This window comes from Macaca fascicularis, chromosome 13 (assembly GCF_037993035.2).
Source record: "Macaca fascicularis isolate 582-1 chromosome 13, T2T-MFA8v1.1".
Taxonomy (NCBI): domain Eukaryota; kingdom Metazoa; phylum Chordata; class Mammalia; order Primates; family Cercopithecidae; genus Macaca; species Macaca fascicularis.
Genome location: NC_088387.1, coordinates 50,097,540 through 50,241,718, shown reverse-complemented (window position 1 = coordinate 50,241,718; position 144,179 = coordinate 50,097,540).

The following is a 144,179-nucleotide window of genomic DNA, read 5'->3' as shown; positions in this document are numbered from 1 at the left end:
CAGCCCTGGGTCAGCACCCAGTCTGCCTTCCCTGGGGTCTCTGCATGGGGGAGGCTCCACACCCTGTACAGTTAGGCTGCCCCAGGTGCCTGGGACTCACATCCCACCAGGCCAGGCTCCCAGGCCCTCACCTAGGACAAGCCCTCCTCTCTGCTCCTCTCCTTTTTCCTCCTGTCTGCACCAGGTAAGGGAGCTTGGGAGAGAGGGAAGGAGGAGGAGAAGGCGTAGGGTGCTCCTCAGAAGCCAGCCCTTCCCCCGCCCCTCAGAGATGGCTCATTCAGGGCTGAGGATGAAGTTTGAGACTGGCCCGCCTCCAGGCTGGTCAGAGAGGGAGCCCTGGCTACCGAGTGCCAACTGTGTATCAGGCACTGTGCTAGGCAACGATGCTGCCTTTAGTCCTCACACGTGAGAGATAGCTATTTTGAGCCCCGTTTTAGAGATGAGAAAACTGAGTCTCAGGGAGATCATGCAGCTGTTAATGAAAGGCAACCCCGGCCATGTGGACTCAGAATGTTTGCTTTTCGTGCTACCCCAACTTCCTGACTCTGCCCCCAGCACAGTCACCCCGCCCAACCAGTCTCACATCTGCTGACTTCCAGGCTGGACCCAGAACTCCTGCCAGGTGGGGAGGGGGGGACGCAGGAGGCAGGGGGAGCCATTGTGTGTAGGGGTAGTGTTGGCACTGTGAAGTTTACAGGTTTTTCATTCACTCATCAAATACTTATTGAACAACTGTGCCCAGGCTCTGTTCTGAGCACAAACTTCTTGCCCTTGTAAAAGCTCCTGGTCAGGGAGTCAGATGAGAAAGAATTTCAAGCGGTGGTAAGGAAGCATTAGGAGGAAAAATAAAGCCAGGCGAGGAGGTTAAAAAAAATCACTATGGTAGGAACTAACTAAACGAATGAGCCTTTTTAGACGGGAGAGGGGAGAAGCCCTCTGGAAATGTGAAGTGGAAGCAGCAACCTGGCCGAAGGACAAGAGTGAGCCGTGCAAAACCTGGGGGACAGCATCACAGTAGGGGGCACAGCAAGTGGCAAGGGCCTGAGGCAGGACTGAGCTTGACTTAACTGTGTTTATACTGCCCGGAAGTGGGGCCTTCAGCCCTCTGTGGCTCATCGGAAACTTTGGGCCAGGGAAGGTGTCTCTGCTCATTCCTATCTGCTCCCTGCTTGACTCTTTCTAGGACCAAAGTGGGTGTCCTCGCCCCCTCTAGGCTGAGCTGGGAAGACAAGCACAGAGCCCCCTTGGCCGTCTTTTTCCTGTGGTTGGCCACCTGGCCCCCAGCCTGGGCTTGGGAAATGCTTCCGGAGTTCACACTCCTCGCTGCCCACTCTAACCCCCGCCAGTGATCAGGGCAGCACACTATTTCCAGATGGGCATGGGAGACTATTTATTTTATTTTTAAAAATAGCTTTTATTGGTTTTTGTCTTATTACAAAAGTAATATATGTTCATTATAGAAACCGGAGAAAACAGCTAGCAAAAGGAAGAGTATAAAACAGCCACTAATCCCATTACTCAGAAAGAACCACTGCTGGTACTTGGGTATCTCCAGAATTTTCCACGTGAGTATAAAACATATGTTAGTATTTTTTTTTAAATGTGATCTCACTGTGCAGAGTGGTTTGTAACCACTGTACCGTGAATACCCATCCGCGTCTACATATTCACCTACAACGTGATTTTATGGCTGTATAATCATTGATCGCTCGGAGAAACCATGGTGTATTTAGCCAGGGCTCCTATTGATGGATTTTAGGTAGTTTCCTTTTTCTTTCTTTTTGAGCATCTTCTCTGCAGGGCTTCTCCATGGCCATCCTGGGTGGCTGTTTTGAAGTGTCTAAGCAGTCACTGAGATATAAGGGCAGGATAAGAAGGCTCAGAAGGCCAGAGGTCCTGACAAGTCTGGGGTGGGTGGGTGAGTCCCTGCTTCCTTGTCTAAGGCAGGGATCTTTTAAGTCTCTCAGACAGCCCTAGGCAAAAGTTGAATCACTGGAAAGATTGAGGAGTTAGGATTAAACTGGGAAAACGGTGTTTTCCTTACAAGCGGTGCTGCCATAGAGGAAGGACACTCAGGCCTTCTGCCTGCCTCAGGGCACCTCCATGATCCCTGCCCAGAGTAGGCTGGGGTGGGGGATTGTGGGAGCAATGAGTTCGCCGGTCAGGAGGGCTGGGGTGGTCAGGATCACCTGCCTCCTCTGCGGAGGGCATTACGGGGAAGTTGGGGGTGGGGATGCGGGTGGGGGGTATTAGGTGAGGCCCCCAGGGACGTGTAGATGTATGGATGAGGGAGGCTGTCTGAGTGTCACCAAGGGTGAAACACCTCCTTTGCCTTCTTCATGAGGCTGCCTCTGATTTCTCCATCCGGGCAGGCTTGGAGCTCCTGCTTTCGTGGTGTGTGTCTCCTCAGGGCCGTTACCACCCGCTGCTTACATTAACAGGAATCATTCAGGCCAGCCTGAACTTGACTCCAGCTCTCTGGCTTCTCTCCCCGCCATCTGTGAGGCCTGGGGCAGTTGTGTCCCTGCTCCCCCTAGTCAAACACGGTCAGGTCATCAGAGCTCCTTCAGTTCCTGTGAGGTCCAGATGCCAGGAATGTGGAATGTGGCACCTGGTAGATGCTCAGCTTTAAAATCTTCTTTTACATTTTCTTCTCCCACCTTTGACTAAGTCTTTGAGGGGATGTAAAGCATCTTCCTCTTTGTGCCTCCCCAGGGATGGTCTCTAAACCTCTCCCTGGGAGGTGCACAACACTTCACTGGGGTATGGGAAGAAAACATTTACAAATCCAATCTGTTATTCTTTCTTAATATATGATGTTTGGATAGATCTTGGACGCCACTCATGCCATGTGACTCATGGTCATGTGTTCTATGCTAAGTGCATAGGAGTCCTGAGGGAAGGCAGTGGTAGTGCCATCCTTGTTTTTCAGCTTTTGGTGTATGGCTTTTTGTGTCTTAGCTTTTGGTGTGAACCTGGTCAGTTAAGGGGATTTACAGATTACACATTCTGGATTTAACTAAAGTAACCCTCATGGAAATGGACATACAGCTTAAAATAATTCCTACCGTGGAACTACTCTGATTGAAATTAAGCTAAGCATACAAACAGGGGAAAATGGTGGCTGGGAGATAAGCTAACCATGGGAAGTAGAAATGACGGCACAGCTAACCCATGCATTCACCACATGCAGGGGCTCCCCAGAGAAGCTGCATTAGGAAGTAAAAAACATGCCGGGTGCCGTGGCTCATGCCTGTACTCCCAGCACTTTGGGAGGCTGAGGCGGGTGAATCACCTGAAGTCAGGAGCTCAAGACCAGCCTGGCCAATATGGTGAAACCCCGTCTCTACTAAAAATACAAAAATTAGCCAGGTTTGGTGGCGGACGCCTGTAATCCCAGCTACTCAGGAGGCTGAGGCAAGAGAATTGCTTGAACCCGGGAGACAGAGGTTGCAGTGAGCTGAGATCGCACCATTGCACTGCAGCTTGAAAAACAACAAGGACATAATCAGATCTGCCAAGAAGTCAGTAACACCGCTGAATGACCCAGAGGCCTTGCATGGGTCACCTGCAGCAGTGGCCCTCATCCTAGACCTAGAACCTGCCTTGAAGTCCTCACTGTTGTCCATGGATAGATGTGTGGGGAGAGAAATCAGCATCTGGGGGAGTGCATGTTGAGACTTTTCACCGGTGGAGGTTTGCTATCAGTGCATTTGGAGGCCACCGCTTCACAGCCTCCAGCCCCAGGCTGGGCACACAGCGGGGCTCAGGAAGCTTGCACAGGCTGATGTGTGTCTTTGTGTGAGTGCGTGTCTGTAAGAGGTTTTTATGACTAGGCGTTCCACTCACCTCCCTCATTCAAAGCCCTCACCCCTCCTTCTCCTCCATCCCCCCCTCAATTTTTCTCTCATTTATTCCCTCCTGCCAGTGGGTGCCCCTGCCTGACCCTCATTAACTCAAAGTGTAAAAACCATTTGTCTGCAGCCCCCTTTCCTCCCTCCTCCCCCAGCTGGGGCTGGGGCATGGCCCTTCTTTCCTCCCATGGAAGCTCAGACCTCTGTGGTTTATGAGCGAGACCCTAATCGGGGAGGCCCCATAGAACAGGCAGGACTTGTTAGGGGATGGCCTCAGGGCTGCTCAGAAGACCTGTAAAAACTGAGTGATACCCCTGGGGAGCCCAGATCCTCTGTCATTCCTCAGAAGCTGGCAGTGCACTGCACACCACTAAGGGCCCCGTCTTCAAGGACAGTGATGTAGGTGTCATCCCCCCAACCCAGGGCTGTGTTGGACATGACTCTGCAGCCATGTGTGGATGGACAGTTCTTGGCTCTGCACCCCTGCCCGATCCTCCAGGGCAGCTCTTGCCCCAAGGATCTCTGACCCCAACCTTCTCATCTGGGGAGGGCAATTGTTCATTCCTCAGCCCCAAAGGAAGGGGACTTGGACAGGGAGGAAGGAGGGCAAATTGGACCTCAGAGTACACTAGCTAATACATGCTTAGAACCGGACAGGAGTATTTGTAGTATGCCAAGGAGGCGATGGATCAGGATGGGTGGCTGAGTGGGTCCAAAAGACTTGGGTGGTAGCACTGGAGATTATGAGGACTGCAGACTGTCCTTAAACGAGGAGAGAGCTTCCCGGAGTGGGGATGCTAAACTGCCACTCAAAGGCAGGTGGCCTTCTCCATCAGCTCCGCAGGATGCACTGGAGGTGAATCCCAGGGCGGGGGACCCAGGTCCTCCTCTGCTTCAGTCTTAGCCGGCTGCCAGAGGGGCTGGTTGGCTGCCCACCAGGGCAGAGAGAGGTGAGTGGACTGGGGACATTCCTGCCCCCACCCCCCGCCCAACCCGCCCCATGCTACTCCCTCTGGCAGCAGACCAGAGGGATCCAGGAGCCAGAGGTGGACCCAGGGCTTGTGGCTAGGATCCCTGCCTGGCCCTGTGCAGGAAGGCATTGAGTTTTCATTCCTCAGGGGAGCCACAAATTTCCTGACAAGCGAGCGTGGTTGGGTTTATGTAACGTAAACACCTCAGCACACAGTGTTCCACCTGCAGGGGGTACAGGTGGGGGCCTCAAGTGCTGGCTGCTGGAGGTAAGAACTGAGGAACAGCCAGCCTCACCCGCGAGCCAGGTAGGAGCCACCTAACCAGTGTGCCAGCTAGGCTGGTGCAGAGTCTGAAAGTCACTCACCAGTGTTCACTCACTGGCTTCAGCAACGACCTCTCCAAGATAAGGGTCACTGAGCAGATCGCCCCGCCTCAGGGCAGGCGAGATGAGACCCTCTACTTCTCCCTCTGCTTTCTCCATTCTCAGACTCTGATAGCCCAGGGCATCCCCAGGAACCCCGGGGGAGGCGGGGGAGGCGGGGGTGGGGGGTGGTGGTGCTTGACTAGGAATGGCTGGGGAAGGGCTGCAGGAATCTCCACTTCTGAGCTGACATTGTTCACAAGACAGGGACAGAAGTGAGTGCCAGGGGCAGGGCTGGGGAGAAATGTGACGGCCCTGGTGGGGCCCCTTCCGGAGATGCTCTGACTCGCTCCTTGGTCTGAGGCCGGCCTGACCTGGTGCTACACGGGGGCTGCCTGGGTGGCCCTCCGCCGGTCTGGGCTGTCCCTAGGCTGGGACTAGGCCCTGGGTGGCTGCACTGGGATTCACTCAAAGCCACCGCTGACCTGTCTCCCCGTCTGCCAGGGTAAAAATAGATGTTTCCACTGCAGCCACCTCCGCAGCTCAACTTTCTCCTACTTGAGCCCCTGCCAGTGCTCGGCTCGGGGACTGCAGCATGAATTACAGGGCCGAGCTTGGCGTCAGGACCTGGCGTCAGGGCCCTGCTGCGGAGCCAGGCTGCTCATGAATGCCCTATTGTTTGGGGAGGTGACCCTGTGTGTCCCTCCTTGGGGCCTGGGGCCTGCCCTGCTCACCTCCAGGCCTCTTCCCATTCCCTTTGGCTTTGTGCCCACCTGGCCTCCGAGTTCCTCACCTGCACCTCATCTTACAAGGGAGGCACAGTCCCTTCCATACAGGGCTAGCTCTACGGGCATGTGACTTATGCAGTCCCACAGGCCCCCACACTCAGAAGAGCCCCACGTTTGGCTTAATGCCCTACTATCACCACCTTGACATTTCTAATAATTTTGGAAAAAGGCACATTTGTGTTTTGTACCTGGCCCTGTGAATTATGTAGGTGGGCCTGCTCCATTAGGAACCACTAGTCTGATGAGGGAGACACAGCCTCTGCCTCCACAGAGCCCCATGTCTGATGTGAGAGCATCTGCTCTCCTTCAGGGAGCCCTTAGATTGGAGAAAAAGGCATGGCTGCCCTTCGAATGCACACTGATAGGGCACACGTGGACTTTGCCCCTTGTGAGCCCCCAGGCCTATGTAGGAGACCCCATCTGTGCTCTCAGGGAGCCTCAGGTCTTATGGGGAGATACGGCCCCTGCACTTGGAGAGCTCAGAGGTTGGTGGGGAAGGCATGGCCATTGCCATTGGCAAACATGTATTCTGATGGGGAAGACAGAGCCTCTACTAAGCCCACAGTCAAATGGTGGAGATACTGCCCTTGGGGGCCCTTGGGACCCATGGCAAAGACCAGACAGACACTCGTTCACATGTGTAGCAGGGTTGGTCCCTGCCGAGACTCGAGGCCATTCAGGGTATGGGGGAGTCTGGCCAAGGGCAGGGCTTGGGGACGTGGGTAGACACAGGCCCCTATAAGTGAGCTGCCGAGGAGGAAGAGCTGGGGCCGGGCCCTGGCCGGAGAGGAAGGCAGGCATGTGGGTCCTGCGGGGGTGCACGCTGGCTTGTGAGGGGGTCCTGGGAGGATCAGAAGGATGTTTCAGAGGACCCAGAGAGCGTGGTAGAGCTTGGATGGTCCTGAGGGTGGCAGGCCCAGAATAGCGGGGGCTGGTGTTTTCCTGGCAGAGCAGCGTTTGGGCCGGGGCCTTGCCTGCCCGGGGCTGGGGGGTGCAGCTTGAAGTGGAGGCCGGGAGTGCAGCAGGCCCAGAGGACTAGGACACCTGCGTGAACCCCTAGGACCCACTGAACTCCCTGGGAGTGGGTGGGTGTGAGGGGGCCTCACTGGGGTCGTGTGAAGGGGAAAGTGGTGACCGGATGTAGGGCCAGCTGCCTCCCCAGCCACAGGGAGAGCAAGTGGCTTGGCAGCAGCTCCTCTGGAAGCCTTCAGAGCCAAGGGACCCTGGCTCACAGGAGGCCTTTCCCCATGAAGGGAGGCTTCCTGGAGGAGGTGGCAGGAGGATCAGAGCTCTGAGAATGTCTCTGCCTGTCCATCAGCCTGCCTCTTCTTTGGGTTGCATGTTGCCCTCTCAAGGCTGCTAGTATAAAAGGACCCTCAAGAGGTGCCCACATTAGAGATGGTGAGGAGAGGTCTCTCTGGTAGGTGACGGGCTCCCCTGCCCTGTGAGGAGCTACAGTGCAAAGGCGAGTGGCAGGCAAGGCGGAGCCCTGGAGCCAGCTCCCCCTGCATGAGTGTGAGGGCGCTGCCCTGGGGCCGACCCTTCCTTCATCCAGAGCCCGGCTGTGGCTGCTGACTTGCCTCTTACACCTCCCTTTGGCCTGGCAAGGGTGACCAGGAGTTGGCACCCCAGGTCAGAGCAGCCAAGCCTTGGGGAAGCATCTCAGGGTCTTTCCCATGTAGAATCCTGGGCAGTGTCTTGAGGAAGCAGCACCCCTGAGTGGTCTGTGAGAAGCAAATTAAATCATGGTCAGAGGCCACAGCCACTGTGCTGCTCTGCCCCTGGAAAGGGCTGGGGGCCGCAGCCTACCCTGAGCTGGCCTCAGCCAGTCCACCGACCACCTGATCCCCAGTGAAGGCTAGGAGATGGACCTCACGGTTGGCGGTGGCTATGGGGCTTGTTTGACCTCGACTGTGAGTGTGCAGGGAACTCTCCATGGGGCGACAGGAAGAGTCCTTTCACCAGGAGTTTGGCGACCAGGGGCTGTTAAGGAGGAGAGAAGGGAGGAGGGAGAGATGATGGAGAGAGCGCTTTTGAGGACCAGGGTGAGGGCTCGGTCTGGGGCTGGGAAAAGACTTTTTAACCTCTGCAGAGTGACTATGCATCCAGGTGAGGGAGAACTGGGGACCTCTGCCATCGGGTCCACCCAGGCCTGCCTTCTTAGCAGACATGTCCCTTAACCAGGCACCCCGGGCACTGTCCCTGCCTGGCTCAAGACCCAGCTCTGTTGGTGGTATGCTCACTGTGCATGATGTAGCAGAGTGCGCTCCAAGATGCCAAAGCCCTTCCTTAGGAGCCCTGCCGTCATGGCCATAGCAGCCGAGTCGGGGGATGTGTGGCAGATCAGGGGAGGATGGAGGACAGCAGCGGGGGCCTTGCTCCTACACTCCCTGTCCTTGCTTGCCCCTCGGAATGGCACCTCTGCAGGTCAGGCAGCAGAAGGGAAGGCAGTCAGGCACCAAGGAGGATTTCTGGATGGCCCCACCAGGTAATGCATCCTGCACCAGAAATCCAGACATGTGTGGAGTTTCTCCTTCCTGGAAATTGAGGGCAAAGACACCCCCAGATCCACACCTAGAGCTGGGTGGACCACGTGCCGACATTCTCAGGGGAGGAGGAGCCCTTCCCTTTCTTCCCCAACCTGGGTGCTGACTTCAGGGATCAGCTCAATCCAGGCCTTCTCTGCCCTGGAAGAGCAGCTTCTGCCTGCACCTTTCAGCCCTAGCCCTCAGATCCTTCCATATGAGGAGAAGGTAGGGCCCCCACCCAGCTGATCCAGTCCACCTGTGAGGCCAGAGGCGGTGGGAGCCTGCCTGGGTCCACACAGCCACACAGCGGGGAGCAGAAAGCAGAGCTCCACTCTTCCTCGTGCTGCCCACTTGCATGAGTGTCCTTACTTCATTCATTTATTCAATCAGCCAATAGGTGCTGAGCATGTGCTGAGCCCAGAAGGCTGTGCCAGGAGCTGATAAATGAGACTGTCCCTGCCCTTGGGAAGGCAGGCAGATCTGGGCAAGTATGTATCCCCATGCCCTGCAGGGTGGCAGAGGCTGCTTCTGGGACAGGGAGGATGGTCTGTCCTACTGGAGGGCGGGGTGTCCCTAGGAAGACGCCTGACCAGAGACTTGTGGGATGAGGAGGATGGGATCAGGCTGTCCATGTGAGGCAGCTGAGGCTGAGGGCCGAGAAGCTGTGGGTTGGTTGCGGGGACCTCGGTGTCCAGCTCTCTCCTAGGACCCCGCTTTCCCTCTAGGTCTGTGGGTCTGGCCTCTGCATGACCTCCCCTCCCTCTCACCTCAGGACTGGGGCGCCTCTCAGTCACCCGCTTTTCTTCCTCTGCCTTCTCCTCCCCGCCCTGTCACCTCCACTCCAGAAAGCAGCTTTCATTTTCCCCACCTGCCTCTCTCCTCTCATCCCCCAGCATCTGTTGGGGAAATTGGGCCATTTGAAGAATAAAGGAGAAGGCAGGAGAGAGGAAACTCCCATCTCAGGGCCCAGCCCACAGCTGGGGTGAAAACCTGTTCCTCGTTAACACCCTGAGTAAGGGACCAGAACTGGGGGCGTCATGCTCCCCAGCCTCCCTCAGGGACTAGGAGGGGAAAGGCATGCTGGGAGATGTTAGCTGCAGTGATTGGGAGCAGATGGGAAGGGGTGGTGAGGGGCAGGAACACTGGGAGGAAGCCTGTGAGGGTGGGAGGGAGCATGCGTAGAGGGGCCTGGGAAGACCCTCACTAGACCTCTGGGGTCCTGAGCCCATTATCTGGAAACAGGTCTTCCACAGGGCACCCTTCCATCCAGACTGAAGGGAATTCCACGTTTGGGGTACGCAGAGGCCTTCGGGAGAGTGGAACCAAGAGCCAGGTCTCTCTTTGGGAGAGCTAGTGGAAGCTCCTGTGTGTGGACACTGGGGGCCACACTGCCCTGGCCCTCACCTGAGACCTTGAGGGTCAGAAGATCCCTGTCCAGGATCCTGGCAGGGGTGAGGTGCGGATGGAGCATACGTTTGGATCTGAACTGTGTACGAGGAAGCCGGGGTCTGCTGGCCCAGAGCAGGAGGGGGACACAGCCTGCAGGGAGTGAGGTGGGAGCCCAACAGAGGGGACATTCTTTAGGGCACTGCTGGCTGGTGACCAGCATTAGGGGTGTGACAGTGGTGGTGGTGACAGCGATGTGGAGGATTGAGGTGGCGGTGATGGTGCTGACGGTGACCGTGTGACAGCAGGATGGGGTAATAGTGGTGGAGACATGTCCTTGCTTGGTCCACTTTCATGGGGTTCAGGGGGTATCAGAGGGTATCAGCTGACCCTTCTCAGCTTCCTCTTCAGCACTCCCCATCCACCCATCTCCAGCCCTCAGAAACACCGTAGGAAAGCGGCCTCAATTGGAGATCTTAATTTAGAAGCTGTGGAGTTCCGAGTTACAGCAAAGGCAGACCTGTCCCCTGTCCCCTGGCCCCACGGGACTCGGCTGAGTGCAGCCCCCACCTGAGTGTCTGTCCTGGAAACAGGTGTGGGCTGAATTGGGCTAGGCCTGGAGAATTTCACTGGCCACTCTTCACCCCTGCCTCTCTCCTCAGCCCTCAGCCCAGAGCCCATTGTCTCTGCAGAGAGTAGTGACGTGGTGTCAAAGTCCCCAGCCATTTTAGAATCCATACGATTGAGGTCCTGAAGGAAGAGGCAGGGCTGGGAATGTAGGGTCAGGACCATATTTGTGTTCCCCCTTGGCCCCAGCTCCTCAGCCAAGCACTCCTCCTACCCCACCAAACCCAGGCTCGGGCGGGCCCCTGGTCTACACTTCCTGCTCCACGTGGCTTGGACCCAGATTCCTCCTCCAGTCTTTTAATTAGATCCTGCACTCATTAGCTGCCCGAATGCCTTCCAGACACTCGCAGCTGCTCTGGCCCTCTCCACACCTGCCTGTCCAGCTGGGCCTCCCCACACCTGGAAGACATCGAAGCCTCCAGCCAGGGCCCCCAAATGGCAGCCCCTCCCTGTGGCCTCTCACAGCAGGGGCCAGAAGAGACACAGAACCTTCCTCTGAGGGACACTGGGGGCTGCAGGAGAGGTGCCTCCCCAGCCCTGGCCATGTTGGCCCTTGCAGGGAAGGCTGGGAAGTGAGTTGTGGCCACAGCACAGGAGACAAGAAGTCAGAGGACCCTTCTGACCATGGTCAGAAGAGCCAGTGTCTCCCTGTACCTAGGCCCTCCCTGCAGGACCTCTCTTTAGAGAACCTGCTCAGGGCTTAGAGTGTTTGCCATCTGTATGTGGGGAGAGGACAAGAAGGTCTGTGAGAGAGCTCAAAAAGAGGGCTGGAAGAAGCTGTGGCTTTAATCTCAGCAGGCTTCCCCGATGAGGGGCAATTCCTAGAGGATTTGCTGGCCCAAATCATCATTCAGTAAGTGTCAGAGGGTTCAAATCCAGGGTCTTGACACAGCCTTGAACTCTCTTGTCTCTAGTGGCTGTCTTCTTTCCTGGTCCACTGAGTTGCACCAACTCCTGGGCACCAATTGCATGGACTCAAGTGAATGAATTAATTGAACACTCACATATGAGGAGTCAGGCACTGATACAAGTGCTTGCAAATACGGCCACTTAATCCTCACGCTAACCTTATGAGATAGGCACTATTATCTGTTCCCCTTTCACAGACAAGAAATAGAATAGTCGAACGGCTCACACACATTCACATGAGTTGTAACAGGCTGGCAGTGACAGGATCCCAATTCCTGTCATCTCTGCTGTCTGTCCCCGTGCCTGATTGCCTCCTTAGAATACACACTGTGCATGCTACTGTCTGGAGTGGGGCAATAGTGGTCCCGGGGCCTTTCCCTCCAGGAACCAATAGGTGCTGGAATTACTGTCACCCCTCCCGGGGAAGATGGGAGATCCTGGCTGCGTGGCCAGGGCCAGGCAAAGCAACTTATTTCTTGCATACTCGGTGTGTAATGTGAAATGGGAAAACTGTGCTTGGAACTGAGGATGACATAGAGAATGGCAGGGCCTCCCCTATCACAGTTCCGATCCCTGCCTGGAAGGATGGAAGTATCCACTGCAGCTCAGCACCTCTGTTCCCCCAAACCCTAGGATGATATTTTTTTGAGATTTAGATCTTTTTCACTAAGTAAAATGTCTAAGGACCCCAATTTATTAAAACAGGTAAAAGCAGACCTGAGCTGGTTTAGGGCTGGTTTGGATGGGAGTGATGGTGAGGAGGCTGATGCTGGGGTACCTGGCCCCTTAGGGCACCTCCAAAGCACCTTGAACAGCCTCAGGACTCCCCGTACTGGGGAGTCATTGTCCTGATGAGACCAACTGAGCATCTTTCAGGGGGCAGATGGTGGCCTGGTTGATGTCCCAGCCAGTCCTCTTGAGCCTGACTCAGGCCACTCTCCTTCCTCTCATGTGATAACAATTCCAAACTGAGTGAGTTGGCCTGGGGAGGACACATGAAGGTGACAGCATTGAGCTGCGGTTCACTGATATACAGGGAGCAGAGGAGCAGAACAGAGAGAGCCCCCTGAGCCATCCTAGACGTGTGTGTGTGTGTGTGTGACCTTAAAAAGTTTTTCCACACGCCCTCCACCCCTCATTGTGTTTCCCCAGCAAGACTCTGGGAGGGGCTGGCTGCCAGGACCAACTCTAAATGTCAAGGCCTGAAAAATCCAACTTGGGGCCATACATTCCTACCCCAGGTGGCAAGATCATGGGGGCAGAGACTGGGGCAGGATGGTGAAGTTAGCCTCCTCACCCCATCCATGTTCTACCGCTGCAGAATAACTCTATGGCTAGTCTGGCCCCTGGGCGTCCCCGATCCAAGCTCCTCCTTGGCCACTGCACACATCTTGGTCAACTCAGGCCATGTCATGCCCCTGCTGCTCATGAACCTCCAATAGCTCTCTATTCTCTGACAGTGCCAATATTAGGTCCTCAGCCCAGCACCTAAGTTCCTGCCATGAGCTGATCTCATCAGTTTCATGTAGTCACTCCTGCACCCCCTTCTAGAATCAACCTTCTCTGAGAAACCTTTGAGAACACCAGTGTTTCTTAATACATGGTCTTGTGCCTGGGAAGATGAGCTGTCTATTCATCATGAGTGGGTATATCGTATCTGCACACAACTAGATTGAAGCCTCTGGAGAGTTGAGGATGTCTTCTGATTCAATTAGAGCTGAGTTTGGATTCTGTGTGCCCAGCTCTGTGCAGTTGTGTAACTTTGGGTCACTTACTTCTTGCTATCTATAATCTATGATTATAGACAGGCGTGTTAGTCTGTTCGGGCTAACATAACAGAAGACCACAGGCTGGTTGGCTAGAACAACAGAAATTTATTTCTCATAGTTCTGGAGTCTAGAAGTCTAAGATCGAGGTGCTGTCAAGGTTGGTTTTTGGTGGGTCTTTCTTCCTGGCTATTAACCGCCTTCTTGCCATGTCTTCACATGGTCTTTCCTCGGTGTGTGCACTCCGGGAGAGACAGCTCTGGTGTCCTTTCTCTTACAAGGACATCGGTCCTATGGAATCAGGGTCCCACCCTGCCCTTCATTTAACCTGAATTACTGTCTTAAAGGCCCTATCTCCAAATAGTCACATTGGCTGTTAGAACTTCAGCATATAAATTCCGGTGGTGGGTGGCACAACTCAGTCTATAACAATGGTTTAAAAAGGAAGGAAAAGAAAAGACTTCATGGTTGAGTAAGTTTGGGAAAGGATGAATTCAAACAAATCAAACAGGATTCTTGATGGCAGGTCTTCTCAGAACCTTTCACTGTGAATGACTGGAGGAGATAAATAACATGCTGTGTATTTCTCAAACACATTTTGCCTTGGAATTCACTTCTGGTTGATGATCTTGCAGAGCCAGTGTTTTCTGGAGCTCTGTTCGGGACCTGCTGCGCTAAGCAATTCCTGCATTATTTTTTCTAACTTGAGTACCTTACAGACAGGGTCAACATTACTGTTCTCCCCAGAGAACCAGACAGTAACCAGAGAACTCTTCTTGGTTAATACTAGATCTTGAATGAGTAACCTCAGTTTGTGATGTTATCAATCCTGCTTGATAGAGTGCTGAGTGAGGGCCCCAAACTTACAGGTTTCTGTTTTCTTTTTTTTTTTTTCCTTTTTTTTTTTTTTGATGGAGTCTCCCTCTGTCACTCAAGCTGGAGTGCAGTGGCGCAATCTCAGCTTACTGCAACCTCCACCTCCCGGGTTCAAGCAATTCTCTGCCTCAGCCTCCAGAGTAGCTGCAATCACAGGGGCCTGCCACCACACCCGGCTAATTTTTGTATTTTTAGTAGAGATGGAGTAACATCATCTTGGCCAGGCTGGTCTTGATCTCCTGACCTTGTGACCCACCCGCCTTGGCCTCCCAAATGCTGGGATTACAGGTGTGAGCCACTGTGCTTGGTCACAAGTTTCCTCTTTGTGTAAGGTTCCTAATGCTGACTGGCTACTGTACCCTCACTTGGCCCTAAGATCATAGCAGTTGACCTGGATCCCTGGAGGCAGCTCTTTGCCATCATATGGCACCACATCTTTGCTGCATTTTGGTTGCAGCCTTGCCTGGAGGCTGAGTGATGGATAGCCCTCAGTGGGATAAACCTCCATCTTCCCCTTTGACTTTTCATGCATGATCCCCAAAACACTTTGCTGAAATTGGTACTGCCCAGGAAATGTGGTCCAGGGCCTTGTTACTCCAGGATCTGAGGACCAGCAGCACCAGTATCACTTGGGGGCTTGTTAGATGTGCGGAGTCTCAGGTCTCATTCCAGTCCAATTGGGCCAGAATATGTATTTAACAAGCTCCCAGCTGATTTATTGGCAGGTACATTAAGGTTTGAGAAGTACTAGTCTGGAGTACTGATTTTTCATGACCTACACTGGGTTGTGAAAGCAATGTCATGAGTTACAATCAGCGTTAAAAAAAAAAAAAAAAGTAGAATTAAAAATATAGGATGCATCAACTTAATAAGGGCAAGTATTTTGGAGGAGAAGTTTGTGTATTTTGGGTTGTGGCATATAATGTGTATCACTATAAAAAAGAAGTTTGAAGTCTAAGGCAAAAGTCTAAGGCACATTCAAGGGTGGGGAGACAGGGGACTAGCTGTGGTGACCTCTGCCTGGCCCCGCCCACCCCTCGCTTCCACCTGGCCTTTCCCCAGCCGTTCTGGATGTCTAAGGGTTTCCCATCACTGACCACACACACCTCGTCACCACACCCTGTGGCCCAACGCCTGGGCTTTGGGGTGTGGTGGGGGAGAGCTGGAACCAAAAAGAATGACTTTTAAAATAGGTTCTCCAGGTTTATTTTTTCCCTGGCTCCTTCTCCTCCCTGCCTTTTCAGCTCTTTGCCCCGGGACTTCTTTCTTCTCCCTCTCCTGTTCCAAGCTAGATGGCAAAGCCAAGTGCAGCTCATCAGAGACCGAGTCTCTCTCCCTCCACGCTGTAGATTTTTCTTTCCCAAGAAGCCCTCACTCCATATGGAGAAATCAAAATAACCCAACTGACCCCACGCCTGCAGGGCCATTCCCACCTCTGGCAGTCTGCCGTCAGCCCGTGCCTGCCAGAAAATTTATCTGACCTTCGAACCTCGTGCTCGCTTGGAGATAAATGTAGGCTACTGCTAAAGGCATCAGCGCTGTTGTAGAGTTGGGGCACGTGGAGGTGAACAGGGCAGGGAGAGGGCAGAAGGCCTTGTAGCAGAGGGGCTGCAAGGAAGGTGCAGGGAGTGTCTGCAGTCATTTCTCCCTCCCTTTGTGCTCATCCCCTGGTTCCAGGCCAAATAGAAATGCCTGAACATCTACCAGGGACAGTCCTTTACTGTCACCATCATCATCATCATCATCATCATCATCATCATCATCATCATCATCGTCACTACTCTAGATGACATAGGGTGATCATAGGTTCCATTTCCCTCCAACACTTGGAGTTGATATCTGTTCTCTGGGTATACTTATTAATACTACCCCCTTTCACTCTCAAGAGTACTCCAATTTGGATTTCAAATGATTTCATCCCTGTATATAAGAAAACAAAAGAGCCTGCCAAAGGTCACAAAGCTAACAAGCAGTTCAGCTGGCACCAGACCCAAACCACATGCTCCTCCCAGGATGCTTCATGGCCTTCCCAAGATGCTTCCCAGTCTTCCCAGGATGCACCACAACCCTCCCAGGATGCCTCACGGCCCTCCCAGGATGTCTCACAGCCTTCCCAGGATACCTCACAACCCTCCCAGGATGCCTCACAACCCTGCTGGGATGTATCATGGCCTTCCCAGGATGCCCCACAGCCTTCCCAGGGTGCCTCACAACCCTTCCAGAATGCCTCAAAACCCTCCCAGAATGCCACACAGACTTCCCAGGATGCACCACAATCCTCCCAGGATGCCTCACAGCCTTCCCAGGATGCGTCACAACCCTCCCAGTATGCCTCACAGCCCTCCCAGGATGCTTCACAATTCTCCCAGGATGCCTCACAATTCTCCCAGGATGCCCCACAACCCTCCCAAGATACCTCACAATTCTCCCAAGATGCCTCACAACCCTCCCAGGATGCGTCATGCCCCTCCCAGGATGCCTCACAACCCTCCCAGAATGCCTCACAATTCTCTCAGGCTGCCTCACAGTTCTCCCAGGATACCTCACAAACCTACCAGGATGCCTCACCACCCTCCCAGGATGCCTCACCACCCTCCCAGGATGCCTCACAACCCTCCCTGGATGCCTCACAACACTTCCAGGATGCCTCACAACCCTCTCAGGATGTCTCACAATACTCTCAGGATGCCTCGCAGTTCTCCCAGGGTGACTCACAGCCTTTCCAGAATGCTTCACAACCTTCCCTGGATGCCTCACAGTTCTCCCAGAATGCCTCACAACCCTCCCAGGATGCCTCACAGTTCTCCCAGGATGCCTCACAACTCTCTCAGGATGCCTCACAACCCTTCCAGGATGCTTCACAACCCTCCCAGGATGCCTCACAGTTCTCCCAGGATGCCTCACAACCCTCCCAGGATGCCTCACAACCCTCCCAGGATGCCTCACAGTTCTCCCAGGATGCCTCACGATCCTCCCAGGATGCCGCACAACCCTCCCAGGATGCCTCACAGCACTCCCAGGATGTCTCACTTTCTGCTTTTCCCTCCACCTGGCAGGAAGGATAGTGTAGATCAGTGTGTGAGCCTGTGTGCTGAGGTCCTAGACTCCTTTCAGAACTTGAAAGCTAGATAGAGGAAGTCAGTTCACCTTCTAAAAATCTCTCTCAGCCTTCAGGGTGGGGTAGACCCTAAAGAGTTTCTGAAGCCTCTGATTCTGCTTCACGGGTGGGCAGGGCTGAGAGGGAGGGATGCAGAATCTGTCCACTGGTGCTGTTTGGTTTTATCCCTCAGGCTTGCTCAGAATCCCACCTGTGGGAAGCCTTAACTTCCTGGAGTAAAAGACACACAGGCTGTCTCTTTCTGTTCTCTGCAAGGGTGTGTGTGGAGGGTGGAGAGGGGCAGGTGGACCTTGGAGTGAGTGATGATGTGGGGGCGGAGTGGGGGCCAGAGCGAGTACTTTGCATACTGGCAGTCTTGGAGCCTGGGGACAGGATTTTAGCTGCAGGTGGCATATACTGACAGTAACTGCCCCTTGAACTTGGATTTGGCACTGGGGTAACAGCTTTGAGGCACAAGACCACCCCAAAGGCTTCTGAAATTTTCATTTCTCCAGGCCACCCATGGGCACTGAACTCCTGACAGGCTTCTGGCTCTGTCAGTGCTTCTGTCCACAGACAGAGGAGGCCTGGGATCTTGTCCCACTGAACCCAAGCCCTGAAGCTTTGCTGGGAATCTGCCACATCCAGTCTGAGGCGTGTGCAGGAAACACAGGTGAGGGCGCCCTGCAGGGAGCCTCCCACAAGGAGAACACTGCTGCTCAGGGATGGAAGAACAACATCTAAAAAACACACACACACACCCAGATGCACACATACAGACACACCCAGAGACATAACACGTTCACAAATACCCACATACCTCATACAGGTCTACATGCATACCAAATATTCACATGCATACAGGTGCCTTCTACACACTCTCCCATCCATGTTTATGGACAGGTATATCCATGCACCCATGGAAACACATAACATGCACACACTCATATCCACATGCATGCACATCCATATGTGGATACAATTATTCACATACTCTGCATAAGAGGTACTCATATGTGCAAGTTCCCTTGGCCAGCCATGCAGGAATGGGGAATGGGCCCCTGACATGAAATAATGGGGGTCCAGAGCTCTGAGAATAGGGACTGTATATGGAGAGCATCCTGGTTCTCAGGAACCTGGAGGCTCTGGAATACGAAAGTGGGAAGAAGCTTGGAGCAGAGGCACAGCGGAGAGTGTAGGGGGACAGCATAAGCCAGGAACCCTCAAACCAGGCTCCCATTTCATTGTCCATACCCGCTGTCCCAAGGGATGAGCCTCTCCTTGATCCTTTGGTCCCAAACCCATTTCTTCCTGACTTATTTAGAGAGAGATAACAGATAACCTACAAAAGGAAATCCAAGTCAAATTGACATGACTTCTCCCCAGCAATGATGTATGCAAGAAAACAGTAAAACTGTATTTTAAAAACTCCAGGCTGGTCTCCACTGAGTTTTGCTGGAGGAAGGACAGGACAGGTCCTGCATCCACTCTTGGTTTGAAAGGTTGGAGAAAGACACTCTTCAGTGACGCTCTTAGAAGACATTTCCTGCCCATTTCAAAGATCTTTGAAAAGCTAAGTGGAGCAGTCGGATCAGCTTCCTAGGGTGGGTGAGATTGCAGGTGGCAGGATTAGAGTAAGCAGAGAGGAGGAGGCATGCCTGGCGGGGAACTGCAGTGCAAAGATCCACAGGCCAATAAGCTGGTGTGCTGGGCAACTGCGTGGCCTCTTTCTGGTGTTCTGGATGCTGTTTTGAAGCCCTCTTGCCTGGGAGACTGATTGCTGCAGGTGGCCCTGGGTTTGCACAGGACAGATCCTCATTTTTTTGGCACATGTGGCTGTCACTCGAGTAGAGCCAGACTGATACCTGTGGGTCCTGTGAGGCTTGTGATGGCATGGCCCATTCCACTAACCCTGGTCAGAGGTCAGGGGTCAGTCTGTGATCCAAGTCAGGGTGAGTTTTGTAGCCAGGGTAGGATGAGTCTTTGGACAAGGTCAGTTTTGTGGCCAGTATCAGAGGTTAGTCTTGTCCAGGACTGGAATCAGTCTGAGTCAGTTTCAGGATCGGTCTGTGGCCACGGTTGTGGTCAGTCTGAGGTCACATTGATGTGACCAGAATTAGGGCTGAGTGTGGCTGGGAAGCAGTTGGTCCTCAGTGTAACTGGTGTGGATGAGACTTGCAGTGAGGCCCCAGCTCATGAAAGGTCTCCCGCCCACTCCTCTGATGGAGACTCTTGCCATATCCTGATGTTAGCACCTCTCACTTCCAAACTCCTTGGTGAGGCCTGGGGCAGGGGACAGCAGGGCTCCCAGGCCATGTGTCCCCATAACTGGATGGCCCTAGCTTCTCACTGGCAGGACTCCTGCATATGGCGTCAGTCTGAGGGGCCTTGGGAGGGCTATGGTGGATGGTTTTCCTGACTCTGGGCTTGACACCTGGAGGCCAGGCTTTGTTCTGTCTTCCTGGCAATGTGGCCCATGGCTAGGGCTCTTCAGATCTGAAGAGCTGACCTTGGACTCTGTGTAAGCCTTTAGCAAGGCTGGATGACAACCTCATCCTCTAAAATAACCAGGAACCTCACTCAAGGTCATTTGTCTGCCTAAGGAAAGGGGCAACCAAGCAGTTTCTTTGCTTGAAGCCCATGCCTTTTAATGTGCTGTACCAGAAACTGCCTGTTCTAGAAGGAGAAGCAGGGACAAGGGGCTTGGAAGGCTGCCTACAGTTTCAACTTCTTCTGTCTTCCTGGCATGTGGCTTATGATTGTGAATGATCTTGTCTGCGTTTACTTATTTATTTTACATTGCTCCCATGCCATTAAAGTGTAACCCCAGGAGGAGGGACTTTGTTGTCTTGCTCACTACTGTATCCTCAGTGCCTAGCAAAGAACTTGATGTGCATTAGACACTCATTGCCTTGCTGCTGAATACATGAATGAATGCATGTTTTACTTCTCTCTGTCTCTCCTTCTCTCTTCCAAGTATTCACTGTGTCTTGTGGTTTCTGTTTCCTATTGATGTCTTGGAACTGCCTACCTCTCCCTACCTCCTACCTCCATCAGCTGAGTTCAGGCTGCTGCCACTGTTCCCCTGGATGTTCACAGTGTCTCTTAAGCGGCCTGCCTACATCCCATCCAAGCCCTCTCCCATCCACTCTCCATACTGTGGCTTGAAGGATCTTTGTAACATATAAATGGATCAGGCTACCGCCTGGTTAAAACCCTTCAGTGGCTTCCTATTGCCCTCAGAAGTTCCCTTAACACAGAGTCCAAGGCATAATTTGGCCCCTACATACTTCTCTAGCCTCCTCCTGTCTCTCTCGTCTTTTCTTGTCTCTCTCTGTCTCATTCTGAGCACCAGCCAGGCTGCCCTTCTTTCACATTCTCAAACAGATCCCCTTTCTTGCAGTTGGAGCCCTTTTATACACAGGGATCCTGCCTGGAGTCCCCCACCCCTCTGGCTCCTGCCCCCCAGAGGCTCTCCTGACCCCATCCCCTGGCTAGGCTTCCTGTACATCCCTCATCTTCACGCTGTCCTTCTCAGCACACTTGATTCTGAGCATCTACCAGAATAGCTCCTGGGTCTCATTCCCTCCGATATGCACAGTGCTGCCTGGCATATTGTGGGCTCTTGGGACATCTTTGTGGAATGAAGGGCCAGTGTCTGACATTGAGACCCCAAAGTTGGCTGCACCGACCCTGCATGCTGCAGCCCCTTCCCCCACACAATTGCAGAAACCTTAACAGCCGCAGCTTGGGGAGGTTCAGCAGTTCCTCTCTGCAGGGTCCTTGCTGAACTGACATACAGTACCTGGCCCGACTGTCAGGAACAGTGATGGGGAGGGTTTGGCACATCTTACTTTCTGAGTTGGAGGAGTGTGCCACTACTTCCCATAAGAGCATATCCAAGGAGGATTCCCCCGGATTGGAAGGAGGCTGAAGGCAGGATTGGTGGAAGTATGATAAGTGTGGATCATATCCTGCTTAGAGAGAAAGTGTTGGGCTTTGTGGGATTTGGAGGCACAGGCAGTGAGGATAGTGATGAAGACAGGGATGGTCTCCTCAAATTCCCCATGGGACCCTGATGACTCCAGCCAAGGAAGGACTGGCAGAAAAGTAGTACAGCTTGGTGACCTTGGGAGCTTGGGGACACACTTGGGTATGGATGGGGTCTCGGGGGACAATGGCAACAAGGGCTGGGGTGAGACTTCTTCAGGTGGCTTACAGGTGAGTAGACATGGATGAGGAGGAGGCTTATTCTCAGCCACAAGTGAGATGCTCCCTGGGACCTCCAGGGAGTGCAGGAGACACCACCCTGCAGAGGGGCTGAGATCTGGAGCTGTCTGCCTTGTTTACCACGGTCATAACTCCTTAGGTGGGCACATAACAGATTCTCCAAGTCTCAGAACTCAGACCCAAGCTCTGGCCCTGAAGGAGCAACTTGAGGGGCCCTGAGAGGAAACTGACAGGTGCAGAGAAAGGTTTGCGACACCGTCAGCCCAAGCAGCTTGCGTGGCCAGGATCCTTCAGGGGAAGGAGGGGGTATGGGTAGGGAGGTCCATGGCTGCCATCTCTGAGGCCGCCACCTAGGTCAGGCCCCTGGCTTGCTTCAGCGACCCCTCTGGACTCTGGACTTCAGAACTTTCCATTTCTCTCATTTCCATTTCTGACTTGAGGCCTCTTGGAGAAAAGGCCTCAGTGTCAGTCCTCCGGGGATTGGAAGGTGTCTGGGGTCTTGACCAGCTCATTTGGGGAATGAGATAACCTCTGTTATCCACCTCAGGGCACAGCCACGCTTCCTGCATCAAAGTGGCACTTCCAGAAGATGCTGGCAGAGCATCGGTTTGTCTGCAGACTTCTCCTGAGCCTTGGGGTGCATCGTCACCAAGGCCCCTCAAGTCCCTCCCCTCCAGGCCTCTGGCTATCACTTCCTTTGGGAACAGGAGATGCTAGCCGATTTGAGAACTGCTCACTGCAGAGGAGTCTGGCACTGTGTCCAGGTCGGCAAGGCTATATTTAACCAGCTATATTTGCTGTCCCACTCACTTGTCCCAACCCGGCCCCGCCCGCCACCCCTCCCCCTCAGCAGCCTGTCCTGCCCCACTGGGGCCGCGCCGTCCTTGCTCACCCTGCTCCAGCTGTGCAATTGTGGTCTGGGCCACAGGCTATTTTTTGCTTGGTGCCAAAGATTATTCAGTTATCAGGAATGTGTGTTTAAGTGGCCGTCTCCGGAACAAGGATTATAAATAGGAACTTGGGGTCAAGGCCTGGGCCCCAGTGTCCTCCTTCTCTTTGTCCCAGTTCCTGTCCTGGCTCCAGGATTTTACTTGGGGTGAACACCATGAGGCCATGGCGAGGTTGTCTGGAGGAAAGGGCCCCAGGCTGGGAGGCCAGAGGTCCAGGACTAAGAACACTTCTGACAGGCAAGTCACCTGATGTCTCTGGGACTTGCTTTCTCCATCTGGGCAATGGGGAGACTCAGGCTCATTCACTGAATGGCAAACGGGTGGTGAGTCCCGGCCAGTCCATGGAGGGAAATCTAAGACAAATGGCTATCTGGGAGGAGGAATTATCAAACTTCAAATCCCAGTTCTTTCTGGGAAATAGATAGGCAAGAACTAGTCTCGGGAGTAAATGCGTAACAGTTCAATTTGCTTTTGGGGAGCTCCCAGTCTTTTGATGGGACTGTACCTAGGTTTGATCTCAGCACCAAGTGGCCTAAGCAGGATGAAGTGGGCATATTTGGTCACAGGTACCCAAGATGAGGCTAAATCTTTCTCCTACGAGATGAGGGCTGTTTCCCAAGGCGCCAGTTTTCGTGGAGAACAGGCCCAGGTCAGAGGCCTTGACCCAGGCTGTTTGGTCGGTGCATGTGGGCAAGGGTGCCTGGTGAAAATGGTTGGGCCGCTTCCTGGTGATCAGCGGCCCCTCCTATCCTGGGGAGAGCCATCTTCTCATGCCCTGGCTTGGGAAGCATTGGCTCTTTTTCCCTCCATCAGGGGAGGATAAGGAAGGATGTCAGGGCTCCACCCAAATGCTGGGGTGGGCCAGGCCCTGGGGGCTCCATACAGCTGCCCTGGGCTCCTCCCCATGCTCCTGCCTCTGAAGAGGGTGGTGCAGGGGAAGGACATGCTGCCATCCTTTCACCTCAGTTTCTCCACTGTCAAATGGCAGAAATAATGTACAGCCTCCCTCTCTGGAGTTGTTAGGTATGAGAGCGATCTAAAAGGATATTCAATCATTCATTATCACAACAAATGAGAATGACATTCTGAGCAGGAAGGCATCGCTTGACCTGAGGGGTCGCAGCTTCCTGATCTCACCAAACTTGGCCAACTGTGTCTCAGTTTTCCCCTTGGGTGCAGACACTCTGATGTGTTCTCCTCACCCAGTGGTCTTTCTCACCCTTCCCCTTCACTCTGGTAAATCTCAGGCCTGGATGACTGATTGATCTGGGACACAACTATGGAGACCTCTCCTCCACCCATTCAGAATCTCTAGACTCAGTAGGAACTTAGCTCTTCCCCCTATTCAGGTAGGGCCAGTACCTGTCCCATACTCTGTCACAAGGAAAGGACTGAATTGCCAGCTATGGCATTGCACTTGCAGCTCCAGCCCTTGTTCTGGGGCCATTGATGTACACAAGGGCCTCTTCTTTCTGGTAATGTTGGTACATTAAATGGGTACTGTAATGAAATGAAATTGACTTTTGTATCTTGGTAAGACTTTTCATTTAAATTTTCAAGTAAGATAAAAGATTCTTTGACAGACTACATTTTGGATTTTTTAAAAAAGTGGCCATAAATGGGGTAGTGGGGCCCTCTCTAGTGGAGGTGAGAATTGGGCAGGGATCTGTCCCCCAGGCTGGGAATGCAGAGGGCTCCACAGTGGATGACCAAGCTAGCTGCCTGGCATGGGAGAGTTGTGGACATGGCAGGCCCATGGAGTGTCTCCATGACAGGCTCTAGGGCAGTCCTTGCTGGGTCATTGCCAAGGGCGTCCTTTGCGTTTTCCTCTGGGGGCTGTTCAAGCTTGGTTTGACAATTCTGAAAGTCCTAGGGGACCTCCATCTATCTCCACAGGCAAGAGCAGGTGCCGTCAGAGGGGATTTTCCCTTAGTATTGGAGAATGGGGTGGGTAATCAGTAGAGAAAGAGAGAGACAGAGAGAGGACATGCTCAGCTTATTCCAGATCCCTACTTCCCAGCTGGCCCCAGGTCCTGGCTACTCCTCAGCCAACTCGTGGGGCAGTTTTGTGGAAGAGAATGTGGACTTGTGCTCAGCAGCCACCAGGATTCAGTCGTGCATAGCACTGGATGGAGATGGAGGTTGAACAGTTTTGAATAGTTTTCTCTGGGGGCTCAGCTGCCACCTCCTTTTCCTACAAGGTCAGCGTGACCCCCAGACGAGAACCTTCCTCAGCCCCCTACCCTGTAGTTCCCATAAAGAAGAAGTGATTTCCTTTCCTTTTCCAAGGTGAATGCTTTCCTCATTCCTTGGCTTTTGGCTGTATCACTGCAATTCTGCTCTCATTGTCAGGCTGCCTTCTCCTATCTTCTCCTCTCTGTCTCCGTCAGTCCACGCTGGCAGTGTTTCTGCTGGAATAACAGCCTCAAGCACCCTGCTTTGGTGACCTAGCCTGGGCCTTCCTCCCCTCCTGTCAGGTCCACAGCTTGGACTCACTGCCCTCAACTACTTACTTTGAATAACAGGCCTTTACCTCGGCCTTGTGCTTCCCTGCTGGCCTGGTGGCCCCTCTTTTCAAATAAGGCTGAGCCATGTTCCCAAGGCTAGCACTAGGGACAAGGAGAAATGGTGCCAGCACAGGCCTGCCCCGGAGCCCCTGGAGGTAGGGCCAAGATTCTAGACCTGGGTCACACTGCCCATAGGCAAGTCGGCCCTTTGCAGGCAAAGGCAGGATCAGGAAACTGGACTATTTTTACAACAGCTCTATGGGTTGTGGGCATTGCCATTACTGGTTTATGGATGAGGAACCTGAGGCTCAGAGAGGAACAGACGGTGACCTGAGGTCACATAGCCAATAACAGAGCCTGGACCGAAAAGCCGATGTTGCTGCCTGCCCCTTGGCCTCCTTCACTATAGAGGTATAAAGAGCCTTGTTGAGAGGCTACTGCCTCTAGCCCCAGGACCACCCTAAGACCTGGGCAAGAAGGACCTCATGCCTTGTAGCACTCTCCTTGAAATCTAGGTTTCTCTCTGTAGCTGGAACTGACCAGGGCTGGCAGTGCCGTCTAGCTGGGGCACCCTGAGCTTGAACTGGTACCTGTGTGGGCCCCAGTCCCTGTTTCTCCTCCTTGGGGTGCCCTCTGACACTCAAACCCATGTGTGAGGTTGACTAGATGTACCAAGGAGCAATGGGCCTCATGCCTGTGCAGTCATCTTGGGGCCACATAGCTGGACTTGGTTCCTGGCAGGCAGTCTGGTGAGTGGATTGCTCCCCTGGCTGGTGAAGAATTTTTTATGTGGGATCACACGAAATTGGGCTTTCAGAATGGTGCTGACATGCTGGTTTTGAATGACTCAATTGTTTATACAGACAGGAGCCTGGCAAAAAAATATTTGCCCAGGGTCCCATTCACTCTAGGGAAGGCTCTGCCATCTCCCCGACATTAAGCCATCCTGCTGTATTGTTGCTTATTGTATTGAAATTGATTTTCCCTTTGTTGCTTTGAAACCTCTTTAAAAAGACCTACACCAAGGGAGATTTCCCAAATTCCCTTTATTACCCCCTCCCCACCATGTTTCACAATCCTTAGATTTTAAAATTAAATCCAGATCTGACTTCCAGGACTTCGTTCTTCAGCTAGAACAATATCCCTTTGTCCTGGCCTCAGTGGACAGTGCTTAGCCCAGTTCGACCTTTAAACTTCTTGCAAAAAAGCAGGAGGCCCACTTACACCCTGGGATTTCTACGAAAACAAAGATGTGATAAAACCTGCCAGAGATCACATGGTTGTCCAAGGAGGTTTGGGATTTTCATCTACAGCTATTATTTTCACCTTGATATGGGGCACTCTGGGTTATCCGTGGAGGCTGCGGTCAAAGGGACCCCATGGGGCAAGCATCCTTTGCTCTTGGTAGCCACTCCTCTTCTCTCTCTGTAGCCTGCTTGCCCAGTCCTGACCCCCTGGCTTCTTTCTAACACATGCCCTGGCCTGTGCTCCCCAGTGAAGTTGGGATGAGGACTTGGAATGGAACAGCCACGGAGGGCCCTCCATCCAGGGAGTGGTTGTCCCCTGGTAGATAGAGGTGAATGGACCATCCCTCACTCCGGGAGGTCAATGCCGTGAACCCATATTTCCTTCCCAGCAGCATCTGCCCTTGGGCCCCTCTCTGAGCCTCTTTGTCTCTCTCTTCTCAGTGGGGCTGTCAAAAGCTGAGCCTCACAGATTGTGACTAATCACTAGCAGATTTTTTTTCCATCCAAGAAGAAGAAAAAGCTGAAGGAGATGAAGAAAAACCCCAACAGTGAATAACTCGGAAGAGTTTCCAACATGTGGGTGTTTTTCTGGGACCAAAGATCAGGAAGATTCCAAATGTAAACAATCCCAAAATAACTCAGCTCTCTCAACCCCAGGCATTCCCAGGACTGGATGTCCACACTCCTTTTCTTTCCCTCAGGGAATCCAAGGTCAGGGAGAGGTGGCAGGGCTTGTGCATTGGGAAGAATTGCTGGGGACTTCAGGCAAAGTAAAGGGTCTGCCTTTGTACTTTGTAAAGGCAGGGATTTAGTCTTATTCATCAGATAACAGTGATTATCGCTTTGTTTGAGAGAGGGGCTCCTTCCCGTCTCATTAGACCAGATTGCCCTGGGATTAGAGACCATGACTATGTCTTTTTTTTTCTTCTCAGAGTCATATCCTATTGTGCTTAAACCAAGCTCCTGAGATTTCTTGCCAGCATAATGTAATGGAAAGAACATGGACTTTGAAGTCACACAGGGTTGGAATCTTGGCTCCACCACTTATTAACTGTGTGGCCTTGAGTACATTATTTAGCATCTGGGAATCTCAGTTACCTCCTTATAAAACTGGGGCAATGATTCTCACCCAAGAAGATCCCTTTCTAACACACCTAGTATGATGTCTCTTGCTTAGAAAGGGCTCAACGCATGTTCCCTGTCCCCCGTCTCTACCCATGAATATGACTTGAGCTGCAGAAATCAGTAGCTTCTTTTCCACCACTTTCTTTTCTGAAAGAAGAGTGTGTGTGTTCAAATGTGGAAATCACTTCTCTATGTTACTGAAAATCACTATGGCAACTCATGGGAGAAGGATATATTCAATATAGAATGTAAAACATCTTTCTAAAGGAGATAATGCTGGAGGATGGTGGAAGTCTTGGTGAAAATGATGGAGGCGATGACAGTGGAGTTGATGGTGAGATAATGATGGTGAAGAGAGTGGTGGTGGTGGCAGAAGTGACCATGGTGATAAAAATCATGGAGGAAATGATGGAGAAGGTACATAAAGTGATGGAAGAGGTAGTGGTAAAAGTGGTAATGGAGGCTATGATGCAGGTAATGAGGAAGTAAAGGTGAGGATAGTGGTGGTGATGGGGATAAAAGTGATTGATGGTGATGGTGGTGATGAAGGCTATGTTAGAGGTGACAGTGTTTGCTTGTTTAGGATGATGAATAAGTTACACTTGATTTGGTGTCATGGTGAGACAGGGTGATTTGTGATTAGGACTACCTCAACCAGTCTTCCACTCCAGTAGATAAAGGCACAGAGAAGGCAGGCAAAGCAAGGTAGAAGAATGCTTTATGATTAACTGTTACTTTGGCCCTGAACTACAATAGAGAACATTAAACTTCTTAATTGTAGCTGATTGAACACACATGTTTATTTTGGCTACCTCCAGAAGCCCCACTAAAATGTCACTAATATAGTTTTTTTAAAGGCATAAACCCACAAGGAAAAAGAGAATGGGAAAGGAAACATCAGCAAATAAGAGAAGCTAACAATTTGGAAATGAAAAATACACGGATGAGTGGTATCTGACTTAGCAGACCACAGAAAACTGAAATCCAAGACTGCAAGGGTGTGTGGGTAGATGGTAGAAACCAACAGGTAGTGAACTATTTCTAGCCACAGAATCCTACAGAGGCCTGGGAGTTGGAGGTACCAGTTACTTCTAAAGGCACAGATTCAGGGTGAGGCTGAAAAATGGGAGGGTTGATTAGAAGTTTTTTAAAGAAGCAGTAAGAGGCCGGGCACGGTGGCTCATGCCTGTAATCCCAGCACTTTGGGAGGCCGAGGCAGGCGGATCATGAGGTCAAGAGATCGAGACCATCCTGGCTAACATGGTGAAACCCCGTCTTTACTAAAAATACAAAAAATTAGCCAGTTGTGGTGGCACGCACCTGTAGTCCCAGCTACTCAGGAGGCTGAGGCAGAAGAATCGCTTGAACCCAAGAGGCGGAGGTTGCAGTAAGCTGAGATCGTGCCACTGCACTCTAGCCTGGGTGACAGAGCGAAACTCCATCTCAAAAAAAAAAAAAAAAAAAAAGAAGCAGTAAGAACCTCCCCATCCCAGATTTATTCCGTTACTCTGTTCATTCAGGTAATCATCCCTTCCCAGGATCAGAAAGGTTCTGGGCACAGGGGCACCAGGCACAGTTGAGGGAGGAGTGAGGAGCCAGTCTGAAAACAAGGATATTAAGGATAAATTTGTTTTCTGAAAGGTGAGGCTCTTAGCTCTCTTCTCATTCAAATCCCAGAATACTGGTAGCCAGGTTAATATTACATGAGCAAGACGTTAGAAGAAACTTTCCTGGGAAAAGCTTTCTCAGAAAAACTTCTCTTAATTTTCCCAAGAGAAAAGACTTGCAGTTGTTGACATTTGGTCTCCCAGGGAAACTGTGAGCCCACTCAGCCACTCAGTGGTGAAGCCCACCTGTCCGTACCTTTCTCTCTTTTCCTCCCACTGCTCTCAGTCAAGATTTTAATGCCTCACACTTCGACGTAAATGGGGACCTAATAATTACTTGACATTTCAGAAAGCCCTTCAACACAAAAGGCAGAGATCAAAACAAAGAGGAAAAAGGACAGTAAAGGAAACGATGAAAAAAGCAGCACAGAAATTACAATGAACATTTTCAGAATGATGAAATGAGGTGAAGTTACTTTTATTTTTAATTTATTATTATTATTTTTTGAGACGCCGTCACCCAGGTTGGAGTGCAGTAGCGTGATTTTGGCTCACTGCAACCTCTGCCTCTCGGGTTCAAGTGATTCTCCTGCCTCAGCCTCCCTAGTGGCTGGGATTACAGGCATGCGCTACCACATCCAGCTAATTTTTTATATTTTTAGTAGAGATGGGGTTTCACCATATTGGCCAGGCTGGTCTTGAACTCCTGACCTCGTGATCCGCCAGCCTCCGCATCCCAAAGTGCTGAGATTACAGGTGTGAGCCACCACACCCGGCCCATTTCTAATTTTTTTTTTGAAGACAAGGTCTCACTCTGTTGTCCAGGCTGGAGGGCAGCAGTTCAACTGTAGCTTATTACAGGCTTGAACTCCTGAGTGCAAGCGATCTTCTCACTTCAGCCTCTTGAGTAACTAGTACTACAGGTTCATGCTACCATGCCTGGCTAATTTTTAGATTTTTTTTGTAGAGATGGGGTCTCGTTTTGTTGCCCAGGCTGGTCTTAAACTCCTGGCCTCAAGTGATCTTCCTATCTTGGCCTCTCAAAGCACTGGGATTACAGGTGTAAGCCACTGTACCCAGCCAATGTCTCTCTTAAATGAGAGCCAAACATTATATTTTTTAAAGGAACAGAAAAAAGAAATACAAACATAACATTCATACTTGATTTAAAGATCAAATCAAAACAGAAGAAGGGTTGGAAGATAAAGTCAAGACAAATTCCCAAAAGGTAAAACAAAAATACCAAAGAAATGGGAATTGACAGAAAAAGTTAGATTATCAGTCTAGGAGTGGGATTCGCAACTATAAGTCCTAGAGAGAAACAGAATAAAGGAAGGAGATGAAATTACCAAAGGAAAAATATAATAAATTAACTAGAATTGTAAAATATGAATTTAGAGATTGAAAATTTTCTATGGGTACACGACGAGCTGAATTAAAAACATCAACCAAACCAAGAAACCATTCAGCCAAAGACACACTGCAGTGAAATCTCAAAACTCTGGAGACAAAAACGTTAACAATTATAGAATGAGGAAAATAGTTGATTTCCAAATTATTGGGAGTCAGAATTGCATAAAAGTTCTCAACAAGTACCATATAAGCTAGAAGAAAATAAACAATGCTTTTATATTCTGAGGGAAATGCTTTCCAAAGCAGAGTTCTATACCCAGCCAAACTAACAATTGAGTGTGGTAGTAAAAATAAAGATAATTTTAGATATGAATGATCTTTAAAAACTACTTTCTAAGCATCATTTTTTAAGGAGGATATTGACAAATGTTATCCATTTTGAATTAGGAAGTAAACCAAGGAAGAGAAAGGAATCAAAGGACCTAACAATCAGGATAGAGTGAAAGGGAAGTCTGAGAATCACGGAAGGAAAATTTCAGGATGAGAGTCATCCAAATATATAGAGAACAATCAATCAGATGGGCCATAAGGATGGAGGACTTATCAGGAAAGAGATCCACAAGAAGAAAATGGAACTGACTGCAATGTATAGCCAAAGGAAATTTTTAGTTCTGTTGGACAGTTTGGGAATGAATTGGTAAATGATCCATGGACAATTGAGTAAATGGTAAAACAAGGCAATTACTAACTCCTAGAGAACAAAAGAGTTATATAAGAACCAAAAGGGGCTCAATTGTGAATGATAGTCATAGTCATATAGTAATAGTAATGCAAAGCCTGAATATGGCTGTGATCAATATCAATATTTGTGTGTGTGTGTGTGTATACGTTAGGGGGTGGTATGTGTGGGTAAGTGGTAGTGCAAGAGAACTTAATCCTCATCTTCCATAAGCATCTAGATCAATACTTATTGATAGGTCAAAAGATGAAATCTAAAGCTGAAAAATGCAAAAATACCATATTATCATGTCACTTAGAAATCTGGAAATAAAGAATACAAGAAAGAGTTAAAACAATTCAAAATGTTTGCCTCAGGAGAAGAAGACTCAGAAGTGAGCAGGATTGGAGCAGAAGTCTGATGTTTTTTATTATAACCCTTGTAGAACATTTTACTTTCAAAAATATGTACATGTATTACTTTGATAAAAATAAAGATTTAAATAGAATATAAAAATGAGAACTCTAGTGAGCCATGCTAGATTATGTGGAGAACATATTGACCAAATAAGTCAGTCCAAATGGCTCAGAACCAAAATCAGCTAAAAGACCTGCTCCATCTACTGCCTCTAGGTCCAAACCCAAGTCTTGGATATGTCCACGCTCACCAGAAAGCCACAAAAGGGAGCTTAAGAAACACAGAAACATCTTGCATTTGCTCCATTGCTCTGGCCTTTCCAGGACCATGTGGCTGCCACATGGGAGAGAGAGGAGTAGGGAGAAAAGGTTCAAGCCAAAAGCCTTCTCACTGGGGGAGCAGTCCCCAGCCCTCATACTTCACCCATGTGGGCTAGACATTTAGTCTGGCACACTATCTCTTCAGCACAGTGCACCATAAGCTCTTCTCAGACCTGAGTAACTATTGCCATCCTCCTCCTTGAGGGTAGGACAAGGGGGAAGGGAGAGCTGTGAATGACTCCTAGAATCTAACAGTGATGGTGGCAGTGAAGTTGAAGGTGATAGTGTGATGAGGGAGTTGACAGAGGTGGAAAAAGTGGCAATGACAGTGGGGGTTTTTATAATGAGAATAAGAGAGGAAGTGACAGGAGAAGTGATAGGCAGTGATGGAGCCAGTGATAGTGAAAATGATATTGATGATGATGTTGGAGATAATGGTGAAATAGTTACAGTGCTACAACAAAAGTGATTGCATTAGTGACGATAGAGGTGATAGTGGCAGCAAAGGCAGACATGACAGAGGAGGTGCTACTAGCAAAGACAGTGGAGGTAATATAGTGGCAGTAGTGGTGGTGGTTTGGGAGAGATGGTAATAATGGGACTGATGGCAGTAATGAGGGTGATGCAAGGGGAGGGGTTAGGAATAAGGATAGATTTGATAATTATGGCAATGAAAGTGAAAATGAGTGGTGGCACTGAGTGATGACAATGATGGGGATGGTGGGAGTGATTGCAGAATTATTGTTGGAAGTGGTAGTGGTGGGAATGTTGGCAAAGATGATTGAATTTCATAGTAGTGGGGATGGTGGAATTGGAAATGACGGCAATGATGGTAGCTGCAGCAATTACAGACACTATTGTAAACATGAGGATATTAAGATCAAAGACAGACATATATGTAGGGCATCTAAAGTCATTAGTTTAAACAGGCTAGATTATGCTGCAGTAACAGCCATCTCCCACATCTTGTGCAGCAAAAGTTAAATCCTCATACAAAATGTTTAAAATAGGTTAGAAGGGGGACCTGCTCTCATTGTCACCTATGGACCTGTGCTGATGAAGGATCTAATTCGGTGTGCTCTTAGGATCACCATGGCAGTAAGGAGAGAATGTGATGAGTTATGCACTGTTTCTCTGTTAGTCAGCTTAGACTAGGTTATAGTGTGGTAATGAAAGACTCCAAAATTTCTATAGCCTTTACCAACAGAATTTCTCACTCACACTCTCTGGACACTGTGGGTTGGCTGTACTGTGCTCCTCATCATTTTCACTCTGGGATCAAGGCTGATGGTTTAGCCTCCATCTGTAAGTTTGCCAGTCTTGTGGCAGATGAAAAAGAGAATATGGTTAAACATGTGCTGGATTTTCAAGCCTCTGCTCAGAAGTGACACGTATCATTTCTGCCTACATTTTATTGGCTAAAGCAAAACTAATTTCAGAAGAGACAGGGAAATACAATCTTCTTAGGTGCCTGGAAAGAGGATAACTGGAATTTTTGTGAACTCTCTAATGACTATGATAGGCACTGTTTGCTTACGGAGTGTGGGACGTAGAAAGAGCAATGGAGGAATTACAGAAGGCTGGTATGGTCATGGGGGAGGAACTTGGCCAATGCGGAGGGGCTTAGGGATGAGGGGAAAACAATTTAGAGAAAGGAAACACCAGGAGCAAGAGACAGGACAAGTCATGGCAAAGTCCACAAACCTGCTTTCCATTGGTCCTTGGTTTTTCTGGTATTTCTGGTTTCCCAGAAATCCAACAGATTCTGGGAACGTTTGTTTGGAGCACAGGATTCACTGAAAGAAGCAGCAGACGATAAGGATGGAAAGATTGGTAGATCCAGAACATGAAGGGGATTCAAATGCCATGCTCAGATATTTTGCAACATAAACCATAAGTAAAATGCACTGTAGTTAAATAATGTTGGGGAATGCTCTATGCATTGTCCCCCTTTTGTACATTGGTTCTCTTTACATCAGGAAGCTCTCTGGTAACAACACTGCAATCCTCAATACATGGCTTCCAAAGTCACCCCAGGTGTCAACATCCTGATCAATGGGAGGAAAAAGAACAAGGAATGGCCCATGGGCGGTTATTAATAGGCCAGGCCAGGAAGTGGTGCATATCACTTCTACTCAGCTGTCACTGGAGATAACTTAGTCACATAGATGCACCTAATGACAAGGGAGGCTGGGAAGTATAGTCTGAATGTTTGCCCAAATCCAGAGAGATGAGATTTTAGAGGACAAGTAATGGTCTCTTCATGAAAACACCCTCAAATCTTTGAAGGACTTGAATGTGAACAAGGGCCAAAACTTTCTGAGTATTGCTTCAGAAGAGAGAAACATACAGGGAGGCAGGTGTTGGCTCAATGAATGGAAGGAAGGACTTTCTTGACCGTTTTATCAGAATCGCAAATTATCAGGATTAGGAGTGACCTGGGAGTTCAACCCACCTCTGAGGCTTGAACCCCGCTTCTAAGAACTCTGTTTAGAAACCTCCAGCAGTGGCGCACTCTCCATGTATGGAGCACTCTCCATGTATGGAGCAGCCTGTTCCATTTCCTGAAAGTTTTGATGGCCTAATTCATGCAGAATTGCACGGCAGCCTTTACTTATGCTCTGCGGGTGATGTTTTAGGGGTTGGATCCCTGCAAGTGCAGCTTAGGTGACAGCTTCAAGAGTGATCTCTAGACCTTACTGTTCTGAAAAGTCTTTGAGTCTGCTGCTCATTCTCATTGACTGTGTTTCTTTGCAGACCCAGCCCTGCTGCTGTATTTCCCAGCCCAGCCCCTCTCCCCAGGTCCCAGGCATCCTTTTTTGGTCCCTTGGATTCTCTCCAAAATCGGTCAACCTTTTGTTTTTCTATGCTGGACAATGTATTTCCCTTTGCCTTCCATCTCTCTTCCGAGGCCAGCTTTGCCACCACATGGTCCTCCAAGGTGCTTAGTTTAACACTAAGGTATCTACTTAAAAGAGGCATTATATCATAGGAAATGGAATTACTGCAGTTAGGATGTTAAATGATTTTTGGCTCACACCCCTCCCCCCATTCATCTATTTGTTCATTTTGCACCTTATTTATTGAGCACTTACTGTATGCTGGGCAATAGTAGGTTGAATACTTAGCACAGATCAAGGCTTCAGTGACTGGTAGCTCATTTTCTTCCCTCTCTTCCATTAGAAAATCCTCCCTGCTGGTGAAATGACACTTCCCACCTTGAAACCTCTAGCTCTGGGTGCTGAAAGAGAGCTGTCCAGCTGAAGGATTGGCTGCCCCTTGTCCCTCAGATTCCCACAATGGAGACTCTATACTGGGGAGGGGTCAGGCCCAAGTGTTCAAACTCCAGGGCCACTTTTGGCCTTTAACATTTCTGATTGACAATGGCAATGACCTTGACAGTCTGGTATGCCCTGTACAGACAGGAAATCTAGTCTTTAAAACTGATAAACTCACAGGACTCTGGGCAAAGTGATCCAGGGGTGTCTGGGTTGGCCTGCTAGGTGCCAGATCTGACAAGGTGTTCCTATCTCTTCTTTGTCTCTTGGCGTAGCTTTTGGAGATGCAATGGGGTGGCATTGGGCTGGCTTCCTCCTGCAGCACCCTCTTGGGAAGCAGCATGAATTTGTTTAGACTAGAATGTCTTTAGCAGAACTGTTCTTCTACAAGGACCTGGCTCCCAGACAGCCACCCAAATGGTCAGATGACTATGGCAGCCCCACTCCCCACCCAAGGACCCTTCTGAACAGTTACTGTCCCAGCCATAGGATTGGGTCTTGTATTAGTCCATTCTCATGCTGCTATAAAGAACTGCCTGAGACTGGGTAATTTATAAATGAAAAAGGTTTAATCGACTCACAGTTCACAGGGCTGGGGAGGCCCCAGGAAACTTACAGTAATGGCAGAAGGGGAAGCAAACACATCCTTCTTTACATGGCGGCAGGAAGGAGAAGTGCCGAGCAAAGGGGGAAAAGCCCCTTATAAAACCATCAGATCTTGTGAGAACTCACTCACTATCATGAGAAGAGCATGGGGGTAAACACCCCTGTGATTCAATTACCTTCCACCAGGTCCCTCTCATGACACATGGAGATTATGGGAACTATAATGCAAGATGAAATTTGGGTGGGGACACAGCCAAACCATATCAGGTCTGCAGGTCTGCACCACTTCCTAGAGCAACCTTCACATTGCAGTTGTAAATGGGCTCGTGCTCCCGGGGAAGCCATGCTTAAAGGCTACAATGTGAATGGTGCCCCCTGGCACCATTGTTTTTTATTTGCATTAATGTTGTGTTCTCTTAGAGTGCAAAAAACTTTAAGGTCTCAAAGCACACCTCTGTGCTTTCAATAGATCCTCACTTTAGGGTCAGGTGGCATTTCCATTTAATAGAAAGGAAACTGAGGCTCTGAGAAAGAAAGTGGCTTCTCCAGGGTCACAGAGCTAGGAAGTGGTGGAGGAGGAGCTACGGCCGTATCTCTGACTCTTAGCACAGTGCTCTGTCTGTAGGATAATGTGAAAGCTCCTTGTCTCCGATCATGATGCCCCCAGTGCCACCAGGCTCCTGCCACTGACCTCCTGTCTCCTATTCTGTTTGAGTCCAGGCCTCTCAGTTCCAAAGCAAATCAGTGATAATAGTTTGGGCTGATGGGAGAGGACAGAGGTGCAGGCTCTCCTCCAGGAAACACAGGTGTGTTTTCTTAGGGGCCTGATCATGGTGGGCTCCTTTGGTGCCCTAATGGGAAGTGAAGAGGGAAGGTAGCACGCCTGCCTCTGGCCCAGGATAAAGCAAGGGAGGCAGAAGCAGTGCTGGGGTTGGGGGCGCACCTCTGGCCTCCCACATCCCACATTCCACCTTGAGTCCATATCCAGCCCCTTCTTGTCCTCTTCCCTGTCTGTCACATGCTCCTGACATCTAGAAATCTGAGATGCCTGGAAAAGAGGGGAAGAGGCAGCAAGCACGATGAGCTCATCTGTGCCGGCCGGCGCCGGGCGCCCCTGCGGGACCCTTTTTCCATGTCGGGGTCCAGGCTCCTCGGGTGGTGATGACTTCAGGGCTGGAGATTCCCCACTGGCCTCCCTGAGGGATGACTGCTGGCTTGTGGTGCATTCCAACCATGTTCCCCTCAGCCCTGGCGACGTGAGAACCAGAGCCCATGACCCTCTGTCTCCCGGCTACTCTCCAGGGGAGCCTGGGGCCCAGCGTGTGGCTGGCCATCCAGGCGGCACCTTCTCCTGACCCAGACCTTTCCAGTCCCCACTCTTCCTGTTTCAGGGATGGAAAGCCCAGGACCAAGAGATGGTCCTTCTTCTTCCTTTTGGTCTGTCTTCCCCTTCAGCCTTTCTCCCTCCTCCCCTTGCCCCCAGCCTGCCCCGAGCCCTTGGCCTTGCCTGCCCCATAGACTCAGCTCAAACAGAGCCAGTATCCTCAATGGTGATGACGTCCATGAATGCTGTGACTTGAGAGGGGCAGCTGTGTGGCAGACCTTTCTGGAAACTTATCCTTTCCTTCCCAAACCGTTCACGAAGCACCTTACTGCAGGCCTTACGTAGATTCCCCTTCTGTCCAGCCCAAAGCAGCCATTGCTTTGGCAATGCCCTCCTTTTTCCTGGCCCCTTTCATGACCTTGGGATGTTTTATGGGTCCCTGTGGCCTGGGATGTCCCTATATCCCAATGATGGCAGCACCCCTCATTGCCCCCTTCTTGGCTAACCCAGCCACAATGCTCTAGTTGAGGACTTACATCATTCCTGCAAAGAAGGGGCCCCTTTACCCCCTCTCTCCCACCCACACCTCATCTCCTGGCTCTCCATGTCTCTTGAAGTTGCTGTCCACCCTCGCTTCTCCACTCAACCTGCCATGAACAGTTTGGCTGACAGCCCCTCCACTCCAGTGGACTATGCTTACTGCAGTCACCAGAGCCTTATTGCCACGTCCTCCTTTGACCTCTGCAAAGCCAATTACACTGACCACCTCTCCTCGTTGGCCTCTCTCTGTTACCCCTCTGAACTAATGGAACCTCAAATACAAATTAACCAAGACACAATTTCTTTCCTTTCTTGAGTACAAGGCTGGGTGCATGGCTGGTGTGGTGGTTTGATGGCGTCAGGATCTGTTCCTTCTACTCGTGTTGCCATCTTCAATGTGCTTTCATTCTTGGCTTGGAATGGATGCTCCAGACCCTGTCATCAGTGGGAAAAAGAAGAGGAAGGGGATGCCAGCAGCTTCTCTTGAAAGACAGGACTTGGAGGCTGCAACGTCACATCAGCTCCCTTCCCCTAACCGGAACATAAGCACCTGGCCACGTCTCACTGAGGACGATACTCTCCAGGCAGGTGGACATGTATCTAGCTAAAAATCCTATTGCCTGTAAGGAGGGGAGAACAGATGTGGGGGCAGGGGAGGGGGGAGGGTGCCTCTCCCTGATGATTCCTTGTCAATGTGTTTCATGGGATGTTTTCCTCTGTCTGCCCTGTCAAGTGCTGCTTGCTGCTCCCAGGGTTCCCGTTTTAGGCCTACTCTCTTCTCTTTGTATGTATTGTCCATTGGACTTAAAGCTCTTCATGGCTTCACTGCCCTCCCCAACCCCTGAATAATGACTTTTAAGTGGCTAACTTTAGTACAGATATACCTCCTGACTCAACACCCACAGTTTCACCTCACAATTGAGTAATTTCTTTTGGTGGTCCCACTAGCACCTCAAAATCGGTATTCCCCAAAGCTAACTCATTATTTGCTTCCTGAATCTCCTTTTCCTCCTGGGGCCTTTGCTCTTGTGTCTGGCACCCTCCCCTAGTCTCTCTCCATCATTCCCATGTAATCCATTCCTCAAGCTCCCGCAAAGCCTTCGGTTCTCTCCATCTCCCCTGCCTCGGTCTATGTCCTGTTCACTTCTCACCTGGCCTCGTAGCCGCCTGCTGGTTGTCCCCTTGCCTTCTGCTTGCATTCACCTTGGGAGGTCTATGATACAGCCATACTCTTTCAGAATGTGCTTTCAATCAAGCCGTCACCTACTTATAGACCTCCTTGGCTCTCACTGCTTGCAGTGGACATCCCACTGGCTGCTCCTTCCTATCCAACCCCTGGTCTCTGCCTCTTCTTCGTCCTGCTTTGCTGTTCCAAACAGCTTGGTGAGCTCTGAAAACTGCACATCCTTGTTTTCAGCCTGGGTTTTCTGCGTCTTCTCATTCTCCTTCTCCTCAACCACATGGCCAACATCTTCTCAGCCCTCAGGACTTGGCCTAAGTGTCGACCCCTCTGGGAAGCCCCTTCACTCCTCTTTCCATGTGTTTTGGGGGGCTGAGATTTATCTCTGATCCTTGGCCTCCACAGCACAACTTCTGTCCCATACTAGAAGTATGATCATCCATTTATGAATCTGTCTCTCACCTGCCCAGGAGCTCTATGAGGGCAAAATCACACGCTTTCCCTCTCCCAGTCCTCAGCACCTGGCACAATGCCTGAATGATAACAAGCATCCTCAAGGTGTTTGTTGAATGCTTGACCATGTAGCAAGGACCACCTCTTGGTCCTGGATTACAGGCATGAGCCACTGAGCCCAGCCTGATATACATATATTTTAAACAAAACTGAGAAATAGAATGAGGTACTAATGGTAAACTTGTCAACCTGGCTTAGGAAATATTCATAGCGTCTCCTTGACTATATAATAAAGTCCACGCTCTTTTCCAAGGCATTTCAGATGGAGACTGTATTAGTCCATTCTCATGCTGCTAATACAGACATACCTGAGACTGAGTAAATTATAAAGGAAAGAGGTTTAATTGACTCACAGTTTAGCATGGCTGGGGAGGCCTCGGGAAACTTACATTCATGATGGAAGGGGAAGCAAACACATCCTTATTCACATGGCAGCAGCAAGGAGAAATGTTGAGCAAAACGGGGAAAAGCCCCTTAGAAAACCATCAGATCTTGTGAGAACTCACTATCACAAGAACAGTGTGGGCGTAACCACCCCTATGATTCAATTACCTCCCACCAGGTCCCTCCCACGACACATGGGGATTACAGGAACTACAATTTAAGATGAGATTTGGGTGGGGACACAGTCAAACCATATCAGAAGCCATCAGGTTTTTCAGTTTCAACTCCCTCTTCATCACCTGGACATGCTGTTTCTTGCCATAACCACCCACTCTTGGGCTCCTGTGTTTGCCATTTGCTCCTCTCAGTCTGGAGTGCCTTTGCCTCCTTCTTCACCTGTTGAACATCTGCTCATCCTTCGGGCTAACTTTCATGCCACCTCCTTCGATCTGCCCAACTCAGTCACATAGTCTTCCCTCTGCACCCCGCTGCTCACATTGCCATATAGTTCTTATCGTCTGTCATCAGAGAGCAGTGCCTCACTGAGGCAGTAACATCAAGCACTCCTTCTTTCATCTGGAGTCCTCTCCCTTCCCTGATGCCCCCGCCACTCACCTGGCTGAAGAGAGGGAACTGCCCTGGTTTTTGACAACCCTACCTTTATAATCACAATTGATGAACTTTCTCAAGCTGAGCCAGTCATAACTCCTCCCCTTCTGGTTCTAGTTCATTGCTTCCAGACCAGCCATGTGTCTTCCAGGCCAATCAGAGTCCTTCCCTAATATATATATATATGTTGTGTGTGTGTGTGTGTGAATATATATACACACACATATACACATACACACATATATAATATATTTATTCCCTTATATATACATGCATATGTACATGCAATATATATATTTTAAATATATTTATATAAAAGGTATGTTTATATATTTAAATATATTTAAACAAAATATATTTATATAAAAATATACTTAAATATTTCTTCAAATAATTTAAAAATAAATATTTAAATATATATATATATTTTTTAAAGAGATGGGGTCTCATTCTGTCACCCAGCCTGGAGGGCAGTGGCACAATTATGGCTCACTGCAGCCTCAAACTCTTGCACTTGAGCAATCCTCCCACCTCAGCCTCCTGAGTAGCTGGGATCACAGGCACATGCCATCACACCTGACTATCTTTTGCATTTTTTTAAAGAGATAGGGTATTTCTATGTTGCCCAGTCTGGTCTTGAACTCTTGGGCTCCAGTGATCCTCCTGCCTCTGCCTCCTGAAGTGCTGGAGGCAATAGCTGCTTTAGGCTGGACAGGAGGGGAGTCTGGACAAGGGTTGGAATAGGGTGCTCCATGAAGGGTCTGGGAAGAAAAGGATAAGTAAAGTTTCCAGAAATTTCCATCAAACAGCTGTCCCTCTCAGGTTGCAGGTTTCATTAATGTCATCAGTGTTGGGGATGCTGGCTCTGTCTGAGCTTAGTCTTTGGGGAAAGCAAGACTAAGGACTTGGGGCAGGCTGGGGACCCAGGTAGGAGGGAGGAAGGATAAAGGGGAAGATAGACCAAAAGGAAGAAGGAAGGACCATTTCTTGGTCCTGGATTATAGGCATACACCACTGATCCTGATATATATATATATATATATATATATATATATATATATATATATATATATATATATATATATATATGAGAAACTGAGAAATAGAATGAGATAGAAATGGTAAGCTATATAGCCAGGAAGTTACTGGAGGTCTTTTTGTGTGTGTATGTGAAGGGAGCCATTGCTCACTAAGAGAAGGAAGCTAACACCAAGAGAGTCATGGGGTTGGGCGAGAGAAAGAGTGGGAAAGTGTTCTGAAGCATTTGAAGGTTTCCTGAAGCCCAGCTGCATCCTGCTCTTGCCATGATATGGTTGGATTCTTTGAGTGGATGATATCCATCTCTTTTCCTAATCTGGTTCAAGTTGCATTCAAGAGTGCTAACTAGTACTTAAACCTATTTGATTCTGCTTAGTAGTGTAGCTATCTGAGTACAAAAAAGACTCCTCCCTTATTTGTCTCCAAGTCTGTGGAGGACACAGCTACATTGAATGCACTCCATTATGGCAGGGTCCGGGTCTCTTCTCACCCCAGCCCACAGCCCAGACCAGGGCTGATCCACCTTTGCTAATTCAATGACTAAATGCTCACACACAAGAAGATTGGGCTGCTGCCTAACCATGGCTTTATTCCCATTTTAAGCTGTGTAAACCCATCAACAATCAGCAAATTAATAGTCTGTGAGCCAAGGTCACTCATGGTTTGTTTACTACAGCCACTATTCCAGTGGGCCAGGGAACCCTTTTCACAGGTGCTTTTTGAGCCTGGGTTTGATTTATTCCTTTTCCTTTCCCCCGCTCACTTGGGCTAATTATTGCTTTTGTTTACAGTTGAGTTAAGTAAACTGACCACCATCTTCCCCAGCAGAAGCCTCTATGCCTGCACAGTCTATTAATGCTGCCGCCGTGTGGCTGGAGATCAGCCAGTTGTAGGACACCAAACATCTGGATACTGGAGAGGCTTCAAGGGCTGCTGCTAGAGGGAAGTGTCAGGGCTTGGGGAAAGGGACACTACAGGAGACTTTCACTGCCAGTGACCCGAGACTGCCCAACACTCAAACCAAAGTGTCTGTGAAGTACAGTGGTGAGGTCAGCCTGGGTGTATGTTCTGAAGCACGGGCCAGGCCTGGGAAAGGAGCAAGATGTTCCTCTGGGAGGAAACCATGGAGCAGATCCATAGAACAGGATGGTGAAATGGTCGTGGCTGAACAGAGGGGGCTTTGATGGAGGAGAGGAAGGCACCATTCTCTGCTCACTGGGAGCCACTAGGATGGAAAAGTCCCTAAGGGGCCCTTTCTAGTGGAGGCAAGAAAGTGGAGCTACCTCATTGAAATTGGAGCTGCAGGGACTGCGTCCAACATTCTCCAAGGACCCATTCCATCCAGGGACCCATAAGTACTTAGTTGTTCTTGGTGTACAAAGACCAGCTACAGGCTCATCAGCGGGGTGTCCTCAGCTGGGGGGAACAGCCATACTCTTTCATTCTGGCTCCCATGTGGCTCCCAGCACATGGGGAACTGTCTGGGCGGGGGCTACCAACCAGAGCTTGGCTGCCCCCCAGCTGTTGCCCTAATCCCTGACGTCACCACCCCAGACATCTGGCTGTCAGGTCTAATTGAGCTCATGCGTGGAGGGAGCTGGCAGGCTAGGAAGCCTCACTCCATGCACTTCCGTGCCCACCCAGCCAGTATCACTCAGAGGCACTGCATCCCTCCTTGGACAAAGCGCTTAACCACACTGAGTCTTGACATCATCATACATTAAACAAAGATAATCATAGCACCTACTGGAAAGGTTGTCATAAGGATTAACAAAGATTGTATGCTGGATGTATCTTGCCTGCAGGAACTGGCACACAGTAAACACTCAGCTAATGACAGCTACTGCTAGTATTATATGACAAGATGCTCCTCTTACTCCATGACACTAACATGCTGTGTGACCTTGGGTTAGCCATGCTCTCTGAACCTCAGTTTCCTCATCTGTAAAATGAGAGCATTTCTATCAAGTTTTTTTTTTCTAAACCAACAGTTCGTTATCTGTAAGTGAGGATAATATTATTTTCTCTATTATCTTATGGGGAGAGGGAAAGGAAGAGGCTCCAATGACATATGGTCAATGTGATAAAGTTTTAAATAGTATAAAGAACTATTTTAATTCAATGGATAATAATGATGCTGAGCAATAATTGTAAGTGCTAATCAATGCTAATGGTCAGGGTGTCAATTAACAATGGGGATACGTTCTGAGAAATGCATTGATAGGCCATTTCATTGTTGTGTGAATATCATAGAGTATACTTCTCTAAACCTAAATGGTAGAGCCTACTACCATCTGGGCTATATGATATAGTCCATTGCTTCTGGGCTACAAACCTATACAGTGTGTTGCTGTCCTGGATACTGTAGGCAGTGGTAGTGCAACGGGAAGTATTTGTGTATCTAAACAAAGAAAAAGGTCAGTAAAAACATGGTATTATGATCTTACAGGACCACCGTGGCATATGTGGTCCTTGTTAACTGAAATATCATACTCCTCTTATGTTATGTGGTGCATGGCTGTAGTTTTCTAACATGCTTCCATTCACTTGTTAAGAGTTGGAGGGGAGAATTTCCAGTTTATATGGCAAAGAGGAAGCTGGACAGAGTGGTCCTGGGCAGAATGTAAATTATGCAGGGATATGGCTGAACTGAAAACATTCAACCCACTCTTGGGATGTCTCCAAATCATTAGGTGTGTGGTTTGGACAAGCTCCCCAAGTAGTTCTGATGCTCTTGACTGCCATCCCCTTCTTCTTCTTCTTGGTTATTTCTTACTTTAGCTCAAGGCCTTGAGGCTTTTATAAAGTCAATGCCCCAGAGATTCCATTAACAGCTGTTCTCAGATTCTCATACCTGTGTATGAAAGAGATTTCTGTAAGGGAAGAGTCTGGACTAAGGAAGGGTAGACTTGGAGTTGGATCAAAAGGGGAGAGTTTCATAAAAGGGAGGACTGCAGGAAAATGCCAGTGGTCCTGGTATGTCTTCTTTTTGTATTGGCTGGGATGGTTTCGGATTCTGTATTCTCAAAAACCAGTACAGGGTCTACATTAGGGTATCTCGGCCTCTTTAATCCTGTACATCTCTTTCTGCCATCCATTGATTTACCCCTTTCTTAGAATGAATTATTGCTAGCTTTTGCATCTCTCAAGAGGAGAGTGGTAAGCTTTACGTTCTATACCTTGTATTGTCAGAACAATACATGCTTCATTTTCTTTTTTTTTCTTCCAACTTTTATTTTAGGTTCAGGGATACATGTGCGGGATGTGCAGGTTTGTTACATAGGTAAACGTGTGCCATGGTTGTTTGCTGCACAGAACATCCCATCACCTAGGTATTAAGGCCAGCATCCATTAGCTATTCTTTCCAATGCTATTCCTCTTCCCACCCCACCCCCCACCCTCTGACAGGCCCCAGTGTGTGTTGTTTCCCTTGATGTGTTCATTTGTTCTCATCACTCAGCTCCCACTTATAAGTAAGAACACACAGTATTTGGTTTTCTGTTCCTATGTTAGTTTGCTGAAGATAATGGTTTCCAGCTCCATCCATGTCCTTGCAAAGGACATGATCTTTGTTCCTTTTTATGGCTGCATAATATTCCATGGTGCATATGTACCATATTTTCTTTATCCAATCTGCCATTGATGGGCATTTAGGTTGCTTCCATGTCTTTTCTATTTTGAGTAGTGCTGCAATGAACATAAGTGTGCATGTATCTTTATAATAGGATAATTTATATTCCTTTGAGTACATACCTGGTAATGGGATTCCTGGGTCAAATGGTATTTCTGCCTCTAGGTCTTTGAGGAATCGCCACACTGTCTTCCACAATGATTGACCTAATTTACACTCCCAACAGTGTAAAAGCATTCATTTTTCTCTACAGCCTTGCCAGCATCTGTTGGTTTTTGTCTTCTTGATAATAGCCATCCTGACTAGTGTGAGATGGTATCTCACTGTGGTGTTTAACTGCATTTCTCTAATGATCATTGATGTTGAGCTTTTTTTCATATGTTTGTTGATCATATGTGTGTCTTCTTTTGAGAAGTGTTTGTTCATGTCCTTTGCCCATTTTTTAATGGTTTTTTTTTTTTTTTTTTTGGTAAATTTGTTCAAATTCCTTGTGGATGCTAGATGTTAGACCTTTGTCAGATGGATAGATTGCAAAATGTTTATCCCATTCTGTAGGTTGTCTGTTCACTCTGATGATAGTTTCTTTTGCTATGCAGAAGCTCTTTAGTTAAATTCGATCCTGTTTGTCAATTTTTGCTTTTGTTGCAATTGCTTTTGGTATTTTCATCATGAAATCTTTTCCTATGCCTATGTCCTGAATGGTATTGCTTGGATTTTCTTCTAGGGTTTTGATTAATCACATAAACAGAACTAAAGACAAAAACCACATGATTATTTCAATAGACGCAGAAAAGGCCTTCAGTAAAATTCAACATCCCTTCATCTTAAAAACTCCCAATAAACTAGGTATTGGAGGAACAGACCTCAAAATAATAAAAGCCATATATGACAAACCCACAGCCAATATCATACTGAATGGGCAAAAGCTGGAAGCATTCCTCTTGAAAATAGGCACAAGGCAAGGATGCCATCTGTCACCATTCCTATTCAACATAGTATTGGAAGTTCTGGCCAGGGCAACCAGGCAAGAGAAAGAAATAAATGGTATTCACATGGGAAGAAAGAAAATCAAACTATCTTTGTTTGTAGATTACATGATCCTATATCTAGAAAATCCCATTGTCTCAGCCCAAAAGTTTCTTAAGCTGATAAACAACTTCAGCAAAGTCTCAGGATACAAGATCAATGTGCAAAAATCACTAGCATTCCTATACACCAATAACATGCAAGCTGAGAGCCAAATCATGAATGAACTCCCATTCACAATTGCCACACACACACACACACCCCGCTAAGCATACAGCTAACAAGCTATATGAAATGAAGGACCTCTTCAAGGAGAACTACAAAGCACTGCTCAAGGAAATCAGAGATGATAAAAACAAATGGAAAAATATTTCATGCTCATGGATAGGAAGAATCAATATAGTGAAAATGGCCATACTGCCTAAAGCAATTTATAGATTCAATGATATTCCCATTAAATGACCATTGACATTCTTCAAGGAATTAGAAAAAAAAACTATTTAAAAATTTATGTGGAACCAAAAAAGAGCCTGAATAGCCAAGACAATCCTAAGCAAAAAGAACAAAGATGGAGGCATCATACTACCTGACTTCAAACTATACAACAAAGCTACAGTAAGCAAAACAGCATGGTACTGGTACAAAAACAGACACATAGACCAATGGAACAGAACAGAGATCTCAGAAATAAGACTTCACACTTACAACCATCTGGTCTTTGACAAACCTGACAAAAACAAGCAATGGGGAGAGGATTCCCTATTTAATAAATGGTACTGAGAACACTCACTAGCCATATGCAGAAAATTGAACACATACCCCTTCCTTATACCATATACAAAAATCATCTCAATATGGATTAAAGACTGAAATTTAAAATCCATTTTCAAACATAGCATATTATGCTGCTAGTTAAGTATCTTAGGTGGAATCCCTAGAAATAGTCACTGAGACAAGGATTTAAATGCAAGCAGGAAAGTAACCCCCAAAGCATGGGAGGGAGGGAAGAAGAGAGACAAAGATGAGAAGAAGCCAGTAAAGGGAGTATTATCAAGTAGCTATCAATGTGGGCAACTGGGTCTCCATCTGTGGGAAACTATGGAAGACAGAGTTATCCAAGCCAGGAGGAAGGAAGCTGGGATATTTATCTTCCATCTTCCCATCTTTCTTTGACTGAGGGCTACCTCTGGGAGCATTAATTCTTCAGTGCTGTGGCTTGTCCCATGCACAAGCAGAGTCACAGTTTTGTAAAGAAGGCAGTCTTTGGTCTGTGGAGGTAAGTATTGAGGGGCTTTGGACAGGGCACCAAGAGAGCTTGCTGCCATACGATTTCATGAATGAAGTACCTCCTCCATCCTTGCCTTAAACCTCACCAAAAGTCTGATGTGCAATCCAGAGTTAGGAGTCACTGTGCTGTTGTGCTATGACAAGGTTTTTGGATAATGCTGGAGATGGTCATTATGAGATGAATAAAAAAAGTTAATGAAGTGCCCTGTTGGGAGACAGTTTTCCATGGGTCTGTCATGTTTCTGCACATCTTGCCAGCAGAAGCACAGGCTCCTTTTATACCTGACTACCTTTTCAAGGTTGTTTGCTTAGTTAAAAGTTTGAGAAGATAAAGATATCTCCCTCTGGAGCAAAGTGCACCGTTGTTTACTGTCCAATATAATAAAGACAACGCCTTCCTCTGGGTCAAAATTTAGGCATTATTATGCCTATTATAAAAGATTCAGGATCCGTAAGCTAGGGATTCTCTCCTGTAATACAACCCACTGTGTGTGTAGGCATAACCTGGCCTTCTTTACATTACCCTGTAGGAATTAGGATTCATGGGACTGGTGCAAATGTTGATTCTCTGGTTACTGCTTATTTTTGTGAGTAATGAACTATCCTTTGTCTCTGACCCAGGAGTCTTGTGTCTTCTGCCAGCATCCATGAAACAGTGGCAGCTAGCTTGCTAGTTTGCAAGAAGGACAGAATCTCAGCTCCTTCACAGTTCTTGACACCTCTTCCCTAATCCCCCACCCCAAAGTCCCTGGTCATCGTGTAGTTGACGAAAAGAGACATGAGATTTCCTGCTTGGGAGCTCATAATCTATTTGGGGAAATAAGACAAATGAGTAGGAAATAAGAAATTATCCACAACATTGCCTGATGAATAACAGCACAGTCCTTGAGTAGAGGCTCTGAGAGTGGACTGGAGGGAGGGAAGGGTACTTTGGGCATGAAGAAGATCTGGAGCAAAGCAGGGAGGCTGGGAGTAAACACAGGGTGTCCAGGATAGTCCTGGGCTAGGTGAGGGTTGGTCCTAACACAGAGAGTCAGGAGTGCCCAGTTGGGGAGTGTAGACTGGGCTCTGTGGGTCATGGGGAGTTCTAGAAGCCCCTATATCCTGTTGCCTTTTATCCCCATGTTCCACCCTTTTTCTTCTCTAGTACTCACTGACCTGACCCCTTCATCTCCCCAACTCACTGTGCCCCAAGGCATCTTGGAAAAATCCCCAAAGAAAATATGGCGGTTTTGTTTGTGTGGCCTGGGAGCTGGGGTGGGAGCTGAGTCCAGAGTCCATAAGAGCCCCCACCCACTCTCCTGGGCAGCAACGAAAGACCACCAGGAATGTCCAACAGGGAAGAGATTTATGGCCAAGCCAGAAGGAGCATCCCTGTGAAGACACCTACAGAGTCGTTTCGACAGGAGAATTTACAAGCGCCCTCCTTCGCTTGCTACTGAGTGGAAAAATACACTGGGCCCAGAGCAGTGAGCTCCTTGCCAAGGCCTGTGACTCATCCCCAAGTCGTAAATAACGGGTCCCTCATGACAAAGCAGAGAAGGGAGCCGGGCCCAGGGCCACGTATTTATTAGAAAAGAGAGTGGAACCGTTAGTCGGGGGCTTGGTTTCCGGAAAACTCAAACCACACCACATTAGAGAAGGTCAGGAGGCCCTTCCACAGGAATTCAGACCTGACATTTTTTTCATATTCTCAACCTTTCATGTGGGGAGGAGACCCCTGCTACATCCACCAGAGGCATCCCCCGGCCACCCAGTTCCTTGGGCCAGAAGGAGTCTTGCTGTTTCCCAGGTCCTGGGGGCCACTCTGCAGTCCCCTGTCCCTAATGCTTTTGATGGCAACCAGGGGAGGCAGAGCCGCCTGTCTCGGTGGCCCCACGGCTGTACACATCAGGAAACGTTTAGTGCCTGGGAAGTGTGACCTCTGACGAGTTATGGCTCCTCCTGAGGCTTCCATTTCACAAACCTTCCAGGGCCGCTGTCAGAATGAGGTTGGGGCGTAGACTCAGGACTGTGCATGCCCGCGGGATGAGCTCACAGCCATGAGCGGCATGGTCTAGGGGCAAAAGGAAAGAGAAGAGAAGATTCGGCTCTGCTGGTCTCTCCCTCTGGGTCGTTCCCCTTGTGTCTGTGCTCTTCTCTGTCTCTGATTATACAGGACTTAGAATCTAAAGGATAATAGATGCAGATGGATGGAACAATAAATCATGTGTGGACTGTTGATAAAACCTTTGTGCTTGAAGAAAATACAACCGTGTGTGGTTCTGAGAAGGCTGAACTCATCATCTCCCCCTAAACCCACTCCTGTGTGGTCAACAGCACCTCCCTAGTTGTTCTGAACAGAAAAATGTGTGTCTAGGTTGATACCCCACATCACCCCTACTCCCTGCAGCAGTGACCTTTGAATCCTCTCCCCAACTTCTCTTCCTTGGTCCCTACCCCTGCCACCGCTGCCCTGGCTCAGGACACTGACATCCTTTACCCGATAGCATAGGTCTGAGCACATTGCACTCCCAACCCTTTGGTGGCCTCCCCCAATCTTCTGGCTAGGCCTGGTGGTGTTGTGCCTTCTCTCTTGTTCACTTCCCAAGGCCGGGGGCTGGCCGCTGCTTCTGCATGCTCCTTCCTCAGAGCCCCTGCCCATGCAGACACCTCCCTTAGCCTCCTGAAGCCTTGGTGGCCCCTAACTGCTCGTACTCATCTGTGTCCCTGGCCTGGCCATGCACTCCTTCAGGCAGGCGCCATCTTACTCATCTAATCCTTCCTGGCTGCACAGAACCTGGCCTGCAAATGACGGCTGGGGAGAGCTCAAGGAGTGAATGATGAATGGCTGAAGAGATGAATGAAGTGATGAATCAATCCTGCCTGCATGACAGCTCTTGGCACAGACAGGAATATGTGCTGCATCTGCTTCCCTGCTCTGAACTGTGCCCCATTTTCATTGCCTTCTTCTGGCCCTAACTAATGACTGGCCTTACACACGGATGACTAATGGAAGCTCTGTGGGTCAGCTGTTTGATCTTTGCTACCTCAGCTATCAGGGAAACTTCACTCTTCCACCCTGACCTACGCTGGGCATTTCAGACACTGCAGGAAGGTCAGGAACATTTGTTAATGTGAGTTTCCAGGGTCCCGGTTCTGAGATATCGAGGCTGGAAATGCATCTCCCCAGGTGTGTTTCCGTGTGTACTGCAATCCCAGAGCATGAGCATTGATGCAAAATGAAATTGCAGGCACTCAGACCTGAGAAACCTCACAGGAGTGCTTTGGACCAACGTCTTCACTGTACTGATGAGGTCCTTGGAGGCAAGTGCTCGACCTGCAGTCCCCCGTGTTGGTGAGAGGCAGCCCTGGAACCCCAGGTTCCTGACTCCCAGTCCGTGCTCACTAGTGAGCCTTCCATGCTCGGCAGTTGCCTCAGCTGTCTCCCCTGCCACTGTCCCTCTTCCTGATGTCCAGGAGCCCTGGGCTGCTCAAGCTCCCTCTCATTCAGCCAGTGCTGCCTACAAACTCTCTCTCTCCAGGTATTGCCAGTTCTGTTTATTGTTTCTTTTCGCAGATAGTTCTCTGACTCCCATCTAGCATGTGGGGCTTAGAGTCTATTGCAGTGACAAAGAGGCCTCAGCCTTGGTGATAACAGGTTTGGGTCTCAGAATCCCAGGGCTTGGAATCACCTTCTTGGGACTTATTCAAGACAGCAGGTCATCCAGGTGCCTCGCTGATCCTGTTTCAACTTCTCACAGGCTCAGAAAGGGCTGAGAAGGACCCGGAGTGGAATGACTACAGGCTCATCCATCCCAGCGGGGCTAAGGGTGTTCGCGGATCAGGAGGGAGAGCACACCCAGCCACAGGCCATAAACAGAAGAGGAACAAGTTTGGATAAACATGAGGCAAACTCTGTGCTTGACTCTTGAGTCATCACCACTTAAGTTTTCAGAATCAAGTGGATCCACTTTGGGAGGACTTCCTGGAGGAGACAAACTCTGGGAAAGTTCACTGGGAACCTGGGAAAAGGTGGACTGGGAGAAGAGGAGGGACAGAAGCTGGAAGAATGTCCCCCTAGTCCTGGGATCCCAATGAACGCTGTGGCTGAAGTGTCGCCATATTTAGCTCAGGGAGTGGAGAGCCTCATCCTCTGTAGGGTGGGAGGGACTGAAAGGCTTAGATTCAACCTAGAGGGGTTATTCAGGCTGATGTCTTGGGCTGGAGCCCTTGGCGTGGAATCTTCAGCCTTAGGTTCCAGAGGGACATTACCTCCCCACCATGACCCTCCTGAGTCAGCTGTCAGCCTAAGCTGTTGCCACTGCCCATTGCTTGAATGGGCTTGAATGTTTATTCCCCTCAAAACTCTTGTTGGAATTCAGTTGCCATTGTAACAGTATTAAGAGGTAGGGCCTAATGGGAGTTGTTTAGGTCATGAGGGCACCACTCTTACCGATGGATTCATGCCACTATATGAAGTGTATATGGGTTCACTTCTTCCTCCTTGTGCCATGTAAGGACACAGCAAGAAGGCCTCACCAAGATGCTGACACCTTGAGCTCAGACTGTGCAGCCTTCAGAACTGTGAGAAATACATTTCTGTTCTTTATAAATATTCCAGTCTCAGGTATTCTGTTTTAGCAGCACAAATAAGCTAAAATACCCATCAAACACTTTCTCTGGAGAGAGAGACACAGTCTCCCAGTAAGCAGATACAACAACTTGTCCATCTTTTCTCCTATGCTAGTAGTGGTCAATTGTGTTCGTAGAGGAATGAGCATTTGAGAAATACAGTTCTAGAGGTGGGATTTGAGGCAGCAGCCATGAGCTTGAGTATAGATAATGCTTGAGGAAGGAAGCAGGCTGGTCGCACTGCCTCTGCACACTGCACCTGCACAGTGAGGCCTCTCAGGGAATTCTCCAGTTTGGAAAAAAGTTGGTACTACTGGTTTTTCCAGCCGTGTTTTCTGCCTCAGCCCATCTTCGCCTTGAAAGGATCTACATATACTCAGTTCTTGCCCAGGCTGTTTTCTCTGCCCTTTCTATGAACTTCCTACCCCCATTTCAGCCTTCATTCTCTGGGTAACTCCTACCTGGTCTTCCAGAGCCCACCCATGTCACAGGCACATCAGAAGTGTTGAACCAAACACCAGGCACTGCTCAGGGGCTGTAGGAACTGAGAGAGCTGAGTTCAAGCTCTCTAAGTTCTCTTTGCAGAGAATCCGCTGCACCTAATTTGCCTGTGATCTCGGGCAAATCACTCCCATTCTGTGGCCTCAACTTCTTTATCTGTCGATGAGGCTGCTGAGCTGGCTGAGCTGTGAGCCTTCCAGCTCTGACACACACCCTGGGTGGCAGTGAGGCCAAGGTCCTGGCCCCACGCTCTCTCCCTGGCCTGCCTCACTCTCCCCAGCCGGGAGGAACATCCTGAACAGCGTTAAGAATAATAAACACGGGCTGATAAACATCAATAGGCCCTCCTGGTGCCAAAAGGAAAAGAGGGAAGACTATGCGTTGCTGGCGGGAGCGTCCCTGGACCACGGAGCTGCTGCCAGCTCCTTAATCATCTGGAGACAGCCAGCCGGCTCCCCGAGCCCCACCCTGGGCCCAGGGCAGGCAAAGGCCAGGCCAGGCCCTGGGGAAGCCAGCCACTAGGTCCTCAGCCACAGCTAGCCACAGATGCCGCACCCCCTCCATGCCAGGGCCTGTCTTTGTATGGGGACGTTATGTTACTGCCTTGCTTGTAACTGTCAGTGGCTCACCATTGCCCACAAGGCAGAGCAGAGCCTACAGAGGCTTCGAGGCACTGAGGGCTTCGACTCTGGCCTCAGCCTTGCTCTCCAGCCTCATGGCTCACCTGTTTCTAGATTACAGCTGTGGAGAGTCTGCCACTTCCTACCAGGCTCTATTCCTCTGATATTTTTCACAGACTGCTCCCTATTGGGGAAGGGCCTGGTGCCCCTGGCAACCCTATGTTGACACCCATTTCGGGCACCGGGGCCCTGTAGAGTTAGTATTTTTGGCTCAGGGTGCTCAATATTCTAATTCTTTGGTTCCTTGTCTGACTGTCTCAAGGATGAACTCTTGAGAGAGACCTGTTCCTGCAGAAGTAAGATATGTTGCTGCTCAGAGCTTGAACTCGAACCAGATGGTCTGGGTTCAAAACCTGTTTTGTCACTTTGCTATGTGGCCTTGGGCAAATTACTTAACCTCTCTGTGCCTCAGTTTCCAGTAAAATAAAGATACTATGAATAATATAGTAATACCTATCTTACACAGTGGCTGTCAGGCTTACAAGGGCTAATACATGTAGCGCGCTTAGAAGAGTGCCAGGGACCCAGCAATGCTCTCTGAATGGTAGCCATTATTATTTATCTCTGTGCACCATATGCTACCAGCGCCTGGTGCAGAGCAGGCTTCAGCTGCATTTGTGGAATGACTAAATGATGGTCAGACTCATAACTAGAAAAAGGACCATAGGCCTGGCTCCCCCATGGAGTCCTGGCTGCTGTGGTTATGTGATGAATATCTGTTGAGTGCTCAGCTGTGGTGGCCAACAGTGTGGCCACAGGACAGGCCCCCACTGACGGCAGGGCTGCATTTTCTCCAACAGGACAAGGGCACCATTTCACAGGCAGCCAGTGGGTATTAGTGAACTTGTGGACTTCTGGGTACCTAGGCCTTGCCAGGGGTGCTGATAAACTCACTGGTCAGTGGCTCTGGGTGCTGAGTCATGTAATGCTTGGAGTCAGCAGTGGCTGGGGGAGGGAGGGTGGCCAAGGCAGGAAATGGCCTGCTGTGGCCAGGGTGGGCTGCCCCATGACCTCTGGGGCTTCAGAGGCTCTTCCCAGAGCAGGCAACCTGGCTCATTCATGAAACCGCACGTCCAAGGGAATCGCCATTCCCAGGGACGCTCAGCCCTCTGCTTTCCAGCCTTCCCGCCTCCCTGGGGAAGCTGTGTCTCTCTGCTTTGGTCCAATTTTCCATGTGGGTCATGTGATAGGAGACATGGTTCGGGAACTTCATGCATTTCTAGAATTCTTAACTCTATTTTCAGATGTCCGCTCCCCTGTGCATACCCCCTACCCCCATCCCAAACATACCCTTTTATTATGAGTAATATCCTCCTTCCCAATGAAGAATAAGAATCATTAGTAGATTCATGAATCAGATTTTGAGAATTATCCCTTAATCTGAGAAGATGTTTCTGCTAGATTTTGGTTAACACTTGCCTGAGGGGTCTTGGTGGGAAATGTACACCACTTGGAAGGCAAATATACTGGAAAGAATTTGAATACTCTGCTATCGGTTGGGGGTCATCTGTTGTCTGGTTACTCATAGCAAGGGGTGCAAGGGGCTGCCCTGACCTGCCTATCAGGGAACTCAGGGTGACCCTGCTACAGGCTGTCTCAGGGAAAGTCATGTCCACGGCTCTGCGCATCTGTAGACTGCAGCAATCTGCAGCAGTGTCAGCTCTGGGCATCCCATTCCTAGTAGTTTACAGGTGGTGATGAGTCTGGGGCAAATGGCACTGAAAAATTCTGTTACACAGTCAGTGCCTAGAGATGGTGGGGCATGGGGGCAGGACCTTAGCCTATAGACCAGGAGAAGGAAAAGCAGCTGTAGAGACTGGGGTTCTAGGAGGAGGCAGGACAAGTGTCCTGAGCTAGGGAAGGTGGGGCAAGGAAGGAGGTGGGAATTTAGGTGTGCGCTCATCACTGCAACTGTGGACAAAGATCACACCTTTGTGGAAATCAGAAATAGATACCCCCTCTGGCTGGGTATAGCCCTGAGCTAGCACAAAGCTTGCTGGGTGCTATCTGGGCTACTGGGACCATTATGCAATGAATGCATGACCTGTACAGCCTCACACTGCGGCCCTGAGCTCTAGAGAAATACTCTTGCATGTGTGTGTGCTGGGGCTTCCAGATTAAAGACTGTGTCTCCTCTATGTCCTTCTACTGTTCTGTCTTGGGGAATTCTCCCCTGTAGGGCCATGATGTGAGGACTGTGAGGCTTGCAGGGAGGGGTCAGCTGCTGTAGCATTGGGCCTTATTAATGGGGTACTGGATGCAGCCAGGGTGCCCTCTTTCCCTCTGCTGAGGTGCCCTGGGGAAAGCTGATTAAGAGCCTGGCACAGTGTCAGCAGTGATTTACAGGCTGCCCAGAAGCTTCTGCCTTGAGAGCTAGGCTGCTGCATTATTCATGGTGGTAAACCATAAATCTGCTGGAGCTGGCTGCTGGCCTGGCCATGGAGGATGAAGGCCGAGGGAAGGGTGGTGGGCGAAGAGCAGCGGCTGCCAGGACAGGAGAGGTGTTCAGGAGGCAGGATGGGTTCTGAACAGGAATCTAATGCTTGCTCTTTAGGTCTGGTGTGTGGCCCCATGAATCATCTTGTCCACTCCCTTGCATTTCAGTGGTGAGATTCTAGGTCCTCCCTTGGTTACTCAGGTCCAGCAACCTTCCTCTTATCTAACCTGGCTACCTTTAATCGTGGCTGAAGGCCATGGTTCCTGCCAGAATGCCAGAGGAATTTCTTAACAGGACTTAGAAATATCAGATCACATTTCTTTAGAACAAATTATCTGCCTAAAGTCCTGCCATCTGGCAATGAGGGCCCCTATGAGCTAGTCTTCACTTTTTGCAGCGGTTACTTTACCTCATTCACTAATACCTGTGTGTGAGAAAATGCACCGCAAGATACAGCTATGGGTGTGAGAAGAAACAGTGCAGGGGTGTTCAGACTTGAGTGTGCATCAGAATTGCCTGCAGGGCTTGTCAAAACACAGATTGCTGGGCCCCACCCCCAATGTTTCTGATTCAGCAGGTCTCAGGTGGAGTCTGAGAATTGGCATTTCTAACAAGTTTCCAGGTGATACTGATGCTGCTGGTCCAGGGATCACACATTAAGAACCACTACCTTAGAGTAATTTAACCAAGCTTTGCTGTGCTAGCATCACCTAATGAGGGCGAGAACTATCAGTAAAATATACAAATCATTAAATTCATTCATTTGTTCAATAAGCATTTATTAGAACCTACTAAGTGGCCCTGCTGTGCTCTGAGCTGTGAACACAGATATGAAGAGCCAGGCACTGGCTTTCCCAGGCAGCTCACAATTCAGTTGGGAAGAGGACACATGGGAAGGCATTTGCTGAGAGGTGAGTCAAGCAATTCAACAAATTCAGCCCCTGTTTGGGGGTCTTTAAATGCCCTCATTGCACACTGTTATGATTTAAAGTAAATAGAAAGGCATAGTCTTGTGCTTTCTCTCCCAAAGCTGTCTGGAGAAACACCCAGAGATTTAATGGGCTGTGGGTTAGATAAGTCTGAAGGTACTGCTGCCCTGAAAAGGAGATGACTCTGCAAGTTGGGAGGTTAAGAAGATTTCATACTGAAGGTGAGACCTGAAAGACGGATTTGGGAAGCAGTATGAACCAGTAAACATGACTATCCATACTAGATTAACAATATTTTAAAACTCGAATAAATGTGGCCACCCACTTGCCTCCCATGTGTTATGCTGAAAAACCTTTCCCCTGATCTTATTGGTCCCAGATTTTTAGTTTTTTACAGTTCCTCATTTGCACTTTCTTTTGGGACTTGCAGACAACAAACATGTTTGTCTCAAAGACTTAATCGTAAGTTTAAACAGACAGTAAAGTGTGTCTGGGCAATATCTGAGCCTGGAGTGGTGGTGGGGGTAGTTAATGTGGAAAGGGATTTGTGACAGAGTGGAAATGGGTTGCAAGGAGCTATAATTGGGCATGGGGTGTCTGGCTGGGAAAGGGAAGTGGCTGTAGGATAAGGAGCAGGTTATTTGGATGCTACAGCAAAGGGCTCTGTTAACTCCCCTCAAGACTGCACTTAACCATTCTTCTCCCATCTTACTTCCCAGCAAGAAATATTTTAAACTTTTTAAAGTGCTTCTTTTGGTATTTGTAGCCATATTTGTAACCTAAATGGATACACTGCTTTCTTTTTGTCCACCAATTTCAGACGTTATTGACTTTATATCATGATTGATGGAAATTTAAGCTCATTTATAAACACTCTTCTGCGTCTATTCTCCTAAGATCATTATATGTCAATTCTTAGTTAAAATCATTTTCAGAGATTTCATTATTATGTCTATACATTTTGCTTAGCATTGACACAAATGGTATAGTCTGATTATACTTTAATTCTTGCACAACTTTTGTTTTTTCCTGGAGTTAATGATTGCTCCAGTTTTTCATTTGTTTACTTTCCTTTTAACATCTGATGAATTTCACAACCTTTCACAGTTTTGTAAAGTACCTTTTAATATAATTTTATGATTGGTTGAAACAAATGGTATAGTCTGATTACACTTTCATTCTTGGACAACTTTTAGTTTTTCCTGAAGTTAATGATTGTTTCAGTTTTTCATTTGTTTACTTGCCTTTTAACATCTGATTAATTTCACAACCTTTCACAGCTTTGTAAAGTACCTTTTAATGTAATTTTATGATTGGTTGACACAAATGGTGTAGTCTGATTAAACCTATCAGATAGGTCAAACCTACCAGATAACTCACCACTTGTATTCTCTTCCCTCTGAAATCATGTCTTCTTGCACTCTGTGATCTACTGCTCCAACTGGACTCACTGCTGTATGGCTTTTGCACAGCCTCATCCTGCCTCTTCCTTTCACTAACATCCTGGCATTCCCTTTGACCCTCTCTTATGTTTATTCCATGTTTCTTTGATCCCATGTATGTTTTCCTCTTTCCTGTTTTACCCCTTGCTTTGGGGATGCACATCCTCCAATAGCTTCCTGAGAAATGGCACAACAGAGGGAAATGTCAGAAGACTCTGAATCCCTGAAAATGTCTTTATTCTACCCACAGTCTAGATGAAATATAGGTAGAGAATTGTAGGCTGAGAATAGTTCACACTTAGAGTTTCCAGCTTCCATTGTTGCTGTTGAAAACTCCAGTTTCGTTCTTGTTCTCAGTTCTTTGTTTGGGCTATCTTTTCTCTCAAAAAGCTTTTAGAATGTTTTCTTTATCCCTGGTGTTCTAAAATGTCATGATGATGGATCCTCATGTGAGGTTTTCCCTCCTTTCCTTGTTTCTTTTAATAGTTTCTTTTGTACCATTTTATTTCTTTACTCTGGAACGTCCAGATGTTGAAAATTGAGTCTTCTGAATTTATTCTTTAATTTTTGAATCTTCTATTATATTGTCTGCATCCTTGTCATTTTGCTCTACTTTATAACAAAAGTTACTTTCTTAACTTTATCCTTCAACTCTCCTTTTAATTTTTTATTCACATGTTTAATTTTCAAAGGTTCTTCACTGTTGTCTGGTTGTTCTGTTTTTATAGATATGCTTTATATTTCATTGATGCAATTTTCTCTTTTATCTCCTTAAAAATGTTAATTATATACATTTTTGAGGCATTCCATTTATTTTATTTGGAGGCTATAGCATCCAAATAAAAGAGAGCTCAGAAGAAACAAAGACAGCAAGAAAAGAAATTATGTTTCTCACATGGAGGATTTCCCCCAGATGTCTGGAAATATCTGATTATCCATTTATATTTAGAAGTGAGGATGAAAAAGTGAATCAAAAGCTGGGAAAGAAGGCAGGGCTTGTGAACAGGTAGTCGGATAGCTCAGAGTCTTGTTATGAACCTCCAACAGATCTATTCTTTAAGGTAATTTAATTTCCCTACCAAAAATTTTTTAAAAATTTAAATTATCCTCACTTATACCATATGGATGCTGCTAGCGTTCTGTAACTTTGTTGATTTGGTACATTGAAGATGGCCAATGAGCTTTTGGAATTCTCCTTTTAAATGGTGGAGTTATTTTCTCTCTTCCTCAAACTGAGTTGGCTTTGTGACTGCTTTACTAGTAGAATATGGTAGAAGTGATATGATAATTGTTCTGAGACTAAGCCTTAAGAAGACATGGTAGCATCTACTTTTGGAATCTAATCCTCTAAGCCTTAATTTAATTTAATGGAATTAATTTAATGGAAGCTCCTAATTTTGAAATCCTTTTAACACCATGTGAGAGGTCTAGCTATCTTCCTAAAGAGGCCAAGTAAAGAGGTCAAGCATAAAGGAGGTGGCCCTGAGATTATGTGGAGAAAGAGGCCTAGCCATCCCAGCACCCCAACAGACTCTAGCCTTCAAGCAAGACCAACCAAAGTATCAGATATTTGAGTTAGTCGTCTTAGATGTTTTAGCCCAGTTGATCCCTCAGATGATGATAGCGCCCAGCCAACATTGCCTCATGTAGAAGAATTATAATTATGCACACATTAATGACATTTTGGTCAATTATGGACTGCATATATGACAGTGGTCCCACAAGATTATAATAGAGATGAAAAATTCCTGGCACCTACTGACACTGTAGCCATCATAACGTTGTAGCACAATGCATTACTCGTATGTCTGTGGTGACGCCGGTGTAAATTAACATATTATGCTGCCAGTCATATAAAAGCCTAGCACTTACAATTATGTACAGTACATGATAACTTGATAATGATAGTAAAAAGCTTTGTTACTGGTTTATGTATTTAGTATACCATGCTTTGTATTGTTATTTTAGGGTTTACTCCTACTTACTTAAAAAAAAGTTAACAGTAAAACAGCCTCAAGCAGGTTCTTCAGGAGGTATTTCATAAGAAGGCATTGTTATCATAGGAGATGACAGCTCCGTGCCTTTTAGTGACCCTGAAGACCTTCGAGTGGGACAAAATGTGGAGGTGGAAGACAGTGATGTTGATAATCCTGACCCTGTGTAGGCCTAGGCCAAGGCCAATGTGTGTGTGTGTTTGTGTCTGCGTCTTAACAAAAAAGTTTAAAAAGAAAAAAAGAAAATTAAATAGAAAAAGCTTATAAGGCTATGAAGAAAAAATATTTTTGTACAGCTGTCCAATGTGTTTTAAGCTAAGTGTTATTATAAAAGACTCAAAAAGTTAAAAAAATTTAAAAAGTTTATAAAGTAAAAAAGTTACAGTAAGCTAATTTATTATTAAAGGAAGAAAAATACTTTAAATAAATTTAGTGTAGCCTAAATGCACAGTGTTTATAAAGTCTACAGAAGCGTAATGTCCTGGGCCTTCATATTCTCTCAACACTCGCTCACTCACTCACCTACCCAGAACAACTTCCAGTCTTGCAAGCTCCACTCATAGTAAGTACCCTATACAGATGACTGCTTTTTATCTTTTATACTGTACCTTTTCTATGCTTAGATATGTCTAGATACACAAATACTTAACCATTGTGTTCTAATTGCCAAGTGTTCAGTACATTGATATGCTGTACAGGGTTGTAGCTAGGATCAGTAGGCCATACCGTACAGCCAAGGTGTGTAGCAGGGTCTACCATCTAGGTTTATATAAGGTACACCCTATGATTCTCACAACAAAGTTGCCTGACACATTTTTCAGAACTATCCCCATTGTTAAGTGGCATATGATTATATTTAGCTGGGTGCAGCCAATCTACAGAATTGTAAGCAATAAAACACTTGTTGTCTTAAGCTGTTGGATTTTGGGATGGTTGTTATGTATCAACAGACAACCAAAACAAGGGGGGATGAGAGCCTGGGGCTGCGTCACATGATATAATCTGCAGATTTTCACTCAATACCCTGATTTTAGAATGGTTTCTTACTTCTGCTCTCTCTATACTTAGATTCAGGAGGGTCTGTGGTTTGAAAATTTATTGGCCCAAATTTAAGTACTGATTGACTTCAACATCCCATTTGTAGCGTTCAGGATCCCTACCTTGATATAGTTCAAACCTAAAGTTTGGCACTGTGATGATCCATAATTTCCTGCTTCAGTGTCTTGTCTCTGGCTAAGGAAACTTTTCCATCAAGCCTCTCCTTTAGTTCAGACATGTTCCTTCCCAATCTTTTCTCCACAGGACATGTGCATCTTTTGAGAAGTGGAATTAAAATTCTTTCTGCACAATGTCTTCTTAGGATTATTGCTACTCATGCAATTTCTCCAGCAGCTCTAATACGGACCTCTATCAGATAGCCTTTCTTGACTGCTAATGATTTTAATGAAGGCAGGGTTCCTAGTGTCAATTACAATTAATTAATTAAAATGAATCAATTTGAACTTTCAATTGGCTGTCTCTGATGTGGCCTCCAGGACCTTCTCTCTAAAAATCTATGACAACGTGGGAAGACATGACAATGTTTAACATCATTGAAAAGCAAGGCTGATGTACAACGTATGGTCAGATTATAGAAGGAATTTACTAAATGTGATACAGATAAAGCTGTATCACAAAACCAGAAATAAGTGACATTCTGATGCTCCTCTTGAAAGAAAGCAGAATACCTCTTTACTCCTGCTCTAGTTACCCTAAGCCTCTCTGAGACCAAACTAATTTAAAAACTAGGAAGCTTTGTGCACATGTACCCTAGAACTTAAAGTATAATAATAATTAAAAAAAAAAAAACTAGGAAGCTGACCCACTACTGCGTGGGTGCCACTTATTCTGCCTTTCCACTAATGTTTCTATATTCATTTGGAGACTGCAACTGCTGGAAAAACAACAGGGTAATATGGGGTGACCCCAAAGGGGTGTTTTGCATTTTAGGAAGTGTACGACCCTCATATGCAGCTCCATGCCTGTGGATGAGGACACACAGACCTGGTAGCAAGGCATGTGGGGAATCCTAGGCACAATGTTTCAGGAAGTTTCAGGAGCGGGATAAGAATCCTCCATATGCTTACCTAGCTGGGATAGAAAGGAAAAAAAGACTCCACCACAGTACAGTAGCACTGTATTAAAAGAAAACCCAGAAACCAGCCCCTGGTAGTTGGGCTGAGACCTCTGGGATACAGAGCCCGCAAAAGCCCTGTTGCTATAGATATAAGAAGGGGACTCTACTGATTACAAATGGGCAGTGGTGGAACCAAGGGAAATCTGTATGTTTTGTCCATCGCTAAAACAGAGTCTTGGTGTATTTCCTTTATTTTGAAAATGAATACAAAAGGAAAACATTCAACTTGGTCTATTAAAAAAAGGCAAAGGGCAAAGCATGAGAAGGAAACCTCATCCTGATGACTCAGAAGTGCAGAGAGTAACTATAAGGCAATTTTAGAAAATTGTCTGGAGCCCTCGCTAACTTGCAAAAAAAACAAAAACAAAAACAAAAAAACAAGTGATCTCTATGACGAATAACTAAAGAAAATCGTAAGAAGGGAGAAGACCAAGATGTAGTAAGATGAGATAAAAAGATGACAAAGTGAGATGGAAAGGGAACTAGGAAAGATGTAAAAGTGTGTCAAGTTACCTATTGTGATGTAATGAGTGGCCCTAAAATGTAGTGGCTTAAAACACACCATTTTGTTTGCTCACAATTCTGTGGGGAAGAATTAGGACAGGGTTATTTGCAATTCTGCTCTCCATGGCCTTCTCCAAGGGGTGGTAGCAGTTGAGAACTGGGCTGTGACTGGAATGTCTCAGATGGCTTCACGTGCACATCTGGCACCTGGTAGCTAGAGAACTGTGGGACCCTCTCTCTGTCGTGCGACTTGAGTTTCTTTGTATGGCAGCTGGATCTCCCAAGTGAGAAAGTAGAAAGTGCCAGATCCAGGATCGGAAATCTTCTGAAACATTAGTTCCACTAATTCTATTGGTTAGATTAAGTCACAAGATCAGCCGAGATGAAAGGGAAGGGAAATCATCTCCTGTCTTGGGAGGAGGTACATGTGCATACAGCTTCAGGAGGAATTGTTGGCAGCCATCTTTGTGGTCAACCCACCTGGGAATTGTAGGTTCAAAGAAGATGAGAAAGAAACTAAAAGACTTACTATTCACACCAAAGGGTGTGAGGAGCAGAATTAACACTGTGGAAAATGGGAATAATGATGTGGAAGACAAACATGAGTAGTTCTCCCAGAAAGTATGAATGGATAGAGAGATAAAACAACAAATGAGAGGATGGAGGACAGGGAACCAAGGTCATAGTGGGACTCCCTTTCTGTGTTTTTGGAATCCTCCATGTTAGGTGCTGTGGTGACAGAAACTGCCTTATATGTAGACTCTGAAAAGGGCAGAATCACATTTTCTCAGGCTGCTTGCTAGGGTACCAGCACGTGAACGATGCCAGTCAATCAGGCACACCCATCCAGGACTCTGAAAAGGAAGTTTGTAGCACAGAGATGAAAGAACAAGGAAGAATTCATTTTGAGGTTGACAGCATGAAGTCCAGGGCAGCAAAAGCCACAGAGCAAGCTGCAGTAATGCTGCAGGCCATGCCCCTAGCATTCAGTGGTATCATACCTAGGGTCTTCACTAAATGTGTTCTGTGTGTAACGTGGCTGTCACTCTGGCTGCTGCTGAGCCTCGTACTGTACTGCTCATTTTCTAAGCCTGGGTCTTGATCTTACTGATATTTTTGTAAGATTCCCAATATCCTTTTAATAAATTATTTCATGATGAAGACAGCCAGAGTTAATTTGTGTTGCTTGGAAGTAAGATCCCTGACTAGTGCAAGCACCTGAACAAAGAATGCAGTTGGTCTTTTGTTTCTGCAGGTTCAACCAACTGTGGATCAAAAATAATTTAAAAAAAAAAAAAAAACCCAATACAATAATAAAAACAACACAAGATAACAACTAATTTACATAGCATTTACATTGTATTATGTATTATAAGTAATTTAGAGATTATTTAAAGTATACTGGAGGATATGCATAGGCTATACGCAAGTACTACACCATTGTATATGAGAGACTTGAGCATCTGCCAATTTCAGTATCTGGGGGGAGTGTTCTGGAACGAATCCCTGCAGATACTGAGGATAACAGTAGCAGGTATTGCTGTTGGGGAAAAACCAGGATAACTGGAACAAAGACAGTGATCAGTCAAAACAATTCCTTTTTAATTTCTTAGAAGCCAAAAAGGAATCCAAGTATGTGTTCAGAAATGTTTTACTATATTATAGATGATTTAATAAAAGGAGATCTCATCTAGACAAATTATAAAAGTAATTCTATTAAATAGGATATTAACTCATAAGATAAAATTATGTAATCATAAAATTCTAAAAGGATATAACAATATTTACTAGGATAAAATATTCTATAGGAATTAAGAAGTGAAAAAATAGATTATCTACAAGTTAAGATGACCTCAGACTCCTGATCTGCAACATTAATTGCCAATAGAAAGTATAGCAATATTTCCAGTTTTTATCTTTGTGGGTAGGAGTCTGTGATCCACATTTTTTCTTTTAAAAAATTACTGGAAGATGTTCAGCATGGAACTGAGTTAATGATTGTCACACAAGTCTTCTTTCTGAAGATTGTTTTAGCTATTCTAGGGCCCGTGCCTTCCACACAAACTTTAGAATAAGCTTGTTTATGTCTACAAAAAAATCTTGCTGGATTTTGATAGGAACTGCATTAAATCTAGAAACCAGTTTGGATAAAACTGCTATCTTTACTATGTTGAATCATAACAGGAGCATGAACGTGCTATGGTTTTCCATTTATTTAGATTTTCTTTGATTTCTTTGAGCAATATTTTATAATTTTTAGCATATAAATCCTTAATTACAGATTCATAATTTTTATCATACATACTTTGGTAAATGTTTGCCTATTTTTTTGAGTGATTGTGAATGACGCTATGATTTACATTTTCGTTTCTATATGTTCGTTGTTATTTTGTAGAAATGTAATTAATTTTTTTGTTGATACTATATCCCGTAACCTTACTAAACTCACATATTATTATAGTTTTCTTGTACATTCCATGCAGTTTTCATATAGACAGTCATGTTATCTGCAAGTAGACACCGTTTTATTTCTTAATTATAAGCGCTTTATTCCTTTTCCTTGCCTTATTGCAGGAGCTAGGACTTGCAGTACTATGCTGAACACAAGTGGTGAGAGCGCATTCTTGCCTTGTTGCTGATCCAAGGGAAGAAGCACTCACTCATTTACCATTAAGTGTTATGGTAATACTGTGATTAGTTATAGGTTTTTCAATAGATGCTTTTTATCAAGTTGAGGTAATTTATTTCTATTCCTAATTTGCTGAGAGTTTTATCCTGAGTGCGTGTTTGATTTTGTCAAATGCTTTATCATGGACCTAAATGTAAAACATAAAAGCATAAAACTTTTAGAAAAAAATAGAAGACAATCTTGGGATCTGGGACTAGGAAAAGAGTTCTTAAATTTGACACCAAATCACATCCATACAGCAAATAAATGATAAATCTTATCTTTTAAAAATTAAAAGCTTTTTCTCCGTAAGAACCCATGAGAAGAGAAGAAATCGACAAGCTACAGACTGGGAGAAAATATTTGCAAACTACATATTTGACAAATACTAGTATCTAGAGTATGCAAAGAACTCTCAAAACTCAACAGTAAAAAAAAAAAAAAATCCAATTAGAAAATGAGGAAAAGGCATAAACAGACATTTCACATGAAGAGAATACACAGATGGCAGATAAGCACATGAAATAATATTCAACATCATTAGTTGCTTTATTTTTTTTTAATTTATTTTGAGATGGAGTCTCGCTCTGTCACCCAGGCTGGAGTGCAGTGGCACGATCTCAGCTCACTGCAAGCTCCACCTCCCGGGTTCAGGCCATTCCGAGTAGCTGGGACTACAGGTGCTCGCCACCATGCCTGGCTAATTTTTTTGTATTTTTAGTAGAGATGGGATTTTACCGTGTTAGCCAGGATGGTCTCAATCTCCTGATCTCGTGATCCGCCCTCCTTGGCCTCCCAAGTGCTGGGATTACAGGCGTGAGCCACCGGACCTGACCAACATCATTATTTGCTTCATTGATAGTAGCCCCAAATTGGAAATAATCCCCATGTCCTCAATTGGTGAGTGGTTAAACAAACTGTGGTACCTCCATATGTGGAATACCACTCAGCAGTAAAATTGAACCAACTATTGATACAACAACTTAGATGAATTGCCAGGGAAGTATGATGAGTGAAAAATGCCAATCCTAAAAGGTTACTACTGTATGATTTCTTGTATATAATTTTCTTGAAATGATAAAATTATAGAAATGGAGAACAGATAAGTGGCTGGCAGGGGTCAGGGACAGGGTAAAGGGGGTTAAGGGGTGGGAGGTAGATATGGCTGTAGAAGAGCCACTTGAAGGGCCCTTGTGATGATGGACTTGTATCTTTACTGTGGTGGTGAATATAACTATTTATGTGCTAAAATTCTATAGAGTTAAAATACACACACACACAAACGAATACAAGAACTGGGAAAATCTTAATAAGATGAGTGAATTAGATCAAGTTATAACAAGGTTATGACTCTAATTTTTTAAGATACAAGTTTGTGTGAAACTGGGTAAAGGGCACATGGGGTCTCTTTGTATATATTCTTACAATTGCATGTACATTTGCAGATATTTCAAAATAAAAAGGGCAATTAAAAATGAAATATTTGAACATTTACAAATAATAAAATCAAAAGCTAGACAAAGATGCCCACCATAATCACTATTAGTTGATTTTGTTGTAGAGGTTTTAGCTAATGCAATTATTTAAGAACCAAGTAACTAAGAAACAGGAAATGAAATGATTATGATTTGTATATAATAATTTTTTTTTACCTTGAACATTCTAGGGAAGTTGCAGAAGAGAGTTTATAAGGGAATCAGTTATGAATTCAGTCAACGAAGTCAAGAGTTTTCTCATAAAATAGCAATAGCTAGTTAGGGGAAAAGATTTCCTTGGCATGAACTATTGAAAACTGTGCAAGACCCATAGGAAAAAAACTTTTATAGTTTTGCTGAAAGACGTAAAAGAGGACTTGAATGAATGGAGGAACATACTCCTCATTGGGAAGATTCAATATGTAAAAGTGTCATCTCACTGCAAATTTAATAAAACTCAGATAAATTTCCCCATAGGATTTTTTTCAGAATTTAAAGAAAATACAAAGTTTATTAGGAAAAATAAATCAGCAAAAAAAAATGCTTCACTACTAAATAAAAAATTAAGCATTCAGCTCAAGAAATTTAAATAAGAACAAAAGGTATAAAAGGAAATAAGGATGGGAAAAGTAATAGAATTGCTAAATATATTCAATAACTCTTCCTTTGAAAAAAGCAATAAAACAAACAAATTATTTCTTATAATGTTCACCATAATAAATCACAGAAGAAATAAAGTGTAAGAAAAAATACATCTGTAATTTTATTCTTATGGTAGGAATGAGATATGTGTACAATTTTTTTCCTATTAATTTGTTCAGTTGAGCCCTCTTCTATACCAGGTGGTTTTAATTTCTCTAGCTTTGTAATATGTTTAATTAGCATGGTAGTTAAACTTTAAGCTTGAAAGTAATGAGTCCTGGGTTCAAATATAGACTCCTGATATTTAGTACTTCTGTAATATTGGAAAACATTTTTAGCATTGCTAAGATGCAGGCTATTGTACTTTTTTGAGTTTTGGGGAGGAGTAAATAGAATCCACAATGCTTGTGAAAAACCTCAGTGCTACATACAGTGTAAGAACTAAATTAAGTTCTTAGTATCTGGTAGGCAATATCTTCGAAAATTCCTCACTTTCATTAATTTTTCCAACTCAACTTTAGAATGGTTTTGTTGAATTTTAAAAATGGTCACATTGGAATTGCATTCAATTTATAGATTTATTTAAGGCAGATGATTATTTTTATAAATATATCTTTTAATCCAAGAACAATGCATATCTCTTCCCTTGCTCAAGTCACCTTTTCATCGCCCTAAGTAGTGTGTTCTACATTTCTTCCATAGGTAAGACATTACTGGATTTAATTCTCCAGGTACCGAATGGTCTTTGTCGATATTGTAGATGGGATTTTTTTCTCCATTATTTTTTCAGGCTGGTTATTGTTGATTGATGGGAAAGTTGTTGATTAGAATATTTATTCTGTAATAGATAGATATGAAAAACAGTTTTGTGTTTTCCTTTCCAACACTTATTCTGTTCTTTTTTTTTTTTTTTGGCTTATTGACATCTGTGTCTGCTTAATCTTGACTTGGATTATGTTACTTGCAACCAAAAAAGTCCTGACTTTAATTCAGACTCTCTGGAAAAGAGTCTGAATTAAAAAACAAATCCTCTTGATATTAACTGTTATATCCATATATCTCCTTCTACTTATAACTTTAAGTGAAGGTATTTCCTAAGATTGACCTAACCCTGCATTCCTGGAGTTAAATCTATTTGGTCATGCACTTATCTTGAAATCTATTGCTGAATTCAGTTTACTATTGTTTATGTGTAGTTTTTTGTTTCTTTAGTTGGTTTTGATACCATAATTTTGCTGGTTTTGTAAAATGATTTGAGATACTAATTCTTTCTCTGGGTCTTAGAACAGTTTAATAGCACAGGATTGATTTACTGCTTGAGAGTCTGAAATATCTTTTGATGAGTAGGTCTCTAATTATTTTTCAATTTATTTCAAGCTTATTTCTCTATTGTCTTTCTATCTTTTTTGAAATCAATTTTGATATTCTATATCAAAATTGCCTGTCAGCCTCCTTGCCTCTTTCTCTCTCCCTTCTTGAATTATTCTTCCAGAAGCCATTAGGTGAGACTGAACAAGATAGGGCTCCATACAGGCTAGGTGGTGACCACGGCTCTAAGTTGGGGTGTCAGGATATGAGCAGGGTGAAGAAGAAGACTGCATGGGGTGAGGGGTGACAGTGAGAGAAAAATGCTTATAAGTGGGGTCAGGGGAAGAGACTGACTCAATAAGTAAATATATTAATAATAATGATGGCCAAGTTTCCCATTATCAGAGAAGGGAGTTACAACTATGGAAGAGGAAGAAAGCTAGAATTAATCCTGTGGTGTCGAATTGGAATTGGGATTATGGGTGTGAACTCACTGTTTTCAATACATCAATATAGAAATAAATATATGTATTTGTGTGTATTTAGTTTTGTACTTCTGTATAATAAATTACCCCAAACCTTACTGGCTTAAAACAATAAGACATATTTATTATCTCATAATTTCTGTATAGCAAGAATCTAGGCATAGCACAGCCAGGGGCCTCAAGGTCTCTCATAAGGCTGTCATCAAGGGTTGTAGTCTCATCTGAAGGCTCTGTTAGCAGAAGATCTGCTTCCACACTCATTCATGCGGTTGGCAGGATTCACTTCCTCACTGGCTGTTGGTTGTGAGCCTCTCCAGAAGACAGCTCACAAATGGCAGGGGTCTTCCCTTGAGCAAGACAGAATGCCCAAGTTGGAAGTCAATCTTTTTGTAACCTAAACTTGAAAGTGACATCCCATCACTTTTATCATATTCTATTTGTTAGAGATGAATCAGTAGGCCAAGTCTACACTCAAGGGGAGGGGATTATATAAGAACTTGAATACCAGGAGGTGGAAATCACTGGTAGCTCCTATAATAGATAGGAGATAGGTAGGTAGGTAGGTAGATAGATAGATAGATAGATAGATGATAGATGGATAGACAGATAATAGAGAGAGATGATAGAGACAGATAAATGATATAGGTAGATAGATAGATGATATAGACAGATAGACATACACAGATTTCTCAACTCTGTGTACTGAAACATCCTAATAGCACTGAGCACACATAATGCCCAAATCTTTTTTTTTAAGTACCTTTATCCATTAAAAGGAACCAGGGCTTTTGAAGGAATGGTGGATTCCAGGACTGGGGCAGAAAAAGTACACAGTGAGCCTGGAACATCATGTTGTGCCAGAAAGTAAAGAAGTGCTCAGAGAATGATGAGTCCAGGTCAAACGGACATAGAAACCAGATTGAAGTCACTCCCACAGCCAAATCAGGGATAACTTGACATGATACTTAAGAATAGTAACTGATTTTTTTTTAACCATTGAATCAAATAGGAATCCCTGAGTCCATGTGGATATAGATAAATAAATGAACATATAAATGGGAAAAAGAGAGAAATCTGTCCTTGAGAGTAGAATGCCAACTATACAGAAGGGGTGATAGATTTAGAAAATCACCATTTGACAACCCTCACAGTAATATGACTCAGCCAAGAAACATCAATGGATGCTAAAACTGTGGATGAGGAATGAGATAGTTACATAAATCTCAAAGCGCCTCCTACAAAGTACTTATTGATTACAAAGGGAAAAAGAGTCACTTGACAGTGGAAGGCAGTCCTTTAATTAAGTGATCGAGGTCAAATTGAAATTATGTGGACCCCGATAGGATGCATTGAGAAGCATGTGATACAGAACTTGTATCTGATCATTAGAAGGCATCAGGCAAGTCAAATCTTCAAAAGTATAAGGTTAAGAGAGTCAAGAAAAGACTGAAGAATCAGTCTTTTCTTCAGATTGAGACTAAAGAGAAACGATAACAAAATGCAGCACATGATACTGGATTAGATCTGCTTGCTATTGATATTATTGAGACAACTGGCAAAACTTGAATGAAGTCAGTGGATTAGATGGTAGTAACGTATTCATATTATTTTCTCTATTCTAATGGTCATGTTGTGATTCTGTGGAAAGATGTCCTTGTTTTAAGAAAATACACATTCAAATATTGGGGCGTATGGAGACATCCTATTAGCAAATTGCTCTGAAATGGTTAAGGAGGAAAAGTTATTTGTACTGTTCTTACAAACTTTCAGTTTGAAATTATTTCTACATAAAAAGAGATAAAGAAAGGATACAAAACTCAACGAGGTGTGTGATCCTGACTATGTCAACAAAAACTTGCAATAAAGAAAGAATAAGTGAAAGTTATCCTATTCATCAAATTGTATGTAGTGTTTTCTCCTAATTTTTAATTCTCCTCTATAGGGATGGATGCCTCTCTCCTTCACTGTGCTGTGTGTCTGTGGCTGCCATCTCTTTCCTCTTTGATTTGCCCTGCTAGAGGCAGTTTTATAATGACTAACAGCATGGGTTCTGGTGGTGGACAGATCTGAGATATAACATTTAACTTCCAAAGCCTCAGTTTTCCCATCTGTGCAACAGGATTAACTATACTTCCTACCTTATGAGGCAACTGTGAGAACTGAATGGGCCAACGTTAAAGTTATTATCATGTGTGATGGTTAATTTTCTGAATCAACTTGACTGGGCCATGGGATGCCTAGATATCGTTTAAATAGTATTTCTGGGTGTGCCTAATGTGGGTGTTTCCAGAAGAGACTAGCATTTGAATTGGTGGACAGAGCAAAGCAAATGACCCTCTCCAGTGTGAGTGGGCAGCGTTTGATGTATTGAGGGCCTGAATAGAATAAAAGGTGGAAGAAGGATCAACTCACTCTCTGCCCAAAAAGTTGAGCTGGGACATTGATCTTCTCCTGCCCTTAATGCCCCTGGTTCTCAGTCCATCAGACAGACTGGAATCTACAGCATTGGCTCTCTGGCTTTCAGGCCTTGAAACTATACCACCAGCTTTCTTTGCCTCCAGCATGCAGACAGCAAATTCTGTGACTTCTCAGCCTCCATAATTATGTGAGCCAATTCTCTTTTTTTTTTCAATACGGGGTCTCACTCTGTCACCCAGACTGCGGTGGCCCAATCTCAGCTCACTGCAGCTTCGGACTCCTGGACTCAAACAATCCTCCCATCTCAGTCTCCTCAGTAGCTGGGACTACAGGTGCCTGCCGCTACATTCAGCTAATTAATTTTTTTTTTTTTTTTTGGTCAAAACAAAGTCTCATTATATTGCCCAGGCTGGTCTTAAACTCCTGGGCTCAAGGGATCCCCCTGCCTCAGCCTCCCCAAGTGCTAGGGTTACAAGCATTAGCCCCCACATCCAGGGTGAGCCAATTCTTTAAAATAAATCTCTCTCTCTCTCTTTCTCTCTCTCTCGCTCTCTCTCTCTTTCCCTCTCTCTCTCTCTCTCTCTCTCTCTCTTGCTGTCTCTCTTGTCTATTAGTTCTGTTTCTCTGGAGAATCCTGACTAATACATAATAGTACCTGACTGTTAGTTGAATGCCCAATAAATACTGTAATTATTATCCTAATTATAGTCTTTTCAAAGACCCAACTCTTAGATTTCTCAGATCCATAGTTTTTATTTTTATCATCATCTAATTTATTATCTTCAAATCTTTCTTCTAACTTTTCATAGTTTTGTGGACTTTGCCCTTTTACTTGCTTTTTTGAGTTGAGAACTTAGTTCATTTAATTTCTTTCTTCTGTTTAATGAGAAAAACATAAAAACTCTCTATATTTTGCTCTTTAGAGCTTTGTATGTTCTCTTTGCTGTGGCTCTCATTGTTTCCTAATTCATTAGTTGCAGTCTTCATTTCCTCTTTGACTCTAGGGCTGTTAAAAGATTTTACACCCCTCTAGAGTGGCTTCAGTTTGTTTCTTTGTTTTTCCTTTTGTTTTTAAAGTGTAGTTTTGCTGCATTGTGGTTTGAGTTTGTGCATTGTACTATTTCTGCTTTTTAGATTTTAATGAGATTTTCCTTGTGGCCTAAGATATGATCAAATTTTGTAATTGTTTCTTGGTCATTTGAAATGAATATGTATTCTCTGTTTCTAGGAACACATTTTGATATAGATCTATGAAGCCAAAGTTTAATAATAATTTTTAATCATTCTATCTTCTTCCTGAAATGCCAGTCTACCTGATTTCTCAGAAATGGCGAGCATATTTGGTGTTCTTTTATGGCTGTGATTTTATTCAATTTCTCTTTAATACTTAACCTTTTTGTACTTGTACATTTGATGCTTTATTCAGCACACACAGATTCATGGATCTTATATTCTCATCTAGTTTGCATCACTTACCAATATCCTTTGCAAGGGTTTTTTTTGTTGTGAATTATACTGTCTGATATTAATATTGCTTTCTTTTTGTTTGCACTTGGGTACAGGATACCTAGTAGATTGTTCACTCTTTCCCAGAAGGTGGTCTACTTTATAGGAAGCCATGTAAGACCCTGATTCAAGTCATGCTTGTTTGCCCCAGAGATGGGCATGTGACCATGCTGGGCCAATCAGATACTCCCTGAGTGGTGGGAATTGGGACCAACGGGCTACACTTCATTTTGCTGTTGTCTAGATTTGAGGGGATACACACTTGGGGCTGCCTGTGCTATGGCCATCTTCCTCCAGGGAAAGATGGAAAGCAGAGGACATGGATTGTTGCAAATGTGGAAAATGAAGGAGATGCACAAGAAACCCCGGGATGAGAGATGGGAAAGACTCCTAACAGCATGGAATTCCCTGTGTCATTCCAGTTCTGAGCCTCTAGAGCCAGAGAATTTCATCATTCATCTCATGATAATGCTCTCTGTTCTTCATTCTTCCCTATACTCCCCCCACCATGTTCCTATCTCAAGTTTACCTTGCAAATTTTTTCATACAGTCATGCATCACTTAATGATGGGGTTACATTCTGAGAAATACATCTCTAGGCAATTTTGTCATTGTGTGAACATCATAGAGTGTCCTTACACAAATCTAGATGGTATAGCCTACTAAACACCTAGGCTAGATGGTATGGTCTGTTGCTCCTAGGGTACAAATCTGTACAGCATGCTATATGCTGAATACTGTAGGCAATTGTAGCACAGTGGTAAGTATTTGTGCATCTAAACATAGAAAAGGTACAGTGAAAATATGGTATTAAAATCTGATGGGACCACCATTGCATATGTGGTCCTTCATTGGCTAAAATGTGGTGATGTGGCACATGACTGTGTTTAGAAATTAGGAAATTACACTTTCCATTTTTAGTCTACTACTTCTTCCCTTAAACACACACACACAGTACATATATATATAAATATATCTATGTGTATATATGTACGTGTGTATATATATATGTACATATATATGTATGTGTATATATATAGGAAATTATGGTTTCTATTTTTAGTCTACTACTTCTTTCCTTAAACACACACACACTACATATATATGTATGTGTATATATGTGTATATATATGTATATGTGTGTATATGTATATATACACACATACAAAAAGTGTATATGCGCACATATACACATATACACATACACGTATGCACATGCACACATATACACATACACATATGCATATGCACACATATACATATACACATATGCATATACATATATACACATACATATATGTAGTGTGTGTTTAATGGAAGAAGTAGTATATATGTATGTATGTCTATATATGTATATATGTCTATATATACACTGTACATTGTTTCTTCATCAACTTCAAAAAGAATATGGTATGTATTTATTTCCCCTGTGTAGGATAATTTCATGCTTTTTAATTGCCTCCCCACTTCTACCTCCCATTTTTTCTTGATATAATGACATTTTAGATTAAAATTATTATTATGAGTTTGTTTCTTACACTTAATGTGTCTTCTTTTTCAGTAATTGTTTTAGACATTTCTATTACTTTCAAAATCATGTTAATATCGATTTTAATAAGTTCACTCTATTATGTATCTAATTTCTACTAATTTTTTCATTTTTTCTCGCTTAGCTGGAACACGGCTTTGAAAAAATTTTCCTGGTTGATTGAGGGAGTGAGATACATTCTAAATGCTTACATGCTTCAAAATGTCTTACTTGCTATCACAAATGAATTATAACCTTCCTATTTCAGTTGCAGTCTTTTCCCCTTGGAACTTTGTAGATATTATTCTATTTATCATATTTCTTTTTCTATTTAGGATTGTAGAGGAGAAGTCTGATTCCAGTTCAATTCTCTTCACCCTGATATGTAACCTACCACCCTCCTCCCACCCCACAAATACAAAAGGATTTTAAAATTTGTCTGTGACATCCTAAACTTTCACCAGGAGATATTTAAGCATGGCCCCTCTTTCATTAATAATACTTGGTTTTTCACAGGAACTTTTGTTTCTGTGGTTAAATATATTGTCATCTCTCATGTTTCCCCCTTGATCCATCTGCTCCTCTTTCTCCTTCAGGAATGGCAATGAAGTTGTTTTAAAATACAGGTTTTATTATTATTCAGGTGTAGTGAAGCCAACAGATCAGGACACAACCACCACTGAAAAGATGGTTTATTACTCACAGTCCCAAGACGAGAAGGCATAACACGCCATGGGTGTGAGTGGGAGGGACACTGGGAAGCACCAGGGTCAGTCAGGAGGCAGAGGGAGTGGGAAAAATGTGGGCAAGAGCCTTTACTGTAGTTTCTGTGGGAAGGAATGGGTGAAGCAGGGTGGGCATGCTTAGGATTAGCTAGTTTGAATAATTGGAATAATGCTGAATAATTGAATAATTTCAGCAGCTCTGGGACATAGAGGCTGTTCCTAGATGCCTGATAGCTGGTTCTGGGGTGATTAGGGTGGATGGATAGTGACCCAGAGTGTGAGAGACCTGTGAGAGCTCTATAAAGGAGACGGTTAGGATCTGGGCTCTGGATTCATTAGTATGCATTTGAAAGGCATGCTTGCAAGGAAGTTCTTTACTAGCTGTAGAAATTGACTAGGAAGAGATGTTCTCTCCAGGGTCAGCAAGGCCCCAGATTTTGAAGCCCCAGAAATACAGAAAATGAAAAGGCATGATGAATACAGAAGTAGTTATGAGAAGCCCCCTAAATAATTCTGCTGTATCTGTAGTTATATATGCTTGTTTCTGGTAATAATATGTTAAAGAAAAGATTATTATTATAACATATTATTTAGCTCTCCTTTTGCTTTTCATACTACCAAAGGCTTGTATACAGTCACGTACCTTATAACGACATTTCATTCAACAATGGACTACATATATGACAGTGGTATCATAAGATTATAATGGAGTTGAAGAACTCTATCACTTAATGACAGTGTAGCCATCATAACGTCATAGTGTAACACATTACTAACAAACATACTGTGCTGCCAGTCATATAAAATTACAGTATGCACAATTATGTTCAGTATATAATACTTGATAATGATAGTAAGTGACTATGTCACTAGTATATGGATTTGCTATACCATACTTTTTAATCATTATTTTAGAGTGTACTTTTTCTACTTATATGAAAAAGTTAACTGTAAAACAGCCTCAAGCAGGCCTTTCAGGAGGTATTCCAGAAGGAGGCATTGTTATCATAGGAGATGACAGCTCCATGCATGTTACTGTCCCTGTAGACCTTCCCGTGGGACAAGGTGCGGAGGTGGAAGACAGTGATATTGATGATCCTGACCCTGTGGAGGCCTAGGCTAATATGTGTGCTTATGTCTTAGTTTTTAACAAAAAGATTTAAAAAGTAAAGAAAAAATTTTTAAATAGGAAAAAGCTTATAGAATAAGGAAATAAATATTTTTCTGTAGAGCTGTACAATGTGTTTTAAGCTGAATGTGAAAAGTCAAAAAGTAAAAAATTAAAAAGCTTATAAAGTGAAAATAATTACAGTAATGTAAAATAATTTAAGGTAAATTTGATTGTAAGTTAAGTGTAGTCTAATCGTTTATGAAGTCTACAGTGGTGTACAGTAATGTCCTAGGCCTTCACATTCACCCACCACTCACTCACTGACTCACCCAGAGCAACTTCCAGTTCTGCAAGCTCCATTCATGGTAAGTGTCCTCTACAGGTGTACTATTTTTTATCTTTTATACTAAATTTTTACTGTACCTGTTCTATGTTTAGATACACAAGTACATAACCATTGTCTTCCAACTGCATACAGTATTCAGTACAGTACCATGCTGTCCGGATTTGTAGCCTAGGAGCAATAGGCCATACCATACAGTCTAGTGTGTAGTAGGCTGTACCATCTAGATTGTGTACATACACACTATAATGTTTGCACAATGACAAAATTGCCTAATAATGCATTTCTCAGAATGTATCACCATCGTTAAATGGTGCATAACTGTATTTCATTAGTTTTATGTATTCCCAAACAGCCACTTTTAAAAATTTTCAGCTTTTATTTTAGATATGGGGATACATGTGCAGATTTGTTACATAGGAATATTGTGTGATGCTGAGGTTTGGAGTATGGATCCCATCACCCTGATAGTAAGCATAGTACTTGATAGGTAGTTTTTAACCCACCCCACTCAGTCCACCCTCTAGCAGCCCACAGTCTATTGTTCCTGTATATATGTCCATGTGTGCACAGTTCTTAGCTCCTACTTGTAAGTGAGAACATGCAGTATTTGGTTTCCTGTTCCTGTGTTAATTTGCTTAGGATTATGGCCTCCAGCCCCATCCATGTTGCTGCAAAGGACATGATTTCATTCTTTTTTTGTGGCTGCATAGTATTCCACAGTTATATTTACCACATTGTCTTTATCCAGTCTACCACTGATGGGCACTGGGTTGATTCCATGTCTTTGCTATTGTGAGTAGTGCAGCAATGAACATAGAAGTACATGCATCTTTTTGGTAGAATGATTTATTTCTTTTGGGTATGTCCCCAGTAATGGGATTGCTGGGATAAATGGCAGCTCTGTTTTAAGTTGTTCAAAAACCATTTTTTATTTCATTATTCCTTTCCATTTTTTGTTTCTTTTTGTTTTATAATTTTTGGCTTTTGTCTATATTATTTCCTTTTTTCCCATTATTCTATTTTCAACTTCTTGAGTTGACTCTCTAATCCATTTATTTTAAACCTTTCTCAATTTCTAATAAGTATATTTAGGCCTAGCCGCATCTCTCTAGTTACAGCTTGACAAATTTTGATGTGACATGCTCTTCTGCTCTCATCTCTCATCATTGTTCAGTTCTAAAAGGTGCATAATTTTTATTGTGATTTCTTCTTTAACCTATAAATTATTTGGCAGTGGATTGTTTTGCTTGTTTGCTGTCAAATATACAGGGCTTTTTTTTTTTTTTTTTTTGGAATAGGGCCTCTGTTAATAGTTTGAGTTGTATTGTGTGGGGGTCAGAACACATGGTCTGTATCTGTATCATATTGATAAGACTTCTTTTGACAGACAGTGCAAGTCAAATATCATAAATGATCATATATACTTAAAAGGAGTATGTGCTTTCTATTGAGTGCAAAGTGCTCTATGGCTCCATTATATCAAATCTCTTGTGACTTTATTGTTTAAATCTTTTTATGATGTTAGAAATGTTTGACTGCGTGATCTGTTCATCTCTGAGAGAGCAACCTACTCTGATTGTGGGTTTGTCCATTTCTTTTTTGATGCTATCAATTGCATAGTTTAAGTGCATTGTTAGTTGAATGATTATGCCATTACATTTAAAATAATTATTTTATTTTTAATTATTTATTTGTTTATTTTAGTGACAGGGTCTACTCTGTGGCCTGGGCTATAGTGCAGGGTGCCATCATAGCTCACTGTAACATTGAACTTCTGGGCCTCAGCCTCCTGAGTAGCTGAGACTACAGGCAAGCACCACAGTGCCTGGCTAACTTTTATTTTATTTTGTTTTATTTTATTTGTAGAGATGGAGTCTTGCTATGTTGACCAAGCTCGTCTTGAACTCCTGGTCTCAAGCAATCCTTCCATCTCAGTCTTCCAAAGCACTAGGATTACAGGCATGAGCCACCCTGCCTTGCTGATTTTATTTTTTTATTTTTAAAGATGGAGGTCTTGCTATGTTGCCCAGGCTGGAGTGCAACGACTGTTTATAGATGCAATTATAGCTCACTGTAACCTCGAACTCCTGGGCTCAAGAAATTCTCCTGTCTTAGCCTCTTGAGTAACTGGGACTAAAGATGTGCACCACTGTGCTTGGCTGTTATACCAGTTTAATGGATTATTCTTTTTAAGACTAGAAAATGTTCTGCATTTCTATAAAATTAATGTTTTCTTCTTCTCATTAACATTTCACCAACCTCTATTTAGATAGCATTTTACATGTGTGTGTTTTGCATAACTTTATTTCCATCCTTCCTCTACCAATTTTAGATTTTTATCATGAGCAACATATAAAGGAATTAAAGGGGGTAAAGATCATTATGAAATTCTGTCTTTGAATAAAGATTTAACCCATTTATATCCATTTATTATGAGTTTAAATATATTTTCACTTACTTTGGCAATACTATTTTTGTTCTTATTCACCATGGGTTTTCTTTGTTTATTCATTTCCCCTTCATTCTTGCCTTCTGTTGAATTGACTTCATTATTTTTTTCCCTGTACATGTTTGTAAATTACACATCTGTTTGTTTCCTTTGTTGTGGATAATCTCGTTTGACAGTTCATTTTTTATGGAGGTATTCTCCTAAATGCCATTCTCTATAGGGTGGTTTTGCAGTTTCCGTAGCCCTAGCTCCCCAGGGCTTGGAGTTGTGAACTAGGTATCATGTGAACAGGTTTGTCTTGTGGTCTTCTCCATGTGGATGTAGTTCTGAACTTCATATCGACACAGGGAGCAATTTCTTTCTTAGGCCACTTCTCTATTTCTGGCCATGGACAAGCAGTACGTTTCCAGACACATGGGTAGGTGGGTGAGCAGAGTCAGCTGCCTCCCCTGGTGGGTGGGCTATGTGTTCATGGCTTCGCATAGGAGCCCAGTCTTGGCATAGCACACCAGCTCCTGCTTTGGTTTCCTCTGCCATTATTCACATGTGAAGATTTTCCTTTCTTTATTCTCTTTAACACAGTTACGTACATATATTCTAAATTAATGACATATCTGTCATTCCTATATGCTGGGATGAAGGGGTAGGGTTTGGGCACGTGCTCGCTCTGCCACCTTGGCCTGAAAGTCCCATATTATCAATTTACATACAAGTTAGGCTGGAGTTAAATGACTGATGCATGTTGTAATACTTTAGGATGAAATTCTTCATCCAGGCAGCTATCTTCCAGGAAGGAGGGGCCCTCTCTTCTTCAAGCAGCGCTAAAGGTGGCATCTTCTTGGTTCATCTTGTGCCTTTCTGGGTCTCTCTGGGCTCCGGAACAGCACCTGGCACTCCTCATGGCCTCTGCTCCTCATGTACACTGGCTTGGATGGAGAAGCCTGAGAGCTTCTGAAATATCCATGAGCAACTTGAAGGTCAAAAAAGGGAACATAACAATGCAATAGCAGAAACAAAAGAGTGACAACAGAGATGGATGCGGTAAAACTAAGGGAGAGGTTTCCCAGGGCCGGGTTTGGAACTCTTCTGGACATCGAACAAATAGGTTCAGATGTTCACCCGAGATAGCACTGGGCAGGCTCCAGGGCTGCTGGCTGACAGGACTCCCAGCCCTGAGAGCCTCCTTCTTGCCTGCAGACTTTGTCACCAGTGTGCTGAGTACTTGGATGCTGCAGCTGACCAGGATTTTAGGGTCCTTGCCAAGCCCATTGCATGGTTTCCCCAATCCTCTGTTTTGTTCCCCTACCTCCTGTTTTGAATTAAGCAAATTTATTGATTGCTTGGGGAGGCTTATAGGAGGCTTTCTGCTTCTTGCTCCCTTGAAACAGCACACAATACTAAACATCATTTATTAAGCACTTCTATGTACTATGTGTCAGACAGACCCTATGCTAAAGGCCATCTTGTTTCATCCTTTTTTCACCTTTAATTGGATGCTATCACGATGTGGAGACTGAGATTATCATTTTACAGATGAGGAAATTGAGGCCTACAGAATTTCAACCCCATGCCCAAGTGTACACATCTAGCCCATGGTAGAGTTGGGAATCAAACCTGAGTTTGTCTGATCTCAAGGGCTGGGCTGTTTCTTCTATACTCTTCTGCTAACAGATACAACAAGAGTCAAATGTGATGCTAATGGTAGCTTCCAAGCTAAGTTCTAAGTTGCTTCCCAGGTAGCTTTTTTTTTTTTTTTTAATTGAGACAGAGTTTTGCTCTGTCACCCAGGCTAGAGTGCAGTGGCGTGATCTCGGCTCACTGCAACCTCCACCTCCCAGGTTCAAGTGATTCTCCTGCCTCAGCCTTCTGAGTAGCTGGGATTACAGGCATCTGCCACCATGCCTAGATAATTTTTTGTATCTTTAGTAGAAACGGGGTTTCACCATGTTAGCCAGGCTGGGCTTGAACTCCTGACTTTAGGTGATCTACCTGCCTTGGCCTCCCAAAGTGTTGAGATTACAGTCGTGAACCACCATGCCCAGCCCAAGGTAGCTTTCAAATCATTAACCTTGACTGGGGAAAGGGCAGCCAAGGAAATGGCACAGCACTTCTAAGATCTTCTGTGAGAAACTTATGCATTGTGTAGGAAGGATGATCTTTCATGCAGTTTTTGGGGAGTGGGCTGGTGCTGGGGAACTGGTAGGGGGAGATGGGCAGGGGAAGAATGAGTATAGGCTAGCCCTGCCTGAAGGGAAAGGGGAAAGTGGCGGGAACATGTCTGGGGGTCACTGCACCTGGAGACATCCCCCTATCCACACCAATCAGACAGCTGCCACTTAAGAGAAAAGTCTCTACTCCCCATCCTCTTCTCGTAAGTGTCCCTTCTGAGAACCAGATTCCAGGATCTCTCCCAGTTCAAATCCAGCCTCAGACCACCTTACCCAGAAGAGGTGGTTTTATAGTCTAACCACTTTCCCTTTAGTTGTCTTAGAAATCCAGGATGGAGCCGCATAGAGGGCTCTGTTTATGCTGGAGTAGGGAGGAGATGATCCTGGAGAAGGATTAATGCCCACACTTTTCACAGGGCTCAGACTCATTTACAGGGACTTATTTCATGGTCCCATTGCCCAATGCCTGATGCTGCAATTTCTGTTCCTAGGGCTCATACCCACTGAGGATCCCATACACTATACACAATGTCTGCCTGGAGGAGGTTGTCTGTACCAGGGTGTCTGGGTACCAGTGCCCTGGGCCCGTCTACCAAGATGCCCATCTGCAGCTGAGAGGCCTAAGGGTGATCCGGCCCCTCCCAAGGCCAGGCTCTGACTCCTTTTGTGTGAGGCTTGGGCAACTCCAGGTTCCAGGCTGGATCTGGACTGTGTGAGAGAGGACTTCTCTGGCCCAGCTCTCCCTGGCCTCAAATGGACCACACCATCGTCCTGCAGTCTGAAAGCTCTCTCCTGCTCACAGCCCCTGGAATCCTTATCTCCCCTAGGCCCATTTCTCTCCATCCTGCTTGGTTTCTCTGAAACATGATGGCAACTGGTAAAAACTGGCTCCCTCTTCTTTCCCTTTGTTGAATGCTTCTGGGAACATCTAGAAGAACTCACCTGCTTCCACCTTCCAGAAAGAGCAGAGAGTCAGTCAGGATGGGATGAGCTGTACTGCAGCAACAAGTCGAACATCTTGATGGCTTAAAACAATGGAGATTTATTTCTAACTCATGCTTCCTGTCCACTGTGGGCTGGCTGGAGCCTGTTCCATGTTATCCTTATATAGGAACCAGGCTAATAGAGCAGGCTCTTTGGAACATATCTGGTGGCAGAGGGAAAGAGCTCTGGAGGGCTTTACACTGATAATGACAAGCTCCAGCCTGGAAGGGACACATACCACATGGACCAGGAAGTGTGTTCAGAAAGCAGAAGGCGGCAAAAGTCAACCACAAGATTTACCACATGGCTAAGCAAGGGCACATTTCTGGAAGGGTGAGGAGCTGGGTTTCATGTGGGTGGTCAGAGGTCAACAGGCAGCTGGGGAGATGTATTCCCCTTCATTCAACACTATTGACTTTGGAGCTGGACTTCCCTGGTTTAAGTTTACATTCTACCGCGAACTAGATGTGCGACGTCAGGCAAACTGCTTAGCTGCTATAAGTCTCAGCTTCCTCATCTATTAAATGGAAGCAGTACCATCCAGAGCGCCACAGCCAGGAAGTGCTGCTGCCAACGTTTCCAGCTACCTGGATCTGGATCCACAGCCCGTGTGTCTGCCAAAATCCTGTCTCCGCTGGCAAAAAAATCCTGGCTTAGTAACACCCACATGGCACAAGATGGCAGTGTAATCTCTCCCTTATCCCACTTGCCTATTCTTCCCCTTCCATCCCAAGCCCCAGATTTCTCCCTGATCATTCTGGGCCCTCTGGAGCTTCCCCTCAACCCCAGCTCCTGCCTGGCTGGATGGCACAAAGCCTGCTCTCAGCGCCTCTAAAGTCATTTGCTGATAACTGATGGTAGAGCACTTCAGACCATTGAGCCTAGGTTCTCACCAGCCCCTGCCTTGGGGGCTCAGACTCCTTCAGCCTCCAGAGTCGGCCAGGTTCCCAGACTCTCACTGCACTTGGGAGTGACCCTGCCACATGCGAGAGGCCCTGAACCCTGGGTGATGTCTTGAGCTCCAGGCTGTGACTGGGAGCGTTCTGGGGAGCCCACTCTGTGGAAAAGAGAGAAGGGTTACAGAATCCCTCCAAACAAGGCAAAACAAAGCCATTTATCTTGGGACATTAGTCACTGAGCTGCTGACGCAGGCAAACATGCTGTACTCTTGGCAATCATCATTTACATTAAAACAGGATGATTTGTGGAGTTGGAGGCCCGGGACCCTTCCAGACTTCCCCACCCACCTCAGTGTGTCCCTGCAAGTGCCAGAGGGCTAGGGCTGTGGCTTCTTCCTTGGCGAAGAGAAACTGGCCTTAGTCTGGGTGTACAGGTGCCCGAAGTCCCAGCCCTATTTTCTTCCAGGTGCAAATCTTTCCAGGCTGTGGGACTGTAGGAGCTGCCTCAGCTTTCCAGAGCCATGCTCACTGGGGCCAGCCTCTCAGCCTGGGCTGGGTTCAGTGTCAGCATCACATTGTATGTGTGGTCTTTTTTTCTTGGCTGTTTAGTGTTTGGAAGGAAGGGTTTTCAAGCCTCCCATTTTCCCATATTCCAGAGGAAGATGATGAGAACAATGAACACTGTGTGTGTGTGTGTGTGTGTGTGTATATATATATATATATATATATATATATATATAGTGTCTTCCTCCCTTTCTCTCTCTCTCCCTTCTTTCCCCACTCTCTCTCCATTCTCTCTCTGCACACACACACACACACACACACCTCTTACACAAATTGTTCCATATACGGATGAAATTGCACCTTTGAGAGCTCACACTCTCCCTGTCCAGGCTTAGGTGATATGGGATAGATAGCAGAGTCTTCCTTCTCAAGGTGACTTGTCATTTGGTCTGAAGCAAATCCCAGGTGACTGCCTCACTCACGTCACAAAGAGAGTGCCCAGGTTGTCTGTTGCTCTTCGGCCCTGGGTCTGTCCTAAGTGCTCCTGGCTATGGTACCCATCATGTCCCACTCTCAGCCTATATGCCCAAGGGTGCAGCACACAATGTTGTCTGTGCCAGTCAGAGGATAATATTCTCCAGGCCTCAGTGAGGGGTGCAGAGATGTATATTTGACTCAGTCAGAACCAATGAGCGCCAAGAAAACATTGCTGAATTTCTGTGAAAGTGAACCTCCAGCAAGAGAGAGAGAGAATGAGTGTGTAACTGGCACATAATTTCTTCTCTCTTGGTCAGTGTGCCAGAAAGTGGGTCTGGCATGGCTGCCCAGAGGGGAGAGCTGAAGGACCACCTTGCAGAGCTGAAAATACAGCAAACACCTAGAGAGGAACTGAGTCCCTGGTGATATCCTTTTGGTGGCTGGGTTGAGCTTCTCTGGATCAACCTGTCAAGTTTTGTTGGAGAGTTAACCTATTCCCTTTGTTTAAGTAAGTCTAGGGTGAACTCTGTGTCACATATGGCCACCACAGCCTTAACCAGTACAACAAGTAAGTGTGATCAGACAGTATGGGAGACCTTAAAGTTCAGAGCTTTGCACAGGCTTCCCACAACTGAGAACACCATTGTCGCCTAGTAGAGCTCCATTCCTCTTCCAGGGCATTCAATAAGGAAGGAAGACTCTGCTGTCTATCCCATATCACCTAAGGCTGGAAAGAGCATCAGCTCTCAATGGTGCAATTTCATCCTTGTATGGGACAACTGTGTGTGTGTTTGTGTGTGTGTGTGTGTGAGAGAGAGAGAGAGAGGGAGAGGAAGGGAGAGAAGGAGAGAGAGGAGAGAAAGGTGGGGGGAAAGAGGGAGAGATCAGAAAGCACTGTATGTATCTTCCAAGAAGATGTACTAAGCACCTCCTAGAAGTACCCAGGAGCATTCAACAAAGGGAAAAGACAGGGAGCTCATTTTTATCAGTCATACCATCATGTTTTAGAGAAGCCAGGCAGAGTAGGGAGAAATCACTACCCATTCAAGTATTGCCTCTCTGTTTGGAAGTGTTCCATATCTCTGGGACCTAGACTGTACCATGGGCATATTCTGGGCTGCATTTATTGGTTCATATCCATTCTTCACCCAAACACTGACCTGTCTTGCCTCTAGTTCCTGTGGCTTGGGGCACACAGTAGGTGGCATTCATGCGATAAATAATTGCTCTTCCGAACAGCTGCACTGGTGGAGAGGGGGATCAAGGAGTGGGAGGGAAGACAGAAGACCTTGGAGGAAGAACTTTAGCGTTCAGAAAAGAATGTATGAAGGCCTGAGCTAGGCAGTGGAAAAGAGGAGATTTGGGACAAGAAAAGAAATTGTTTTTAAAAATGAGAGGAAGAGACTTAGGCAGGAGGATCACTTGAGCCCAGATGTTTGAGGCTGCAGCGAACTATAATTGTGCCACTGCACTCCAGCTTGGGTGGCAGAGAAATACCCCATCTTTAAAACAAAGAAATAAGTAAAACACAAATGAAAAACTTTAACTAAGGAGAAAAAGCTCTGTAAGCTGAAACTGAGAGTGGTTCATGTTGCAGGTGGGAGGTGTGGTGGGTGGCATGGAAGTCGAAGGACAGAATAACAGGGAATGACTTCGAGTTGGGGTGGGTGGGGACAGGCAGATCTCCCATCCAGTCAAGGAGTCTGTGTTCCCCTGGCAGAACAGACAAACCAACAGGTGCTCCCTTAGCTCTGCCCGCAGCCGGTGCTGACGTGAGTCATCCAAAATGCTGGTGGTGACGAGCGAGCACTCCTGGCTGGCGTTGAAAGGCATTCTTATACCTTAAGTGACAGAGGGCTGCTTGATGTCCCAGATATGACTCCAAACTGATAATGAACATTGGGCTAGGTGTGGGGAATTAGGGTGCCCTTCCATTCAGATCTAACCCCACCGAGCTCTTCTTTAGGGCTGATCTCATTTTGAGGATGCTTGGAAATAGCCCAAGAGGCACTGTCTTTTCTCTTTGGGGTATAAACTACCTGGACTTCCATACTGATTGCCACCAAGGATGGGTAGACAGCAGCGAAGGTCGGGTTTTGGGGGGCCAGGGTAGGGGCTGGTGTCGCAACCTGGAATAGAAAGCTGAGGCTTCCATCCCAGCAGGGAGCAGAAATGTAAATAGGGAACCAGGGGCGGGGGCAGAGGACAGTGGGGTGAGGAGGGCCGCCTCCGGAGGTTCTTGGGGATAATTCAGCTCTGCCACACCAGCCTGCTAGATGGAGACCTGAAGCCTCTGGTTGCCAGCAGGGGAAGCGGCTCCCTGTGTCCCTCTAGGCCAATCTGGCTCAGAGCCTGGGTGAGCTGAATCCGAGGTTCACAGGCTAATACGGCTATCCATGACCAGCTCAGGGGCAGACGTTGGGGTGGTGGGGTGTGGTCTGCGTGGGAAGGGAGTCAAACTTTCAGCCTGGACCCTGGTTTGCACCCATCCATGGGGCAAATTCAGTCAGATTGGACTTTTACCCACCTGGGGCTGGGCCTTAGAATGAGTCAGCTGCCAGGCTGCAGCTCTCTGCCTAATTCCCATGACAGGGCCTCCTAACCTCTGTTCTCAGCCAGCCTCCATCCACTGTCTGCCCAATTATTTGCCATGCGACTCTTCTCTTGTGCCTGGACCACTCCTACCTCTGCTCCTTCCTTAGCCCCGACCCCAGCCCTTCCCAACAGCAGGGGCCAGAGCTGGGGGCCTGGTCACAAGTGGACCTTCCCTGAGCACTGCCCAGACTTTTCAGTGGCTTTCCCTTTCTCCCAGATGGGCCCTCATGATGTTGGCATGGGACTCCCAAGAGCTTTTGACTTGGATTGAAGAGGAATGCAGCTAAGTGAGGGAGCCTAGGGATGCTCCCGTCTCTCCAGCCCTGCCTTATCCCTGCATTTCCCCCTCTTCCTTTCTGCCCACCCGTCTCCAGATACAAATCTTTAGACATCTTATTTCACTTCTCTTGGTTATGTATGTAGGAGTGGGATGGCTGAGTCATACAGTAGGTATATGTTTAACTTTTGAACAAACTCATAAATAGTTTTCCAAAGTAGCTGTCCCATTTTACACTCCTTCCAGCAATCTATGAGAGTACTAGTTGTTCTACCTATTTGCAATATTTGGTATTGTAAATCTTTTTAGATGAGGGCTGGGGTCATGTGGGTTATAACAGCAACATTAAAGGGACAGAGTTGGAGGTGACAATACAGTTAGAGCAGGTAAATAAAGAAGAATGAGACTGAGATGGGGAATGGACAGTGTTGTTGGGATCTCACCTCCATCAATTATCAGCCATGCAACCTTGCACGAGTAACTGAACTTTGTCAGGCCTTCATTTTCTCACCTGCAAACAGGGATGTAACATTTACCGCTGCTGAGATTAACTGAGGCAATGGACATAAACATATCTACACAGTGCCTGGCATCGGGGCTTCCGTTAGTCTTTGCATGAATTAGGTAAAAGTGTCCCTTTTTTGGGGTTGATACAGCCCTGGACGAGGGTGCTGGGATTGGCACAAACTACATAGTTATCCACAGTGATTCTGTTTGGCCTGCAAGTTGTCAACCAAAGCACCCTGAACAGACCAAGTTGAAAGGAAGAGGTGAGCGTATCTGTCAGTGTGCCTGCTCTGCCCTCCCCACAGCCCTCCCCTTCTCTCTGGTGACTTCCCCTGTCCTCCACCACCTGTGGCCTTGGGTCTGTGAGAATGTGGGTGCCAATCTCTAGGTCAAATCTGCAAGCAGAAACTTCTTTGAAGTTTGGTATCTATACTGAATCATAAGAAATCCTGCTTAAATAGTCTGGTTCTCAGAAATAATTTAAGTGTCCTAGAGGCTGGGTGTGGTGGCCCATGCCTATAATCCCAATGCTTTGGGAGGCTGGGGCAGGAGGATTGCTCGAGGCCAGGAGTTGGAGACCAGCCTGGGAAACAGGGAGATCCCATCTCTACAAAAAATTAAAAAATTAGCCTGGTGTGGTGGCACACACTTGCGATTTCAGCTACAAGGGAGGCTGAGGCAGGAGGATTGCTTAAGTCCAGAAGTTCGAGGGTGCAGTGAGCTGTGATTGCACTAGTGCACTCCAGCCTGGGTGACGCAGCAGGAGACCTGACCCTGTCTCAAAAAAAAAAAAAAAAAAAAAACAAGTGTCACAGAGATGTGCTGAAGACAATAGCATTTATGGTAACTGGATTTGGTCTTTGTTTGAGGGGAGCCAGAGAGAGGCACAGAACCTTCGGGGGCCCCAGGAGATATTGCAGAGTTCACGGTTTACAGCAGGCAGGTGCTGAGGGCCTGGAGACACATTTTCAGTACCCTAAGGTAAAGACTTTGGTCAGAAAAACATCCTCTTCCCAAGGCCAAAGTCCTTGCACTATCTATGGCACACACATGCAGAAGGCCAGGGCACCTTTGCCTCAGCTCAAAACGTACAACTTACTACAGGAACAGCTCAACCGAACCAGGCCCTTTGATTTATGTGTTTACATTCCCAAAGGGAACCTTTCTTTACCTGAGGGACTCTTGGCTGGATTCCTTTCATGATGAGAGCAGGACATGAAACTTTGTTTATGGAGAGGTAATACTCCAAGCTGGGGTGGAGTCCAGCCCTTAAAGTTTGGGGCTGGGCAGCCCTGATAACCACCAGGTGGGGAATTTTGCCTCCAAGCTTTCCATCCCTGTCCCTGATGTCTCAGCCTGGGCACCCAGCAGGACTCCCTGGTGTCAGCAACATGAATGACAGATGAATCATTCATTCCTGAGGTGCTCAGATGAGTCACTGGAGAAGCAGTGTCACCTTTCCAAAATTTAACTTTCCAGCAACTTCAGGAATTCAGCAGTCGTGTAGAGAGAGGGATGCCTGCAATTTGATTTTTATCCCTTCCCACCACCTTTTTCACCTGCTTGATGGTGCAGGGTGGGGAGAAGGGCAGCACACTGCAAACGGCTTTTAGCTGGGTGAAGATGAAGGAGAACTTTCTTGCTTATGGCCACCCAAAATAGATCCAAATGCACGGTTCTTTCTCTCTCCAGCAGAAGGCAGTGAGACTGGACTTTGGGGAGTACTGATCTGTAGAGGTAGCACATTGGAACGGCTCCCCTCGGTCTTCCAGGCTGAACCTTGTCAGGGTTGAGTACGTGGGTCAGATGCAGCTGGGGCCCCACTGGAGAAGGTGACAGCTGGTGGCAGAGGGCCGGACTACCCAGGGCTATGTCAGTGCTGGAAGGGGCAGCTGTGGCTAAGGGCTGGGCAGCGGTCCTGCCGGCTGGGAGCCCACCACCCCTTTCTTCTGCCCTCGTGTGGTAGTGCCCCGACTGCTCCTCCGGAGTAGTGATGGCTCTGAAGGTGAAAGTCACCTTCTGTCTCTCTCCCGACTGCCTGCTGCTGGGGTGGGGAAGCGGGGGACGTAAATCCTTCCTCATCCCTGTCCCGCGGCACCTGCCTGCGCGGCCGCGGGGAGGAGGCTCCTTGGCTGTAAATCAGGGCCTCCCCCAGTGCCTGCCGGCCCTTCATCACGGTGCTTTACGGCGCTGACACCGGCCAGGATTTAGTGGGCCCAGCCAGGCTGAGGCCGCCTCCTCCCCTTGAAATTAAGGCCACCCATAAATCCTGGAGATGCCCATTTGCATATCCATCTGCATACATTTGCCCCTTAAATTGCCTGCCTTGAAACACCTCATGGAAGTTGGAGCCACCGGGACTGAGAGTCTCTGTTGTCTCAGCTCCTGTTGTAGAGGGGAAACTGAGGCTCAGGAGGGACAGGGACCTGTCTGTGGCACAGTGGAAGGCAGAGGTAGAGTAGGGTTGGGCCCAGGAAGGATTTCAATAGAAGCTGGGTTGATTTAGATAGAAGTAGAACAGAGAGTCAGAAGTTGAATGCCTGCAGTGAGCAGATTCCAGATTCCTGCCCTGGATGGCCAGGGAGGCTGCGAGGAGAGAGGACAGTGGGAGTGCCCTGGAGGAGGTGAGCAGTGGGGATGGCCACCAGGAGGCCTGAGGAATTTTCCACAGAGGGGAAGCAGTGGAGGGGAGCCTGCAAAGGCAGTCCTTGAGGACAGGACTGGCTGATGTGGGCTCATCCAGGCCTCCGTATCGAAAAGCGGGAAAGGGAGGGAAGAGGCCAGAAGCAGGAACACGTAATCCAGGGTCTCCTTGGCTCCTTCTGCTTCCTGCTGGTGTCAGTCATGACCAGGCCCCTACCTGGACATGAGTGATCTGTCAGCAAGGCCCAGACCTGGTGGGAACTTGGCACGGCCACAGCGTTCTCCTCTGCTGAGCCTCCCACCTCACCATTCCGCCTCTGCTTCGCCGGACAGCCACAGTGCACCTGAGAGCAGCCCATCGCTTCAGGGAGGGCCTCCTGGGCCTTTTTTGACAGACCCTCTTCAAGGGTGAGCACCCATGGAGGCCCTCTCTCATGTTCCCCTTTCCCCGGGCAGGACCTTAGAGCCAAAGCTCAGGCCTTTCTGGGCCCTAAGTGGGAGGGAGAGCCATGGCAGACCCGGGAAGCTTTCGCCTCCCTCAACCCCAGGGGCCATTCCATCTTCCAAGCGGAAGTCCTGTGGGTGAGACCCCGTGCTCCCAACTGAGTCCAGGGCTGGCCGGTGACCAGGACGAGGAACTGCTCTGCTCCAGGAGGTCACCCCTGGGTCTGCACGAATGCTCCCTCCTTCACCCGTGGGGTGCATGCATCATGGGTTTCTGATGGACTCAAACATGCCCTCTCATCTGTGTGGCAGCAGTCTGGGGAGAGAGGCTTTGGGGGAACCCGATGCTCTTTCTGAGACCAGAGTTCCGGCAGGATCGGCGGGTGGGCTTTTCCCTGAACCAGGCCAACCCACTGTGGCAGCCGGCCTGGGGAACCCCTTCTTCCATCTCCGGGATGGGCCCCAGAGGGTCGGCAGTACATGGGTAGAGCTCCAGTCTGGCCCCAGGGGCAGAGGACCCCTCTCAAAGTCTCCTTTCCCTGCTCCCTTCCCCTCCCCATTCCACCCCATCCCATCCCACAGCCTGAGGCCGGTGGGCAAATTCCAGCCAGAGCTGAGAGGGGTCGGGGATCCTGGCAGACTGAGCCCTAACAACAGTGTCTCTGCTCTGGACCTCCCCTGGCCACTCCAGGGCTCTGTCCTTGCAGCCCAGATGAGACTAGGTGTCCCCAGGATAGAGCTGCATGTTCTGACCACCCCAGCTCAGGGAGTGGCTGATGGTGGGGACAGGCCAGGAGAGAGGATGGGAGCCAGGATGGTAAGAAGGTTAAAAGGCAGCTAGGCAGCTGTCTCGGAGCGTGGGCATCATGGAATGATGAGACAAGAGTGTGAGCCCACCCCACAGCAAGCCCTGGCTGGGTGCACAGGGAGATGTCTGCAGGAGGGGCTGGACCTGCCCCCAGCTGACCCCAGCTCTCATCTCCTTTCCCCTGGGAGGCCTCAGTTGCTGCTTTCCCCTTCTTCCCTCCATCCCTAGCCCCCTCCCCTCCCCTCCACAGAGGCCCCACAGTGGATATGTTTTCTCTTCTCTGGGAAAATTGTCTCTCCTGGTATTGGGAGAGGAAGGCCCTTCCCTCTACCTCCCTGCCTTCAGGGCAAAGCAGCCAGATGAAGCGGATAGAGGGAATGCCAAGACACTGAGAGCGTCTCAGGGAGGAAACAGGGTAACAACAATGACACCACATTCTCCGTCTGTGCACCCCCTGAATAACTACTACGCCAACTACCAAAGGATGGGATATGGCCCCCTGTTAGCCTGGGGACAGTGGGGATCACAGAGGCAGGGGAATGGCCCAGAAGACCTCCCCAGAGCCTTCCCGACTAACATTTGCTGGGATTCTTAGAAAGCATGCACAGACTTTGTGGCGGCGCAGCAGTGGGCCTGGGCAGAAGGGCCCCCCATCTGGAAGCCTTTAAGGTCTCCCTCCCCCTCTTCTCCAAATAGCTTGTTCCCAGAAAACAGGAGGAGAAGTTACCCAACAACATGCTGGAGCTTCGTGTGGGGCTGGCGGCCCCCTCCCTCGCCTCTGTTGTAGTGCACCAGGCCCGCACCAGCTGCCCAAGCACTAGCTCAGGAAGGCTCTGCCAGTTATATATTGCAGAGCTGGCTTCCCTCCCCTCCTCCAGGATCTGTGATCACAGCTCACCTCCCCCAGGAAGTCCCCCAGAATTGCCTCTCTGCTCTCTGGTACCTGCTGCCAGATCCTTTGAAAAGACACACCTTGCTTTTGTGGACTCCTTCAGTCCTGTTCCACAATCGGTAGCCAGTCTGTTTGTTGTAATGAGCTCCCCTTCCTATTTGACATCATGGGAAACTGCGGCCTAGAGCAGCCAACTGACTTGCCCAAAAACAAACAGAGCCAGACATAGACTCTGGCTCTCCTCCCCAGTCCAGGGGTCGGTCCCACCATGTCCATTTGGCTGTGCCTGTCTCCCCAGGTCGACAGGCCTAAAGAGAGCACCCACGTTCTGGTTGCTGACATGACATTGGGTTTGGCAGAACTGACTGAGGTGCTGTCCAGGCACAGAAGCTGACAGGGACTGAGAGGCAGAGACCTTGGTGAGATGGGCAGGATCCTGGCCAAGCAGGACTGAGGACCACCAATGCTGCCCCCTCCTCGGAGGACCTTGCTGCCTGGCCTGCGTGCTGATTGTCTGACTGGGTTCCTGCCCTGCCCTGTCCCCACTGGCATCTGAAGGCACTTGATTGGGGCAGCTTGGCAAGAAAAAATGCCAAATTTCCAACCCCATGGGTAGCAGCAAAAGAGGTTTTAGAACTTTTAGGTAACCAGAGAGTTTAGTTTTTGTTGTTGTTGTTGTTTGGGTATTTTTTTAGATGGAGTTTTGCTCTTGTTGCCCAGGTTGGAGTGCAATGGTGCAATCTTGGCTCACCGCAACCTCCACCTCCCAGGTTCAAGTGATTCTCCTGCCTCAGTCTCCCGAGTAGCTGAGATTACAGGCATGTACCACCATGCCCAGCTAATTTTGTATTTTTAGTAGAGATGGGGTTTCACCATGTTGGTCAGTCTGGTCTAGAACTCCCGACCTCAGGTGATCCTCCCGCCTTGGCCTCCCAAAGTGCTGGGACTACAGGCGAGAGAGCACCACGCCCGACTGAGAGTTCGGTTTTAGATGACAGCCTGGCCCCTGCAAGAGCTGACGGTCAATGCAGTCACTGCGCTATAGGTCTCCGTTTCCTTAGCTTTAAAATGGCGGTAAGAGAACAGAGGCTTCATGGGGAAGATGGAAATGGGCTTTGGAGGATGGGAAGGAAGAGGAAGGAGCACCTTCCAGAGCAAAGCAGAAGCAAAGATTCAGAGGGGAGAGTGGACGGTGACTGTTTTCAGGTATGAAGGAGGCCAGGCTCTGTCACTCTCCCCAGCAGTGCTGCCTGGAACGAATTAACCTGTCTGTGCCTCAGTTCCTCACCTGCGTAGTGGGGATTGTAACAGCACTATGCCCCCCCTGGTTAAGTGACGTAATGTTTGTAAAATTCTAGACAAATGCCTGACACATAGTGAGTGCCTCATGACAGGTTTGTGTAGTATTTATTCACTTATTCATTTATTTAATAACAGCCTTTGGCTATTCACTTTAATTCCCTTGAGCAACACAAGATGGCGTTTGCTCAAGCATGTGACTCCCAGATGCTCAGCCAGAGGTCTTCAGGCAGGGAGATCCCTGGGACTTGCAAACTCCGGCTCCTCACACAAGATGCTGTTGGTGTCTGCAAGGCCTCCCCTGATACCTTGAATTCTTCTCACAGCGGTGGGGGAGGTTTTCTCTTCCTCTGGGGCAAAGAGGGCTGCAGGCAGGGGTGGGAATTCAGCTCCAGGGCAGAGGGTGTCCATCTCAAAGCCACAAAGTCCTGCCTCAGTCCCAGCTTCCTAGCCCCCTGCGTCCATAACCACAGCCTGGTAGAGAAGGCCTCCCATAGGAGGCCACTCTCTCTGGCCACCCCAGCCTGTCCCAGGGACCAGAGACCCCACAAGTCTTTGATGCTGGGGACAGTCTGAGGAGAAAAGGGTGAGATGGTGGGAGGGGGCATGCGTGGCCAAGGATTGCAGCTCCAAGTGAGAAATAAGCAGGAGCAGATGGAGCCCAGAGCACAAAGTTCCTGTTTTCACGCAAATGTCTGGGACAATAAAAGTCAGGGGGGAAGACGGGGGTGGGGTTGGAGGGGAGCATAGAACCAGGGGTGGGGGTGCAAAAAGAAGATGCCATGTCAGCAGAATTAGCTCTTATTAAAATAGTTTCCATCGAATTGGTTGGGGATGGGGGTGGACTTTCCAGCCCCCTGCCCAGAGCCCTTGGCCGGCCTGCTAGGGACTGGCCCAGCCTGAGAAGGATGGGGAGGGCTCTGGGCCTGTGCCTGCTGGGGACGTCCAGACAGCGAGTGCTCCTCAGAGCTGATTGCATTTCCTGGCCTTTGATGCCCAAGATCAAAGCAGGGCCAGGCCATCCCAGCCTCCAGGCCTCCTGGCAACCTCTCTGCCTGCAGGGTCCAGGCTGTGTGGTCATGGTGGCTGGAGAGGGCAAGGCAGCCTGGCATCCCTGGTAGGCCCAGAACAAGCTAGAGGACCAGGACGTGGGCTGCGGGGGGCTGCAGCTGTGGATACAGCCCATGTCTGCTGTCCACGCATCTCTGTGCTTATCATGCTGGTTCTGTGTCCTCAGACAATGAAACGTTAAACGTGGAGCTCACTAATGCCCAGGTCGTGGGAACTTGGGAGTTGGGTCCCATGTGGCCCAGATCAACTGTTACATGAGCCATGCCTTGGATCCTGCAGCCTGTGGAGATGGCTGGGGGTGCATCTTCCTGCAGCGAGAAAGAGCTGTAACACTGCCGTGCAAACTGGCCTTTCATGGATCCTGGCTGGGAGGGCTTCAGGGGTGGTTTAGATGAGGGTCTCCACACACGGACCTTCGTCCCAAGGACCCCCTAGCTCCCCTTGTGAAGGGGGCCAGCCCCTCCACTGGATCTGTGGGCGTTTCTCATCAGGTGGAACGAGAGACTTGAGAAAAGAAAGAGACACTGAGACAAAGTATAGAGAAAGAAAAGTGGGCCCAGGGGACCGGCGCTCAGCATACAGAGGACCCGCGCTGGCACTGGTCTCTGAGTTCCCTCAGTATTTATTGATCATTATCTCTATCATCTTGGAGAGGGGGATGTGGCAAAATGGAGTCTTTTCTTTCAACAGTCTGATCGCTCTTTCTTTTCCCCACACCCTTGCTGGCGCAAACGGCTCCATCCTGGGGCATTTCTAGTCCCTTCCTCTTATTTTCACCAGCCTGGGCCCCCTTTGGGGAACAAGCCCGGGGGTTGCTCAGTGATGAGAGGACAGCTGCTTAGGATCCTGCTCCTTGTGTACAGGGAGGCAGAGAAGCCCCTCTTGATGCACTGCAGGGATTTGCAAGAGTTGGTCCCCAACTCCCAGGCAGGTTTACTGGACATCTTTGCCTGTTATGCCCTTGTGAGTGCTTCAGGTTCAGGTGGCTGCCTCAGCTCAGGCCAGACTCCTTGTCTGGCTTCTTCCAGCCAGGTGTCCGTCGGGTGGTGCTGACTCAGTTTCCCTTTGATGTGAAGCATTCATGGGGATACCAGGCAGAGGCTAGCCTGGGGTAGGAGTTGGGCAGTGTGGAGGCTATGTAAAAAATGCTGGGGAGGCAGAGGCTTCTACAGTCACATACCTGCAGGGCCTGGGGGCAGGGTCCTCCCTGTGCAGTGGCGTTGGTGTTCCTGCAGGCCTGTGTGTTGCAGCGGGGTCCTGGCGGCTCCAGTGCCCACCCATGTGGAGAGGATTAGGGCCTGGAAAGACACATTTTCCCCTCTTCCTTCTTGGAAAGAGGATCAAGGGGACCTGGTGACAGCCCAGAGATTCTGGGCGTGTGGACAGCCCCACTTCCGTCCATTTCCCAGGCAGCCTGAGAGATGCACACCATCTGCCCCAGTGCCGAGCCTGGAGCCCCCAGCCCACCCAGAAAAGAGGCACCAGCCGCCTGCCCTTCCATCCCTGGAGGCCCTGCCCTGAAGAGGGAGCAGAGAAAGTGGACTGGGGGCTTCGTGGAAATAAGGCAGCCGCTGGTGATTGATACATCCTGGGTTATCTGGAGTGGTTACTCTTAGCTCACTGGTTGTTCTCGTATTCTCAGGATGGAACTACATTGTGACTTCCTGGGATAGAAACCCTGATCTCACCCCTACAAAGTTTCTGTAGTCTGGGCTTGGTCTTCAGCCAGCCCCTGCCACTGATTTCTTGGGACCTCTGTTGGGCCTTCCAGAGTTTGAGACTGAGCACGGAAATAACTGTTTTCAGCTAAGCCATGCCCTTGTGAGCAGGACTAGCAGTGAAGTGGGTGGGAGCATGGTTTAGGTGGCTAGGAAAGACCCAGGGCTCCGGCACCAAGCAGAATTAGGACTGGGGCAGGGATTTTTAACCTGGGAATATGTGCACCGCCAGCACCTTCCCCACCACCAGACCTTATTCTCCCTGCTCCGTGTGATGTATGTGTGAGTTTGCTTGCGCACACACACAAGAATGAAATGACACTGGTCACCTTCCCCTCCCCTTGCCTCTCTTCTCCTGTCATCTCCTTCTCCACTCCTGTCCTCTTAACTCTCTCCTTCTCTCTCTCCCTTCCCTCGCTTCCTCTCTCTCGGGTACCTCGGACTGGGTGGTGATATATCTCAATTGTCTATGTCATGCCTATGAATAAGGGGCTAGAAACTGCCATGCTCAGTTCCCAAGCTTGAGGGAAGGTTGTATCTTCTCCCTCTCTCCTGAGTGCTCAGCATAGCGGAGTGTGGTGGTACACGGGACTTGTGGGAGAAGGGGATGTGTCATTGGCCAAGAGTGGAGACTGGAGAACAACTCTGAATTTGGTTTGCATGCTGTTCCTCCAACAGGAACCCTCTTTAGATGTGACTTAGTGTAACCAAAGCCATTCCGCTACCCATCCAGCGGGATCCCATTCCTGAGCCATGTAAGCCACGTTGCCCACAGGGTTGCTCAGAGTTAGAATGGGGTGGAGAGAAGTGGCTGAGACCTGACCCATGCTAAGACCTTGTGCCTGGCCCTTCGGCTGACTCTGGCTGAGATTCTTTGTGTTTGAGTGTGTACACACTTGCACGTTTTCCTGTCTGCACACGAGTCAGCCTCTGTGAGCAACTGCGTGTATGTATATACATCTATGCACATGAGTCAGGATAGGGAAAATGTGCTGTGCATACACATGCGCACTGTACATGTATGCACGTGAGTCAGTGTGGGGATTACGTGCTTGCGTGTGTGGGCTCACAAATGGAAGGCTTGGCTGGGAAACCCAAATCTCTCCCTCCCAGGCCTCAACCCGTGCTCCCTGGGGCCCTGATGGAGGAGAACAGAGAGTCCCCAACTCTCGCTATCTGGGACGGCGGCTTCTGTTGGATTCCCCCCACCCCTTTCTTTCTTGACACAAATAGCCTGTGGAACAAAGGGAACTGGGGATTTGGATTATTTACACAGTCAACATTAAGCAAGTTGTGGTCTATTTAAATTCTTTATTAGGCTGGGAAATTCCATGGCAAACACTCAGACAGTAAGGAAACCTCCAACGCAGCAGCTCCCAGCTCCTGCCATTGCCATGTGGTTCCCCATCTCCTCTCCCCTGCTCCCACCTCTCTGACCCCTGCTTCCTCCATTCAACCTCCCTGATGTCATGCCAGCCCCCTTCACCTGACAGATACCCTCCAGATTCCCCCTCCATCCCTCCCATCCATTGGCCCAAATTTCCTTTCTTCCATCTGCCTTCCCTCTGCCTCCATTTCTCAGACCTCCACCCCTGCCTCACACCTTGCTTCTTCCTAGACTTGGGAGGGACAGCTGGAAGCCCAGCCTCACACCCAGCATCCAGTCTGCAGGCACAGTGTGCAGAGAGGGAAAAAAAGCAAGGCCCGTGAGAGGATGGGAGGAGGCAGGTGGTGGCCATCCCAGTGCAATTCATCAATGTGCTTGGGAGGCTGAGCCTCTCTGAGGCTGACTCTGTGAGACAGTTTGAGTGGGGAAAGAAAGGGTCCTACCTACAGGTAGAGCCACAGGGGTGCTCCAAGTCTCCAGTAAATTCCACATAGTGACAGCGTGAGACAAGTCGAAGGATCTGATGCTTATGCTAAAGGCAGGGGCCTCTGCTATCTCCCGGGCTGACACTCAGGGGCCCTGTGATCTGGGGCTACAGCAGATGATTTGTCTGGGCCAGAGTGAAGGAGACGCCAAGCATTAGGTTTCAGGGCAGTGAGAAGTCCTGGGTGGGGGTGAGGGGCAAGTTGGGCAGAAGAATGGGAGGCCCCTGAGGCTGCAGGGCCAGAGTGGGGAGGGGCAAGCCACTTGGGAAGGGGTCTGCAGGGTGACCTGAGGTAGCTGCAGCCATGTTAGCTGTGTTCTTCAAGACTTTTTCTATGAGGCCTAGAACCCAGGCTTGGGACTCGAGTCTGGAGTCTGGAGGATTTGAGGAGGCTGATGCTCCCCCGTACAGGGCAGGGAATCACTTCTGCTCCTTCAAAGCTGTCAAAACGTGGCTTCTGGATGTCTCCAGAGGCAGATGTTTGCACCGCTGAAATGCCCCAGTGAGAAGCAGGCGGCAAGGCCAGGCAGCTGGTTCAGACCTGTGGCAGGAAGTCATAGCCACACGCCTTTCTCAGAGGGAGAGCCTGTGCCCATGTGCTGAAACCCTTAGGAGAGGGAGCCCACTGAGGGCTGGAAAGCTCATCTCAGAGTTCTCCTGCTGGCAGGCTGTGCTGGGGGAAGGGGGACAGGCCCCAAAGGTTTTGGAAGCCCAGTCACCTGGGAAGGGGACTCCAGAGGTACAGGTCACCACACCCTGTAGTCCCTTGCTTTAGCTATTGTTTAAACTGCTGTTAGCATTACTGATGAACAGTGCACAAATCCCCCTCCAGGCAGGCAGGGCTCAGGAGAGAAACTGCCCTTCCAGTTTGCAATGTGACAACCTCCTTCTCCAAACAGCAGCACCGCCTGCAGCGGAGAGGGCCTGAGAGCTGGCTGCCCATTATCACCTCGGTGCCGGCCCTGCCCTCTGGGCCTGTCCCTGCTGCCACCTCTGGGCCTGTGTTTCTGATTAGCGGCCCCAGCTGCGCAGCATTAGTTGCATTTTTCCAGAATGAATCTTGGTTGTGACTTCCTGCCACAGGTCTGAACCAGCTGCCTGCCTTTGCCGCCTGCTTCTCACCCCAGTCCCCTGGGCTACCCTAAATGCCCTTACTCCCAGGGGGCTCCTCCTGGAGGGCCAGCCTCAGGAGTTTGTCTGCTGGGATGGGCCAGATATCCCCCAGCTTGCCTGGGGCAGCTCAGGGCTCAGCCACTGCTCACCAAGCAGAATCGGTTCAGCTTTTTGGATGAGTCCCCTTCAGAGTGAGTGATAAGGACCCAGACCTTGGCACACATGCTGCTGGCCACTGGGCAAGGGCAGAGCAAGCCAAGGCCATGGAGAGGCTGAAGGTAGGCTCCCAAGGCAGACAGTATCACCTTCTGGCTTTCCAGGGTCTGTCCACCCTGTCCTGGTCTTGGTTTTCATGAAGCCGTGGTCTCCAGCTAAGGCTGCACAAGCCCCCTTCTTTTCCAGTGCTCTTCTGGAAAGCTAAGTGAAGCTATCAATAGACTCAGCATTCACCTGAGAGGTAGTGAGCTCCCTGACCTGCAGGTCTGCGAATAAAATCTTTCACATTCATAGTGGCCTTTCAATCTTTTGTGATCCTTACTGTGTCCCTATAAGTGAGTATGGCAGGGGTGAGCTTGGCAATTTTTGGAGGAGAAAACTAAGGCTGGAGTGAATAAGTGCTGGAGTCTAGGCTAGAACCCAGATGTGAGGCCCACTTAGTCCACTGTGAGTTTGATTCAATATCCCTTCTCTCTGAACCCAAGCAGATTTCAAGAGACTAAGACCCCAGACCCCAACTTGGCAGCTGGCGCATGTTCTTTCCTCTTTCCCTGCCTACCAGCTCCCCGGCCAGCACTCCCGAACAATCTGACAGCCTATCCCAGGCAGGCTTGATTCTGACTGTCTGTCACTTTCCTGCCTCAACATCCTGCCCTGGGCCTTTGGTCTATGCTAGGGTCTGTGATCTGGGAGGGGCCTCTGAAAATCAAAGCCCCCAGAGGACTCACAAGACCATGAGCAACCTGCGTATGGGGCCCATAGAGGGTAGCTGGCTTCTGTGTCCCCAGTGCCCAGGGCAGGCCTGGCATAGAAGAGAACTCAGGCAGGAGAGTGGGAGCAGTGGCTGGAAGAAATCAAGCAGGGAGTGCCATGGAGAAGCGGCTGCAGTTGGTTTTGGGGACCCCATGTGGTCAGGGAGGCTCACTTGCTCTGGGAAGTAGGGGGAAGTAGGTGGGGGCTGGAGGCCGGCACTCCCTGGGGAGAGGATGCCTGTGTGCCAGTAGCATCTGGCTCGTGAAAGTGCTGGGCAGAGAAATGCTAGCAGTAGCGCCAGGTGCCAGCGCTCAGGGTGGGATAGAGTTCTACTGTGGTCGTAGGGTCCTGCCATGGGTAGAGCTTGCTGAGGGGTGACCAGATGCCGTCAGGACCCTGGGGCTGCCATTGACTGCCTTTAGCCTGGGCTGCTGCAGGGGTGCGGTGTTTCTACCCCGTAACCCATCTCAAAACCCCTGAGAGATGGACACATCAGCTCTCTCAAGTGCCCTGGGAGAGTTTCCTGGCCTAAGATGATGAGTGGCATGGGGCAGGGAACACAGACTCTGCTGGGGCAGCCTCTGTCCTGGCGGGGAGATGCTGTCCCTGTCTTCAGAGCGGCCACTCTTTGGTTTGTGATGTATTGACATATCATAACCCCTGGACGCCTTTGCCCTGGAATTAATGATAGTATTTCTACAATTCTTCCGTTATTTTAGGAAAATGTGAGCTGTTTCTTTAGTTATCTGCAAGGAATTGCCAACAGCTATTATACATTTGGCTAGATTGAGACTATGAATGAAACTTGTATTTGTCCCTAAAAGTCTCAGTTGGTTTTAGCCTTCACTGTCCCCTGGATGGCTGGTGGTGGAGTGCCATGTGTGCGGTCAGCTAATGGGGATATAGTGCTGATTTGCTTGGGCTGTGTCAACAGGATCTTGGAGCTGGGAGGACCGTGACGACTTTTTACATGATGAAGAAATTCCCCTGTTGGAAGACAACCCTTCCAGCCTCCATCACATACCTGCTGTGATAGGGAGCTCACTGCCCGCTACTTGATCATAGGTTCTGTCACCTGCTCTAGGGCCACAGGTCGGCCAGGGGTCACTGCAGGCTCTCTTCCAGAGGCAGCTTTCCCAGGGGCCCCCTGGTGGTCACTGTGAAGCTGTGCGGCTCTCCTGGAGGGTTCCCTTGCAGCCCTCAAGCGGACAAGAGCTCATCTTTCCTTGCCAGGGGCTCCCTTGTAAAGGCCCTTTGGCCAGCAAAGGTGCTGGGTTAGTGTTTCCTTGTGCCACTCACCAGGCAGAAGGTCAAAGGTCTTGGTCAAGGCCCACCGTCCTCTTCCTGCAGTGACCTTTGAGCACCTCTTCCTGAACATCCTCACCCCACCCTGCCAAGTCCTGGCACATACAGGACCAGACAGTAGAGTTCAGGCTGTCCCCGAGACTCCGCTGAAATGCCCCTTCTCCTTCACCAAGGACCAGGGGAGAAAAAGGAACCACAGACTGGAGACAGACAGCAGGAAGGGCGGGGAGCCAGGTGATGTCATCTTTGCCTGCTCTCAGGCTGGGGCCCTGCCATCATCTAACCTGCTCGGGGCTGAAGTATCCTGGTCACTGTTAGTCCATGGGAGAAGGACCCTTACCATGGCTGGGAGACCAGGAGAAGGGGTACAACTCCCCTTGTGTCTTGGATTAGAACATGATTGCCAATCTGTGTCCCCAGTGGTGAGGAGGGCTGTGAAGGGGGGCCCTCCATCTTTCCTGCCACCTGCCGCCCCACCATGGCTACCTTCACCACCTTTCCAGCCAAAGCCTTTCAAAGCCATGTCTTGGTAGGTAGAGCTGGATGGGGCTCTAGGCTGTGACTTTACATTAGAATCGCTAAACTGTCGGAGATAATGGAAGGGAAATGAGAGGCCAGTGGAACATGCCAGCCCTTGGGTCCATGAGACCAGGGCACTGTAACCAAGAATCTGAAGCCCAGCCCACATCCTCAGCCCTGGGAACGTAGGAACGGCCTCAAGACCCCCACTCAAGCCCTGTGTTCTCTCCCACCAGGGACAAATGGCCATGTGGCCTTGTCTCATGGCCCCTGCATGTAATCACTCCATTCAGTTTGGACTTCTCATTCTTAAGTAGCACCACAGTGGGAAGTCTCTGGGCCCATCTAGCTCCTCTACACAGCCTCCCCCAGCCGAAGCTGGAACCTATGCCTCCAAGTCCTTCCTGCAGCCCTTGGGGTTTCCTCTTCAGCCCTCCAGCAAATAACCATTCCAACAGAAACCTTCACAGCTCCCCGAGAACTTGCCATAATTTAGAGGCACAAGGCAGTCCAAATCCATATGGAGAAAAGTAACATTCCTCCCCAAGAAGCAGCCCAGCCAGCTGAGAGGGGGAAAGAGAGAGAGAGAGAGAAAAAAAAATTCCGCTAAAAGATATACCTGTATATTAAAAGAACTGGGGACTGGGGACGGACAATGGGAAGTCAGTAAGTGAGGCAACGTCACCCTCACAGCTTTCAGTCCAAGGGTGACCAGTGGCCTTCAAAGACAGAGGATGCCTTGGGACAAAATATGGCTGCCAGCTTTCATTTGTCCAAATGGTGGTTTTCCTGGAACAAAGGGACTTTTTTTTTCCCTCAAAGGTAAATTCAAGCCACTTCTTTTAGGGAAGCCCAGAAAGATTTGAACTTTTAAGTGAGTTCGTCCAGCTTCTGCACTGTTAGGCAATTGAACTTGCACGGTAAACCCCAGGGAGATGACGTGTTACCATCCCCATTTTATGAATGAAGAAACTGAGGCTCAGGGTGGTTAAGCTGCTTCTACTCTGATGTAACAAGAGGAGGCGGGATGCAGAGCCAGGTCTGCTGGCCTGCAGAGCCCATACTGCAGGAGAGAGGGGGTCCCCAGAACTTAGAGGATATCAAGTCGAGAGGACAAGCACCTTCCAGTGGCTGAAAAGGCCAAGTCAAGCAGCACCGGAATGGGAGGGGTTAAGAGCCATACTGTAGAGGCAAAGTCATTCCAACACCACCCCCTCCCCCCTTTTCTCTTCCTTTTCCACTGAGTTGACCTTTAAATTATGGCATCAGCTGTCGTGCCAGACACGCTGCGATTTCCCCTCACTCCATCTGCCCAGCCTTCCCACTGGCGCAGTTTCTAGCTTGCTGCGCTCTCCTCCCTCCTTCCCGCTCTCTCCTTCTCTCTCCTCTGCCGCCATCAGCTGCCTCCCTCTGAGTCCCATTCACAAAATCCCAGCCATGTCACTGGCCCTGCTGCAGGTGGCATTCGGGCATTGCTGGCGTTCCCCCAGGATCATGCCTCCCCACCTCCCAACTCAGCTCCGGGACACTGCAGCCAGGAAATCACATCTGCCCAGTCCCACTCCCACCTCCCTCCAGGCTGGTCTGTAAGCCTGCACACCAGCCTCTCCCCACCCGTGCCCCATCCAGGCCCTTGCTGCTCCCATCTTCCTCCAGCCCCACCCCTCCCCAAAGCCTCCAGTGGGGATGCACCCTCTGCTTAATGTTCATTTGCATTTGGCCCAAGGCCTACACTATATATTTTGTTTTTTGCCATGACTGTAGAATATAGCAGACATTAAATCTTATTGGTTTAATTTTCTTCCAGATAATAGTACAGGCTTTGAATTTTTTCTTAAACTATGGAAAAAGTGTCAAAGAAAAGTGGAACATTAATCAAGGGACTTTGATGAAAGGAATGAAAGTGTTTTCCTAAGAGCCCAACATGTGGTGCAGCTGCTGGTGGATATTTAAATGACATTTTTCATATGTTGCTGTAAAAAAAAAAAACTCTTTGAGTTGATTCTGGAAATATATTCCAATTTGCTACAATGCCAGTGGTCTTAAAATTATTTAGAAATAAAATGTGTTTATGATTTCTGCTCTACTTTGTGTATTTGTCTGCTTCAGGCCTCTTTCCTTTGAGGAGGGCCTAACCGATCTACCCCAGAAGCAGTGGGGCTCTTCAGGACAGGCACATCAGACAGGGGTCCTCAAAGATCACACTCATATTTTCTTCTGTGGCCTTTGGCCTAACACATCACTCTTCTCCAGAGGTTAAACTGCAACGGGAGGGATTCAGGCGAGAAAGAAAGAGAAGGTGATGGAGAATGTCATTATGTATTAGGAAGGTCTGGGGAAAGCTTTTTAAAAGGTGTGATTTCTCCTGTAAATGAGAAAGGAATGAATTCGTTCAACTCCTAGGTTTCCTTATAAGCCTGAACACCCAGGAGAGTGGAATCCAGAGGCTGGAAAAGCCTGACCTCCAGCCTCCCTTGTGAGGCTCCTTACAGCGTGGAAGGGACCCCTCCCTCCATTTGGGCTGGGAGAGACTGGAGTTTCAGCCTCATTTTTGGAGCCAGCTGGGCTGGGAAATCTTTGGGAGTCTGCCCTTCCCAGCCCCCTCACTGGGATGCTTTCCTCAGAAGATCATTTAGGGCTTTCAGGCTCCTGCCCTCTGAAGGACCAACTTCTCCCCTATGAACCTTGTATCCTTGTAACTGTGCCAATCCTAGTGCCAGGGGAAGGAAAGAGACTCCCAGGAGGTGCCTTTGGCATGTGGACACGGAGGTCGTCTGTCCTGGGCTCTCTGACTGACGGCAGGGGCAAGGCCAGGGTCTCAGCAGTGGGAGCACCTAGGCTGATTCCAGAGCAGAAGAGGCCCCACAATCCCTCCCGGGGCCCAGAAGGCAGATGTGCTGGGCACTCGCTGTTCTTCCCCAGCCTGTGCCGCTCCTGGAGGAGATGAACGGAGGCCTGAAGCCCCCGCCCTCCCCCCTCCCCCTGCCGCCCAGTCTGGCCTTGGGCCCTGCATTGGCAGTCAGTTCTGTCCCCATTGACCAGTGGGGGGCACACTCTCCCAAGTTTTCCTGTCTCCACTGCAACTGTCATTTGGGACCTGAAGGTAAATTCAAGGGTGTTGATGCCTCCTTCCCTGCCAGGGGCTCCCTGGAGGAGGGGTGGATGGGAGAAGCTCCACTCCTCTGCAGTCTGCAGGGCATCTCCACACTCTGGGCTGCTCCCTTCTCCTGTTCTGGCCTTTGGCTCCCCAACTTCTCCTCCTGTCCCCTTGCCCCACATGTCTTTCCCAGAGGAGAACTTTTATGGGGACTCTGTGGTTTGGGGAAGGGAAGAAACCTGCCCAAGCACAACTAAGCCTTCCTTCCTCTCAGATCTGCCTCAACTTCCCATCGTGATCTCATTGTCCTCTCTTTCTAACCAACCTGCTCAGTTCTGTACTGTCCCCCAAGTGTCCAACCTTGGGTCTGCCTCTGCTTCTTTTCTGCAATTAGATGCCTTCTTGTAGGCCCAGCTGAGGCTCCACTTTCTCCCTAGGGCCTTCCCTGTCTAACTCCAAAGAACGCAGTGGCTGAAGCTTGGGAAGAGGAGCGAGTCAGGTGGGGTCTTGCCTTGCCAGTTGCCTAGCTCTGCTACTTTTGTCTTGCACCCTCCCTGGACTATGAGCCCCTGGGGCAGGACGGTGCCAGGAGGGCAGCCTTTATTTTTCCATAACACTGTTTGGTACAGGTGGAGTTCAGAGAAGACACCCCTGGAGGGATTTGGAACAGCCTCTTAGGCACCTTTGGGAGGTGCCTGGGTCTCTGCGGATTGAACTAATTTAGCTGATCATGATAATTCTCTTGCCTGTAACAATTTAGGAATGAAACATGAGAAGAGTCTGTTGGGGGCTTTGAGGAAGTATTTTCTCACACCCAACTCAGAGTTACAGTGACACAGGCAGACAAGTCCTTTGCTTTCCTCTGGACATACCCATGCCTAGATGAGACGCTAGAATGCCTGCAGCATCTGAGGACGAAGCCATGACACGGATGAGGACAAGCCAAGAGCATCTCAGAAACGTGCAGCAGGAGCCCTGATGAATCTTCTTAGAATACAAGATCATCAGTTTCTCTCACCATGTTGTCTAGCTGAAGATGGGATGTCCTGCTACTTACAGCCATAAAACAGCCTACCTGCATGGCAAGCGGTGGGTGGAGGCTGGAGAAACACTCACTGTTGAGCTGAACTGGGGCTGACTGATAACAAAGACCTTACCCTCCCTCTCTCCCTTTTCTTCCTTCCCAGATAGAAAGAAGGGGTCTTTGTCCAAGGCCACCGCTGAGACTAAATAGGGATGGCTAGGCCTGCCTCACTGGGCAATTTTAAGGTCCCTCTAGGATAACGCACATACTGTAAAGGCTCATTAGGGGCTCCATTCCATCCCCTTTCCCCTGCTGTTTTGCTTGCAAAGACAAAATCTTCATAGTTCTTTGTTGCACACTGAAAGTAGTCATTAGTCAAGAAAAGGGAAACAAGGGCTCAAATGGAGGACTCCCAGTGTCTGCCCTTGATCCCAAGCCAATCAGATCCTAGGGGCTTTCAACAGGGAAGGAGCACTGCAGAACCTCACCGTGTCTTGAACACTGCATTTTATGATTCAACACCACTGGGAGATGGACTGCATCTCATAATGGATCCAAGAACACAAGAGTTTCACCTTCCAGGGATGCTGCATGACCATAGGGATATAGCCCATGTCAGCAGCAGTTGCCTTAGAAAATACTGGAGACTGAGGGCCTGGTCATTCATGCCTGGTGAGAGCATTCCAAGCAGGGTAAAGTGAAGAACTCAGCCCTGCCTGCGCAGTTCTCTCAGACCACTGCAGGTAAAGTAGAACCCAGTGCTAACCAGATCTCCAAGGAGTTGACTAAACAACATCTACAGGGTGTTGTAGATATTGCTGTGCTCCTGCAAGCCAGCGCCGATGAACGTAGCATGGCACCAGGGCTCCAGCATTCACTATAAAAAATCAGGTAGAAACAAGCTTAAACTACACCCATAAAGGTTTGAGTCAGCTGCAAGGAGTCTTCCTGAAAAAGTGGTTGGGCCACAGCTAGAAAGGGGCAGCCAGTAACATTTTCCCTGCCTCTGTTTTAGACTCAGATATCTTTAAAGGCAGGAGAGCTACTCAGGAGACACGTTTGGAGTTGGTGCTGTTCTCAGTTAGAGGCTAGGGCTAATTGACCTGCCACTCCTCTCTAGTCCTGGAGGTGGACATGTGTACTCAGGCTCAGTCCTGAAACACGAGGACTGAAGTGTTATATGGCCTGTTTCTGGTTTACTGGGAATTTCAGGAAACCCAGATACAAAGTGATTTGAGTGGGAGGGGCTTTAAATTTCTCCAAATGAAAACATTTTTACACGGTATAAATTCCTTTGTGGGATTACTTGCTAGCATTTTTCTATCTCCCAACCATGTTGAAAATTCAGTCATCCAGTTTCATGGACACATACAGAGGGCCAAAAGGGGCTGCATTTCTATGCACATGACTTAATCTCTGGCAAGGAAGGCTGATGTGAGGACGATGGTGAGCTCTTTGATGAGAGATGACCCTGGGAAGGAGTGAGGAGAGGAAGGCTAGCATACAGCTGGGGGAAGGACTCTCGTGAAAGTGGAGACTATCAGATGAGAGAGGAACATGTGTTCTCATGACTGCCCTCTATTATCCTGGCTGGATTTTAAGGGGATTCATATTTCCCTTTCTTGACCTAGCCTTCCCTGATCAAGGAGTCAAAGTCCTAGTCAGCTGGAGCTGCCAGTCTGATGAGCAGATAATCTCTGGACTTGAGAAGTCTCAGGTCCATGTAATTAGATACAAGGCAGAGACACAGTCTAAGAAAGCAGTTCTAATAATTAGCACAGCTAAGTCTCTTTGGACCTACATCTGAGCACTTGTGACAGGACAAAGGAAAAAAAAGAAAAGGTCCTTTTCCCAGGGAGCTAGAACAATAGGGATATGAGTTCCTGGACCCTTATCCCCAAGCCCTGGCCTCCTAGAAATGGGCTACTAGCTTTTTCATGGGGAAGGGATGTCCTACCACTCATACTCCCATTAACAACACAAACTATCTTTGTCAATTCTACAGTCTTCTCTGGCAAATGCACATCTACTAAGTTTTCTGACGTCCCAGACTTCCTCCCAAGACATCTCTGGTTGTGAACTCCTTGAAGATGATATCTTTGGTTTCTCTAGAAAATAGAGGCTGAAGCAGCGCTTAAGTGTTAATGCTTTATTTTGGAAGTGGAAACCCATGGAAGCAAAAGTGAGACAAGATAGAAGTGAGGCGGTAAAGGGTAGGGAACAATGAAAGATGATATGTTATTGCACTGGCTGTTGCTTTCTGACAAGTTGCAAAGAGACACTGCTGACCAAGATGTAGATGCATCCCATTAGCCAGGAAGGATATCTCTGGACAAGCTGTTCAGAAAACATTTGCCCTTGGAATCAACAATTAGAAGGGAAAAGGAGAGAGAACTTTATCTAAAGTTCTCTTCTGTCTTTTCTCTTTCAAAATTACTCTTATAGGGAACTCACCTGAATTCCCTGATTGTATCACTTGGCCCTTTCAGCAGTGGCTTAGCAAGCTAGATCCCACACTGTGTATATTGTTGCTTCTTCCAAGTCTAAAATGCAGCAGGAGTCTGAGATTCTGGTGGGGCAGCTGGTCAACCTCAGATGGCAGAACCGTGCAAGTATGCAAGGAGTTTGAGTGGAAGCAGCTGAGGAGAAGCAAGTGTCTGAGTGTTCAAGAGAATCTGAAGAGGTGCCTAAGATATGTCCAATAGAAATAGAGAGGATTCCTAGAGGATGAGGATGGAAAGAAGGGATCCCTGCAGAGAGGGAAGGTACTTAGAGATCATTGAAAGTGAGGGAAGAAGGAACTCTAGGACAGAAAACATGAAGGTGGGAAGTTGAGTTGAGGGTGTCATGGAAGTCTAAGTAGGTAAAATAGAAAGACCCAGTGACTCTGGATGGAAAGCTACTCCAGTTCTGGAAGCTACTTCAAGGGCATGCTTCTGGATAATAAAGCACATTAAATTAGAACCTTCTCAGCCAGTGTTTGCTCCTGGTTGTAAAGAATAGGTCTGTTTTGTCTTTGGCCACCTGTATAGTAGATTGTAAAATGGCCATAAATTCTTCCCTTCTGTGAATCCATGCCCTTGTAGTGTGACTTTGTAGATCCTCCCACTATGAGATGAAGTCTATTTCCCAACCTTTTGAATCTGGGTTGACCATGTTATCTACTTTAGATAATGGACATTAGCAAACATGACACAAGCAGAGGCTTGGAAAGCACCTTTGTGCATTGGGGCTTGCCCTTGGCTGAGCTTAGAACATGAGACTGCTGTGAATGAGCCTGAGGTAGCCTGCTGGAGGATGAGAGACCACATGAAAGAAAATTGAGGTGCCCGTCAGGCGTGAGTGAGGCTATCTTTGTTAATCCAGTTGCTAGCTGACCATCAGCTGACTGCAGACACATGAGGAAGCCCAGAACTGCCCAGCTGACCCAAGGATCATGCACTAAATAAAATGGTGGTTGTTTTAAGACACTAAGCATTGGGGTTGTTTGTTATGTAGTAAAAGCTACACTAATTCAACCCGAATAACCAATTGTGTGTTAAACTCATGAATTGTGTTTAGTGAAGATTTTCAGAATAGAGTTGAACTTCATAGACTCCACTACTTAGAGAAAACAACTGAATAGAGTGGATAATTGACAATGGGGATGCTGATGAAGGGTGGTAGCAATGGGTGTTGATACTAGCAATGGTATTGATGATAATAGTCATGATGATGGTGATGGCAATGTATAATAATGCTTGTGAAGGTGGTGGTGATGGTGATCCCAGTGATGATTGGTGATAATAATGGTGATGTTTGTGAAGGAGGTGGTGACTATATAATGATTGTGGTGTTGGTATTACTAGTGGTGAGGCGGCAATGATAAAAGATGGTGATCATGGTGGCAATGATTGTGGTGATGTTAATACACTTGATCTTAGCCAACAGGCTAAGAAGCAATGTAGTTGTGTTAATAGTAGTGATTATAACTGGGGATGATTGCTGTGGTGGTGGTGGTGCTGACTGTCAATGATGGTGATGGTGATCATGGTGGAGATAATGGAGATAGTGATAAAGATGGTAGTGATGATGAGAGTGATAATGCTTATTGAATGGTGGCAATGTTGGTAATGGTTGTGAAGACTGCAGTGATGGTGGTAATGATGGTAGTGATGAAGATGATGGTTTTAATAGCAGTAAGTTGATGATACTAGCTACAGATATGCCCAGATCTTTATGGCCAGTATGCCTCTTGGTTTGGGTTTCTCCTTCCCATTAAAACCCAACCCCAAAACCTAGCTCCCAAGTGAAGAAGGATTTTCTGAGCAAATTATTCTATGAGCTGAGAAGATTAGAACTCCTGGCACCAATTTCTTTCTTGAGAAGAATTGATGAACCAGAGCCAGAGTAGAAGTGAAAGGATGAAGGGCCTGTGCTGTGAGCACTGATTTGGCCTCTTTGAAGACAGAATGAGAGAAAACACATATAAGGGCACACAGCAAGACTGGTCAGCTGTAGGATGAAGGAAGCAAAGTGCATACCCTCTCAAGCCAGAATCCACAGATCTGGGTCCCTGGATGCTTTTCCCTCTGCCCTGGAGAGAGCCCCACACCTAGGGAGAGAGACATGAACAGTGAGTAAGTCCATGGCCCCATTTGGCCAGATGGGGCCACTATGGCAATGTGTCAGGGAAGACCTCCAGGGACCAAAGGCGCAGGCTTGATGGGGATTGGAGTGCTTATCACACCTGCCATCCAAGATGGGAGGAGCCCACCGTGGCTTGCTTGGACCCAGCCACTCTCAGGGTGTGAACCACAGAATGCACTGTGGGCTGGAGGATGGGAGAGGGTGAAACGAGAGGCTGATGACAGGCTGCTGGCTTCAGGGGACAGTGTGATCTACCGGGCCATGTGGAGGTCAGCCGTGGGGAGGACAGGGCGGGCCAGAGCTGGCCCAGCTGCAGTGCAGCTGTTCACTGACCGGTCATCCAGACCTTGCTAAGAACTGGAAATGCTGCAGTGTTTTACCACCCAGCACAGGCCCTCCTTCTGGTCAGCTAGATGCAGCCCTTGCATCTCCAATCATCCCCAAGACCCTGCTCTGGAAGTACAACCCATGTTTCTCCCTGGCTGAATGGGACACCCCCCATAATTAAACACAGAGACACAACTGGGAGCCCAGTGAAGTATGTAGGGCTGGGGATGTCTTGTCTGCATGGCAAAGGCCCCTACTCAAACAAGATTCTGAGCAAGACCCATGACAAGTGTCAGCAGAACTGGTGAAAGAGTAGGGGAGGGTGAATCATTGATTTAAAAAGAACCAAGGAACTAAGTGGCCAGGGCTTGTGGAAGGCCCTGAGATGTCTATGGACTAGGAAATAAAACGCTGAAAGAGGTTCAAAGGCACTGTGGAGGAAAAGGGGACACAACTTCTTGAGGCCCAACTGGGTCTTGAGAAAGCTGCAGAGTTTCTGAACATGGGTCAGTGCCTTCCGTTGGCTTGAAAATGAGTTCATTTCTGTACCTGGGTCTTAATCAGGGCATACCCTGTAATAAGATGCTTGCACCAGTGGGCGACTTGGAGCTGAAATGTACCAGGCCAGACTCCATTCATCAAGGCCTGTGCTCTGCTGTGGGGTTGCATCCTCCCTGAAGAAGGGGCATCTTTTCTTAACCTCACAAACGCACTGTACAGGCTAATGAAGCACTGTTCTAAATGTGCTTAGAGTGTCTTTTCCAAACCAGGTTGGCTTTGTCCCAGTTGCTCCAATATGTCCTACAGGCTTTAGCCAAGCCATTGGAAGGGACAAATGGGACAGTATTCTCCAAGCTCTTCCCCAACGAAGGCCTGTGGTTAGTTGAGTCAGCCCGATATCTGCAGCGAACACAGACAGGTATGGGGAAAAGAAAGAGAGATCAGACTTTACTGTGTCTACATAGAAAGAAGTAGACATAAGAGATTCCATTTTTGTTCTGTACTAAGAAAAATTCTTCTGCCTTGAGATGCCATTAATCTGTAATCCTACCCCCAACCCTGTCCTTGCAAGAGACATGTGCTGTGGTGACTCAAAGTTTAATGGATTTTGGGCTGTGCAGGGTGTGCTTTGGTAAACAAGTGCCTGAAGGCAGCATGCTTGTGAAAAGTCATCACCATTCTCTTAATCTCAAGTACCCAGGGACACATACACTGCGGAAAGCCGCAGGGACCTCTGCCTAGGAAAGCTAGGTATTGTCCAAGGTTTCTCCCCATGTGATAGTCTGAAATATGGCCTCGTGGGAAGGGAAAGACTGATCGTCCCCCAGCCCGACACCCGTGAAGGGTCTGTGCTGAGGATTAGTGTAAGAGGAAAGAAGGCCTCTTGGCAGTTGAGATAGAGAAAGGCATCTGTCTCCTGCCTGTCCCTGGGCAATGGAATGTCTCAGTATAAAACCGGATTGTATGTTCTATTTACTGAGATAGGAGAAAACCGCCTCAGGGTGGGACGTGCTAGCGGCAATGCTGCTCTTTATGCACTGAAAATGTTTATGGAGATGTTTGCATATATTCATATCAAAGCACAGCACTTTTCCTTCAATTTATTCATGTCACAGAGATCTTTATTCATATGTTTTTCTGCTGACCTTCTCCCTGCTATGACCCTATTGTCCTGCCACTTCCACTTTTTCCAAGATGGTAAAGATAGTGATCAATAAATACTGAGGGAACTCAGAGACCAGTGCCGGCGAGGCACGGGTCCTCTGTATGCTGAGCGCCAGTCCCATGGGCCCACTTTTTCTTTCTCTCCACTTTGTCTCTGTGTCTCATTTCTTTTCTCAAGTCTCTTGTTCTACCTGACGAGAAATGCCCACAGGTGTGGAGGGGCAGGCCGCCCCTTCAACAGGGTCCCTCCTCTCGAGGTGCTTGTGATAGTCAAGAGAAGGAAGCCATAGTTACTTAAACGATGACTTATCATATGCTAAGGGCAATGATGAGAGCACATGAACTGCACTCATTTTGCCTAAAGGTCAGGTAAGATGTCTGTTTCTGAAGAAGTAACTCTTGCATTGAAATGTGAATGAATGGCAGGAGTTAGCAAGAAGAGAGTAAGGATCAGGCAAGTGGTAGGCAGGGGAACAGCACATACAAAGGTAGTGAGGGAGGAGAGAACTTGGATGTGGAGGGTCCTGAAATCCAGTGTGACTGTAATAGATGAGAAGATGCCCAACTCAAGATAACATGTGAGGGCATTCAGGGGATGGATTGTGCTGAAATTGGTGTTCTATTAAGGATGCTGACCTTTACGCTAAGAGCCCTTGAAAACCTTGGAAGGATTTTAGGCAGGCAATGACATTCTCAGATTTGTGCTCTGAAAAATCTCCCTGGCTGCTGAGTGGGAACAACTTCAGAACAGAGAAGGGGGAGGTTGGTTGACAGTGGCTTCATTAGAAAGGCTGGAGCAGCAGAGAAGCAGGTGCCCCCCGGAATTCTGTCTAACTCAAAGGGGGCTCTTGGAATTTAGTCTCCACTCTGCGTACCAAGTTCTGTGTTCCACCCAGACTTGGGCTGGACCAGCCTAACCCTGGATCAGACTTCATCTTGGGCTGGAATCCTGACTGTACTTAATCATCATTTTTTTTTTAATGGAAGAAGAAGATAGAAAGAGCCCAGCACTTTGTATACTGCAGGGTCTTGATCAATATTTGGCAAACGAAGAAACAGTAGAGAAACAGAGAGGCAGCTGGTGAAAACCAACAGTAGAGGTGCCCCATCTTTCTGCAGTTTGATGAAGTTCTATTAGATCAGAGGAATAGTGATACAAGGTCAATATAGAGAAGGGAAAGAAAGAGGAGGAGGGGCAAAGAAGAAAGAGAAGGAAACCTTAGTCAAGAGCTAACCCTGGGCAAAATTTCCCCAAAGGCCCTTTTCTTTGACCTGCCCTCATTCCTTCTCTGGAGCACCTCCTCTGGCCAGCCAGAGATAATCACCATGCTCCCAATCCCCAACGGGCTCCCAGGGGTCCCTGCTCCTCTACCCACCATCTCTCCCAGACACCTATGTGCCCACAGTGTCCTGGTCTCAGTTGGAAGTGCAGGAACTCTAGACTGTGCATGAGGGCAAGGCCTAGCCTTTGCAGAGGGCCTTGCATTTAAAAAAATTATTCCTCAAACAAACTCACAGTAGGCACGTTTTTAAGAAGTTGGGGAAAGGGAAGGAAAAAGTCAAGGTGGTAGAAAGGCAGCCGTTTGGGACTCTGGCCACCTGGGGGATGGCCTTCCCCTCTGAACCTGACCATAGGAGCATCAGGCTCCTCCCACTGTGCCCTTCGTGCCTCCAGATGAGCTCCAGGTCTCTTCCTCTCCAGAGTCCATGGTCACCATATAGACAAGAGGGGCAGCAGGGAGGGTGGGAGCAGAGGATGTCAGGACTGTGCAGGAAATTCTGGAGTCCACATCTGCTTGGGACTCCCTTTTCAACCCCTTGAGGCCCCACGTTGGAGACATCTCACCAGAGACCCAAATACATGCAGACAGCCAGGCCACGACTTATCACATGGAGTTTCAGGAGCCCACATGAATGGGATGAGAGAAGTATGAAATACGTGACTTCCACATTTTGGAGAGATTCAGGGTGCTGGTGGAGATTCAGGTGAGAGTAAAGGAAGGGAGCTCAGAGACCCCTGGAGACCTCAGGAGAGCTGCACAGTAGCAGAGTCCTCAGAGATGTCTAGGAGAGGACACAACTATAGCTCTCTGGAAGGGATAGTGTTTGATTACAGGGGATGAGGGCATCGTAAACACTGCATCACCCTCCGTAATATTGGCATTGGTGAAGCTGCCATCTTATTTGGGGCTGCTGATGAGAATGACCTAGGTTCTAGTGGGGAAAGCAGTTCGATGGACCCCAGAGCATTGCCATGAGCTTCACACAAGCCAGGGGGCACAAAGAAGTGGGCCCAAGGTGAGAGCAGGACTTTAAGGACTCAGGGACAGTGAGCCCTTCCTGATGGCAGAAGAGCTTCTGAGGCCGTGAATTCTGGAAGGCCAGCCCCTTTCCACCAAAGGTGAACTTTAAGTGGTGTCCCCTGAGGCCTCAGACATCTGGTCTCTCAGGTGTCTCACATCCCACACTTGAGAGTTGGCTGGATGAGCTTTTGGGGTCATTGTGAGGGGACAGCTGGGGTCAAATGAAGATGGGAGTTAGGGGTCAATAATTGTTCAGGTCAGGGAGGTCTAAGCCAGGTTTAGGGTACAGCCTGAGGGATAGCTGGTCTTTGATTAGAGTATGGTCTCAGTTTGGGCCTGGTTTATGGGCCTGTCTGTGTTGGGGTGAAGGGAACAGTACAGAAATTATACCTTCAAATGGGGGCTATGCTTTGGGGCTCCAGCTTCATAAGAACTCTTCTGAAAGGTCTAAACCAGCAGGCTACTTTTCAGGGACAGGAAAAGGGAGCAACAGGACAGGAGGAGCCCCCCCTGGGTGAGGATGTGGCGGTTCTTGGGCCCTGACAGTGAGGAAGAGAATGAAATGGCCTTGAGGGGAGGTAAAAGGAGGGTTTGTGGAGATTCAGGCCAAGATTCCAGCAGGCAACTGAAAGCCAGAGGCTTGAGAGGTGGTGAGACATTAGAGTGGGGTGGGAGAGCGGGCCTGGCTATTCCTGGGAGCCCAGACCACCTTGGTGGCCTCCTTGTCAGTCCTCCAGAGTTTTGCCTGGAACGCAGTTGGGGAACAAAAGGTTCTGGCCTTCCCTGGTGTCTGGAGTCCAAGAATGAGCGATATCTGCCTCCTTGTGTTCTGGGTGGCGGCAGGCAGGAGGTGGCCTTGAATCTGGACCCCCTGGGAAACCAGCAAGTGGAAGGAGGTGCTGAGGAAGTGGAGAGGGATCCAGGATGGAGGAGCAGGGGTGTACAGATGAGGGAGGCTGGAGAAACCTACTCCCTTGACAACATTCATTAGGACTTTGGGAGCTGGGTCCAGCCAGGCCTCCCCTCCCCTTGACCACTGCCAGAATAAGGGTGAGCCCTGAGTACCCACACCCCAGGATGGCAAAAAAGGAGCCACCAGATGGAGCCTTTGAGGTCCACATGGCTGGGGAGTCTGTATCCCACAGGATTAGGGACCATTCCCAAGGCTGTGGCGGACACAGGACACCCAGGAAGAGAGGCAGAGGCCAGAAAGTTCAACCTGGCACTAGGGAGCTATGGTACCTGGGCAGGTGGGAGGAGACTGTTCTGTGTATGATGGATTGGTTCGTTTTGGCGAGACCAATGAAGCTGCAATGTGTGGTGAGGGAAGAGGATGGACTGCAGGTGTCTGCCCCATAGTGTCTTTCATTGTCTGTTTCCCACCCATTCTTGGGCTCCTTTTTCTCTCCCATCCTTTTATAGTGAGTTCAGGCCTTTGCGCATTCATTCATTCATTTATTCATTCAATAAATATCAAGCATCTCTATTGTGCCAGCACTGCTCGAGAGACTTGGGACAAGAGAACATCTGTGAACAAGAGACACCAAGGTCTGGCCTTCATGGGACTCACTTTCTAGTGAGAGTGCAGCTCGTCTGGAATAGTTGTAGGTGGGAGGCAGTGGGGAGTTTGGGAGCAGGGAGGGGGCTTTGGCCATTAATTTGGGAACTGGGCGGAGCTTTGGTCTCTGGGAGGAGATTAAGAGTGAGGTCCAGGCCTGGGCTTCAGAGCGATGCTAAGAGGATCTCACAGCAGAGCTTCAGACTCAGGAACATGTTTCGTTGGATACTGGTACAAGGTAGAACCCTTTGGCAGGCTGTGGGCCCAGGGTCCAGGCTGCCTGAGGATGGACCCCACACTGCCTAGGCTCCTCCTCCCTCTGGCCCACCTGAGTGTCAGGAACAGAGGGGTGTGTGTGCCGGGGACTGTGTGCAGAGTGGGTCTTGGTTCTGTCCAGAGCATGCGCTGGCTGATCTGGTGGGGGGGCGCTCAGTCTTCCCATCCTCTTAGGCTGGTGAAGGATTCAACATTTTCAGCAGAAGATCCTCCAAGGGAGGCCTTTCTTCTGGAATACTTCAAATTGCCTTTTTTGCTTCCTGGGTGCCTGAGAAACTGTAGTTTCATGTTAGTCCCCACTATGTCTGTGGGGTTAGAGGTCAGGATTTGTCTCCCTCTTCTACAAATGGGCACACTGAGTCCCTGACCATTCAGGGTGAGCTCAATACTACAAAGAGAGCTGCTGTTAGAATTAGGTCTACGTGTCTGGTCTGCAGAGTCCGGGCAGCTTCCCTCATTCTGCTGGGACCTAGAGCAGGGGCTGGGGGCGAGGAATGCCTTAGTCTCTCTCAAAGGGACAGAGGAACAAGAAGGAGCAGGTGGGACCAGAGCTCTGTCATGTGGTCATGGCTGTGATATAGGGAACCCTAAAGGCAGTTCGGATGAGGAAGGAGAATATGCAAGGAAATCCTCCATTTTCCCCTCACCTCCTCTCCCCTGGTTCCTGGGGGCCATGCTGAGCTGAGAATGAAGCCAGAGGTCAGGGCTGCCTGGCCCTGACATGGGGGGATGTACCATGGAGTCCAGCCTCTTGAAGCAGTAGCAGCATGGTGCCTGTGCTGGCCTGTCAGAGGCCTCTTGGTGTGCTGGAGCTGAGCTTGCTCAGTGCAACCTTGACCCTCTTCTCCTTGGTCTCTCTCCAGCTCTGCTTCTCAGCTTGAGCCTGCTTCCCATCCCTGGTACTCTGTTTCCCTGGGACCCTCTTTGCTCTCCATGTCTCTATTTCTGACCTTCTTTTGCTTCCTATGATCTCCCTGCCAATCATGGTTAATCTGCTTCATTGCTACATGGATACCACAAAACTGGTCTCCAGGGAACATCTGCTAGATTCCTTTAGTAGACTATAAGTAGCTATGTGTGTCTTTCCATGCCTAGGGGCCATCTGAGCCTTGGGGTACAGCTCTTTCTGATGGCTCATTGATCTTCCTTGAGGAAGTGGGTGCCAGCGGATCCCCCCCAGCTCTGGCCCCATCTCCTGGCTCTGCATCTCCGGCTCTCAGCTCCAGGGCTGCGTGTACCCCTCCCTTTGCGGGCAGCCTCCTGGCTGACTTCATTCCCTGTCACATTCCTGGCTGTGAAAGGGACCTCTTTCAGGGCCCTGGGGAAATGACATGAGTTTGTTTGTTTTTCTCCTGTCTCCACTTCAAGGGCTCCACTGGCAAAAACAACACCCTGATGACTTCCAGCTCTTCTCCTCCTTTGCCCTGAACATGGGAAAGACAGCCTCCACTTTCAGACATGTCAGCTGAGAGAAGAGGAGCAAAGGGGGTAGTCTTTAGGATGGCCACCTGCTCCCATTGCCTTTTGGTGGAGCAGGTACAGAGCCACCTCGTACCCACAAAGGCCTCTCTATGTGCCCAACCCAGTGGGCTCCCAGGAGAGGTGGGAAGACTATTGTTTAAAACTAAGGGTTGGGTAAGGCATGCCTCAACCCAGAGAAATGGAGGTAAGGAGCAAATGTTGAGACAGCTTGTAAGATCGGGAAGCTTTTCCAGCACCTCTCACACCACACTGTGCAAGATTAAGCCGCCTTTGAGTGACGATGTGTGCTCCTGTACAGCTTAACTCTGTTGTAACCTTCAGAATCATGATTAGGAAAGACTGCCCTGTCACTGGCAGAATCAGTAAGAAGGCATAATAGACACCTGGGGCACAGCAGGTGTCCACTCTCCAGGCTCCAAAGATGAGCTTCTGAAGACCAGACTCTCTTTTAAGGAACAAAGAAAGCAGCTGCAGTTGCCTTTAAGGGACAGTGCTTGGGTAAAAGAGGCCAGTGTTGAAAGTCCATGGATGAACAGGGTGAATGACTGAGGACATTGTACATACCATATCCACCTCCACAACCTTGCCATCGGTGGGGCCACCATCGTGGGCCTTGGGTGTATGACCTAGGTTCTAGTAAGGGAAGAAATTGAACTGACCCCAAGAGGAGAGCAGAACTTTACTGACAGGAACCTTGCGTGTAAACTCCAGACAAGCTCAGGGGCCACAGAGAAGTGGCCCAGGGTCAGAGTAGGACTCCAAAGAGCCCTTTCGATGGCAGAGGCATCTCTATGAAGCAGTGAATGCAGGGATAGCTCTAGGGTTATTTAGGAACACTTAGGGAGCTAAACAAGAGCTACATGGCTATCCAGTCCATCTGCCACGGATTCTTAAAATGCAAGGGAAGCTGACGAGGCTCAAAGTGCCCACACAGAAGCTGATACAGGAAAACAGCAACAAGGAGGCAGTGGAGGATTGGACATTCCGCTTCTTCAAAACCTCAGGGTTCAGGCCTCTGCTCCTCACTTCGCCCAGGCCCAAGCCACTTTCCCTGAGGAAAAACCATTGCATAAAATTCATTTGAGGTTGCAGAGGAGAAGCAGTGTCATCTTAAGCTTTTTCAAATGTCTGCTTTGTGTCTGCCATGGTGGACAAAACTTTGGCTGGTTTGATTCCACAGGGTTAGACCTATGGCCCTTCCCTTGTAAGCCTTTTGCCTTTTGAGAAAACAGACACTAGCCTTTGGGGAACTTCTACTTGTTCTGATCAGAAAAATATGTTTTCTTCTTCAGTGAGCTAGGTCTCAGGGAATCTCACCCTTGCAGATCCACTGCTCAGCCTAAAGAAAAGAGAGGACTCATGGACATGAGATGTATGCACAGGAACACAGAGCGAACAGCGATCACAGCAGCCAGATGGAACTCCTCAGAACTATGCTGGGGGGTGTTGGGTAGACCATGGAGAGCGGAACCAGCTGAAGTTGACCAGGAGAGCCTTCTGAGGGGTCTTCAAAGACAATGAGAGGCATAGATTGGTAGAGAGGTGAAAAGAGGTGTCATGGAAGAGAGGCTGGTAGGAATGAAAAGCCCTGTGTGGCTGTGCACCAACAGAATGGTGCCGTTGGAGGGCACCAGCATCAGCTTTCTAGTGTCTCAGGTCAGGTAAAGACCATCCTGTCCAAACTGAGTTGTCTTCTCTGCCTTTCCCTGACATCATATTTTCTCCTGGTCCCTGACTTTTCAACATGCTTCATGGAGCTGTCTGTATTCCTCTTGACATGTAGTATTCAGAACTTAGTCTTTCTTCTACTCATTCAATCAACATATTTAGCATATTCTATTTTCTAGGCACCATGCTGAGGGCCAGGAGTACAAAGATGAATAAGAGCCAGTTTGGTCTTCAGGTAGTCGTTAGTCTAATGCAGTTGTGTTCAATAAAACTTTCTGTGATGAAGAAAATGTTCTCAATCTGTATTGTTTAATGTGGAAGCCTCTAGCTACATGTAGCTACTGAGTATCTAAAATGTGGCTAGGGCAGTTGAATAATTGAATTTTTAATGTTATTGAATTGTAAATAATTTAACTTTAAACATAACATTCTCCTGTGGCTAGGCGAAGTTATATTAGACAGCACAATCTAATGGGAAAGAGAGACAAGTAACCAGGCCGTTACATGATCAGGACAGCATGGTCAGAGCTGTCACTGTGGTTGGGTCAAGGAAGTAGAGGAGAGAGAGTGACTGGATCTGCCTGGGAATTAAGAAGGCTTCCCAAAGAAGGGGGCATTTGAGATAAGTCTGGAATGATGAGCAAGATGTGCTTGATAATGGGGAGGGGGCGTGTGTGGGTAGAAGACTCACACTAACAATTCTTGTGTTTTTTTTTTATAGACTTCCCAGCTGGGTTCTCCCATAGGTTAACCAAAAGAGTTGGGCTTGAGCAAGAAGATGCAGATGTGCTCTGCCCACTGGCCTGGCTCTCTGCCCTCCTCAGTCCCCAGGGGGTGGGTGATGACAGATGGACTCATGACTCTCCCAAGTTTGAGGGATCCAAGGGGCTGAACTGACCCTGGGAATGATGATTGTACCCAAGGGGAGGTGCGGGGGTATCTGGAGACCATCTGGAAAGCTGGGAAGCATTTAGAGGAAAAGGATTGACGCAGCGGGAGGAGGTTTCTGGGAGCCAGTTCTCAAGAGGAGGCCAAGAGCTACTCCCAGGGTCAAACCAATCCTTCCATCCAGATGGAACAATGGGGGAGCAGTGCTTGGGGCACTGTGGGGCAGTTGGAGAACAGCTATTGCGGTGCTTGGCCAAAGAGTAGGAGATAGGGTTTTTCAGGACTCTTCTGTGCTCTAGAGTCCTTGGTGGTTGATGCCACCCCCACCAGACTAGGGTCCCCCATGGGTGAGGCCTAGTGTGTTGCCCTAGAGAAGAGGGAGTTCGAAAGGTAGATATTTAATTTCTGCGTGCTTAAAGTAGGACTCCTGATTTATCCCTTCAAGACTCATCACACCCTCAAGCTTTTCCATCTCAAGATAGCATCACCACCCAACAAGTCACACCATTCAGAAGCCTGGGAGTAATTGTGGATTCTCCCCTCTTTCTTATTTCCCACAATGTCTACATCATTAGCAGATTTTGCTGATTCTCCCTCCAAAATACATCTCTAGATCATTTACTTCTCTCCATCTCCGCTGACACAATGTTGTCCAATCTTCTATAATTTTTCAACTGGGGATTTGCCTTTAACTAGTGTCCCTATTTCCTAAGCTTCCATCTTCGATCTATTTTACACCTAGCGGTTTGAGCAATTTTTTAAAATTAGGTTTTTATTCACCTGCCTAAAACATTTTCTATGGATTTTCATTGTACTTGGAATAAAATCCATCCTCCTTAACAAGGTCAAAAAAGGGCCTGCATAATTTGGTCCTGATACATCTTCAACATCCTCTCACAGAAGTAGCCCCCTGCATAGGATGCTCCTGTACGTGGTTGAGTCTTCCAGTTCCTCAGAGAAGCCAAACCTTCTCCTGCTGCCAAGAATTTGCCTATGTAGTGGCTGTTCTCCCTCTTCGTTGAGATGGCTTCTTCTCACCCTTGACACTTCCATGTGTGTATCCTCTCTCCTTCTCTCCCACAGCACATTCTTTCTTTACTTTCCTTCATAACAGAATTTAACATTTGTTTTCTGGTTGACTGTTTCTTTCACTAGACTCTAAAGTCTGTCAAAGCAGGCATGTGTTCATCACTATATACCAAGCAGCTGGTGGGCTGCCTTGCACACAGAAGGGACTAAAGAAGTATGCATCAAAAAGATGCATACTTATTTATATGAAAAAGAGTTGCTTTCCTTTTGTGCAGTCCTACAAAATCAACACTATTCTCTGGTAGGAAGAGACGGCTAACCCAAGGGCTTCCAACATTGGCTTTCGTTGTTACCGATGTTTGTCCTACATTTTCCCACTCTCTCTTCAGCATGTGTCAGATAAGTCCGACTTTTCAGGGTTTACTAAAGTCCTGTGGATTTTCCAGCAACTCTGATTCATTTTTATGTCAATTCTAGTGTTTGTGAACACAGAGCTGGTAGTTGCATGAACAGTGTGAGGAGGCCAATCTTTCCCAGTCAATGCCTGACTAGGATTTCCATAAAATTTTTATTTTCCTAAGGTCTCTCCATCTCTAGAAAAAAATGTGTGTAGTGTAAGAATAGGAGACCTCTGTCTCTGAGAACCCTTTTAGACATCAGGGGACTAAGTAGCCGATCCTGGTGAAAAGGTTTCTGTGGACCAGAAGAAGCTTCAGACCCAGGTAATGTCAGACGTAGGCGTGGGGAAGGAAACTGGTTCCTCTTTTCCTGAACTTTCATTTTCAACATATTTATGGTCTTTGTTCTGAGCATTATAGATCAGCCCTCAAGGCAATATGGTAGTGAGGCTAAGAACTCAGGCTTTGCAGGCAGACTGCCTGGGCTCAAAACCTGTGTGACTGTGGGCAAGTCACGGGTTGGCTGTCCCAGTGTCCTCATCTGTCTTCTGAGTGACTCTCCCCATCCATCAGACTTTAATCCTGTCTGTTACCTCCAAGACCATTCTAATAGAGGTCATATGGAAGGAGCAGTTGGTGGATTGGGCTATCCAGGGTGCCTGTTTCTAACATGGTTACCATCTGTGGCTCATGTCCTGGAAGGGCACAGACCTAAAGTCTGGGTCTGAAAACAGAGCCGGCTGCCATATCCTCAAACTTGGCTCACAAATGCCCTCCTTAGATGCTACCGCATTTCTCTCCTTTAACCAGGAGCTCACCCATAGTGGAAAAATGTCACAAATTGCTTGTTGCTTTTATTAAAAAAAAAAAAGTCTGTTACCTCGCCCCCACATTATAAAAGCAATGATCAGAAATGCAGAAATAATCCAATGTTAAGAAATTTATTCATGTAATATATCACACAAATAAGACATCAAATGCATAATCATTCATTCAACATTTACTTTTAATTAACAATTTTCAATCAGCTTGCCCTAAAATAATATTTTTTTCTTAGTAAAGAATATTAAACTTTATCCAGATAACTTTATCCAAAATGGTAAAATACCAATAAAGTCAGGGAATACTATTGCTGCAGTTTTTCAGCTTAGTTTTGAACATCCTAAACAATGCAATAAGAAAAAAATGAGTAGCACAAATATGGGAAGTGAAGAGGCAGCAACACAACTATTTTCATAATTTCATTTCATTGTCTATTGAATATCTATTGACTCTCCAGCATCTGTTGCTTCTTCCTCACCAATTTCACTTGAGGATCCATTACTTCATACAGTCTTGCTCCATGTAATCTGGATGGAACTCCTCTTTCAGCAAAAGAGTCAAGCCTGTGACCCAGGCCTAGCCAATTAAAACACTCCATGCCCTTAGGTCATTTGGTGATGGCCATGACCAAGTGCATGTAGCCTGAGAATGAATCTTACGGATCCAAAGGCCAAGGAGAGATATGGAGAAAAGCTATGTTTTCCTAATATCAGTCTTTCCTGTGGATTTTTCTTTCTGAGAGCAAATACATTTGCTTTTTGTTTAAGGCAGATTTGCCTTTTTAAAAAAAACTTAAAATTAAAAATTCCTAGTTAATACAGCTACTAAAAATACAAAAGAATAAATGGAAAAGCTATTGTAATTAATATGAGTATATCCTAAGTTAGCTAGATTTAAGATAAACGTAGGTTTTCTATATGTTGTCAATAATCATTAGAAAATAAAACTAAATTATTTCTCATTAGCAATAGTACAAAAGTCATAAACTTCTCAATAAATATTCAACATCTCCAAAGAAACCGTAGATGTCACTGAATGATGAAACATTTGTTTCAATGGAAAGACAGATTCATTATTGCAAAGATGGTAATACTCCCCTAATTCAACCAATAAATTCAATAGAATTCAATCAAGTCCCAATTTTCTTTTCTTTTTTGAAATTATGTGGTTTAGCATATTGATTGTAAAGTTCATTTGAAAGAGTAAATGAAAGAAAATGGCATAGGCTATTTTGTTTGAGAAGAGTCCAGCCAGATACCAAAATATTCTATAAAGCTACACTAACCAAAACTATGCAATATTGATGCAAGCACAAATAGACAAGGAAATAGAGAATGGTGTCTAGCAACAGATTCATGTATATTTTTGAAAATTTAGTATATATTAGTCCATTCTCATGCTACTAATAAAGACGTACCTGAGACCGGGTAATTTATAAAGGAAAGATGCTCAATTGAATCGCAGTTCAGCACGGCTGGGGAGGCCTCGGGAAACTTACAATCATAGCAGAAAGGGAAGCAAAGATGCCGTTCTTCACATGGCGGCAAGAAGGAGAAGGGTCAAGCAAAAGGAGAAAAAGCCCTTTATAAAATCATCAGATCTCCTGAGAATTCACTCATTATCAAGAGAACAGCATGGCGGTAACCATCCCCATGATTCAATTACCTCCTACCAGGTCCGTCCCACAACATGTGGGGATTATGAGAACTACAATTCAAGATGAGATTTGGGTGAAGATGTAGCCAAACTGTATCAGTATGTAATAAAAATTTCATTTCAAGGCAGTGCCAAATGAATAGTTCATGCAAAAAAAATGGAGTTGGGACTAATGACTATCCTTTTAAAAAATAAAATTCTTTTCTCACATCCACACAAAATATTAATTCCATGTAGTTTAAAGATTTATAGAGCAGATCGTATAAAATTAGAATAAAATATAACCGTTTAAAAATAGCTTTATTGAGATATAATTCACATACCATCCAAGTCACACTTTTAAAGTATACTATTCAATGGCTTTTAGTGTATTCACAGTTATACAACCACTACTACCACAGTTGGTTTCAGAATATTTCCATCACTCCCCTGAAAAATCATTTTCCCCCCACATTACTTCTCTAGCCCAAGGCAATCATTAGTCTACTTTCCTGCTCATAGATTTGCCTATTCTGGACATTTCATGCAAATGAAAACATATATGTGGTATTTTTGTGACTGGCTTCTTTCATTTATTGTAATGTTCTCTAGGTTCATCCATATTGTAGCATATCTAAGTACTCCTGTTTATTGCCAAATTGTGTTTCATTGTATGGATATACCACATTTTATTTATTCATTAGTGTAAGGAATTTGGGGGCTGTGTCCATTTTTTTGGTTATTTAGAATATTGCTGTTACAAACATTTGTGTACAACATTTGTGTACATTTGTGTGAAGATTTGGTGTTATTTCTCTTGGAGATTTATGTAGGAGTGGAATTGCTGGGTCCTATGGTAACTCTATGTTTAATCTTTTATGAAATTGCTAGACTATTCCCAAAGTGGCTGTACTGTTTTGCAGCAGTGTATAAAGATTCTAATTTCTCTGCTTGTTATTATATAACCTATTTTTACAAATAAAATTTATTTTTATTTTTTACAAGTTTTATTTTGTTTCTAATTAACACATAAGAGTTGTACATATTTATGTGGTACAGTGTGATATTTTGATACATACATTGTGTAGTGATCAAATCAGTGTAATTAGTATATCTAGCATCTCAAACATTTATCATTTCTTTGTGGTGAGAACATTCAAAATCCTCTCTTCTAGCTATTTTGAAGTATACAGTACATTACTCTTCACTATAATCACCCTGCTGTGCAATAGAATACCAGAACTTATTTCTCCTATCTAACTAGAACTTTAACCCTGTTGACCAACCTCTCCCCATTATCTTCCCTCCACTACTCTCTCCCCAGCCTCTGGTAACCACTATTCTACTCTCTTCTTCTATAAGATCAGCTTTTGAAGATTTCACATATGAGGGAGATCATGCAGTATTTGGCCTTCTGTGCTTAGCCTATTTCACTGAACATGGTCCATCCATGTGGTCCCAAATGACTGGATTTCATTTTTTTATGACTGAATAGTATTCCATTGTATATGTACATCATGTTTTCTTTATCCATTCATCCACTGATGGACACTTAGGTTGATTCCATGTCTTGGCTCTTGTGAATAGTGCTGCAATGAGCACAGGAGTGCAGATATCTCTTTGGCATACTTATTTCATTTCCCTTGAATATATACCGAGTAGTGGGATTGCTGGAACAAATCATAGTTCCATTTTTAATTTTTTGAGGACTGTTATCCATAATGACTGTACTAACTTACATTTCCACAGATAGTGTACAAGGGTTTCCCTTTAACCACATCCTTGCCAACATCTATCATTCTGTCTTTTTGATAAAAGCCATTCCAACTGGGATGAGGTGGTATCTCATGGTGGTTTTGATTTGCATTTCTTTGGTGATTAGTAATGTTGAGTATTTTTCCATATACCTTTTAGCCATTCATATATCTTCTTTTGAGAAATGTCTATTCAAATCGCTTGCCCATTTTAAAATCAGATTATTTGTTTTTTGCTATTGTGTTCTTTGAGTTTCTTACATATTGTGGATATTAACTCCTTGTGAGATGCATAGTTTGTAAATATTTTTCCCATTTTATAGATTGTCTCTTCACTCTGTTGATAGTTTCTTTTGCTATGCAGCTTTTTAGTTTGATGTAATTCCATTTGTCTATTTTTGCTTTTGTTGCCTGTGCTTTTGAAATCTTAGTTTAAAAAATCCTTGCCCAGACCAATATCATGCAGCACTTTTCTTATGTTTTCTTCTAGTAGCTTCAGTTACAGGTCTCACATTTAAGTCTTTAATCTATTTTGAGTTGATTTTTGCAAGTGGTGAGAGACATGGTTCTAGTTTCATTCATCTGCGTAAGGATATCCAGTTTTGCCAGCACCATTCATTGAAGACACTGTTATCTGACCTTTTGATTATAATCATCTTTATGGGTGTGTAGAGGTATTTCCGTGTGGTTTTGATTTACATTTCCCTAATGGATAATGATATTGAGCAGCTTTTCAGGTAAGTATTGGCCATTTGCTTATCTGCTCTGGAGAAATATTTATTTTATCCTTTGACTTTTTTTTTCTTTCTAATTATGGAGTGGGAAAAACCTTGCTAGGCAGCACACAAAACTCAGAAGTCTTAAAGGAAAAATATTGAAAGATTCAACCACATGAAAAATTTAAACATCTTTATTTTCAAAGACAACATTAACACAATTAAATAAAAATCATTTTTCCATAGAGAAGAAAATATATGAAACATATATAGCAAAGGTCAATATTTGTAATATATAAAGAAGCCCTACAAATCAATAAGAAAAAAAATCAAACAACTCAAAGCAAACTGGGCAAAGGGTAAGAATGAGCATTTCAAAGAAGGGCAAACATCCAGTACACATATGGAACAGTGCCCAACTATTCTTCAAACCTGGAACTACAAGTTATAGCAATAAGAAATTACACATTTTTCCACCATCAGCTTGGCAAACTTTTAATAAATCAATAATACATACATTATTAGTAGTGGGTGTGAGGAAATAGGAATCTGAGACACCTGGCTGGCGTGTACACAATTACAACCCTCTTGAAGGTTCTGACAGGATCTATTCACATTGAATTCATAGGAGAAATCTCAAGGTAGTAAAATTGTAGATGGCTTTTGCTTTGTGTGTTTGTGTGCTTTTAGACCATTCTGCATTAAGTAAGTTTTAGTTTTTCAGGTGGATTGTAGAATGTTATTTAAAAATCAAAAAGGAAACAGAGATAATCTGTTTCCTGGGAATGTCCAGATGAAAGAATTGTAGGAACATAAACATAGAATTGGTAAAGATGAGGGTATCTGTTTTCTGCCTAGGTGCAAATACTCGCAGCATAACAACTCCCTCTCCAAGAATCAGCATCTATAAAGGGGAACCTATAAAGGGGAATGCAGAATCCAGGAAACAAAACCACAACCATCACCAGCACCACACACACACACACACACACACACACACACACACACATACCCACACACCAGCAAAGAAAAAAAAGTTAGAAATATCCACGGAAACTGAAAGGTACTTTGAACTGGTATGAAAAAACCTGAATGAAAAGTGATTGATAGTGACAATGAGAAGTTAAATAGGAGAAAAGTGGTTTAAGATCTGATCTTGCCTTTTCCCTACATTATAGTAGGACAAGCATTGTTTACCCCTTACTGCAGATTTTGAAGACAGTGGCCATGGAGTTTGAGCAGGTATCTTTAGGGGTATTGTCTGGGCAATGCATCTACTCCTCTGGAGGAGGTAGTTGGGGGAGACAAGTTGGGACAAGCTCAGCTACATATTCTATCTTCTTCCTCTCTCCAACCTAGGCTAGTGGTTTCTATCCAGAGAGATTGTTCTTTCCACCAACCTTTGGCCTGAGGAGTTGCTTTGTAGTATGATGGTAAACAAGTGGCTAAATGTCTTGGCCCCATGACTAGAATGTGGCCTTCCCTTCCCTACTATGTATTTTAAGAGAGAAACTGAGACCCTTGGAGAATATGTGCCCAAATAACCCTGAGGGAATGCCACCAACTCAAGAGTAAAAACACATTCCTTCTGAAGTAGGATATTAGAAAACTGGACTGAAAATTGAAAATAAGCTAAACACATTTACAGAAATGGAGCACCATATATGTAATAATATGAAATTACAATTTAAAAAATTTTAAAAGTACCAGGTAGAATTATTAGATAAGAGAAATAAAATAGTTGAAATAAAGAACATGGTACAGAAATAAATAATAGTATGAATACAGCTGGAGAACAAATTGATGAATTGGAAAATCAGATTGAGGAAGCTTTCCAGAAGGTGGTAGGAAAGGATAAAGAAATAGAATATAAACAAGAAAAGTTAAAGAAGATAGAGTATGCATGTGTTAAAATCCTGATAATAAGAGTCCCAGAAGAAGATAAAAGTATAAGAATTAAGAAGATAAAAATATATAGGAAGTATTTGATAAAATAATAGAGAAATATTTGCCAGAATTAAAAAATAATATGAGATTAAATGGATCAATAAAGTGCAATAAAGTGCAAACAGGAGAAAGAAGGAAAATCTCACTCCTGAATACATTACAGTGAAATATAATAATATTAAAGAAGAGAACATTTTAAAGGCTTCTTTAGAGAAAGGATTGAACAACTACAAAGTCCCAAGAGCTGTATTGACATCAGACTTCTGAATAGCTGCAGCAGAGGTAAAAAGACAGTGGATTAATATTTTTTAAATATTGAAGGAAAACCTTTGAATTAAGACTTTTATATACACCCAACTTGTCATCTGAAAGACATAATAAAAATATTCTTAGTTATACATGGGCTCAGATGACCAGCTGCAAAAGACCCACACTGAAGATACTTTTTGAAGTGTCTTTTAAGAAAAGAGATAAATTCTAGAGCTACTGCAAGATATTTCAGATTCAAAGGTGCTGAAAAATCTTGTTAAACTTCTATGTCTATTTGTAGTGATAAGAACAAGGAAAAGAAAAAAGGTATGCATCCATGTACTACTTACATGGATGAATCCGTAAATTTTGGATGAAACATAATTTAGAATGAAAAAAAGAAACTTCAGAAGGTTCTGACCCTCAGCTCTAATCCCACAAGTTCGAAAACAAATAAAACTAAAGAAAATTATATTTAAAAATACATATATAAGTTAAAATGAGTTTTTTAAAAAAGCAAAACAATGATAAGGAGATGGGGCCAGGCAACAGGATTGGGGAGGAACATAGGTAGTTGTAAATTATATGTAATGTTCTGTTTCTTGCGATGGGTGGTGGTCTGTGGGTGTTTATTTTCTTAAAAATAAACAAATACATAAATAAGAAATAAAGGAAATCCACATGTGAACTAATGATGATGAACCATGAAGCAGATACTGTAACTTTGTGCACCTGTAGTCCATAAGAAGAAAAGGTAAAGGAAATGTAAGACAATCCCATTTATTTGTTTTCTTGAAGTTGTAAACTGTTCATAACCAGTGTCAGGAGCTTCTGCATGAATTTTACCTGGACCAGAAATGGGTCCAAAGGTTCACATGTGTCCCTGGAAGTGCACTTCACATTAGATGCCTTCAGTTACAAGGAGGGGTGTGGACACATAGTCAAAGAGAGGCAGGGTGGAGGGTGATCAATACATAGGTCTTAAGGTCAGAGAGCCTGGTTTCAACATCCAGCCCTGCCACTTTCCAGGGGAACAGCTGTGGATGAATTATTTAACCCCTCTGAGCATGATAAAATGATATATATACACAATGCTGAGCCTGATAAAATGATAAATGATCATGTTGCAAAATGCTTGGCACATGACATGTGCTCAAAAGGATTAGTAAAACATAATGAGAACGAGGACTAGTACAATAAAATAACAAGGAGAAATAAGAAGCACTTCTTAAAAAAATCCTGAGAGATTTGAGTTGGGTTCTTTGACTGAAGATTGCTGTTAGATTCTGCAATCCTATAATAGTTCACCAACCTCCATCACTTGCTTTTGGTTTTGTTTTGTTTATTTCTTAGTTTCCTAGTAAACATTTTGAGAAAGTCCAACCTCATTTTAGCTAAGTGAAGGGGGAAAGGGACTTGGCTGGAAGAGCAAAGAGGAAGCTCTTACATTCCTGGTGAAGGCTGCCACCCAGGCCTCCTAGGAGGAGATAAGCCAGACGAAAGGAGTTAGGGATGCAGAACTGGGAAGGGAATCTCGCGTTTGTTGTCTTTCCACAGTCAAGTACCATGTGTAGTGTTCTGGCAAAGGCCAGAGCAAGGTTTGTTGCATTCAGTTTTAAAACCTCAAGACTCTACACACTAGGTGAAGTCAAGGTCTTCTAGGTAGCAATGAGTGAAGAGAACTCAGGGAAGCCCCATGCTGGCAGTTTGCAAGTCCACCTTCCACCATCTTGCTCAAAGGGAGTGCAAATGGCCATCCCTTTGCAGGTCTTCCCAGCAAGAGACTACCTGCCCAGCCTAGGCTCTGAGTGCTCTAAGGTCTTCTGCCTTCTCTGGATCCCCTAGAAGTCTGATCTGGGCCCCTTTCCCCACCAGGCCCCCAGGCCTCTGCTTTAGTTACCAGTAAGGACACAGAGGTACAGAGATGCGTGTCATCAACTTCCCCGCCTTCTGGAAGCCAGTGACTCTGGGCCTTGAGGTCATGTAGGCCTCTGTGGATCCCCAGGCTCTGTCTGTAGTCTTTGCTGGGGTTTCTGGGAGTTTCCCGGATTGTCTCCAGTTTGCCTGTAATGCGCCTTCTTCCTCTCCATCCTGCTGCCCCTCCAGCTCCCTTCCGGCAAACCCTTGGGAAGGTGCCAGAGTTCCCTCTCCCAGCGTGCAAAAGCTCCTGTTGCTAAGGCACTGGTCCTGGCGGCAGCTGGCAGGACATATGGACAACCTTGCAGTATGATTGGTCATGGGATGGGTGGAGGCCCCAAAAGGTGGCTTTTGATAGCTGATGGTCTTGGCCTCACATTGACTCCTTGGTGTCATCTGAATCTTCGTTTAGCTCAATGCTTCGTCTTTTGTCTTCCTGCTTCCCTGAAATAAGGAATGACAAACAATCCTAGAACTGGAGCCACATGTCCCCAAATGCGTGTGGCTCAGCATTGGCCATGTTTTTCCAATTATTCCTTGCTCTGAGTGCCACAGCTAATACACGCGTGCACACTCACACACATACCCAGGGCAATTTTTAGCCAGAAATTCAGGCTCCTCTTTTCCCAGAACCCCTTGGCCCTTCAAGACCTTGCCCCACCCAGCCCCTCCATCCCTGCTCTACACCCTCCACAGCCCCTGGCCCTTGGGCTCACCCCTGCCCTGGGAAGGTCACTCTCTCAAGACAACATGTCCTTGTTTTTGTATTGCCCAGCACGCCTTCCCACCCGCCTGGGGATTTCTAAATCCTACCCATTCTTGAGACCCAGGGTGAGGCTGTCCACCATGACAGTTTCCCAAGGTCTGGCACCCACGCCCATCTCCCTGAAGGAGCAACTCCCAGCCTTTTTGAATTAAGAATACCTACTATAAATCTTAACAAATATTTCAGGCTGATCACAAAAGGAAAGTGTGTTCATTGGAAATACAGATAAACAAAATAAAGAAAATATAACCTGCCTCATTTCCTCTACTTAGGGTTAACCCCCATTCACATCACACCATTCACATCTTAGTGAGGGTCTGAAATGAAGGCTTTTTCCTACACACACACGCACACACCCTTACTGTTTTAAAGAAAGCAAATTAGACTCATACTTACATATGGCTTTATAACTGTGTCTTTTCACTCAACAGTGTGTTGTGAGCCGCTTTCCACGAAGAATCCCTTTTTTAATGTCAAAAGATTTCATGAATGACCACATAAGAGCATTTATACTTTTAAAGAATCATTTTATTATGGAAAATGTCAAACACAGAAAAGTTGAGACAACAGTATAATAATCCCCCAAATACTCATCATCTAGCTTCAATAATTATTAACATTCTCTCCTTCCAGTTTCATCCACCCCCTGCCTTTTTTCCCTTGAGTATTTTAAATAAAAGGCTAGATATTGTTTTATGTCCCTGTAAACAACAATTGTCTTTATAAGGTCTGCTGTTTGAGAAAATGCATAGCAACCCAAAGACAGTCTGCATTCAGGACCGCTTTTAAATGAATCTGCATTTTATTCGTGACAGCAGCATTGACGATTTGAAAAATAGTCCCACATATATGTGCAAGTTGTATTATGTATTCAGCCTTCGGTTGATGCTTGTAGGGCATATGGATGTACAGATCTCTTGCAAGAGCTCCAGCCCACAAGCCAGGCAGCGCTGGTCTGATCCACTAACTCAGGCATTCAATCAAACTCTGTCTTGCATTTTTCGCCAGTTGGTTCACACATGTGAGTTTCCTCTCCTAACTCCACCACTCTACCCTTAAATCCCAACGCCTGGGATCATGTCAGCCTCTCTCCTGCACACAAGGTTGTAAGTATCAAACTAAATTCTGGCCATAAAGTTGCTTCAAGTGAGGAGTTTCATTCTACATCGAGGAAACTGAGGCCACAGAGGAGGAAGGATTTCTTTAGGAGCAGAGATGGGATGGAATTGTAGGTCTCCTATCTCTTAGCCTTTCCTTATTCCACTGCCTTGTGGGCAGAATTTCACAGAATGGACAGGATGTGTGGGGAGTGTGACCTTGAGAACGGCATATTCAGCATCTTCACTGAATTGCTGCTGCCCTGACTTCTTGTTAGGGACTCTAGGGAGGTTTGGGGCCTGAATCCTGCTGCTCACCTCCCTTCCCTTCAGGTTTCCTGCCAAGGGAGTCACAGCATAAGGATAAAATCCAAAAGTGAAAAACAGTAGTAGCTTAATCTCTGATGAAGCAGGACTTCTCTGATAAGCTGGGCTGGTCCAGGAGGCCCTTTCCTGGAAGCCCAAGGGGGGCTTCCTGTCCCCAAGTCCCTAACATCCATGTCTCCACCTAGCTATAGGCTGGAAATGTCCCATCCACCTAGCCACAGGCAAACAGAGAAAGACATGGCTGCTTTTGTGTCTGGGAGGTGTGACACAGCACAGGAAGCGAGAGTGGGCAGGAGAGTGGTCGTGCCTGCCTGGGAAGTCTGAGTCCCAGGAAGTGAGAGGGAAAGGAAGGTGGTATCTGAGTGAGCCCACTCTCAGAAAGCCTGGCCAAGGGAGCATCCAGCTCTGACCAGAGCAATGCGGCTCTCAAGGACCGGATAGGAGGAAGATGAGGAGAAGTTTCATGATCATTCCGCCTGCCGTGCCCAAGGTTGGAGAGAAGCTAGGGGGACTTCCCTCCCTTTGTGAGTCAAGCTGAGCTGTGGAGGTAAGAATCCTGGCTCTTCTCCAGAATATTGAAAGGTTTAATGTTTACTATTTTGACCATAATGTGTAGTTACTTTGTTAAAACTGAGATAGACTAATGTCTTTGTGATCCACTGTACTGTTTGTGTGTTATAATCACACACGAAATTGTGCTACAGAAAGTCTACATATTTATTCCTCATTTCCATTTTTCTGCCAGAAGTTTTAGATCTAAAAGCTAATTTTCTTCTCCCACCCTCCCTCCATCTCTCCCTTCCTTCCTTCTATCGACCTACAACTTTTAGGAGCCTACTAGGGGTCAGGTTGTATGCTTGGGCCCAGGGCTTCTGTAGTTCAGAGGCTCCCACATTTGGAGTGAGACAGCTGGACGGAGGCAGTGAGAAGGAGAGGGCCGTGGGGGAAGAGCAAAGGTACAGTTAAAAAGGAATGGTCAGTCATGAGACACACCCTTGACTCCATGTGTCCTCATTCCTGCCACTAAAGAATACAAATCACAGTTAGTTACAACAGCAGCAATTGAAATCCAGCTTCTGATGTGGGATCTCACCAGGGTCCCCAGAGGTTCAGCCAAAGAGAGGAGGCACAGGGCAAAGCCCAGGCAGTTGTAGTGCAAAAGATGGGGGCACCAGCTCTTCAGGGTATTCAGGGCCATCTTGAGAACCCTAGAAGTTGCTCAAGAATTCCAGACATTCTAACTCTTTCCTTTGGCTTAGCACAGTTTCTTCCATGCATGTCGTATTCAAGGGCAGGTGCATGTGCACACACACACACACACACACACACAGCCACTCATTGGGGTGAGGGCTCCTGGCCACCCCCATCATTCTACATACTCCCTCTGAGCCCCTCCCCACTCTTTCTTCCCTATCTTTAAGAATTTGAGCATATTCAGATGAACTAAGCCATCCAATTTATTCAATTGATCAGAAGAAACATGTATTAAGCATCTACTATGTGCCCAATATTAGGCTGCTTGCTTTTAGAGATAGAATAAAAGGACAAAACAAAACAACAACAACAACAAACAAATGGGTGTAGTGGTCTTAGCTACTCAGGAGGCTAAGGTAGGAGGATCCCCTGAGGCCAGGAGTTCAAGTCCAACCTAGGCAATATAGTGAGACTCCATCTCTTTAAAAAAGGAAAAAAACAAAACAAAACAAAACAGAGATTCCTCACACTCCTCCCCCCGCTGCCATTGAGAAGATTCTTTTATAAGAAGATCAATCTAACCTTCAGAAATTGAGGGAAAGATAGACCATCCAGTGTCACATTGTGCCATTCAGGTTCTTAGTCTAGAGGAACTTAGAAGCCTGGGAGTCTCCCCAGAAGAGGTTAGAGGTGATCTGTGAGATGAGTATGAGTCCTGAACAAGCTGGGGATAAACCACGAGGAGAAGAGAGAATGCATCGGGGAGGAGAGAATGCAGACAAAGGTTGGGAGGTAGGAAGGCGCCCAGCCTGCTCTGGGGATGGAGAGGAGCTAGGCCTGCATGGAAGAGAGGTGTGTAAGCCCCGAGGAGAGAGTGATGGATAGGCTGGTGAGGGAACAGCCGATTTCAGGGGCCTGCATCAGATGCATTTGTAGGACACTCTCTTGGAATTTTTCTGGAGAGGTAGAGAATCTGGGTCTGCATGTATTTTTAGCCTGTCTTTTCCGCCCTCTTCTGAGCAATGATTCTAAGAGCTTTCAGCCTGAGGTCATCTGTTTTCCTAGTCCCTGTTCCAGGGAAGCAGATGCCAGCACCACCACCTCACACAGAGGCTGCTGCCGCCCCAGCGCTGACCCCAGGAGAGCGACGTGTCCACTGGACCACACGAGCAGGCTGTAGGAGGCTGTCCTGTGGGAGGCTCCACAGTCCTGAGCTCTGCCAGAATGTCACCCTCCTGTCCCGGCATAACCCTAGAGAAGAGTTTCTTTGAGATCCATGGGAAGCCCCAGATGCCTGTCCCCATTTCCTTCAGGGCCAATATGGGCACCCCTCAGGCTGGAAGGCTGTGGAAGGACATGGGTTATGGGATCCAGCCCTCAGGATTGCCAATGTCTGCCTAAACCTTGGTTACTGGGGATTCTGCCCTTCCTGTCTTCTTACCTCCCATCTCCCTCTCTCTCCATCACCATTTCCTTCCTCTCTGCCAGCACGGCAGGGGCAGGTTATTTCCCAAGACTCTGCTTTCTCCATTTAGGCATCTATAATGCACCCAATGGCTCCTAGAGGAGAGTTCATTTGCTCCCTTGCTACAACCCAGTCTAAAGCTTCTTTTCTGTGCTCTAGGTTCGCGTTTTCAAGTCCTCAGTGGCCATGACTACTGGAGAATCATGGCCCAAAGCAATTCATAATCTTCCCTCCAGAATGTAACTCCTTTCAGCCATCTTGTTTCTGTCAGAGATGACTCCAGTCTCCTCCCAGGCTGAGCCCCTGAGACATGGCTCCTCTTCTTTACCTTCCATGTCCAATGAGGCAGAAAAATGGGTCCATCCTTTCTCAGCACCACTTTTCCATTTCCGCCACATCTACCATTTCAATCCCAGCTCTCCTTGTTGCTTGGCAGGATGACCCCCACAGCCCCCAAGTGGTTCCTTCCCTGAAACCCCTTCTTACCCTGCCCCTCTGCAATGCCACTGCCACCCCTTCACAAGTCTTCTGTTACCTCTTCTCTTGTCTCATCTCAAATTTTTGCTCTGGCTGCAAGATCCTTACCTGGTTCCCCACTTCTGCCCAGCTTTAGCTTATTCTCTTCCCCTCCTCCTCTCTTCCATTCTTGTCGTTCTGAGTTGCTCACCATCCCTGGAACATATCTAGCTTATTCCCATTTCGGGATCTCTGTCCTGTGGATCCCCTTCCTTCCTCCCTTCTCTCCACTGTATGTCAGATCCCTAGCAAGGATTTAATTAGCCAAAGGCAAACTCAACTTTTCTTCTCAAAGTTTACAAACATTCCTGCCTGGAACTGTCCTCAGATACAGCTTTTAAGTCACAGAAGAAAATCCTTCTCATTGCTAAAATATTTTAGCCATTATTTTTATTTTCACCAGAGTGGTATTACTCAGTTTGGTCACCCAGGCTTATTAATATGATTCTGCTGAAAAACATAGAACAAGACATGAGCAGACATGGAAGAGATTTGTTGGGGGAAATGGCTGTGAGGAATAAAAGAGAAGGAGCTAGAGAAGGCCGAGGACAGCCTTCAGATGGCACTGCATGTTGGACCCCTATGGAGGAGAGAAGGAAGAAAGAAGGGCTGGGGAGGAAGAGTCTGAGACTGCAGTGCAATTCTAAGAAAATTTCATCCATGATGTGGAGTCTGATGGGGAGTGCCTGAACCAGTCACCTCACTGTGCTTGGTCACTGGACTGAGTAGTCCTTGGGAAGCAGGGCCTTGACACAAGTGATATGGTGGATCTAGAAAAGCAGCAGCAGGGGCCGCCTGTCCATCTGCTCATCACAGCAGGAGTTCCAACAGGACATTCTCATGGCAGCCACACAACAATTAGTTTCTGCTGCTGAATGAAGATTTGAATGAGGACTCAAACTCCAAATCATTCCAAGGTTGAAGAATTAAATAAAAAAGTATTGGAATGAACTATGTATTCCTAAAGAGAATTCCCTCAGAGAAGGTAATTTATCTTCATTATCACATCAAGGCTGTGTCGCCATCATTACCGCCATCATCATACTATAACCACCTTAACCATCGTCATTACCATCATCATCACCGTATCATCACCATTCCTCCCATAATCACCACTATCACCTAACCACATCATCACCACTACCATGACCAATATTATTGCCATCAACACTACCACCACCAGCAGGATCATCACCATCATCACCACCGCCATTATACCATCATCACCATTATTATCACCATTACCATTGCCATTTCCACTACCATCACCACCAATATTATCATCAGTATTTCCATCATCATTGTCATCATCACCACCACCATCACCATCATGACAGCTACCATTATCATCAACCACCAGTACTATCACCATTATTACCACCATTATCATTATGAAGTCAGAGAGTATGGTGTGGAGAAAAAGAATCCGATCGCAAGACTTAACACCTGGGCTTTGATCCCATTGCTGCTGCTGATTTTCAGTGTGGCGTTGGACAATTCTCTCCATCTCTGTGAATCTTCATTTTATTTTTCCATTTAACAAATAATTACAGTGCATCTGCTGAGCCAGGCTCTCCTATCTGGAGGAGTGAGTAGGCCTACTGTAAGTCTGACCAGCTGCCAACTCTGAGGCCAAACAATCAATGGCATTGCCTGACATTGGCCACACCTAAGGTTTTATGAAAACAGTGGTCATGGTAGCTGCACAACGGGATGTGACCTTGCCCTGTTTAGAATACCCAAGGGCAATAAAAGTGATTTTATATCTTTTCCATTTCCTGTGGGGAGCAATAAATGCATCACTAAACTCAAAGACCTCAGGAATGAGGAGAAAATTCACTGGAGAACTTGGGCTAAAACTTGAGCTCATATCTAGTAAGGCCTCGGTAGGGTAAGGCCTCCCACACTGGTTGCATGACATATTCTGGCCAAGCTAGGCCGTTGATTCTCAGCCGCCGTTTTCTGGAGCTGCTAGAGGAGGATGGTGGCTGGGTGGGACCTGTCTGGGATGGGGACAGGAATGTTGCTAGAGCACAGCTCAAGGGTGAAATGAAGGCCATAGGCCCTGGGTGATGACAGAGGCAGCTGCCGCAAGCCAGAGTCCCAGCCACATCTGGGCTTCTGATTGCACAACCCGGCTGTCGGCTGGGCCTGCTGACTCCCCAGTGGGATGGGCTGCCTGGGAGAATGGAGGAGGGTGGGCTAGAGGCCTTGGGAAAATTCAGCACCTGCAGATGAGTCTGGTGAGTCCCTCTTCCTTTTGGAGGGTGCCCTGGCTGAGGATGAAAGTGGGCGGATGGGGGTCGAAGGATCTTTTTTCATTCTCAGTATCCCTTTATCCTGCTCTCTGTTACCCCATGTTCCTAAAAAGGGAATTTCCACAGTTCCCTTCCCACCCATCCTGGGGATTGGGCAGGGTTGGAGGGTGAACTGAGGGGCAAAGGGGAGATGGAAATTCCCTTAAAGTTGGCAATAGTTGGGGGTGCCATGTGCAGGACTGAAACTACTAATCTGTGGCTTCAAGTTCCTTCCAGGAAGGATGCATTCTTAGCACCCCCCAACCTGAGCTCCTTTGCACCCAAGGGTCCCTTGTTCCCTGGAACCTGAAGGAGGTTCTTGGGCTGTTTACTCCCTTGGGCTGTCTACCATGAATGGGCTGTCTACTCTTTCATCAATCTGTGTCCCTCATCTGACCTCTCCCCATGCAGATGTTAAGAGTCAGAGTCCTGAGCCCTCCCTAAAGTCAAGAGCCATGTCTCCCTTTGGGAAAGGAGTTCCCCATGCTTCCCCCACAAAGCTGGGGTTCCTGGGGGATTGGATGCAGAGTGCCCCAGGAAGGGAGGAGTTGGGGAGGGGGTTCCTTATCTCCATGATCAGCAGGAGTGAGGCTCTGTGATGAATAGAACACGACAGCTAATTTTGGCACTCTATTTTTTTTTTTTTTGAGAACTGACACAAAACAGAAAATACTATATTTCCTCAATTTTAAGACTTGACTGATTATGAGAAGCCCTATTGATGTAATAACATGTTTTTATTTTAGTTTGCTTTTTTTCTTTGGTGATGGGGTAGAGAGACTTTAGGTGAGAGCAGGCGTGAATTACCTGACAAGAACTCAAGCCCCTCTTCCTGTATCAGCAAAATTTGGGACTTTCCAAGACAAAGCCAGAATTCTAACTGTCCAGGTTTCTTCTTGTAATTGTGGCTTGAGTGGAGGTGAGATGGTTGGATGAGAAAGTAAAGTAATTCCCCTCCTTTCCACAACCCCATACCTAACACATTTCTCATTCAGGGGACACATTCTCTGAGCACCAGAGGGACCTTAAAATATACTTCCAAGTTATGTTCAGATACATTGAGGGGCAGGGACCCCAGAATGCCTGCCCCCAAAGAAATAATCCCATCTCAGGGTCACCTCAGGGGTTAAAGATTTGTTCTTCATGTGGAACTGAAATAGATCTCTTTGTACTTCTGGGTTTGAGTTCTACCCTAGGGAGCACAAAGCATAAGTTATGTTTTTTTAACAAAATGGCAAGTATTCTTAGATTTTCTTCTTTTGATGAAATATTCATACCCCATTTCTTCTGTTTGAAACATGGATTGCAGATTCCTTCCCATCTCACTGCCCCTTCTATTTGTCAATATCCTGTTTAAGAGTTGAAGCCACGACTCAGCACCATGCATCAGAGACAGCATGGTACCCTTGGGACCCTTCCTAAATGATGACATGGTGCATTTTTTCATTCCAAGACTGCGTGTATTTTTGTCTCTGTTTGTTTTCCACTGAGCTTATAGTCAATCAAAATTCTTAGGCCCTTTACAAACTGAAATAGTCTTCTATGTCCCGGCAATTTGTATTTGGTTATTTTCTAGGACTTTAATATAGGATTTTGTACTAAACCTACATTTTAAAACACTTAGTTTTGTTAGATGCACCTTATCATCTCAACCAGAGTATTAGTTTCCTACAGCTGCTGTGAAAAATTAAAACACACAACACACATGTACTATCATGTAGCCCTGCAGATCAGAAGTCAAACATGATTTCACTGGGCTAAAATCTAGGCCTAGGCAGGGCTGCGTTCCTCTGGAAGCTCTAAGAGACAATCAATTTCCTTGTCTTTTTTAGTTTCTAGAGGTTGCCAGCACCTGTTGGCTGAAGGCCCTTTCCTCCATCTTTAAAGTCAGCAGCACAATATCTTCAAACCTCTCTCCTACTCTGCTTCCAGCCTCACATCTCCTTCTCTAACTATTCAAAAGATTCTTTCTTTCTTTTTCTTCTCTTTTTTTCCATTGACCAGCCACAGCAGTATCAAAGGATTCTTGTGATTACATTGGGCCCGTCCAGATAATACAGGATCATTTTCCCTTCTCAAGATGCTTAACATAATCATACTTGCAAAGTCCGTTTTACCATGAAAGGTAACATATTCTTAGATTCCAGCGATTAGGACGTGGACAATTTTGAGAGGGCCATTATTCTGCCTACCAACCAGTTAAGATATTTTTGACTCCTGATTGTATAGTCTAATGTACTAATTATTTCTGTTAATAGTTACAGCATCTGTCAAATTGATTTGCATCCAGCCATTATTCTCATGCAAACTATTGGTGAAAATGTTGAGGAAGGCAGGAACCAGTATAGTCTGAACACTAAAATCCTTCTTCAGGTTGACACTGGTTCATTAACAAACACTCTTGTATTATGATCAATCATACAGTTAAGAATCTACAGACAGCCTACATGTCCCCCTGATTTCTTCCTTCCTTTTCTCCTACCTTCCTTCCCTTCTTTATTTTCTTTTCATAAATCTAATTTGTATAAGCACTGCACCAAGTTACAGAATATAGGAGGGGACAAGCCAGAAACAGTCTCTTCCTCATTGGGTCTTATAGTTTATTGGTGAAGAAATATCATTAAACAATTACACTAGTTAAGGTTTGATTTGGCAGTGCCTACTGGAGATCCAACTTCAGTGCCTTAAAGAAAAAACTATTTATCTTCGCCCATGAGAGAAGCCTAAATGTAGGCAGCCCACAGTTAGTAGATCAGTGCATGAAGTCATAAGAAATCCACACTCTTTGGATCTTTCTGCTTCACTGCCCTGGCTTCCATTCTCAGGGACACCTCATATTCCAAGATCGATGCTGAAGCTCCAATCATTTCACCCTCTTTCAAGAATCAGGAAGGAAAAGGAAGCAAAGATAAAGAAATGTCTCTGCCCCTTAAAAGGGTTTTCCTGGAAGTTTCCTACAATACTTCTACTTATGTCTTACTGGCTAGAGCTTATTTGATTACTTGGACACATCTGGCCGCAAAGGGAAGCTGGAAAATATAACTTTTTGTTTGTTGCATTGCAGCTTCCACAAGAGTACCAAAGTAATTCAATGGGAAAAGGAAAGTCTTTTCAACAAATAGTGCTGGAACGACTGGATAGCCATATGGAAAACAAAGTTCAACGCTGACTCCTAACACAAAAATTTATTAGACATGGATTAGATCAGAATGTAAAAGCTAAAACTATAAAGCTTCAAGAAGAAATCATGAGATAATATTTTTATGACTTTGGGGAAAAGATTTCCTAGGTTGGACAAAAAATGTACTAACCATAAAATTTAAAAAATTATAAACACAACTGTTGCTCATCAAAATTAAAAATATTTGCTTATCAAAAGATATTATTAGAAAAATTGAAAAGCAAGATACAAACTAGAAGGACTCTATCTATCTGACTCACATCCAGAATAAAGATACAAATCAATAATAAAAAAAAAACAATACAGTAACAACAATTCTACTTATACTGATATCAATACAGTCAGCACTCTGTATCTGTGGGTTCCACATCCATGGATTCAACCAACCATGGATAAAAAAATTATTAAAAATACCCAGTAACAAATAATACAACAATAAAAATAATTCAAATAAAAAACCAATATCATATAACAACTGTTTGCATAGTATTTCCATTGGATTAGGCATTCTAAGTTATCTACAGATGATTTAAAATACATGGGAGGCTGTGCATGGGTTATATACAAATACTATACCATTTCATATAAGGAACTTGAGTATCCATGGATTTTTGTAGGGAGATCCTGGAACAAATCTCCCATGGATACTGACAGATGACTATTTTGAAGAACAGTTTGGCAGTTTTGCAGAAAGTTAAACACATACCTAATGTATAACCAGCAACACCACTTCCAGGTATTTACCCAAGAGAAATAAAAACACAGATCCACAAAAAGACTTGTTCATGATTGGTCATAATTTGCAGAAGCTTATTCATAATTACCCCAAAGTAAAAGCAACCCAAATGTTTATCAACAGATAAGTAGATTTTTAAAATTGTGGTCTAATCATACAGTGGAATACTACTCAGCAATACAAAGGAATGAACCACGACGGATACATGCAGCAGCATGGATGACTCTCAAACACATCATTTTAAATCAAAGAAGTCAGGTGTAAAGAGTACATACTATATAATTCCATTTATAGAAAGTTCAAGAACAGATAATACTAACATGATAGAAAGCACAACAGCGGCTTGCTTTGGGGGTGGAGGAGGGGAGGACCCCCTGGAAAGTGGCATAAAAGTGATGGGAATATTCTCTACCATGACTGAGGTGTGGTTTTCACCAGTGTGTGTATATGTATCAAAACTTAGGCTGTAGTGTGCAATTAACTGTATGTAAAATGTATCTCAATAAAAATTAAAAAGTCAAATTTGTAAGTACTGCATGGTGAAAACATGGCTCAACAATAGTTCGTATGATAAAGAAATATGGCCTCAAATTATCTATAACTGATTTGAATCACAAATATGAGGTGATTGTTAAGAAAAAACTTTACACTAATAAAGGTTGTATACCCAGGTCAAAGTGGAAAAAATATAGCTATACCAGTTTTCTTTTGGTAAATATTTGCCAAGTATATATACTTTTTATCTTTTTGCCTTTAACTTTCCTGTGTTCTTCTGTTTACAATATATCTTCTAAAAGCACTTAGCTGTATTCTCAAGTAACCAATATAAAGTGATGAAAATCTTTCCCTTTAGACTGGAAAGTTTAATTAATTTATACTTACTGTGATTATTAATTCATTTGGGTTCCTTTTATTATATTACTTTGGATTTTCTATTTGCTCCAATTTCTCTAGTTTTTTTTTCCTGTTTCTCTATTCTTTTGAATTGTTGGAGGGCTTAATATTCCATTTTATCACTCTTATTTGAAAAACACATATTTGTTTATGTTTCTATGGGAGCTTACCTTTTCTCCATTGCTACTTAACAAAATCCAAAGTTATTCAATATATCTATACTCTTTCTAAACAGTACAAGGACCAAGCATCTTCTAACTTTTGCAT